At 41.4% G+C, this 144,179-nt stretch overlaps 2 protein-coding genes and 2 long non-coding RNA genes across 4 annotated transcripts in view; 3 read left to right on the top strand and 1 right to left on the bottom strand.

The window, feature by feature from the left end:
• The window catches only part of LOC118499624, an 8,754-nt gene extending 8,559 nt beyond the window's left edge, over positions 1-195 (top strand). The window contains exon 4 of the long non-coding RNA XR_004902128.1: positions 37-195. This is a non-coding gene — a long non-coding RNA (uncharacterized LOC118499624). The remainder of the gene's footprint in view (positions 1-36) is intronic.
• The window catches only part of PRKCB (protein kinase C beta), a 352,458-nt gene extending 347,975 nt beyond the window's left edge, over positions 1-4,483 (top strand). The window contains 1 exon segment of the mRNA XM_036021374.1: positions 3,836-4,483. Coding sequence (XP_035877267.1) covers positions 3,836-3,988 — 153 coding nt within the window. The 3' untranslated portion in view covers positions 3,989-4,483.
• The window catches only part of LOC118499625, a 25,705-nt gene extending 106 nt beyond the window's left edge, over positions 1-25,599 (bottom strand). The window contains exons 1-3 of the long non-coding RNA XR_004902129.1: positions 25,588-25,599; positions 12,809-12,815; positions 1-36 (exon numbers count right to left, since the gene is read on the bottom strand). The exon at positions 1-36 is cut by the window's left edge and continues 106 nt beyond it. This is a non-coding gene — a long non-coding RNA (uncharacterized LOC118499625). The remainder of the gene's footprint in view (positions 37-12,808; positions 12,816-25,587) is intronic.
• Positions 25,600-46,582: 20,983 nt separating this feature from the next.
• On the top strand, positions 46,583-135,458 carry CACNG3 (calcium voltage-gated channel auxiliary subunit gamma 3). Its single transcript, XM_028524923.2, has 4 exons — positions 46,583-47,478; positions 127,046-127,129; positions 130,216-130,356; positions 134,720-135,458. Exons 1-4 carry the CDS (start codon positions 47,268-47,270, stop codon positions 135,229-135,231), a joined length of 948 nt encoding a protein of 315 aa, XP_028380724.1. The 5' UTR covers positions 46,583-47,267; the 3' UTR covers positions 135,232-135,458.
• The last annotated feature ends 8,721 nt before the right edge of the window (positions 135,459-144,179 follow it).

The raw sequence follows: 144,179 nt of genomic DNA, 5'->3' as shown, positions 1-144,179 counted from the left end.
GGACTAAATATTCTTTCTAGCAAGCATCTTTATGAGCTATCTAAACAGATAAAGACAGCAAGTGGTTCCCCATCCTTGTCTGTAGCCTCCTGCTATTCACAGGCCTAAAGAGAATTCTTATCACAAGTTGAGTGATTTCTAGAAGCTCCAAGGTTTCTAAGGGATTATTAAGGGAACTTTAAAAACTTGACAAGTGTCCTTGAAGTAAAACTTCTCATCTTTAAGAAAACCACAATTTGGATTTCTTGTCACTCAATCCTTTCTGCCCTCTTGCTTCTTCCTACTGCAGGCTTTGGGACCACCTAGAATAGCCCTTGTGGTAGCCATCCAGACCTTAGGTAAAGCAAACTTGAATTCCCAGATGACAAGCTTAGGCAGTTAGAGAAGGAGGGGCATTGGGGCAGAACCTCCTCACTTAACTGCTGGAGAAACTGGCACCTGGAGAGAGGAAGTGACTTGCCCAAGGTTAGCAACTGGGATGCAAACCCAGGTTTCCTGACACTTAGTGCAAGACTCTCTCTGCTCTATCACTGGCATCTCTGGGCCATGCCCACCAACAGGCATGTTAGTTGAGGTCCTTCAACTGGCTGTTAGGTTACCAGGCCTTTCCTCAGATATTCTCTCAGGAAGGTAAACACTATGAAGAAATATTGGGTAATTGACAAATGACCTGAGATGACTTTAGAGACCAATGTAGTTAGGTAGGTAGGTAGGTAGAAAGATAGATGATAGATAGGAAGAATATACTGTTTATATGAGGTCTGTCCAGAAGGTATTCAGCCATGTACTATGAAAAATAGAGACATTTACTGAAGAAGATACAAGAGACAAGAAATATTGTACATAGGACAATGATGCCTCAGTCCCCTTCAGAATAGACACCTTGGGGCCTCACACAGTTCTCCCAGTCACCGTCAGCTGCTCCATCATATTTTCCTGAATCTCACCTATGCTCTGAAATCTCTTCCCTTTCAAAGGTGATTTCAGTTTTAGGAAAGGCCAGAAGTTTCAGGGCGCCAAAAAAGGCTGTAGCAGGCTGAGTCACCTGAGTGATTTGTTGTTTTGCCAAAAAACTCTGCACAAGGTGTGATGCATGAGTGGGTGTGTTGTTGTGATGAAGCTGCCAATCACCAGTTGCCTGTAGCTGCAGCCTTCTGATTATCTAAATTGTTTTCACAGAGGAATGTGCAAGCTTAATGCAAAATTTGATATAGATTTATTGCTCTACTTGCTCAGTCATTTTGAATGGGATGACCACATAGTACACATTGTCACTCAACAGCATCTACCACCCCCACTGACTAGTATAGTGAAGTTGTCATTGTTTACGCATGTGCAGTCCAGTCCACTCACAGCTGCCAGGTTACATCAATGTCGCACAAACCGTTCTTGTTATAGTAATAATGGCTGGACTTTTTCTGGACAGACCTCATACACACTGTGCTCTGCATTTTCCAGATTGTTGCCATTATTTTCCAAAAGTTTGATACTTTTCAGAAAGAGAACTGAAGCCAAAGTTGCTGTTGCCCTAACACACCTTACTGAGGTTGGGCAGGGAAGCCTTCGAGTAAGGGGTCATTAGTCAGAATTCCTGCAGTTTCTTTTTCTATCAATGTTTCAAATGCAGAGGAAATGGAGAAATAGAGCTTTCAACATAAATAATTTCTGCAGAATGCTTTGCAAATTTGTGGGCTTTTTAAAAGATTTTATTTATTTATTTTTAGAGAGACGGGAAGGGAAGGAGAAGCAGAGGAAGAGTAATATCAATGTGTGGTTGCCTCTCACACACTCCCTACTAGGGACCTGGCCTGCAACCCAGGCATGTGCCCTGACTTGGAATAGAACCCACAACCCTTTGGTTTGCAGTCTGGCACTCAATCCACTGAGTCACACCAGGCAGGGTAGAATACTTTGCAAATTTGCTCAGGAAGAAAGATTTTAATTTATTTTTGCCATTATGCATGTATTCTACCCTCCATTCATTTACCCAGCCATCACTTATTGAATACCAACTATGTGCCAGACCTATGCTGGGAGCCAGGGGCATATGAGGAGCTGTAAAGATACAGTCCAGGAGGGCAGGTATTAAACAAGTCATTGAGAGTCTGGTGTGATTTAGAGATAGTTAGTCTCTGGGTTAGTCAGGGAAGGCTTCTTGTAAGAAAGAAAAGTCCTGCAAGATGTTCAGGGTTCCACTTTCTCTGTACGTCACAGTGTGAGCTGAAGGAGAAGGCATAGCAGTGTCCCGTTGACACTGATTTCTGGGAAGGAGCGGCAGGACGGTTGCTGGGGTGGGTTTCCTTCCAGAAAACCAAAGGCACTGTCCCCATGCCCAAACAGAACACAGAATCACCAAGGCTTGAGCAGAGACAGATACGGGTATGAAGAGAGGGGCCTGGTTTTACAGTTTAGTTCCAAGTCCTGAGTCTCATCTCTTGGGGGTATCACTCAGATCCCTTTCTGGCCCTCAGGGAAATACTTTCCTTCCAGCACACTGTCCCTGGCTCGACACCATCTGGTGCTTCTAGATGAGACAGCCTGTGATTTTTCCAAAAGAATTAAAACTAGGGGAGAATAAAAAACTTAAGTAAGAAAAGTAAAAATCCCTAAACATAGTTCATGTTAGCCATGGCCAATTGTCTACCGGAATGCAAGACCTCTTTTCATTTCTTAGACTTGTTATCAATCTGCTCCTCTTCTAACAATAGCACCCTGATCACAATGACCTCCTTGGAAAATTAATAGGAGGTCAGTAGAACTAATAACTCTCTTTGGATGAGTGCCATTGTTCTCGTGTGGCTCCAGATACTATCAACTCAGAAAGGAATTGTCCCCACAGAGAGGCCCATTCTTCCCCAATTTCTAGGGTGAAATTCAGGGGTATTTTCTATGAGGATCTACCCACAGAACAAAGTTCACAATGACAAGTCCTATTTAGACCATGTGGCTCTTTGAAACATGAGTCATCATCAGCATGACAAATGGGAAGGGCTTTCCAAACTGGTGCTGGTGGGAAAGGACCCTCTGCTGGAAGTCCAAAGGCGGGGAAGAGCACATGGGGTCCATGTTACCAGAGGAGACCTGGGGGAATGCCAGAATAACTAGGAGAATAGAATTTTTGTTTGTTTGTTTGTTTGTAAGGCTGCCCTTACAGATCTGACTTTAAGCTTTGGGTTTTATTCCTTATAGTTTGTTGATTAGATATGTACTATAGACATCCTTTGGAGAGACCCTTGGGCTGATGAAGACCCACCATCTAGTCTGTGGGTGCATTTCTGAGCACCCCATGAAAGCCTAGATTGCACCAGGGAATGTAGGGGGACAGTGGTCAGCTCCTTTCATTAAGCAGTAATCCTATATCCCCACATGCCACCCTGGTTTGAGGGGAGCTGAGTAGCTTACCCTATTCCCCTTGTTAAAGAAAGAATTGTCCTAGTCACACGGATCACTTTTGGGTGGTTTTTCTCTGGGATACTCTACCCAATGACTAACTCTATGACATTACACATTGTGAGAAGTAGTGTCCAACTCATTTCATCTCAAAGCCAAAGAAAACAAAACACACACCCCTCTTTATGATAGTCCTTAGAGAAGTTCAATGTCCGATTTCTATTCTTAGGAAACTTCCACCAAGTTTTCTCTCCCGAAGCCAACATAGGATATGAAGTGAAAGCTGCGGGGGTGGGTAGCATGTGCAATGCAGCTGCTCTAACTGTCAGCGTGAAGCTACTGCTGACTCTGCCTGTGAGAGTTCGTCAGCTTCCCGATGACTGGTATGTCTCAGTCCTGCTTCCTTCTTCTTACGCTGTATTAATGTTTGCTTTCCATTTGGCAGAGAGACAAGCGAGACACCTCCAACTTCGACAAAGAGTTCACCAGACAGCCTGTGGAACTCACGCCTACTGACAAACTCTTCATCATGAACTTGGACCAAAATGAATTTGCTGGCTTCTCCTATACTAACCCAGAGTTTGTCATTAACGTGTAGGTAAATGCACACTCCTTTGCTGAGCCTGGAGGGTAAGACTTCAGGCCAAGTGTATGTATCGATTCTAGTCTTCCAGGATTCATGGTGCACATGCTGGCATTCCACATGTAAAGAGCTTGTCCTAGAGGACCTTTCTTTGTATGTGTAGCTTGCTAGTTTGTTTTCTACATTTGAAAAATGTTTAGTTTAGAGTAAGCGCTTTATCCAAGTATAGACGAACAATTTCCTGAACTTCCAGAAACTCATTGAATGAACAGACGCTATCAAAACTACTGTCTGATCCCAAAATGCTTCAGTATTTGTAATTTTTAAAGTCAGAAGCTGATGTTCCTAGTAAAAGTTTTTACAGTTATTCTACAATATCTTTGAATGCTAAGCATGACTGGTATTTTTAAACATTGTGAGTAAGCTTTGCAGTTACTGTGACCTGTTGTCTCTCAGAAGAAATTTTTTGCTTAAGAATTGATATGATTAAACTGAGTAAATATATGCAAACTCTTTTGTTAACATGTCTGCTTTTAATAGACTCTGCTACAGAAGTTACAAACTGGAGAGCCATAGGCAGATGCGGTCAGAAGATGAGCTTGGTTTCACATGCACAAAATTTTATTTAATTGAAGTCATTGTCAACATTCTGGGCTCTTAGATTCACTTGAAAAAAATCAGAAGGTGACTTGACAGAATTGAGTCATGGCTATCTCCTTTCAGGGCACGTGTGCTTGCCCTGGCTGGGTGGCACTATTGGTTGGAACATATAATAAAAAGGTTGCAGGTTCAATCCCTGGTCAGGGAACATACCTAGGTTGTGGTTCAATCCCTGATCGATCCCAAGTGGACCCCTGGTTGGGGCTCATACGAGAGGAAACCAATGTTTCTCTTTCACATCGATGTTTCTCTCTCTCTCTCTCTCTCTCTCTCTCTCTCTCTCTCTCTCTCTCTCTCTCCACACACACACACACACACACCAACCCTTTCTCTCTAAAATCAATAAACATATCCTCCAGTGAGAATTTTAAAAAAAGAGCAATGTGTGCTCTCATTTTACCACAGTCTCCACCATGCCTTATTGTACACACTTTTATTCCACTTATTTGGATGCTGTAGCCATCTGAGGTTGAGCAATTTGCGAGTAACAAGCTTCACGACCTTTTCCTGTGCCCATAATCAAAATATCTGCTCAGTCATCCAGTCAGTATGGTTTGTGGGTATTAAACCCTCAAACACAAAGTAGATATCAAAAATTTCATTGCAGCCATGACAAAACTCAGCAAGGAGGCTGATGTCAGTACAGAAACATCACTTTTCTGTGGTCTATTAGGATGTCATTGTTTGTAAAACTACTTACCATTTACTATTTTCTCCTAATTCAGTATCTGCAAAAAGGTGGGGGGGGCATATGTCCTCTTCTTTTTGTCCAAGAAGGCCAGAAGAGAAGGGCAAAAAATAAGGGAGGTCTCTTCTAAATGCTATTGACATGATAAGGATCCGAGATCAGAGTGGCATGTTACTGCATCACTGGGTATCAGCCTGGTATCTTCTTCTCTGAATGAAATCATGCTTATAGTAATCCAACTTATGGCACATGCTTTTGGAGCTGCCAATGCTGGTGGGTAGCAGAAAAGAACAAACCTGACATGCCAAGTATGTTATGACTCCACATAGTTTATTTATCTCCTTGGAAGACGCCCTGTAAATGGGCATTGGTGAGACAATGGATCTATTGATCCTTGTGTATTTTACAGAATTTTAGAAACTCTGCCAATTAAAATTGAATAAAGCAACTTAAAGAAGAAACTGTGTTGTATGCATCACATTTAGAAAAGAAAAATACATGGATTTCTATCGATGTTTGCTGACATGTTCCATTTGAGATAATATTACAGAAGAGGTTGCTGAGCTGCTTCTGATTGCTCCCCATTTCATGCCAGTCCCTCATATTTTCTTCCTCCCTGAGTATAAACCTGTGTTTCATTTCATAAATATTGAGCACCTGCTCTGAGCCAGACATAGCTGTGGGTGCTGGGGAGATAGAGACAACAAGACAGTACCAGGCTTTACATTCACTGGGACAAAAGACTACAGGATTCCCAGCCTCTCATCTTCCTAGGATTACATCCTATAAAAGTTCTGCACTTTACTCTGATTGGCTCAGCCTGGTTGGGGAGGGGCCTTGACTGGCCAGACCTAAGTTGTGTTAGATATCTAGTGCAGTGTTACAAATTGCTCCAACATTTTGAAACATATTTAACACCTCTCAGTGGATGGGCAGGAAACTGGATGTGGTTTAGCTGGTTTAAAGCCTGTTATGAGGGTGCAGTCAAGCTGTTGGCCAGGGTTGCAGTCACAAATGAATGGTCAATGCAGGGGAGGTAGGATTTACATCAAAGTTTACTTCCACAGTCTTTCACAGCCTCAGTTCCTTGATAAATAGGCATCTCCATAGGATGCTTCTGGCCATGGCCACTGGCTCTCCTGGGTGTGAACAGTTCAGGAGAGAGGACCTAATCCAGAGGCCAATAATCTCAGAAGTAACCCAACCTTAGAAGTGATACCCCATCCTGTTGCTGTTTTCTGTTCTTTAGAAGCAAGTTAAGCAATCCAGCTGATACTGAAGGGGAGGGTATTCCACAAGGTGAGGATTCCAGCAGGAGAGAAGAACAGAGCTCTGGTTATTAGTTTAGAGACTGTCTTCCACGTATAGCTTGAGCTGCACCTCTGGACAACTGGATAGAGTGCCGCCTAAACCACATGAATGGAGAATGGGCAACAGAGAGCTCTCCGAATAAAAATTGGAAACTGTTCTTGGAACAAGGGGGACATACGCTTAGGAAGCAAAACACAATGGTGGACTCTGCATATGGGAATTTTGGGCTGCCCCAAAGATTCCTTAGTGATGTAGAGAGACAGACCAATGCTGAGAATCACTTAAACAACTGACTCACTTGGCATTGCACTTGGTCCACAGAGGTCCCCATTGTTTCATTGCCAAGCTCACCACCAAATAGCAAGGGCCTAAATTTGAACTGATGAGTTACAGTCCCCTGACTTCAGGGACCTAAAATTCACCAAGATGAGTTGGTAGAAACATACACATGATACAAGTCTACATCACATTATCTAATACTGAGTGACAAAACACCCCAACACTTAGCATCTTTTAAAAATAATGATTTATTTAAAAATAAAATAAAATAATCATTTATTTAAGTCACCATGGTGATTTTGCTGGTCTGGACATCCCAGCTTCTCTCTGATGGACTTGCTATGTATTCTCTGTCAGCTAGAAGGTCAGCTGGTGACTCAATGGTCTATGATGGCCTTGTTCACATGTGTGGCATTTGACATACTGAGTGGTCTAGGGAAAGTTCAGTTAGGAGGACTTGTTTTTGCCCAAAATACTCTTGTGTGTTCCAGCTAGAACATAGACTTCTCCATATGGTGGTTTTAAGGAGTCCAGAGAGTAGTAATGGGAAGCAAAACCCCAGTGCACAAGCACTTTTCAAGCTTCTGCTTATGCCATGTTTGCTGCTTTCCCATAAGCCAAATTCAGGGGGTGGATAGATTTCACTTTGGGATGGGAAGCACTGTAGATACACATTGTAAAGGCGAAAGGGCACAGGCCACAAAATTGGCCACAAAACAATGTGTGGCCAATTTTGTGTCTACAGCACAGTCCATCAATGGAACTGTTCATGAACTTAGGGGACATCAAAGAAATAAGACAGGTGGTAAAGAAATTGCCAGGAACTTCCTGAGCTTCCCCATGGTCAGGCCACATGAATCACCAGAAGTTAGGCTTCTTCCTTGTCTCTTCAATTGCAACACACAAAGACTCAGTGCCTGAGTTCAGGCTTGTCAGTTGGATAACCAGAGTCAACTTGAAACCTTTTCAAACCAATGAAAACAAGATTCTTGAATCTTCAGGTGTTGTTCCTACCCTGTTTCTTTTTCTAATCTCACATAATTGAGATGCTGGAGAAATCAAGGAGGATTGTAAAGCAAGATAAATGGGAACCAAATCTAAAAGCTTAAAGTCAAATATCTCAGATCCTTTACTGGTTTGGAGGTTAAATTGCTTTGACCCACGTGGGATTCTAGTGCTCGTCACTTCCTAGATAAGTGATGCTAGCTACCAAAGTGAATTCTAATTTCCCAAAACGTTAGAAGTTTGAACACTAGAGTCCTGGCTCAGTGACTGAACCACACTCTCCACTATGGATTTTGTCCCATAAATGCTATTCTCCCTGATGTGTGGCCTGCCCAAATTAGGCCAGATTCAGGGTGAGATTAAAATGATATTTGGACAAGAGATGCAAGAACATTCAATTCTGTTTTCAACCAGTCACCCTTTCTCACAAGATCCAAGAGAGAAATAAATGCATAGAGGACAGTGCCTAGCAAATGAAGAGTTGGTCACTATTTGAATATTTGACTGCATCTCCCTAAGGTGGGTTGGATCGCATGCAGAATTCTTAGATATTGTGTGAGTTGTATTGGTTATTGATTTCTTAACAAATTACCCCCAAAGAAGACACATTTACTAGCTCACAGTTTCTTTAGGTTGGGAATCCAGGTGTAGTTTAGCTGGGTCCTCTGCTCCAGGGTCCCTCATAAACTGCAGTTGATGTGTTGGCTAGGGTTGTGGTCCTATCAGAAGGTGCACCTAGGGAATACGTCACTCCTAAGTTCACTCGTGTGGTTGTTGGCAGGACTCCATCCCTTGTGAACCATGCCACTCAGAGCCTCACTCAGTTCCTCACCAGCAATGGCTGGAGGCTGCCCTCAGTGCCTTGCCATGTGGACCTTTCCAAAATGGTGGCTCACTTCGTCAAAGTGCACATTGCTAGGACAGCAAAACAGTGAGAATACCAGTAAGGTAGAAGTTCCATTCTTTTGTAAACAAAACACAAAAGTGACATTATATCATTTTCACTGTATTCTGTCTACTACAAACAAGTCGTTAGATCTATCCCACACTTAAAGAGAAGCAATTACACAAGAACATAAGTGAGCAAGTCAGAGACTATTGGGAGCCCTGTTGGAAGCTGTCTACCACACAGGTGTAGGGGGCATTCTCCAAGACATGATATGGGATAGGGTATGGGAGAGGAAGGTGGGTCTTACCACTGTGTCCAATGAATGTGGCCAATGTTGACCTACCAGATCAAGTGAAGTGGGGTGGGGAGGAGACACTACTATCACTCCTTCTATGACCCAGAGTTTCTGAGCTAGTGTGGGTGGTCAGACCGATGCCATTTATTCAAATGAAAAGTGACTTTTTTCTTGGATCAAAAGACTCAGGTGCTTCATGAACAGAACAAAAATCATCACTTATTAAGCCCATAAGATTTAAGAGTCCATAGTCTCAAAACAGAGGAGTTTCCCTGAGCTTCTAAAATGTGAGCAGCATCAGATTCCCATCTCTTCTCTAGTGAAATAGAAAAAAAGCCCAAAGGACCTGCAGCAACTTTAGCTGAGGAGCCCCTGAGAGTACTTGGCTCCAAGATCATCCTCACGAAATTCTAGTAGTTGTAAGTGGACAGAGTCCAGGGAGAAGGAGAAAGCTGCAAGCAGAACCCATCCTCTATCATTTCCTAGCTCAAACCTGGACTTGAGGGTGATTTTCTTGTTATTGCATTACAAAGGCAGAAACTATGTCTGGCAGCTCATGACTGCAGAAGGAAATCGTTAGACATGAATATATTTCATTAGTTCATTCAACAGATCTCTCTTTAGAACCAATAATGGTTCCAGGTGGGGAATAAAACCTGGTCACTGTTCTCATGCAGCTGATATTCTAGAGGGAACCATATTAAATATAGTAAATAACATGATTGTATAATAAATGGCAATTGTGCCATGAAGAAAACAAAGCAGGTAGTGGGATAGAAACTGGCAGGCCTAAAGATGGTTCGGTTGTCTGATATCTATCCCAAATGTTCAAGGAAGGCCTCTTTGAGAAGGTGATAGTTTAAATTCAGTGACAAGGAGCCAGAGTAAAGTGTTCCAGATGGGACATCAACAGCCAGAGCATGAGGCCTGGCCTGCAGGTCAGAAGAGAGCCCATGTCACCAGAGAATGTTAAGCACTGGGCAAAGTGGTGAATGAGAGACTAGGGAGTAAGTCAAAACTAAATCTTGAAAGCACTTCTAGACCTTGGTACAAAGTTTGACTCTGTCTTAAATTCAATAAAAATCCATTGGATACTATTAGTTTCCTATTGCTGCTGTAACAAATGACCACAAGCTGTGTGGCTTAAACAAAAAGCACACAAATTTATTCTCTTATAGTTCTGGTGGCCAGAAATCCAAAATCAGTTTCATCAAACTAGAGTCTGCAGAACTAGTTGCTCCTGGAGGCTCTAGGGGAGCCTCCTTGCCTTTTCCAGCTTCTACAGGGGCTACATTCCTTGGCTTATAGCCTGCTCACCACATCATCTTCAAAGCATATCACTCTGACCTCTGCTTATGTAGTAACATCTTTTCTATCTATGACTCTCCTGCCTCCCTTGTGATTATACTGGGTCCACCTAGATAATCCAGGAAAGTCTCCCTAGCTCATTATCCTTAACATATTGCAGAGTCCCACTTTGCCATGAAAGGTAACTCATATCCATGGGTTTCAGTGATTAGGATGTGGACATCTTTGGAGAGCCTTTAGTGTGTCTCTCTATAGAGACTTTAGACATTAAGGGTTGATAGGCTCTGGTTAACCTTAGACAATACAGTTTGTAAGAGGAAGGGAAAGAACACAAAGATTAATGGAGGCCATTGCAACAGTGCAAAAGGAAAATGGGTGCAATTGGCCTCGACCACCTTCATCTTCGTAGAGATGGGAGGAAGGTTGTAGAAAAGGAAGATGACTGGTTTGAAAAACTGTCCCAGCATCAGTTTTTTTAGAGACCTGTGTCTGTGTGCCTTTTCTGAAGGGAAGAGACCTGGACTAAAAGTGAGTAGAGGTAGGACAGGATGAGGGCTTCAGCAGTGGTAAGGAAAACTTGGTGGGGTGAGTGGAAGAATGGCCACCCCAGACATCAAGTCCTAACCCTGGAATTTGTAAAAGTCACCTCATTTGGGGAAAGTATCTTTGCATATGTAATTAAATTAAGGATCTTGAGATAAAGAAATGACCCTGGAGTACCAGGGTGGGGCCTAAATGCTATCACAAGTATCCTTATAAGAGAGACAGAGAGAAGTAACACACACACAGAGGAGAAGGTGGTGTGAAGAGAATGGTAAGCACTGGGGGATGTGGCCACAAGCAAAGGAATACTGACAGCTGCCAGGAACTAGAAGAGGTAAACAATGAACTCTCCACTAGGGCTTCCAAAGGAATCCTGGCCCTGCTGACACCTTGATTTTTGCCATCTGGCCTTGAGAACTGAGGGAATAAACTTCTGTCATTTAAGCCATATAGTTTGTGGTCATTTGTTATAGCATCACCAAGAAACTGACAAACCTGGTGTGGACCAGATCATAGCTTAGAGCCTGACCCAACTATGCATATTGACCAAAGTTTAATTCTGGAAGCAAAACTCTTGTTGAAGGGGTTCCATCAAGCAAGTGTAGTCAGGGATGGAGTCTGTCTCCCAATCATCCCAGAAAACAAGATAAGAAGAAATTAAGGCCACTCTGACAGCTAGGAATTCTGGAGCCTTTAAGCCCTTCATCTAGTGGTGTTGTTCCCCCCAGCTGGAATTAGGAGAAAAGACCCCCTTTGTGAGTGCAGCCTTCCTGTGGGGTCCCTGAGGACAGCTGTTGCTTTGTGTGGTTCAAGCTTGGGGACAGATAGCCTCCGCCTCACAATACACCCACCTAGGGTTGGCTTGAACGCCTGTCTGATGCTGCAGAGTGGTGGAAATCTACAGAGAATGGACAAAACCCAGAGACATCTGTTCATCTGTGTTTTGTGAATTTATTTTCAAATGTTAATCATTTGGTAACAGTTGTCAGGCATTATCTCAAAAGCCACCATTTGGGTACAGACATTCTCTTAAAATTCCATAAGCATCATTTACAGATTAGTGATTCTTCCAGATTTAGAGTAAAAGGCAACTTGTATTTTGAAACAACATCTTAAATATTATCAGAAAACTTTATTTAAAAAGGGAAATATAATGTTTTGTTTTTATGACAGACTTCAAGAAGGAAAGCTGGACCAAATCTTGCTAGAAGGGCTGTGTAGAAAACAGAGGAATTTCAAATCATTAATCACAGGCTCTGAGATGGAGGCTTATTGAAACTTCCTGGACATCTCGAGATTTTTGTGTTTATCAAAAAGAGACACAAATTAAAAAAGTAAAAAAGGTGCACCACACCAGTATAGGGATATGACATCTTGATTTCATTCTCAGCATGTTTGGAAAGTGAATACAGCTATTTAGGGAGGGCTGTGTTTGTGGTTGCACAGGGTAAGCAGAATGTACCAACTTCTGGGGATAGGTTTTACCCTCCATGCCCGGCAACTCAGGGGGCTGAGTTGGGAGGCATGAGGGTAGGAGGAACCTCTCACTCCAAGTTCAATGCCTCCCAACAGGAGCTTATATCCTAAGTAGGACTGTCCTTGAGTATCAGAGATTAGTCTAGTGATGCTGAGGGTGATGGGGAAATAAGGCACCTAATTACTTAAATCATGAGCATAGGTATGTATAACTAAGATCTCTTGGCCAACATGACCAAGAGAACTGAGTACTGACACCCTGGAACATGTTCCCATTTCATTGATACAGTTGCAGGAAACTTTACCTATGTTAAAATAAAGGGGTTACTCAAGAGTATGGCAGATTGGTGAGAACACAGATTCTGGATCCAGAGTTTTCACATCCCAGCTCTCCCTCATACCAGCTGCACAACTTTGGAAAGTTACTTAGCTATGTCTTCCCATCTTTAAGATAGAAGGGGGCAATAATAACACTTCTCCCTTAGGAGTGTTATGGAGATTGAATGAGACAGTATCTGGAATATAGTATGTTTTATATATGTATTGGCTGCTATTTTCATTATTAGCAGAGCCAGGCAGGTAAGGCAAATGCATAAAGCATTCTAGGAGTGAAAAAACAAAGTGTTATAAGTCAAGAGTTCTTGACCCAGAGAGTACCTTGCTAAAATGGAGTAGCCACTGTGACATCCTCTCCAAGAGACAACCTGCAAGAATGCAGCCCAGCAATGCCATATTTTCCATTACCCAAGAAAGGCTGGAAATCTAAACTTTTATATGAAATGTCCTGATTTAAAAATATGGGTCACTAATTCTAATTTTTTTGAAACTCTAGGCATGCAAATAAAATATATCCATTTGATATGTATGTTAGGCAGGCCACAAGCTGAAAACACTAATGTACATGATCAATGTGCACACATTTTCAGCTCTTTCAAGAGAATTCTAAGGGTATTTAGGAAGCTTTCCATTTTTAGAACTTATTAACTGGACATTACTATTTCTAATATATTAAATTAGTACTTACAATTCATTAAGCCCTATTCTAGGGCTTTACAACAATAACTCAATCCTCACAATAACCCTATAAGATAGGCACTATTACGTATGCCTTTTTATAGTGGAGGAAAGTGAAGCTTAGAGGTTAAATAACTTGCCCAAGACAAAACAGCAGGTGTTGGAGCCAGGTTTTAATGTAGACTGCCTTTACAAATTTTTTTATGAGTCATATAAAATTTTTTAAAAACCCACATAAAATGTTGGCATGGTCAGAGCTGTCACCAAAATGCATATTTATAAGGGTGTGCATTGCTGAGTGATGTGGGGATTAGCAGGACCACGAGAAGATCCAAGCACTAAGAACTTAGCAAAGCCTTGTCACATACACAGAGTTGCTTGTATCCATCAGAGGTCAGTCCTTGGCCACTGGTACATATTTGTAATTGGCATGCCTTAAACACATAGATGATAGCAAACCCTTACAGAGCACTTACTGTGTGCCAATCACTATTCTAAACACTCTATAAATATTAACTTACTTAATCTTAATGACATAGATACTATTTTATTGTCTCCATTTTTATGTGGAAACTGAGTCATAGGAAGATGGAGCCATTGGTTCAAGTCTACGTAGGCATGAACTGAGAAAGGATTTTAACCCAGACAGTCCGGTTTCCAAGTCTATGCTCCTAACTACTACACTTCACTTATAAACTAACTGATAATGTCAAATAGCATTGTAAAATGCTCATGAGCAAGAAAGAACATGGCAAAGGGAGAGACTGCACATTCAATTGCAGATAAAACTGAACATTTTGGAGAAAATGTAGTCTGCTTTATAATGACAATAGGTAGTTTTTACTGAGTTAAGAATAGGTTCCCATCAGTTTTAAGTTCATGCTAGTCTCATATAAGCTGTAGGAGCTGGGTATTATTATTAAACCCATTTTACAGATGAGAAAACTGAGTTTCAGAGATGTCAAGTAACTTGAATAAGGTCACACAGCTGGTAAGCAGTCAAGTAAGGGCTTGAATGCAGATCTAATTGGACCTTATAGCCTGCATGTTTAAGACCCATATTAAAATGTTTAGGAGCTTGTTTCTTACACAATGGCTTCTGCTAGGGAGGTGGAATAAGTGGGAACAGGGACTAATTGCTAATTGGCTGTGGAATAACTGTCAGGGAGCTTCAAAGAGAAGTCCACATGCCCTGGCAGTGCCTGAAAGGTCAAGGTTTAGGATGAAGCCTCGCTAGTGCTGTCCCTCTGACACTCCACAGGCCCCACCTCAGGCACCCTGCTCCCTGAAACACGAGGACATGTGCCCTCCTCTTCCCTTTGGATAAGTGTGAAGAGTAGCCTTCTGCTGTGTTCCCTTCTGAAACTCAACACCTGCTTGGGTACTACTAAAGGTGGATGTTGGACCCTCTCAAGTTTACAAGTGGCAAAACCCACCTAAAGCTGGAGTAATTAAGAGAAAAAGAAGAATTATCTAGTTGTTTCAGTAACTAAAAGGGTCTTGGGTTATCTGGCTTCAGGTATAAGTATATCCAGAAATTGGTACAATATCAGAAAGCTGTCCCTCTCTACCTCCATCTAATCTTCTCTATGGCTTCATTGTCTTGGTGGCCTCAGAAGCACAAACCACTATCTCCAGAGCTCAGTAATACCAGTGAAAGGAGAATGTATTTTTTCCAGTAGTTCCAATAAAAGTTATGGAACTAAGGTTTACTGGTTTGGCCTAAATATCTATCTCTAAATTAGCCATGAAAATCAATATCAGATTTACCAAGCCTGGGTTATATGGTCACCCCTGGAGTAGTGTGGAGATAAGAGACAGTCCCCTTGAACAACATTGTGATGGATGAAAGGAAAACAAAGGTGTGATTTTAAAAAGATGAAAAAGGAATGTATTCTGGGACAATAACAACCAATGTTTTCTAAAAGGTCAGACTGTAGAGTCACTTTCTTCTAGATGCTAATATTACAAGGACAGATTCATCTAGACCTTAATCTGTTTCTCTATTCACTCTTAATGAAGGAGCTCAAGACTGCTAAAACCAATGAGAAAGCCAGTAAATTTCTCTGCTAGCATGTACAGTGGACATTTCCCCTTCTGGTGGAACTGCCCCAGCATGAGCCATCAGCTAATATCTCTAGTCATATGATTGGTTCTGAGACAGTCATGTGATTTCATTCTCACCAAAGTCATCATGTCCTGGGCATTAAAAAAACTATTGGAAAATAAAAGCTCTCTCTTTTTCGCTGGGATTGGTGAGAGGGTATGTTGTTGGCTAGGAGGTGCTAGAAGCCATCTTGTCACCACAAGGATAGAGCTGGTCTGAAAATACAGAGGAAACCAGGGGTTGAGAGATAGAGTTTGAGCTCCAGGACCCAGACATACCCTATTGGAGCCATTCAATCACCATCCTTTTGTTTTCTTGGGTTAAAACAATTTAAAGTGGAATTCCTGTCACTTGCAACTAAAAACCACCTAACTGCTACTGCCTGAATTCAAATATCAGCTCTGTCATTTTAATAAACCATGTCATTTTGGGTAAATTGGCTAACCTCTCTGATCCTTAGTTGCTTTCTCTGTGGAGTGGAATTATCTCCTTTGCCAGCTTTCCAGGATAGTAATTGAGGTTTTAGTTGATTAATACTGAGCACAGTTCTAGGAACACCATGTGGTGCATCATACATGTAGGTTTTACTGACATTGGGAGAGCAGGAAAAGCCAAAGTCAGTGGATGAAAACCAACCTAGAATGTCTGTTGGAGCCGTAAGAAAATATTTTATGTAAATGAGCTGGCTGGTCACACATAATAGGGCACCTTGGGGATAACTGAAAAGCAAGTGCCCAATTCAAAAACATTCAAAGTTTAAAATTTAAAATCTCTGTGGGGGGGGGGTGGGGCAAAGAAAACAAGGACAAGGCCTGCTGGTTCACAAACTCTGGCAAACGAAACATAAATGCTTCAGATGATGAGATTACAGCTGTAAGGAAGGAGATGCAGTTGCCCAATTCTGGGTGCTCCCATGAATTAGGGTTCCAGGGCCAGCAAGCTCCCTGATACCTCAGCCTCAACACATTGCCCCTTCCAAAGCAAGAGAATCAAAAGGCCTTTGAATCCAGGCGTTCCATCATTTTTAAGCCACACATGACCACTCTTTATTTTTAACCTTCCCCCTCCCGAGTTTATGCCTTCAAGCAGCTTTTCTGGGGAGAATGTTTGCACCCACACTGACAGATCCTACTCCCTGGTCACTTGCCAGCTGCAATGGAGTTGTTGCCATACCCACCCACCCCAACAGCCTGAAATTCAGCCTTTAGAGGGACTTGCTTCAGAGAAGTATGAACTATGAGGAGAGTGGAACTCAAATTCTGAAGGTGACTCAGGTGAGGGCAAGGTGTCCCCCACACTTGCTCTCTTAGGAAAGGAGCATTTCTCATGTCTTGTTGGAGTGTCTGTAACAGTAAAGGATTTGTGAGGAGCACCTGAAGCTTACAGTAGTCATTACCATATAGTGACTCCTCCCATGTCCCATTCGCCAGGGATTATACTTTCACCACACCCACTTTACAGAGAAGGGACCAAGAAAGGTTAGCAAATTTGCCTAGATTCACAATGCTAATAGGAGACAGAGCATGAATTTGAGCCTGATGTCTATAAACCCAGCACTTTAATTTAATCACCATACTATAATGCCTAGCAAGAGAGAAAAAGCATTAATGAGCTGACATGAATGTTCTGAACCATTGGACAACTGTATCATTTTTGCTAATTATTAAAGAATCATTAATCTTCTCTCAATGTGATTAGTTCGGTGGTCTTAAATATGTCCACAAATGTTTAAACGTCTATCCCATTATAACAAACATGATACAGAGCAAGGAGTCCCCAAAGTCTTCTCAGCCCATGGTTGAAGGATGAAGAAAGGAGATGATACAGTGTTTAATGTATATTGCATAACAAAAGGTGAGATAATAAGCTGTGCTACCACCCTGGGCAAAAGGTGTACGTGTGACTTTCAGAATGTGTCCTGACTCATGACATAGGCAGGGGAGGTGGAGGATCCTGCATCACTTAGTCACTCTTGTCCTGACTAAAGATGGCAGATGAATGAAGGCAAGGATATGAAGCAACTGGCAATAGTAGCCCATTGTAAGAGGGGCCAGATATGAGGTCACATAGAAAGTTCTGGGCCAGCATTTAAAATTAGGGTGGTCTGAAAAAGAAGGGGATTTGGCCAGCCATGAGGTCTGTAGTGAGATAGGAACCATGTGGGCAGTAGCAGGAGACAAACACAAAGTTCAGCTGTGAGGAGAGAGAAGGGGGATATAGCCATGAGGAAGGAGCTGTGAGCCAGGAGAGATTCTGCCATGCTGCCTGTAGTGAGGGAGGAGCTACATTTGCTTCTCTGAGGATTGGACCATGTAGCCTGGTGTAGGAAGGAAACAGTCATGCAATCTGTAATGGAATAGCAGCCCTGCAGGAGAAAAAGGGTGTAAGGGAGAGAGGATGGAACTGTGTGGGGATCCAGCAAAGCTGATGAAAACTGTTCAGGAATCTGCCTAACCAAGCATGGCTTGCCGGGAGGTTCCCGGAATGCTGAGCTGTGACCAGAGACTGTAGACTTCTACTTCTGTAAGGAATATATGGAGAGGCCACTCTCCTGGGACTTGTGCTTTCCCAGACTTCACTGTGATCCAGTGCAATACAGCACAGGTTTTCCTGGACTACTACATGGAAGCTGAGAATGACGTACCCAGACCCCTGAAGGAGAGAGCTGCTGTAAGAGGATGGTGACTTTGAAACCCACGAATGTACTTTCCAGAGGTGATGGAGAACTGTTTTTGCAGCTGGATCAAGAACAGATAAGGATATGAGGAACTATTGGGCTTGGTTTGGGTTTATAGCCTGGTGGGGAGCAATGGAAGTGCTGGGTCTCATGGGAGAACAGGAGTATGAGCAGAAGTGCTCTCAGTGCCCTTAAGGTTTCACCCTTGTAAATAAAAACCTGTTTCCTCCAACACTAATTGTTGTGTCATGCATCAAGGCTCCACATACACAAGCCCTGCTTTGCTCAGTTACACCATCAAGAGGCAGAAATGAATTCACCTCCACTTGAATATGGGCTAGCTTCTAATGAACAGATTGTGGTGGAAGTAAGGCCTTGTGATTCCCATGCTAAGTTAGAAAAATCCAGAGGGCTTTCTCCTGGCCCCATGTCCTGATACTTGGTCACTTGTGGGGCCAGCTGCCATGCTGTGAGCAATCCCAGGCCACATAGAGGTCATATGTAGGTGCCCCCTCTGAATGGCTCTGTGGAGGTCCCAGCCCACAGCCAGTATCAAACACAAATGATGTGTAAGTGAAGAAGCCTTTGAGATGACTCCCACCCCAGCCACTATCCAACTGCAACCAGGATGCACCCTGGACAAAAACCGCATAACAAATTCGAGTCAATCCCCAGGACTATGAGAGATAGTAACAAATGATGCTCTTAGGAATAGTTAGGGTGAATTAGGTCCTGTTAAAAACAAACAAACAACAAATAAACAAACAAACCAGAAAAACAGTCCTGGGTACTGGCAAAAAATAATTAAATTAAAAAATTAAAATCAGCTGCTTGATTTGTCTGATTTGACTCCAAATTGAATAGACTTCAACCCTACAAAATTTTATCTTGGCAACTCGACACCTGCCTCTGTAAGAGTACTTTTAAATTCATGGTAGTGCTTCCTGAGAGCTGTATAGTTACCATGTAGAGATAAGGAGTTTACCTACCTTTGTTTTGCTGAAAATACCCCCATGGTGTTGTCATTTTTTTTCAGGTTTGGAATTGAACTCAAGGAGTTCAATTGTACAGAGGCACACAGCTAACCTGCAGTATGACTGGGTTTTCACTGAGTCACTACTTTTAAAATTTTTAATTTATTGATTTGAGGTAGAGAGAGAGAAACATCAATTTGTTCTTCTACTTATTTATGCAATCATTGGTTGCTTCTTGTATGTACCCTGACCAGGGACTGAACCCAAAACCTTGGCGTATTGGGATGACTCTCTAATCAAACTGAGGTTCCTGACCAGGGCTGATTCCACATCTGTTTATTGAGTTCCTATGGTGTAGCACGTACTATGTGAGGCCCTGGATAAAAAGACAGTTGAGGTTCTTGCACCAGACTCCAGTATGGCCACCAGGTGATAGGAAAACAAGCCCACAGGTAAATAAATAACAGCCTTGCTGATTGTGATCATTGCTGTGAGGAAAATAGTAATGAAGCTGGTAGTAATTAGGGAGCTGACTTCAATCCCCTCCAAGGCAGTAGTCTTTGAGGAATATGATGTGACATATATGACGCGTGACCCTTGGAGAGAGAGCATCAGGCTGTGGAAACACTGAGAGGAAGGTCAGGGTTATTAAAGGAAAAACTTGGCATGTTCAAGAAATAAGGAAAAAAGGAGACCAACCCTGAAGTGAACAAGAAAAAACAAGGTATGAAATGAGGGCAAAGAGGGAGATGAGGTCAGACCACACAGGCCTTACTGGCCAAAGTAGAGAGAGTATGGGTCTATTTAAGAAAATGGAAAATTTGAAAGTTTTTTTAAAATATAGGGTAGTGACGTGATCTGGTCAGCTTTTAAAATGTTGTGATTTCTGGCTGTTCACGGACCCAACCACAAGGAGGCAGTGAACTGGGTGGCTCCACAGTGCTGACTGGGGCATGTGAGCTGAACTATAGAACCCTGGACTGAGTTGAACCTCAGACTGCTGGGATCCAGAATTTGAACCACTTGACCTAGCCTGAGCACATCTATCCAGAGTGACAATCTCTCTACTCTAGCAGCAGGAGGATGACAAGACAATGCACAAAGGATCCCAGGTGACAAGGTTTTGAATTCAGGAAAAGAGAATGGGCAGGGGGCATGGAAAGGAGAGGCTGCCATAATGGTTTCCATTAGTTTAAAAAAAGGAAGAAGGAATGAAATGAAGTAAGCATCGATTTAAGAAATTAGAAAAGGAAATGAAAGTCCAAAGTACAGTTCTATGCTTGCAAACAGGCTAATCTTGATGAAATTTATGCTCTTCTGGAAAATAATTACTAAAATTCTTTTGAAGTATAACATAATCTTAAATAAAGTACCATAATGATCAAAAGTCAACTTCACTGTCACGTTGGTATGGATTCAAATGCAGTCTCTCCACTGCTTACTAGCTATGGGCAACACTCAATTTCTTCACTTTCAAACCACAGATAGTACAGAATATATATGAAGAAATGAAAAAATTTCATTAATGGAGTTTTAAGACAAAATCAGATGGGTAGAATTAAAGAATGACTATTTAATAATGTCATTTCTTCCTAAAAAATATGTGTTTGATACAATTCTAGTGAATATCTCCTTACAATTAATTAATTTATTTACTTTCTTTAATTTGTTTTATTTGCTTTCTTTTGGTGGAAAGGGGAAGAATTGACAGTGACTCTAAAATTCTATGGAAGTGTGAATAGGCAAAATAGCCAAGAACAGCTTGAAAGTGAAGAATAATTATAGGACATGCTGAATACAGATTTTGAAATGGGCAATAAAGTTTCAAAGATTAAAATAGCACAGTACAAAGTATTGAAACATAGATCAATAGAGAAGACAGGTCTGAGACAGTTTTTCATATGGCCTGACTTTATTAGATAATAAAAGTGGCAAAGAAATATTCAATAAGTGACACTGGGACAATTGATTAAACTTTTGGGGGGATAAATAAAGCAAAATTAGATCCTCATCTTACTCTGTACATCAATGTAAATTCCAGATTGATTAAAGATTGTAAAGTAATTTAAAAGTTAATTAAAACTAATAAATAATCTAAACAAAGTTCTGGGAAGAAGGCAACTTGATCACTTGGTCATAGGCATCTAATATGTCTTGTCCTCCTTCCTCCCTTGTTCCACTGTAAAAATATACACAGGGATGGGAAAAAGTAGGTTTACAGTTGCACTGTGACATTCTTTTGAGTTAATAATGCTATAGTAATAACCATACTTGCATGTTTTTTTCATACAAACAACTGTAAACCTATTTTTGCCCATCCCTGTATATGTATGCACATATATATGCACACATACACAATGTATATACACACACATATACGTACATAAATATTTTAAAAACTAGAAGTAAAGTGGTATTTGTATTGGCAACAATAGAGCATTGCCACTTGTGTAATTTGAAGCTTTAAAATGTTCATACTCAATACGATATGGATGAGACAAAATTTAAAAGCAGGTCTTTGGTGGCATTGGGGGCAGGTAGAAAAGAAATAAATCTTTAGTTAATCTTATCAACTAAAGGGAGAGAGACAAGGCACCATTAAGAATAAAAGAAACTAAAATTATCGTTTAAGACTTCCAGCCAAGATGGTGCTCTAGATAAACATGGCCGCCTTCCTTCCACAACCACATCAAATTTACAACTAAATTATAGAACAACCATCATTCAGAACCATCATAAATTGAACTGAATGTAAGTACTACAACCATGCAATTAAAGAAGAAACCACATTGTGACTGGTAGAAGGGGTGGAAAAGCCTGATCCCACACCCACATGTGGCAGCTAAAAATCAGGACAGATATCTCAGGAATGAGGAGTTCTCTCCTCATAATAAGCCTCCCAAACCAAGGTTCCAGTACCAGGAAGATAAATAAGTCTCCATAACTTCTGGCTGTGAAAATCAGCAGGAATTGAGGCTGTGGAAAACAGAAACTGCTGGAATCCCAGGCAGTTCCTCTCACAGGGCCCACACATAGACTTCCTTGGACTGACTCCCTCTGAGCTCCAGCATGGAGCCAGAAGATTGAAATGCATAATAGACATAAAGGGAGAAACTGAAGTGTCTGGCATCAGGGCGAGAGCTGGAGGGCAGCTTCTCCCAGACAGAAGTGCTGGTAGAGGTATTTTAGGAAGATGGTGGAGGAGTGAATGGAAGTCACAATAATCTCCTTCCAGGACAAATCTGGAATTAGAGCTAAATTGTGGATAAATCACCCAGAACAAACAACTGAACAGTAGTGAGAGAGAAGCCTTATAACCTTGGACAGACAGAAGAATCAGCTTCAGCACAACCTATCTGGTAAGGAGTACAGGAGAGACTTGAGAGGACTGGCTGAGCACCCACAGGTGGCAGCACTGGAGGGATAATTAAGCAGTCAGTTGGATCACCCTGAGAAGTGTGGAGTATAAACCCTAAGCTAGGATTCCCAGCCTAGAGCACCAGAGCACCAAAAGTACACAGATAACAACAACAATGAAAAACAGCAGGTTTGCTCTCTGCCAGAGAAATGGTAGGAGATGCAAGGAGCCATTTAAGGGACCAACACACAAATTTTCTTTTGCAGCCACTTACCCTGGGCTCTGGCAAAGGCGAGGTGCAGAGTGGGCTGGAGACACCTGAGGAGAGATTGGGGGTGGAAGCTTTTGGGAGAGAACTGAGAGAGTAGATGCTGGGATCCTGGTGCTGAATCATCCCCCATACAGTAACAGCCAATGTGGTCTCAGGCAGACCACTCCCCTGAGTGGCAGCAGCTTGAGGGGAAACAATAGCACCAACCCCAGGAGCGTCTTGCCTAGACCCTGTGGTACTTAAGTCTGATTGCTGAGTGCAGATTGACTAGATTCACAACCAAAGAAGATAGCCACAGACTATATAAGTCCCTGGCAAAGTGTGGGGGCAGAGTGGACTCCAGATGCTTGAGGAGAGACTGGGGATGGAGGCTTTGGGGAGAGAACTGAAAGAGTAGGACACTGGTATCCTGGTGTTGAGTCATCCCCCAGATGGCAGCAGACATTCTGCTCAAGCAGACAACTCCTCTCTAAGCAGCAACAGCCTGAGGGGAAACAATAGCCATGGCACCAGGAGGGATTCAGCCCTGTGCTGTGGTGCTTAAACCTGACTCTTAAGTGGAGAGTGACTAGATTACCAACTAGAGGAGACAGCCACAGACAGTAGATCCCTGGGTCTCAGGACTGGCTGCCTAAGGCTAGATGAGGTCAAACATTTGATATCACCAGAGGCAGGTCCAGAAAGAAAAAAACAGTAGTAATACTAGATGCTACCCAGATGAAATCCACTGTGGTCTTCTCCATGATTAGTGATATTTTCTTTCCTGCATAGCTCTTTAACATTCATTTCTTGTCCAGGAAGTTTGAACATATTAAGTCACTAGATTTTATACTATAGTTTATTTAAATTCACATGTTTTTGCCCTTGCCTTCTCTTATCCCATTTTACCTTCCTCTTTACTTGCATTATTTTCATTTCAAATTTTGTTTTCTCTTTTGCTACAATTTGTTTCCATTCTGAACTCTTACTATTTCTTCCCATACCATACACTTAAAACCAATTTTCTTCTCAATGATCATCTCACATCCTTTTCCCCTGCTCTTACAATACCTGTGTTCTCTCTCCAACTTCAGCAATCTTTGCTGGGTGGTTGTGGATAGGGTAGATGTTGTTGCATTTTTTTTTCAATTTTATTGCTAGACCTTCACTAATTTTGCATTTCAAATATCAAACTTCACTGGTTTCTTCTCCTAATCTTTTCTTTATCTCAGACTGTTAATTTTGCATTCTTAGCCTGTTTTATCCTTTTTTCTTCTTTTATTTTATCCTCCCCTTTTATTTTTCTTTTTACTTCTTTTTCTTTTCTCTTTTCTTTTTCATCTCAAATTTTAAGTTTTCCCTGTCTCAGCCTGGTTTTTGTTCCTCACCCTTAGTATACCCTCTCTCTTTATTGTAGCAAAATCACTTGCCCTTCCTCTAAACATCTCTTAAGCTTTTCTTTGTTTCTTTTTTTTCCTCTTATTCTCATACTACCTGAATTAATTTTAGCTCATTTGCTGTTGATAGTGCTGTGGTGGACCTTGCTCACCAATTTGGCTCCTATATTTTTATTATTTATTTACCTTTTCCTTCCTTTTTCTTTCTCTCTCTCACTTTATTTTATTTATATTAACTTCTGATTAAAACAAACACTGTATGCTTCCCTTCTCATGCTCCATTCCACATTCTTCATTCCCTTTTTTTATTCATGATGTAAATATTGCTTTCTTCGCATTTCTATGACTCCTAACTCTTATTAGTGCTGCGCTCAAAATCATTTTTCTTTCAGTAGGTCATCTCATATTCTCTCTCATTTCTTATATTAGTCTTAATCTCATTATACCTTTATTAATACTGGTTCATATGCTGGCAATAGTGGGATGTGGGTGGGGTTGAGTTATTCTTGTGGGCTTGTGTTTGTTCCTGGGCTTTGTGGTTTTCTTCTAGCAGCACTTGCATGACAGCACACAAGATGTGGTGGTCAGAGTGACCTTCAGGTCAACCAGCTGGAGGGAAGGACACCCCAAAGAAAAACCCAACAACAACCAAAAAACCAATCACATCCAGAGGACCAACATAAATGCCACAAAGAGCATCCCAAGAGTATCAAGTTCAGGACCAAGGAGACTGCACCACTGAATCTCATAGGTCTCCTACCATAGAAATTCATACAACAAAGTCAGGAAGTCAAAAAAGATCAATTTAATAAGCAGAAGCAAACAAGAACAGTCTCAGAAATAATGGGAAGAAAAAGAAAAAAACACCCAGTCAAAAGGAAAGGAGGGATCCTCAAAAAGAGTGCTCAATGAGTAGAGGCAAGTAAATGATCAGATACTGAGTTCAAAACAATGGTTATGAGGAAGCTCAATGAGCTCAGTGCAAATTACCAAAAACTACAGGGAAACTACAAGGAACTTACTGCAATCTATATCAGCATAAAAAAGGACATAGAAGCAATCAACAAGGGCCAAAACAAATGAAGAATACAATTTCTGAATTGAAGAACACATTAGAAAGAATCAAATGCAGGGTCCATGAAGCAGAGGATCAAATCAGTGAGCTGGAGGACAAGGTAGAAAAATACTACCAGAAAGAGCAAGAAAAGGAAAAAAGATTTAAAAAGAATGAAGATGGGCTAAGGGAACTGTAGGACAATATGAAGGTAATGATATGAGTATAATAGGGATACCAGAAGGAGAAGAAGAGGATCAAAGTATAGAAAACCTGTTCGGAAAGTAATGACTGAAAACTTCTGTAATCTGATGAGACAAAAATCACACAAGCCCAGGAAACACTGAGGGTCCCAATCAAGAGGAACCCAAAGAGGTTCACTCTAAGACACATCAAATTAAAGTGGCAAAATTCAAAGAGAGAATCTTAAAGGCAACAAGTGAGAAACAGGAAAAAACATAAAAGGGATTCCCAATAAGGATAGCAACTGATTTCTTAGAAGAAATATTGCAAGCCAGAAGGGAAAGGCAAGAAATATTCCAAGTAATGAAAAGCAAAGGACTGCAACCAAGACTACTTTACCCACCAAGGCTCTCAATTAAAATGGAAGGTGAAATAAGGAGCTTCCTGGACAAAAGAAAGCTGAAAGAATACAGCACTGAAAGATATGCTAAAAGTACTGCTTTAAGAAGAAGAAGAAAAAGAGTGAGAGAGAGAGGAACACAGGTACAAAGGAAGTAAAATGGCAATGAATAAGTACCTATCAATAAAAACCTTAAATGTAATATATTTTATGCTCCAATCAAAAGACATAGGGTAGCTGAATTGATAAGAAAACCTGACCTGCACATATGGTGCCTACAAGAGACCCACCTCAGAACAAAAGACCTATACAGAGTGAAAATGAAAGGTTGGAAAAAATATCCCAAGCAAATGGACAGGAAAAAACACCAGAGTAGCAATACTTATACCAGACAGAATAGACTTCAAAACAAAGGCCATATAAACAGACACAGAAGGACACTTCACAATACTTAAGGAAAGAATCCATCAAGAAGACATAAATAGTGTAAACATATATGCACCCAAATATATAAGGAAAATCTTGGAAGACTTCAAGAAAGATATAGACAGCAACACAATTATAGTAGGTGATTTTAAGACCCATTGTCAAACACTGATAGATTTTCAAACAAAATATCAACAAAAATATTGCAGCATTGAACAATGTCCTAGATCATGTGGACTTAACTGATATATGTAGAACATTTGTTCCCATAGACACAAAATACACATTCTTTTCAAATGCACATAGAACATTTTCAAAGATAGACCTCAATGATAGGACACAAAACAAGCCTCAACAAATTCAAGAAAATTGAAATCATATCCAGCATTTTCTTGGACCACAAAGGAACGAAACTAGAAACCAAGCTCAAGAAAAAAATTAAAAAATATTCAAACTCATGGGGACTGACTAGCATGCCATTAAACAATGAATGGGTTAATAATGAGATCAAGGAAGAAATCAAAAAGTTTCTCAAAATAAATGAAAATGAGCATACAACAGTCTAAAACCTATGGGACACAGCAAAGGCCATCTTGAGAGGGAACCTCATAGTGATACTGGTGATACATAGTGATAGCTAAAAAGATAGAAATATTTCAAATAAACAAGCTCACCCTGCATCTACAAGAACTGGAGGAACAACAGCAAACAAGCACAGAGTGAGGAGAAAGAAGGAAATAATCAAGATCAGAGCAGAATTATACGACAATATAGATTGAAAGAATGACATATAGATTGACATATAGATTGAAAGAACAATTCAAAAAATCAATAAATCCAGGAGGTGGGTCCTTATAAAGATAAACACAATCAGTAAGCTTTTAACCAGATTTATGAAGAAAAAAGGAAGAGGACCTATATAAATAAAATCAGATATGAAAGAGGAGAAATTATAGCTGATATCACAGAAATATAAAGGATTGCAAGAAATTACTACAAATAACTATATGCCAAGAAATTTGAAAACCTGGGTGAAATGGACAAATTTCTAAAAACATATAATCTTCCAAAACTCAATGAAGAAGAAGCAGAAAGACTGAACGGATCAATAACAGGTGGTGAAATTGAAGCAGTAATCCAAAATCTCCTGACTCAAAAAAGCCCTGGACCCAGTGGTTTCACAGGAGAATTTTACAAAACATTTAAGGAAGAGCTAACCCCTATCCTTCTCAGACTATTAAAAAAAATCCAAGAAGAAGGAAGACTTCCAAACTCTTTTTATGAGGCCAGCACCATCCTAATCCCAAACCCACACAAAGACACAACAAAGAAAGAAAACTACAAGCCAATATCACTGATGAACATAGATGCTAAAATCCCTAACAACATACTAGCAAACTGCATCCAGCAATACATTAAAAAGATCACACTCTGTGCTCAAGTGGGATTAATCCCAGGGATGCAAGGATGGTACAACATTCACAAATCGATAAACATAATACATAGCATAAACAAAAAGAAAGACAAAAATCACATGATCATAGCAATAGATGTGGAAAAAGCATTTGATAAGATACATCACCCATTTATGATAAAAGCACTCCACAAAGTTGTAGTAGATGCAGCATAGTTCAACATAATAAAGGCCATATATGAGAGACATACAGCCAACATCATACTCAATAGGCAAGAACTAAAAGCTTTCTCACTAAGATCAGGAACAAGACAAGGATGTCCACTTTCACCACTTCTATTCAATATAGAATTAGAAGTCCTAGCCACAGTAATCAGACAGGAAAGAGAAATAAAAGGCATCCAAGTTGGAAAGGAGAAAGTAAAACCATCACTGTTTGCAGATGATATGATAGTGTACATAGAAAACCCTATAGGCTCCACCAAAAAGTTAATTGACCTTAATAAGCAAATTTGGCAAAACAGTAGGGTTTAAAGTCCATTTTGGAAATCAAAGGCATTTTTACACACCAACAATGAAAGATCAGAATCAAAAATCAGGAAAAAATTCCATTTGCTATAGCAATAAGAAAAATAAAGTACCTAGGAATAAACCTAATCAAGGAAGTAAAAGACTTGTACTCAGAAAACTACACAACACTGAAGAAAGAAATTAAGGAAGACACAAATAAATGGATGCATATACTGTGCTCATGGATTGGAAAATCAGTATCATCAAAATATGGGTAATATGGACATATTACCCTAAGCAATTTAGAGATCCAACTCAAACCCTATTAAAGTATTAATGACATATTTCACAGATATAGAACCAACATTTCAAAAATTTACATAGAATCTTAAGTGACCCCGGATAGCTACAGCTATCTTGAGAAAGAGGAATAAAGAGGGATCACCACACCTAACATCAAACTTAAGGTCATAGTAATCAAAACAGTCTGGTACTGGCATAAGAACAGACACATAGATCAATGGAACAGAATTTAGAGCCCAGAAATAAACCCATAACTCTATAGTCCATTAATATCCAACAAAGGGGGCAGAAGCATAAAATGGAGTAAAAAATAGCCACTTCAACAAATGGTATTGGGAGACCCAGACAGTTACATGCAAAAAAAAATGAAATTGGACCACCAACTTACACCATACACAAAAATAAACTCAAGATGGATAAAAGACTTAAATATAAGTCATTATACCATAAAAGTTTTAGAGAAGAATGTAGGCAGGAAGATTTCAGATATTCCACACAGCAATATGTTCCTTAGAGCAAGGAACATGAAGAAAGAATAAACAAATGGGACTTCATCAAGATAAAAAGCTTCTGCACAGCTAAAGAAAACAGCAAAATGAAAAGAGAACCAATTGTATGGGAAAATATATTTGCAAATGACACCTCAGACAAGGGTTTGATCTCCAAAATATATAAAGAACTCACATGACTCCACTCCAGGAAGACAAAAAGTCCAATAGAGACTTCCTGCCAGAATGGAGGTGTAGGTAGATACGCTGTGCCTCCTTGCACAACTAAAGAAGGACAATAACAATTTAAAAAACAAAACAACAGAACTGACAGAAAATGAACTGTATGGAGTCTGGCAACCAAGGAGGTTAAAGAAGACATATTCATCCAGACTGATAGGAGGGGCAGAAGATAGGCAGCCAGGCGGAAGAAGACTCTTGGCAAGGCAGAAGCTGGCTGTCAAGGCAGCAGCTGGATGACAGGCACCCAGTACCCGGCAAGTCAGTGGGATGGTGGAGTGGGTGGTCCAAGTTAGTGTGCAGATTAACCAGGAGGAACAACGGGGAGTGAAACAGACCTGCACAACCCAGGGCTCCGGCACTGGGAAATAAAGCCTCAAACCACTGATTGAAAACACCTGTGGGGGTTGAGGTGGCAGTGGGAGAAAACTCCCAGCCTCACAGCAGAGTTTGTTGGAGAAACCCACAGGGTGTGAGAATGTACACAAGCCCACCCACATGGGAATCAGCACCAGAAGGGCCCACTTCTCTTGTGGGTAATGGAGGAAGTGACAGAAATCTGGCAAAGAGAGGAGAAAGCACCATTGCCTCCTTTCAGACCCCTTTCTCCCATACAGTGCCACAACGGAGCAATGTGGGTTACCCCACCCTGGTGACACCTAAGCCTTCACCCCTTACTACATAACAGGAGTACCGAGACCAAAAAAAAAAAAAAAATGGCCCAAATGAAAGAACAGATCAAAGTTCCAGAAAAAACAACTAAGTGATGAAGACATAGCCAACCTATTAGATGCACAGTTCAAAACATTCGTAATCAGGATGCTCGTAGAATTGGTTAAATTTCGTTGCAAATTAGAGGAAAAAATGAAGGCTATGCTAAGCAAAATACAGGAAAATGTATAGGGAACCAATAGTGATGGGAAGGAAACTGGGACTCAAATCAATGGTGTGGACCAGAAGAAAGAAAGAAACATTCAACCAGGAAAGAATGAAGAACAAGAATTCAAAAAAAAAAAAATGAGGAAAGGCTTAGAAACCTCCAGGACATCTTTACATCCGAATTATAGGGGTACAGAAAGAAAAGAGAAAGAGCAACAAATTGGAAAACTTTTTTGAAAAGATAAGGAAGAACTTCCCCAATCTGGCAAAAAAAAAAAAAAAAATAGACTTCCAGGAAGTCCAGGGAAGCTCAGAGAGTCCCAAAGAAGTTGGACCCAAGGAGGAACACACCAAGGCACATCATAATTACAATACCCAAGATTAAAAATAAGGAGAGAATTTTAGAAGCAGCAAGAGAAAAGGAGACAGTTACCTACAAGAACTTCCCATAAGACTTCCAGCTGATTTCTCAAAGAAACCTTACAGGCAAGAAGGGGCTGGAAGTATTCCAAGTCATGAAAGGCAAGGACCCACATCCAAGATTTCTCTATCAGCAAAGCTTTCATTTAGAATGGAAGGGCAGATAAAGTGCTTTCCAGATAAGGTCTTGTTAAAGGAGTTCCTCATCACAAGCCCTTATTATATGAAATGTTAAAGGGACTTATCTAAGAAAAAGAAGATAAAAAACAGGTACAGTTAAATAACAGTGAAATCACAATAATTAAACAACCACACCTAAATAAAACAAACTAAGTGAACAACTAGAACAGGAACAGAACCACAGAAATGGAGATCACATGGAGGGTTATCAACAGGGGAGTCAGAGGGGAAAAGGGGCAGAAAAGGTGCAGAGACATAAGTAGCATAAATGGTAGGTAGAAATAGACGGGGGGGAGGTTAAGAATAGTATAGGAAATATAGAAGCCAAAGAACTTATATGTATGACCCATGGACATGAACTAAAGGGGGAGTAAGGTGGGTGGGAGGGGGTAGGCAGGGTAGAGGGGAATAAACGGGGGATAATGGAACTGTAATAGCATAATCAATAAAATATATTTTTAAAAATCCAATTAAAAAATGGGCCAAGGACCCCAACAGACAATTCTGCAAGGAGGACACACAGAGGGCCCAGAGACATATGAAAGGATGCTCAGCATCACTAGCATCAAAAACATACAAATTAAAAAACCGCAGTGAGATGTGACTTCACTCAAGTCAGATGGCCTTCACAACCAAATCCAACAAAAAAAAGAGTGCTGGTGAGGTTATGGAGAAAAGGGAACTGCAGTACAATTGTTAGTGGGAATGCAGACTGGTGCAGCCACTGTGGAAAAACAGTATGAAATATCCTCAAAAAACTAAAAAATGGAACTGCCTTTTGTCCAGCAATCCCACTCCTGGGATTATACCCTAAGAATCCCAGAACACCAATCCAAAAGAACCTATGAACCCCAATGTTCATAGTAGCACAATTTATTGTAGCCATAGTGCTGGAATAAACCTAGGTGCCCATCAGTAATGAGCAGATCAAAAAATTTGTTACATTTACACAATGGAATACTATGCAGCAAAAAGAAAGAAGGAGCTCCCACTTTTCATGACAGCATGGATGGAGCTGTATAGCATTATGCTAAGTGAAGTAAGCCAGGTGGTGAAAAGACAAATACCATGTAAATCTCACCTATAAGTGGAACCTAATCAACAAAACAAGAAAGCAAGCAAATATAACCAGACATATGGAAATAAAGACAATCTGATGTAACCAGAAGGGAGGGTGGATGAAGAAAACTGGGGAAAGAAGGGATGGTTCATCAAGGAACATGTATGAAGGACCCATGGACAAGCCAAAGGGATGAAGGATTGAGGGTTGGTGGTGGCGGTGAGTCAGGGAAGGGAGAGTGGTGGAGGGAAATGGAGACAACTATACTTGAACAACAATAAAAAAATAGTTACTTAATTAGAAAAAAGTAAGAAAAGAAAATCCCCCCCAAAAGTGCTGGCAGAGTCCATTGTTCCTTTCTGAGCCTCCTCCCACCATAGAGACAGTGGATAGGTGCCATATCTGAGACTCCATCAACTTGACCCACACTATTTTCCCCCCCTGATGATTCCCTGAGACATTGCTGTTGGGAACTGCCCTTCCTGGTTTCAGAAGCTGTAATCCCCTGTGGCTAAGGCTGAGTAAAGGACCTTGGGACCATAAGCCACTTAGGAGACAAAGCTTATCTTCCTTGTAAGGTCACCACCTCACCCACTTTCTCTTCACCCTTCTTGGCCCTGGGCAGATGACTGGTTAGCCAATGACTGGTAAGATTCCACAAAAGAGGGACGACCCAAGACAAGTATGATCATGGGGGGACCCCCAAGGAAAGACTTGAGGGGCTATAGAAAAAGGGGGTGATGGACTCTCAACCCTCGGCTCTGACATAGCTTGAGCCCTCATTCTGTCTGCAAGAAGTCTCCTAATCTCTTGGATGTCTTACTTCCCCTGCCTGACTTAAGCCTGAAACAATGCCTTAAGCCTGAAACAATGCTGGAGGTGGGTGCTGCCCTGTGCTGGAAAGGGTGGGTTTCCCTAGGGCAATCAGGCCTGAGAAAGAATGCATAAAATCCTATGAAACCTACTTTGCTAATACCCTCAATTTAAATGGTAAGGGTCCAAGCAGGAACTGAGTTTGTTCCCCAAAGTTTTATGGCCCTTTAACTATCTGACCCTGACTCAGAATAAGCCTTCAGAGTTCTTTGAACGTTATCTATTGTTTAGTCATTTCTGCCTGACAATGATTGATGAGCTTTATGTATACACCCTGTATTCCTGTGCAAATTGAACCCAATAAAAGATTGTCAAGGCAAGGTTGAAGTGCTCTCCTCTTGAGAGAGTGGTGGAGGCACTCCGAGGTGCTCTCCCCTTGAGGGAGAAGCCGCATTGTCCTTTCCTCCACAGGACTCAGTAGCCTGTGTGAATTTGTCTTGTCTTGTCCATAACGCTGCAGACCCCAGGAGCTGGGATTCACGTCACACTGCTCTATCCAATTTTCAGGCCCATCCGTGCTGTTCCCAGTGGTTTTTCCATGTAAATAGCTTTTCTTGGCCCATGCTTCAGATTTTCTTAAATTTTCTCAAACAAGCAGGCACCTGGCTTCCAGCAAGCCTCCATACATCTCATTAAGTTGTCCCAAGCCCAGCACTAGTAGCACCCAACCTTGCTGCCACAGCTTGGCCTCTCCTAAGAACCTGTAAGCCCAGTGCACATAGCAGCCATCTGCAGATCACTTTGTATATTATGCTGTGTGACCCCAGACAGAACACAGTTGGTGGCTGACCTTGGACATGCCAACAGCAATCAAGGCTCAACTACAACGGGAGGATATACACAGCCCACATAGTGGGTGCACCTTGAGTATCCAGCTTGGGTAATAAGGGGAGGCTGTGCAACTGGACCTTGCAGGACGCCTACTATATTAGGTTACTCTATCAAGCCTGATAGATGTAGCACCTCTACCTAATACATAGAAACAAACATAGGGAGGCTGCCAAAATGAGGAAACAAAAAGAATCATGGCTCAAATGAAAGAACAGAAGAAAGTTCCAGAAAAAGTACTAAGCAAAATGGAAGCAAGCAATCTACTAGACGCAGAGTTCACAACACTGGTTATAAGGATGCTCAAGAAACTTGGTGACGACCTCAACAGCATAAAAAAGATCCAGTAAGAAATAAAAGGTACACTAATTGAAGTAAAAAACAATTTACAGGGAATCAACAAAGAATGGGTGAAGCCAAGAATAAAACCAGCAATTTGGAACAGTGATAAGGAAGCAAAAAATACCCAATCAGACTAGCAGGAAGAAAAAAAAGAATCCCTGCCCCCACCCAAAAAAAAAAACACACCAAAAAAAAAAAACACCCAAGGATAGTGTAAGTAGACTCTGGGACAACTTCAAGCATACTAACATTCATATCATGGGGGTTCCAGAAGAAGGTAAAGAGCAAGAAATTGAAAATTTATTTGAAAAAAAAAATAATGACAGAAAATTTCCCTAACTTGGTGAAGGAAATAGACATACAAGACCAGGAAGTGCAGAAAGTGTCAAACCAGGGGAACCAAAAGAGCCCCAACCCAAGATACATCATAATTAAAATGACAAAATTTAAATTAAATACAAAGAAAGAATCTTAAAAGCCGCAAGAGAAAAGCAGTTAGCTACCTACTGGGAGCTCCCATAAGACTGTCAGCTGATTTTTCAAAGGAAACATTGCAGTCTAGAAGGGATTGGCAAGAAATATTCAAAGTCATCATAAGCAAGGACCTACAACCAAGTTTACTCTACCCAAAAAAGCTGTCATTTAGAAACAAAGAACAGATAAACAGCTTCTCAGGCAAGAAAACTAAAGGAGTTCATGGCCAACAAATCAGTATTATATGAAATGTTAAAGGGCCTTCTTTAAGAAGAGGGAGAAGAAAATAAAAATATGAACAATAAAATGGCAATAAATATGTATCTATCAACATTTGAATCTAACAGAACAGAATAAACAAAGAAACATAACAGAAACAGAATCACAGATACAAAGAAAATTCTGATGATTACCAAATGAGAGGGCAGTTGTGGGGAAGAGTGAAAACAGTGAAGGAACTAAGAAATACTAATCAGTAGTTGCAGAATAGTCATGGGGATGTAAAGTACAATATATGGAGTAGAATATCAAAAGAACATATATGCATGACCCATGGATATAGACAATGATGTAGAGATTGTCTCAGGGAGTGGGGAGGCTTGGGGAAGGGGGAAAATTGGGACAACTGTCATAGCATAAATAATAAAATATAATTTTAAAAAGAATTCTAGTTAAGGAAAATACATTTAAAATACAGAAAATATTGTGCATGACTTCATACTGATAAATGAAAATGTTAATGTAATGGGCTATATTATAGGAAAACATATATGGGCAAAAAGTTGATTTCGAAAGAATAATGAAAAGATCTGAGTAAGATACAAAATCATGGGAAAAACTAAAAAATTAGTCAAAGAATGGCTGTGGGCCCAGCTGGTTTCATGGATGAGATCACAGGTTTGGACAAACTAATGGGGATTGGTAGGATCTATACTTTCATGTCTCTGTTTTGGTCTGAACTAGGGTCCCCCTGGCACCATTCAGAAGACTTAGAAGTGAGGCAGGCAGGCTGGAGACTATGGTAAAATGAATCAGGCACACATCATTGAAGGGGGCAAATGCTACTCTCCACCAACAAGTTGCTGGCAGGTAGGGGGGCCAACACTCAAGTGACTGCTGTGCAAATTTTAAAACCAAGTGGGCACAGCAAAACACTAGCAGACTGGAAAGAACACATGAGCAACCATTTTGCATGTTCTCCTGGAGATGCTAAAAATATACAGGATTTAAAGTAATACACCTTCATGCTATTGCTTGGAATTACTTTGAAAACTATTTCTCGGAAGAGACACTTGTCCTAGACAGTCTTCCCAGATGGGATATCTTGCTGAAAAACTTGCAGCACTGAGTCAAGTCATTGATGAAGATAACATAAGATTTCATTTTCTACTTCAATTGGAGCACCTGAGAGGTTATGGTAAAGGAAAACTGAACTATTTTTGAAAATTACTTACAAATATTTATCAAGCACCAACTATGTGTTGTGTGCTATTTTAAGTATGGGGATAGAGCAGTGAATACAATAGAAAAATTACTGCTTTAATGGAACTTTATGCTCTAGAGATTGTAAAAATAAACAATGAGCAGAACCCAGGATCCTCTGGTCAACTTCAACATTAAACACTTTAATTCTGTAATTAAGACTCGCTTGTAGCTATTAACGCCCAAACCCCAAACAATATAATATCTGGGACTTGTTTTAGAATAATCCAGTAGGGATGGACAATTATGGAACATAGAGATGAAACGAGATAGGTCATGTGTCAATAACTGTGGTAGCCAGCAATGGGTGGTATGGGGCATTCATTCACTAAAATTTCCTCCCCACTTTGATGTTTCAAATTTCTTCATAATAAAAAGTTTAAGTACACTTCAATTGAAATCGAAATTCAACCTCATATTCAATTCAGTCTTTCCCTCCCTCCAGCCCCAGCCTGAACACCAGCGGAGGGCCTCCAAGTGGGACATGAGAAAGCTGGGATGACCTCTGCTGGCTCCTCTGGGGCTGATGGAGGAGGTTGGGGGTGATGGGAGAGGGTAAGTGGTGAAAATCTTCTTGCTTAGATGGTACCATTGGTGGTTCTCTTGGGCTACAATGCCCTCTCTCTCTGCATTGCTGGAATTCAAATGCCATTCCCTTGTGAGCATGGTCCCATGAAGAGAGTTGGAGCTTAGTTATTTCCTCAGTATCCACATGGTCCTCGGAGTCAGGGTTGCCTTCCCGATGCCCTTTCTCCTTGCTTTGTGATGGAGAGCAGAGCCAGCCAACTTCTTCCCTTCATTGTTCTCCAGGAGAAACTGGGCACTGTTCTCTACATCCAGGTATCCATCTGTGTGCCAAACCCCAGATGGCACTTGTCAGTTTCCCTCAAGTGCTCTGTGCTGGTGCTCTGCTCTGGCCTCTGCCCTGTTCCAGGTGCCACCTCAGTGATCCCCTCTCTTGCAGGTCCCTAGTACCTCCAGTGAGTTCATTGGACCTCTTCTCACTTGGCTTGGTGGAGAAGAGCCACCCCCTCCTTCACCATGGGGATGGGACAAAAAGAGCCAAAGCACTTTTCCACCCCAAGCTCAAGACTTGGTGTGTCCCACACCTCACTGAGTTCCAGTCTTCATTCCATATAACCCAGATGGACCTCACCGAGGTGGGGGGGCACTGCAGGACTTGTCTAGCTATCTCTTCGTGGCCCCCAGGGAGTCACCTGGCAGCATTTTGGCTCTGGCTGTGGAAATATTTCATGCTTATTGTAATCATTCTTGGAACTGCAGCCAACATTTTAAGACAACAGGAAAAGTCCTAAACTACATCCTGTTTTGCTGATTTTAGGAAGGTTTCCAAAGTGGTTTTAAGCCTCTTAGTTGTTTATTGAGGTGTTTATCTCATCTCTCAATAAAGGCGCCCTTTGAATTTCTAACTGCCTGTTGGGTCATTCTGTTTTCCTAGTGGACAAGTCTCATAAAAATGATTAACCACATTATAGTCAGCCATTTGTTATTCTAAAGGTGGAAGATTAAAACAAATCTCACTGAGATAGCCAGCATCTTTGCTATTATTGTTTTGTTTATAGCTGAAGTTTACATTTATTGAGCTCTGTATATGTGCCAGGCACTGTGTTAAGCATTTATGTGTATTATCGTATGTATTCTTCATTAGTCAATAAGAAGACCCCATTGACCAAAGATGTAGGTCGTGTTATGATATCCTTATTTTATTTATGAGAAAAGAGTGACAGAGAAGTGTTAAGTAATTCTCTCAAGGTTACACAGTAAGTGATGCAATTAGAACTGGTTTCCAGGTTTCACTGACTCTAAACCCATCCTCTCTACCAATACTTTCTGCCATGCACCAAGTGCAGTGTTTGGTGCTTCCATAGATATAAGCTTTTGTCCCCAAACCTGTTCTAGATTCAAGAAGATTGAAGACTCTTTCTCCTGGTCCTCCTGGGGAAGTCTGTCCATTGTTTGGGGGTCTCTACCCTGATCCTGATCTCCTTAGTCAGGTATTGGAGAAAGGCCAGTGCCCCCCACCCACATCCTTCCACCTAGAAGTTGAGAAGGAGAGCAGGTGCTCTGGCAAAGCTCGGGCCAAAAAACTTTGATGTCCTTGACACCTTCTTGGTCTCTGTTACAATTTCTATTCCATGGAGTATAACCGAGGCTCTGAAGTACCACTAAAAATAAAGAAAAAAAGAACACAAACATGATCACATCTCTCCCAGATGAAACTTCTCAATGTTCCTGCTACCCTTAGGAAAAGGTCACATTCCCTAACAACCCTGGTCCAAGAGTCCAGTATGTCTCACCCAGTTAACACGACAGCCTCCTAATCTGCCTCTTGGTCTTCACTCTTGCCCCTGTAGAATCCATTATTCACCTAGTGGCTAGAGTGAAATTTCCAAAGTATAGATCAAATCACATTATTCCCTGCTTAAAATTGTGCAATGGCTTTACAATGTTAAAGAACAAAATAAACAAACTTTGTTTTCCCTGGCCCAGGAAGTCCACATAACCTGACCCCAGCTCACCTCACAACCTCACTGACTGATTGTTCCTCTTGTTCATAAGATTCCCACCTTATTAGCTTTTCTGTCCTTCAGAAAGACATGTTCATTCTCATGGCAGGGCTTCTGTGCCTCATGGCCCTTCTGCTGAGAACACTTCCTTGGGTCCTTTAGGGCTAAGTCCTCCACCACGGACTTTTTTCAACTCAAAGTCATCTCCTCAGAATGACCTTTGTCACATTCTACCTACTACACCATCAGCTTTTGTGCCACAACACTGCTCATCATATCCTATTACCTTACCTGATTTTAATTTCTTCACAATGTTTATCACTACCAGCATTTTTCATTTGGTTGCATGTTCACTGCCTGTCTCGCTCATCTGGAATGTAAGTTCCTGAGAGGCAGAGATATGTGTTACTCTTCACCGTGTCTTCAGTATATACAGCAGAGTCCAGTAAACACATCAGTCTGATAAGTATTTGTGGAATGATCTAACGGCTAAAGGCCCTGCATGCTCTGACAGCTACATATTTGTAGTGCACTGTGAACAACTGTTATTTTTACTTCCTACCATCGATTCATCTTTCTGGTAAGAGCACCCTTGAATGCTGGTAAAAAATTAGCCCTTTACCCACTTTCTGTTCACACAGATTAATGTGAGACTGATCTTCCTCCTTGTGTGTCTGGGGACAGAAATATAGCCCACACCTGAAAAATCAGTGAATCTAACTTCCTGGCCACCACAATTGATTCAGGTGGGTATGAACCAAGTGGGTCAATGAGAAACCAGCCCCAAGACATTTACTGTGCCTATTGATGGACAATTGTCTTCTTTCTCCTAGAGTTGGTAGGATGCAAGCCAGGAGTTCCCAGTGCTTGCGAGCCAGGCTGAGCATGCATCCAGGGCAGAGGGAGACAGGCCTGAGATGAGGGGCAAATCCTCGACCCAGTCACTCAGGAAAGTCACATGCACTGGATTGCTTTTGTTTATTTTAGACACTTTGACTTGGGTTTCTGGCAACTGTGACTAGAAGCTTCATGACCAAGAGTTATGAAGCTCTAATTTCACCTCTCTTCATCTATGTAAATTGGTGATTATGTTCAGTTGCTAAACTTGAAAAGTGGTGAAGTAAATTAAGGGGTCCTTTTGTCATGTAATCATTTTGGAGATAAGCCATCCTGACCTGAGATGGTGGCTCTATAATATTGTTAGGGACTCAGGTTTCTTTAATTTCATTTTATTTTCAGCCACCTAAACATGTACTCATCACCTTATGGTAACAAGTTGATTAATGGACCTCCAGCGCTGGGTTCCAGTTCAGACAAATAGAGAGAGGACAAAAGTCTGATCACCAGCCCCCTTGAAGGAGATTTTACAGACCACAAAATAATATTTTCTCCCCTATTTTCACTATAACACTATATGGGACATAAATTTTGCCATTTTAGTGATTTTAAGTGTATGATTTGGTGGTATTAATTACATTCAGAATGTTATGCAACAAATACCTCTATCTATTTTTAAAACTTTTCATCACACGGAATAATTCCTTAACTATTAAGCAATAACTCTCTATTCCTACCTCCTTTTAGCCCCTGGAAACCTTTAATCTACCTTCTGTCTCTATGAATTTGCTCATTCTAGGTATCTATGAATGGAATCATACAATATTTCTCCTTTTGTACGTAGCTTCAGTTAACACAGTTACTGTACTTCAGTTAACATAGTGTCTTCATCTATGTTGTAGCATGTGCCCAAATTTCACTTTTTAAATTGTGGCTGAATAATATTCCTCTGTATTTATATAACATGTATGTTTATCCATTCTTCACCTGCTGAGTTGTTTCCACCTTTTGGTTATTATTGTTCACAAAACAACTTTTAATTATACTTTATTGGTCAGGATTTTATCACAGGCACCCTTATCTTCAAGGAACACTGAAAAATGTGATTTTCTTTCAAGTAGACAAAGTGGACTCCCAACCACTTTATTAGCTATAAAGAAATGAAGGTGATTAGGTAAGCAGCTAGAAGTCTTGGTAGTAGTCCAGCCTTTTGCCAGCAAATGTCTTCCCATACATAGAACACATTTGCCTTTTCCCAAAGGAGACAACCACCTTCAATGTGCAGGCCTCTTCAACAGACCTGGGCGTGTCTTCTTTTGTTCTAAAGAAAAAGACAACTTACCTGCTGCCAGCACACCCATCATTCAATAGCACAGATGAAACCAGATAACCAGAGGCCCTTTAAAAAACACAGACTGAGGCACACACAGCATTCATGGGTTCACATAAACTGTCAAATCAATCTGAGCAGGAATAATGAAATTTCTCTTTCCTGAGAATGGAAGTAGTTTCCTGCTAGCAAGGACGAACTCCCTTACCTATTGCTAACCATCACTCTTTCATCTGGCCTCTGGAAGGCTCTCCTTTGTCCAACTCTCTCCCTGGACTCATCTGAGGTAGATATAGAAAACATAGACACAGATATAGAAAGCTTCCTGTTGGGCTCAAGTTTCTATTAGGGGTTTAATAGTCACAGGTAGCTACATATTAAGGTTGGGAATTATTTGGCAATATAGTTCTTCGGAAGCTAATAGGTTCCCAATATTTTCTAGAAGGGTATTCATGGCCAAACATCTTATCTGCACATAATATTCAAGCATGAAGAGTCTGCCAGACTAAGCTTCTTTCATTTTCTTGAACTCATCATGAACCAGGGCTTTTAATATGCTGGTCCAACTAGCTGGGACACAGTTCCCTACTCTTCACTGGCTATTCATCTTTAAATATTCAGTTTAAAATGGAACTTCCTCTGTGAAGCCTTCTTTCATGACCCTCAATGATGGTGGTTGTCCTTGACCTGTACTTCTTGAGCAGAGCGCTTACCAGCCCTCCCTGTTGTCTTAGGTAGAGTTCCCTCAAAGCAGGGATTGAGGCAGGGATTCAGATGCACGTAATGCATATCTTCAGGAAAAACTCATAAGGGAGTATGGGAAACAACACAAGGAGGAGTAGTGTGATTTCTCAGAGGAGCAGCATTAGTATCACCTGGGAATTAGCTAGAAACAAAAATGTTAAGAACCATTCTAGAGACTCTGTGGATGGAACCTGTGATCTGTTGTTTAAGCAGATTTTTAAGTGATCCAAATATGCACTAATGTATAAGAACCACAGGAAATGGGGATAAAGTCAAGCAACAATGTGCTCCCAGGTAAAGTCTAGCCTTGGCCTGATCCATGGAGGACTCTAGAGCATAAATTATGGCACAGAGTTGTCCCTGCCTCTGGTGAGAGGGCAGCACCCCTGTATCAGCCACTCATTGACTGCAGACTGGTGAGGCAGTTTCTCTCAGTCAAGAACAATTCTCCCAGGAAGGAGACAATTGAGGGCAGGCAAAGTGAGTGGGAAGGTCAGGGTTAGGGCTGCAATGTACCAACACAGTAACGGAGACCTGGGCATCTGTGGCGTACCAGCATCATCCACCACAATTGTTCTTATTTGCTAATTATCTCTGTCCTCTACCAATAGACTGAGTTCTGGGTGATTAAGAACAAGGTCTTTCTTGCTTATTGATTTGCCAGTGCCTATCACAGTATGTGAAATAACAATTATTTATGCAATTAATTGGCTAAACATATGCTAATTGAGTGCCTTCTATATCCTGGGCACTGTTCCAGGGTCTTGTGGTCTTGTAATTTAGATGTGAATAACACAAACCACCTGTCCTCATGAAACTTTTTTGCTCTTGTTGGAAAGATGAGAATAAACACACAAATATGTGTGTAAACCTATGTACATATTTGCACATGTACCTAGGATAATGTCAGATATTGATAACTTCCATAAGTGAGAGGACAGAGACATGGAGGGTTTTATTCTAGATAGGGCAGTTAAAGAAGGATTCTCTAAGAAAATGACATTTGAGCTGAGGTGTGAATGAAGTGAGGGATTGAATTGTGACAACCATGGCAGCAACTTTTATGTAAATTCACAATTGTTTCAAAATAAGTGTGCTTTTTTTGAAAAGGGTATCTCAGAAAAGGGCATTCCAGGCACAAGGATAGATGGATAAATCTCAAGAATCACCTGGCATTTCTTCACTGATAAAGAAGGAGGTGGCTGGGAGAGATGGACAGGAGCATGCTGCCTACTGTTTTCACTTATTTTTAAATAACTTTAAACATTTATCAGAGTGTACATGCACAAGCTTTAAAAAAATCAAGTAGGATCAAATAGACTATAAGGAAAAGCAGCCACCCCAGTCCCACTCCAGTCCCTCTTCCCAAAGGTAACCACAGTTACCCATTTCTATCTTCATTTAGCTCACTTTACCCCAAATATAGTTGGAGTAATTTTTAGTTCATCTATTGGTTATCCTAAACTTTCAAGAACATACTTCAATCTTTCACTCTTTCATCAACTATACACGGTATATATTGGCTGTTCTCTTTGTAATATCAGGATGTTGCATCCTTCCCATTCCTCCCCTCTTCCCACTGTCCAGCTTCTGTCTGTTCTAGGCAGCAGGAACAAAACTTGCAGATACTTGGGTGATTTCCACCATCTCCTTAATTTACACCCATGTGGATGCCTTAGAAGAGTTTTTCTCTTTTAACCCATGCCCCTTGGAAGAAGGGCACAGACAAAGGCAAGGCTGGTTTGGTACCACCAACACCCAGCCCAGTTCCTCTTCCAGCAGAGGTTTCCAAAGACTTCTGTGCTCCTAAATCCTTCCACATTGTCTTCTCATGTACGATCCTGTTGTACTGTTAAGCCCATGGGCACCATCCAAGTGGAGGTCTCATGGAAACTTCTCCTAATTTGAGAATGTCTTTCCTTCCCCCACTCACAGGGCTGGTTCTGATAGCTGTTCCTGATAGCTCTGGGAACGCAGCTGGTTGGGCCAGGAAGTGGCACATGACATGAGCTAGGTCAGTCAGTTTTTCTGTCCTGCAAATTTTTAATTGGGACTAAAGCTGCCCAGTTTAGTCTGTGTGGGTTTCCAAATAGAGATATCATAAAATCTCAAAACCAAGCTTACATCTTGAGTACTGAAGAGTAGAGAAAGCAAAACAATTTTTGTCAACTAAAAACAGGCAGAGATGAAAAAGGGAGTGACTGTCAAGATTCCCATTGGCTTTGACTTCCTGGCTTCAGCTCCTTGCTAAGGCCTGATTGTGGCTTTGCCCCAATGATTCTTAAAACACTGCCACATCCTTACAATGCCCCCCACCTCACCCCACACCAGTTACTTAAAAAAGCTCCAATGAGTTTCTGCTATTTACAGCCAAAATGAACTAACAAAATACCCCTGCTATAGACTGGGCTCCTTGGGAGGTAGGAAACTTGTCTTTGTATTCTACAAAGTATTAAGCAGAATGCCCTGTACATAGTAGGCACAGAAGAAACATTTACTGAACTGAATCAGCTGTCAGTACTCCTCCCTAAACCACTTTCAGGGGGCACTGACCCCTCTTGAGATGAGGGTAACTCTGAGAGGACAAGTGGGAAAAAAAGACAGAGGTCCTGTGCCAGCTGCTCTCCTAGCTAAGAGTCCAATGGAAGGGGGTGGGGGAAGAAGCCTTAATAAGAAAATCAAATGTCAGCTGCGAGCTGTCTAAACACCTCCAAGTCTCCTGCCACCTAAGTAGGATCAAAGAAGGTCATCAGCAAACACAGAGAAAGAGCCTGACTCCATCACTATAAGGAGAGATAGTGCTTTGAATCTCCTGGGTGGCTGATTGTTCTGGTGAAAAAGCCCTCTAGTGGTGAAATAGCAATTATATCTAGGCTTACAAGCAGACTGTAAGCACCCTTGTACACACACCTACACATCAACTGAATGAAAGGATGAGGTCATCCCCTAGTAAGTGGGGAGGCATCATCGGGAACTAACTGACGGCATCTCTGCCTCCTCACTCCCACTCCAGTCAGGTGTTCTGACTTGCTGCAAATGCAGGTTCAGGACTTCCCACACTCTGTGATCAAAGGCTCAGTACAAAACTTCATTCTTTTTACATGTCCCTTTCTCTCCAGAAGAATTGTTCACATCCCCACCCATGATTGTCATCTTCATATGCCTGAGCTCCTGACCCTTCCCCCCAACCCAACACTGTTCTACCTGGATACCTGATTCCTTCTGCTGAACTTTCTGGGCACACTTTGTCTGAGTTTGACAGAGCTGAGGAGGTGGAGACAGAGATGCTCTTGTTTTACCGTGGTTCTGGTGAGTGGAGTGATTGGTTCACACTCTCCTTAAGCTCAAAGTCCACTGACCTTTCATCTACATGGTCCTGCTTTGAGAAAAGATCTTTCTCATCCCTGTTGAAGTGAGGAAACAAACAGACAGCTCCTGGAATGGCTGCTTTTGGTCATTATTAATTATTTCATGTTGTTTGTTTCACCTCCATGTTACATGTGGCCTTTTTAAGTTGAGAGGCAAGTTTTCTTTCTGGGAAAAGAAACCTCTAGAGAAGGCCCTGTGCATCCCCCCATCTCCTGTCATTCATTTTGGTTGTGTGGCAAATTTTCAGTACTATTTTCTCTTCACAAATCATGTTTGTAAACCACAATACATGCATATGCACAAACCCACCATATACCTATACCCAGGCATGTATACCCACACTTGCAAACAGCTATGCACTTACAGCAAACACATTCACATGGCCCATAACATTGCATGCAGGCACAGACTCATATTTACATGCCTGCTTTACTCTACAACAAACTCAGAACTCATAATTAAATTAAACACAGCACAGGTAAGCATTCAAAAACAAATGTGCTTGATTATATATCTGGACCTATGCATGCACATGCATGTATATCTAACATCAAGAACCAAGTCTTCAAGTGACCTTAGCAAAAAAGAAAAAGTAGCAAAGTCACCAATAAGTTGTGTGCTGCATTTAGAACTCTTCAATACATTGCTGTTACACAGTCGTCTGTATGGAATCTCTCAGACAGCCAGAGATAGCACCAGGAGAAAATATGTGTCTATGATTACCTCCCATTATATTTTTGTCCAGACAAGTAACATTCAAACATGGCAGTTGCTTATGGATACAACTCAAGAATGGCAGAAATAACCCAAGCACCTTAATTCCAAACACTGGCCTCTGGGTATCCATCCTATCGGGCCACAGGGGAAAAAATTAAGGCATTCTGTGGACTGTTTTAAGTTAACTCAGTTAGTGCTCAAGTACATGCTAGAATACATAGTAATAAAAAGATGGTTAAGTGCTTTTTTGCAACACTGGCTATTACTTAGGGAGAGTCTCACTTACTTTTGGGTGTGTGGTGGCATCTGCACTTTGGACTAACAAGAACATAAGACTTAACTTTACCTGTCTCCTGTTCTGAATTAGAAAGGATGTTAACAAATGAATATCCCAGGGATCTTTGGAAAGAATCTGACATTTTCAGTGACTTTCCCCTCTTGAATCCATCACACACACACCCAATGTAGGAATGTTAAAATATAGGATGTATATTCATAGACCAATATTTCACACCCCTTTCCCCAAGTCCATGATATGTGTACAACAGAGTCTGTATAGAATTAGCTCCTGTCTTTTAGAAGTACATGATTGTATGTAATAACCAGTTCCAGGTCTGATCTGAGCACCTTGTCTCTGGTGTAAACCAGAGAAAAGAGAGTAGACATACTGCTTTGTTTTGTGGGGAACAAGAGTGAAACAAACTATACACAGATGTGCCTGTGACAACACTTTTTGCCCTCCCAAGTGAGCCATAGAACCGACGTCCAGAGTGGCAGCCCCTTTAAGAAGACTCGATCTTTCCCAATGGGCCCCAGCAGCGCCCGCAGGAAAAGGCAAACTTGCCTGGCTCATGGGTGATGGGAACTGGGATGGGGATTGTGGGGGGCGGGGGGAGGAGGGGGACGCCACGTTGGGTGAAAGCTGTGAGAGCACCACAGTGCGCTGCGGTCTTCTCTCCCCTTCCTCTTTCCTTAACCCTTGCGGGAGCGGAGGAACAGGGTTGTGGTGCAGTGCAAGGAGCCGGGACTCGGACTGTCCTGAGCTCCCCAAACTTTGAGCGGAGCGTAGGCTTAACTGGACAGCCCATGGCTACAGGGCGTTGGGGAGGAGGACCCTTGTGCAGCCGAGGTCTTTAGCCCAGTCACTAGAAAGGCTAGGGTGGAGCAATGGTACTGAGAGACTGGTAGCTGCAGGTTCAGCTCCACGGACCTGAATGGAAGGCCCGGCGTTTGGAAGGCGGAGGCGGGGCAACGGAAAGGGAGCTGTCCGTTCAGCACCACGGACCCCTTTTCCCTCCACTGAAACTGTCAGCCCCAGCCCCAAGACTATCTTTTCTCCAGTTTGAGCGGGGGTGTCGGGAGCAGGAGGAAAGCTTTCTTCGGAGGCTGGGAAGCAGTGAACACTCTTCTCAGCGACCCGCCTCCCAGCAGTGCTATTTTTTGCCATCCGCCCTCACCCCCAGCACACGCGTTCGCGCACCCACAAGCACACACGCACACACACACACACACACACACACACGCATACACGCACGCGCGCGCGAGCGCGCGCGCGCACACACACATACACACAGAGACCTCTCTAGATTTCTTTGCTTTGAGTCTCCCGGGGCTGTGAGGAGCCAGGCGCATCTCAAACCGAGCTGATAGCTCCAGGTTCCGGAGCCATGCGCTGCACAGACTCTCATCTTTACCAAGCTCCTGAGGAATGAAAGGAACCCAGGGACCCTCAGAAGACAGCAGTGATGTGGACCAACCCCCTGGAGCCTGCACCCTTCCGAGGGCCATAGGAAGACCAGGGAACTGGAGAGAGCTCCAGACAGGAAATTCCAGCTTTCCCAAAGTCCCTGTGGATGCTGACAAAAGGAGATAGGAATTTTTGGAAGAGCCTGTCCTAGGTTATCCAGCTGCAGAGTGATTTTTTTTCTCTGGCATTGAACTTCCCCTTCAACCCCCAGCCATTCAGAATACCATGAAGAATTATGAGGATGTGTGACAGAGGTATCCAGATGCTGATCACCACTGTGGGAGCCTTCGCAGCTTTTAGTTTAATGACCATTGCAGTGGGCACGGACTACTGGTTATATTCCAGAGGTGTGTGCAGGACTAAATCTACAAGTGATAATGAAACCAGCAGGAAGAATGAAGAAGTAATGACCCACTCGGGGCTCTGGAGGACATGCTGCCTGGAAGGTATTTACAAATTCCTCTCAGTGGCCCCTAATAATCCAGTTTCTGATATTCTGATACTCCACTGGGGGGTTGGGGGAGGTTGAGGCAGTGAATGGAAGGAAAAACAATGGTTCAAATTATTGCTGAGAAGGTGCAGACATCCAGACTGTTCCCAGCAAGACCAATGCTGTGTTGTGTAGGATGAAGGGGTTGGATCTTATTGATTGTTTTTAGTATAAGCTTCATGATATGAGGTTTTATAGCACTCTAGGTAGCTTCTGCAATTGAGAAACGTCCTCAAATACAAAAATCCTTAAACATATTGTGAACTGCTTTGATCTCTGGCTTGACATGGGGTCTTTGTTTCTGTTTAAATTATATTTCAGTGGGAGAGGGGAGGTAGGAAGAGGGAGAGGGGAAAAGACACACACACACACACACACACACACACACACACACAGCGCAACTCCTTGACCTAGTCTGATACACTCTAAGCTATTCCTTATTTATCAACATAGTCTTATCAATTTCTTCTGAGTTTGGTCTAACTAGATATTTTCATGAACTTCCATTGCCAACCAGTTCCACACTAACATATGTGAACTCCTGCACACACACACATACACACATACACACATTTTAAGCATATTTCCTTTTTAATACACATTTTATTATTTTGGGATAAAAACAAAACTGAAGTCTTGGTATTTGGTATCCACATGTCTTCTTTCCTAAATCATCCCAACACCCCAAAAATACATTTCCATGATATTTGCATAAGACTGATTCTCCAAGAATGGTAGCTTATTGTTTCTAATTTTAAAAATTGAAAATTAGTTCTCAATTATAATGAAGAGGACAGATCAATGTTAGAATGTCAAGCTCTTGGGTTTAAACTTGCCTTCACTACACCAGGAGTCACTCTAAGCATCACTAGACAATGGCTGGATGTCAGTGATAGAAAACAGAAAGAGAAGAAAATCAAAGCTTTTGGAGCCTATGTGCCTGAGGGAAGGCCCTGGTTTAAAGGGTTAGAAGGGAGTTTACATGGGCTTCTAAAGAATCTCTGAAGGTTGTCACAATCATGGGTAAGAAAAGCTGGGTTTTCTATATGCTCTCTTCCCTTGTTCATCATTGGTTCTCCATGCCTGCATTCTCACTGGCTGGCACTCATCAGGGCTTCTTGAGAACTTGCATTTATGTCAATCATTTAGGAAATCATGCTATGACATCACTTGCTAGTGTAATATTGCTTCATTCCCTGGCCTTCTTCCCATGTTCCGACACTCTGAACAACTGCTCTCTGACTGCAAGACTTACTACAATTGAGTCTGCTTCCAATGCAGATTTGTAGCTGGTGGAAAGTCCAGGTGGGAAAAGACTATTTTAAATGCAAAAAGAATCACTGTACATGAAGTCAGAATACCTGGGTAATGCTGCAAACTATCTGCACAGCCTTGGCTAAAACGTTTGTCCTATTCAGTTTATTAATCTGGAAAATGATTGATTTGGAATAGGTGGTCTTAAATTAGCCCTATCCAAACCTCTTATTTTATCCAGTGTACTGATAGAAATTAAAGAATAATTGTTTAGGAAATAAAAAGCTAATATTTGTGATCATTTGGTGTTGGGTATGGTGAAGTCATTTACCTTAGGAAATTCTATAATTTGCTTTCTTATATTGACTATAAGGAATTGAATGATCTTTTGTAAAGCTGTAATTTTGTGGATGTTTTGATGCCTGCACGGTTCTAGGGGTGGCATAAGAAATGATCGGAGACCCCTACCAATATCTACACATGTAGACCATGTTTCAGTTATTTCTGATTCTTTTGCCTCTTGTAACTAAACCTCAGAATGCACAATTCAACACCAGTTCTAGCTTCCCCCTTTAGGACCTATGATTCCTGAACCTTTAGCATTTCCTGACTGAAGTTTTCTCTTTTCTCCAACATCCTGTCTTATGCCCACAATCTGCACAAGGAATTTGAGCCCCACCCAGGCATTCTGTGGAAAGTGAGAATTTGAATTAAATAGGAATTGGTTGAATCTAAAGATATGTTCTTGGTTCAGATGAATTCTTTTGAGAAAATTTGTTGCAGTCTCCATGCAATTTGATCCAGCGTGCATTTTTGTTTACATTTTTGAAGTACTAGATACAGTAAGAGGCATAAACTTTAATGACTCACAATAAAATTTTAGCTATATGTACACCCATATAACCAATGCCTAGATGGGCCCAGCTGAAACTGAAGCCAAGATTTTTCTTGGAGGGTGAGGAGAGATGGAAGAGGGTATAGGAAGGATAAATGGTGATAGAAAGAGAGTTGACTTGGAGTAGTGAACACACAATACAGTGTACAGATGATGTGCTGTGGAATTGGGCACCTGAAACCTGTGTAATTTTGTTAACCAGTGCCACCCTGATAAATTCAATAAAGAAAAAGAATAAACAAACAAACAAATGCTACAACTGCTATTAAAAAAGATTTTTCTTCATGTAGTGACTACACCAAGTGTTCAAGGAATTTACAGGAGCCTCTGCTTTCTGCATGGGCAGACACATGCAGTAGATGAGCCTATGCTCTGATGGGATGAAAGAGCACAACCATTTCCTGTTTGGTATCTCCCAGAGCCTCAACATCTTCATTTTTTCTGACCCTTTAAGTGTCAAAGGATAATTACAGGGTAGAAGTAGGGGTTTTGTAGCTCATTTTTTAAGATATCAAATTAGAAGAGTCAGTTCATCCACACTTTTTTAAGAACCATGAGAGAATGTAGCCATTTTGCCCAGAAGAAGAGAATGCTCAGCAGGAACATGACAACTGTCTGCAAATCTGAAGAGCTGTCAGGAAAAAGAGATTTGAAATGCTTCGTGTGGCTTCAAGGGGGTAGAAGTGGGAGCTAGAAGTAAACAGGTTTTGCCTCAGTATAAAAATGTATTCAGTGTAGAATAGGAAGCTTTAAGAGGTGATGAGTTCCCCACCACTGGAGATATTCAAGTATTAGAAAGGTATTCAAGTACATCAAATGCTTTCAAACTTGGCTAGTTATCAGAATCACATAAGGAGCTTAAAAAGTAGATTATCAGATCCCACAACTAGATTCTCTATTTCCATAGGTCTGCAGTGGATCACTGGAGTCTAAATTTTCTAAAAGTCCTACAAGCTATTATGATGTTAAAGCCAATGTGTACTGAATATTTACAATGGGCTTAGGGATGACTACATGTGTTAGGAAAGATCACATTACTGAAGCAAGAGAAGGAATGTTTCCAGTTTTCATTTCTATAACTCACCATAATGTCATTTATATTAGCATTTACTAGGAGCTAGGACTGTTCTAAGAATTTTGAAAAATTAATTTTCTCCTTCAAAGGAGCTCAGTGATACAGGTGTTACTGCCTTCACTTTATAGATGGGGAAACTGAGGCTGGAGAAGTTATATAACTTTGCCAAGGTCACATACTTCAAGTCAGCAGTCACTTACTTCACCTAAGCCATGTTGCTTCTCAGAGCACTTGCTAGAGAACATTAACTAATGCACTGGTGGATATAGATTGCTACTATAATGTACAGACATTAGCTTGTGAAAACGCCCAGACACATGGCTCTTTCCATTCGGATGCCCCACATCCCAGAACACTCAGCATGCCTGTGCAGTGTCTGCGGGGGCACAGGAGCCACCAGACAGGTTCAGACTCAGAGGCAGCAAGGACATGCTTGGAATATAAAAACAATCGACCTATGTAGAGATACCCACACTGAGAAACCAGAACAAATGCCTGACTCATTATCTGGAAAGTATGCAAAGCATTCATGGAGTAGTGCCCCAACCTGCTGTAGGTTTTCAATGGCAACGTGTGAATTTGAATGAAAACATGCTTGACATATGATGCTTTCATTGGGAAAACCTCTTTCTTGAAGTCCTAGATACAATCAAAATGATGGATTTAGACAGTGGAAAGACCACTGCACTGGCCTAAGAGCGAGGAACCCTGGCAGCTAATCACATTTCTGTCACTAATATTTACATGAATTGTGCATGTTATTTTCCTCATTTGGATCTCCATTTATCCAAATCTAAAATGAGAGCCTCAGCCCTGACTGGTGTGGCTCAGTTTGATGGGCATTGTCCTGTAAAACAAAAGGTCGCCAGTTCCATTTCAGTCAGGGCACATGACTGGGTTGCAGGTTTCGTCCCCAGGTGGGGCACTTACGAGAGGCAACCAATTGATGTTTCTCTTCCACATCGATGTTTCTTTCCTCTCTTTCTCCCTCCCTTACCCTATCTCTAAAATAAATGAACAAACAAATACATCTTTAAAATGAGAGCTTCAGGTAATATTAGGGAGTGCCAATCCAAATTTTCATGTGGACTAGGCAGGTAATATAAAGTGTGAAAAAAGCATTTCACAGTATTCTTCACTCAATTCTATGGGGATCAGGAAGGGGTAAGAGTGCATTTAGGAAGATGTAACTGAAACTTTGTCTCAATGTGAGGGCAATAGAGAGTGGTGGGGGCTGTGGCAAATTAGAGAGCTCAAGCCCATTCTAAGGGACAATTACTACTTAGCTTAAGTTGATTTTTACCTTGGGGAAATATGTACCAATTTGGCCCAATATTTCAAATTTTAAAATGCCAGATATAAAATGTCTTGATCTTTAAAATACAGGCAACTAATTCAACTTTTTAGAAAGATATTGTCAGCCCTGGCTAGTGTGGCTCAGTGGATTGAGTGCCAGCCTACAAACCAAAGGGTCACAGGTTCAATTCCTGGTCAGGGCACATGCCTGGATTGTGGGCCGGGCCCCCAATCAGGGGCATGAGAGAGACAACCACATGTTAATGTTTTTCTCCCTCTCTTTCTCCCTCCTTTCCTCTCTCTCTCTACAAATAAATTAATACAATCTTTTTAAAAATAAAAATGTTCTTAAAAAATAAAAATATGTTGTCAGCTAAAGCAAACTTGCTTTGTAGCTGAATTTGACCTATGGGCTGCCAGTTTTGAGCCCTAGAAGTTACCTAAAAGTCCTTTTTAATTCAAATTTATTATATTTTCAAATCTGAATCCTGAATTGCTCTTCATTAGTCAATAATCACTTTTTAAATTCATTTTTTAAATGCCTACTAAGAAAAGGAAGCCCATTTAGGACTTTAGGGCATGGAAATTAAAATTATGGAAAAGAGTTTCAATAAACTGCTATTTCTGCTACAGATGGGCCTGGATGACATCAAACATGTGGCTGAAATTTTTTTAAAAAAAATTAGCCCATCATTAGAAGTTCTCCCATATTTCCAAATCTCCAGATGGTTGACTTTTCAGCCAGATGGGGTTCCAGCTTTATTTATGTGTTCAGAAGCCTTCGGGGAAGCAGGAAAGATGTGGTTGAGGATGGGTTGAGACAAGGATGTAACAGTGGTTAAGTATTTCCTGTGTACCAAGCCCAGTTCCAGGTGCCTTCACACACATGAACTCATACTTTTCCTATCTCCCAGTAGAATAGAAACTTGATAAAGACAGAGATTCTTGCCTGTTGGTGGCACTGCAATATCCCTAGAGCTTACAAACAGTATCAAGTAGTCATTTCTGTGCCTCCTATTCTAGATCTAATGTTGTGCCTTCCTTTAGACATGAGTGTGAAATATATCAGAACTGTCTTACTCTTTTTCTTACTCCTGAATGTCTCCCTATTCCTTTTCCTGAACTGTTCCTCCTTGTCCCTAAAGCCCAAGAAAGACATGGGCTGGAGTGTTCAGGCAGGGTGACGAAGAGTGACCATAACTGTGTTTGGGAGGTGGGTCAGGACTGAGGTAGTGGAAGTATTAATAAGGATGTGAGCCTGACTAACATTCAGCCAGAACTTGTCTGTATAGCCACACAAGTTATTAAAATGTTAAAATATTTCCTTACCTGTTGGTAAACAGCTCCTGGCCCAAGTCCCCAGCACCTACCCCCCACCAAACCCCCACCATCAATACAGCCACCCTAGCCCTTCCTAGAATCTCCCAGACATCTGTTAGATCTGTCAGATAAAGGGTTAAGACATGGCCCAGCAAGACCATCATGATCCTACTCCAGCCCTAAGAAAGCATCTATTCTGATTGGCAGGTCTTGGGTCCTACTAGTGTTTAAGTATTTTGAATCCTACTCCTAGATGTGTCATTATAGGTGGAAAGGCTATACTCTTCTTCTTTCTACCTCAAATCCAGCCCCTCTACCTTCTGACTCTAAGATTCTACCCATCTGAGGAAGTAGATGCCTTGAAAATACTTCTGCTTGGTTCATATTTGAAATTTTATCTTCTGGATTATAATAAAGGCAAGTGATTTGCATTCCATAGTTGAGTGGCCAGTGTGGGTTACCAGCATCAGGAAAAAATAAAACAAGGAATTGGGCAAAAAGAAGACTCTGTTCTTTTAATGATCTCATAGAGCGGTGTCTAATTAGCTTACCTAAGGGGCCCTCTGATTCTGTTGGGGAATGTAACTTTGTCTGACTTAGCTTTCATTATGAATTCAAGCCCAGCTGCATAGTTATATGTTTACTTGTAGAAAGCTTCAGAAGATGTATGTAAAGTTTTTGTTCGGTAGAGATGCAAGTGATTTCTGTTCATTAGAGGAGATCAACACAAATATTGTGGATTTATTGCCTACCCTGTGGGACATTAATCAGTTTTATATGTAACTTAACAATCTTATTTCAAAATACTTTCACTGAAAAAAAATATAACACCCTCTTTTGAACCAGCTTTGTCATTCAGCTGGTTCCCTCACTGGTGAATAACTTGACATGAATTCCCTGTGTATTTTAAAAGAACGAAACTGTGTTACTAACAATTTGAAAATTATACTCTTACATGTAGAAGTACCACCAATGAACCACTGTTTCTGAGGTTAAAGAGAAGCCTATATAAAACTCCAGTGCTGTTGTTCTTTTTCCCCATTCCCACAACCCTGCCAGAGCCCACTTTTTCAGTGTAGGAGTAAATGGGCCTTTAATAATTTATGAGAGACAAAAGAGAATATCAGACAACAGGGGTTTTGAGGTCAGGTAGACATGCATTTTTATCCTGGAAGTTGGTTAACCTCTGAGCAAAAGTTTCTTCACCTGTTAAGATAAGAAAACAAAAGTAGCAATTTCTTTCCACTGTTTCTGCCTCAGTTCTTCTTGTGGTTCCTTCATTCCTTCATACCTCTAATAATATGTTGACCAGTAGTCCTTGATTCATCCATTTTAGACAATATTTATTTGCTAAGAAAAACGATACTAACTTCCTTATACCACTATCTTTCCTCCCAATACTTTTAGTTCCTCAATGGTTTCAAGAAGCATTGTTCATCAAAATTGAGGGTGCCTGGAAAAAAGAGACTGGCATATCATTCCTGGGTTGGATACTTGTTAGTTAGCCCAACTGCTCATCTGCTCTTGCATCTACTTCAGCAAGAAAGTTGAGTTAAACTCCAGGGCCGAGAGAGAGACTGGCAACGAGGAAGCCTGTTAGGAATGGGGAGATCCTGTGAGTTTAGTAGATCCAATAGTGGATACCTGTGATTGAGCCATTTTGTCAGCATCCCACCCAACAGAGCAGCCTGTTAAGCAAGAAGTCATAGCCAGTGTTGCATGACATTTAAGAAGATGTTACCCTGCCCAGCAGGGTGTGGCTTAGGAGTCGAGCAGGGGTCAAGCAGTCATCCCATGCTTCACTTCCCAAACCATGCATCTTGGTTCAGAACTGAGTCTGTCTAAAGGGAGGAGGGCCTTTTAAAAATATTCACAAAGTACCTCAAGCTCAGCAGCATGGGGCCATGAGTTGTCAGTGCTGAAAGCTAATGCAGGGTGGAAGCCTTTTCAGGCTGGACCAGACTCAGATAGCCCACATCAGAGAAGGAAGTTGCAGTGGAAAGCCACCCAGGGCCCTCTGAAAACCAATACATGTATTTCTACAAGACAGTCAACAGAAAGCACCCTGACATGCAGAGAGGCCTTCATTACTGCTTCTCCAGTGCTAGCTAGCACAGCACTGGAGAAGCAGTAATGAAGAACAATAGAGGTTTGCACCTTCACCCAACCAAGTGGTATTTGGGCCTTTTTTTTTCTTTCTGCTCCCTGCCACAACATACTGAAGGTGCTAGGATCAGGGATATAACTTTACAATCAGATATACAATTGGAAATTTCAACAACCAAAAGTTACTGAAAAGTTATGAGATCTGCCCAAAATATCATTAAGGAAATGAAGGATTGGATATAACACAGTTGAAAAATAAAACAGTTACACAGTTATACTCCACTGATTTGAGACTCATAAAATAAACATGGTAAACATCATCATGCTTTGTCTCTAAAATTCTAAAAGTTTAAGACTCAACATTGTATAGAATGTGAAACATATATCTCAGGAGTTGGCAAACTACAACCCATGGGCCAAAATCATCTCATTGCCTATTTTTGTATAACTCATAAATTGATAATATTTTGTACATTTCTAAATGTTTGAAAAATAAATAATATCCAATAATATTTCACAACACATAAAAATAAGAAATTCATATTTAAACATCTATAATTTTTAATGTTGCCAATAAAAATTTGTGGAAAATTTTTTTCTCTCTTGTTATATATACACCTACATAGTATCCTCAATTTTGCTGCCTAGCCTGCAAAACCTAAAATATTTACTGTGTTGCCCTTTACAGAAAAAGCAAAGGTTGCTGACCCCTGCTATATCTCACTGAATGAATGTATAGAAATCTATGATAACATTTTATTTCTGGAAGTAAGTATCCTTTGTTTTTCCAGGAGTATTGAATTGCTTTTCTTTTTCTTTCACTATGTGCCTTTATCATAGACTGTTCATCTGATCAGACATTCTGTTGGGTCATCCCTTATTTCCTGGACAATTCTCACTTAGTCCTTTGCTCATGTACATATGCCTTGGCTTCTTTCTGAGACATGGAGAGGCTGACAGAAAGTCAATGAGATCCTCTTTTCTCTAATGCTCTCCAGGAAAAGGCAGCCCCTGACCACGTGCACAGTAAACATTTTTGGGGCTGGCAAGAGAAGAAAGCTTTGTGAATCAATGTTCTGATGGCAATAAAAAGAAGTGACACTAGTGGTAGTTCCAATCAGACAGAGATTTTGGGTGGGTGGGGGTGAAGTGTTTGAGGACCACAAAAGGCAGTTGGTATTGGGACTTTTTATAGAGGTACCCCCCCTCCATGTAGCTCCATGGATAAGATTTGGTATGCTCATGAAGCTTCAAGTAAAATGTGTGAATATGCACTTCTATGGAGAGTCTCATACTCCAAAAATTTTAAGAATAACTAATATATTGCTTGGGATGGAGGTGAAACCTAAAATGATACTTAGAATTATCTAAACATAGGTGGTAAATGAAGACACAAAAGTACAGAAGAAGTGCCAGAGAAAACCCAGTGAACATAAGGAGGGAAAATGACAGAACCCGAAGAAGTATTGACACTTATGGGACAAGGAGCAGGGGAGCTGGTTAAAACTGAGAAAAAGCAGAAATTAGGTAGGAGAAGGAGAATTCAAGATTTAGCTAGCATTTTGAAGATCTCTCAAGGCTTGCTCCCAAGTGATGCCGATAAATAGTAAAGTCTAGACTAGGAGCTCCCCTGTCTAAGAGAGCTCTCAGCAAGTCAAGAAACTCACCTCGGGGCTGCTTTCTGAGTTTGCACGAGGAACTCACTTCCAGGGTAGGTGTGCCCTTCCTCCTGGGATCAGTAAGCAGGTAAGATTCCAATATGGATCTTCAGGTCTACTTCCAAAGAAGCTGAAGAAGAGGATGGACTATGAGAATCCCAGAAAGAGGTGACCAGGAATTAGTAAAGATAATTAATATCTAACACTTAATGAGCACTTTGTGCCAAGCTATGATTACTGGGACAGATGAAGCATTCATTTCTGGGCTAAACCCTGAATATTTATTTATGTACTTAACAGGTATATACCATATGTCAGGTACTGTTCTAAGTAAGCACTTGACAAATAGTATTTAATCCTTGTGACTTCTCAGGAGTAAGATACTTTTATTGCCTCATTTTACAGAGAGAACCAGAAGAGCACATGGTTAGGAAGAAACAGACCTGGGACTCCAACTCTACTCCATGCAATTGGATAAACAGATGCAAATGTATCTCCTAATAGCCCTATTTGCCACTTGTAGGCCTATTTCACATGAGGCAACTGAAGCTGAGAAGTAAAGTAGCTCACACGTTACTTGCTGGGTGGTGGCAGGGCTGGCGCTTCAACTAGAAGCTTCACTGTAACCACCACACTCACTCCCTTAATTCAAGGGCCCAAACCTGGTGGGGTAGGTCTTCTCCAAACTGCCCACTACTATGTAAAAGACACTTTTGTGTCAGTCGTTGGCTCTGAATCTCTCAATGACTACAAATACTACCAAAAAAAAAACCCCAAACATTTGCCAATTTTTATTCCAAATCTAGAAAGCAAGGTCAAGGAAAAGAAATGGTACAACTAGCATGATTTAGATGTTGCAACACTAGGCTGCAAAAACAAACAAAAAACCAAAAACTTCAAATAATACCACCTCTTCAAATAGATCAAATATATATATATATTTTTAAATAGGCCATACCAATCATTAGAATTGAGAATAGTTTCTTTCCCAAAGAGTCTGACTGGGGCAGGTGAACAAACCATCAGCAGATTCTGACAACTTCTACACTGAAGATTTGGAGTTTGGAAACTCAGGGCTGCTGTTAAGTTTGCAGCTGTCTCACTTCCTGAGGACTAAACTTGGCCACATCATTTATTTGATTTCTTTGAGTTTTAGACTCTGTGTCAGGCAAGAGTCAAGATTTCTGACTGGATAACTCTGTGACTTAGGGATCTGCAGCCCACCCAATTCTCATGCAGTGCACTTAGAGGGCCAAAGGCATTTCTGAAGACCACCAAATACCCACCAGATCTGCAATAGACCAATGTATATTGGTCCTCAGTGACCTTGTGCCCGCATAGTCTAAAATTGGGCAACCAAGATGAGCTTGGGGCAGGCAAGACCTAACATCATCTGTCCACCTTTTAATCTGAGTGTTGTAGAGAAGCATTATCAAGTACCTTATTATTGTCAAAATATTCTTTATCTACCATATTTCCCTGAAATGCCAGCCTAGAACCAGAGCCTGGCTTATATTAGATGCTCAATGGATATACATTTAATTCGTTGCTTGAGGTAATTCAGTCACCTTGAGCTTCTCCTAGAAAACCATACTAATCTCTAGCAATCACTCTTCTGCTCTTATGTGCTTACAAATCACCTTTTAAATAATATCCTATAGTCCCTGCAACAAGTGTTAGTAATGCAGACTCCTATAGTTTGAGGCAGTCTGACTAGACAACATTATTTCTCCATCCCTTATTTTTTATATTTTCCTTGAATATTATCTAGAGTAGTTCCATAGTCTCATTAAACAATTCCCTCAATACTCTGGGGCAAACTTGGGGAAGAAAAAAGAAAGCACATGTTCTGTGAACATATTGTGCACACATCCAGCAGACATGGTTTCTATTCTTTGGGCATAAGATTCTATATATATTTAGTTACCTGCATGCTTAAGAAAAGGAATTTTTACCATTTTGTATTCTGCAACATATGCTGTTCAGCATCACATATAGCTGCCTTGAAATGCAATAACACCTACCTGTAAAATTAAAGTGATTAAAAACCTCATGGGTGTCTTCCACCTTCTCATCTATTATAAAATTCTACTGTCACCTGTGGAAATTGTTTTTGGCATAGAGCAGTTAATATAGATGCATGTTTATAGCAAATCATTTTCACCCTTCACTGATTCCAGGACAGCAGAACCAGTTAATTGTTTATCAGCTTAAAATGTCTTAAAATATATACTATCAAGTAAGTCCTGGTTTTTCAAAATATTACTTCTCAGAAAATTTGAATCTGGCTCACAATCAAAGGACTTTTTAAGTGTATAGAGAAAAATAAAAAGACCAAATCAAGAGGCAACAGTGTGAATCTGAGTCCAAGCTCTGCAGCACAGCATAGCAATTGTTCCTTTCTGCTCTTTCAATCTGGTGGGTGATGGCTTAGCTTCCAAGCAGTGAGGAGATGGCAGAGGTTGGGTTCCAAGCAATATTAAGGTCTGAACCCAGGAAAATTCAGTTTGGGCCTTTCCCCAAAACAATTACCTAGTTAGACTCCCTGGGGCCTAGCTGCAGTGGCTTCCCATTGGCTGAGAAAATGGAGAGTCTTGGCCCTGAACCCTGGACTTCCTCCAAACTGTTCTACAGCAGGAGGATGGGCTGGGTGGGAAGAAGGATGAAATCCTAAATAGTGTGGTCAAGGTAGGGTTCCTGAGAAGGTGACATTTAATCTAAAATACGAAGGAGATGGGGAGCCAAGCCAGGTGGCTCTTAGGAGGAAAGTACTCCAGGCAGAAGGAACAGTGAATGCAAAGGCCCAGAGGTGTGGATGTTCCTAGGCTGTTCAGGAGCAAGGAAACCAGTGTGGTTGAAGAGGAGGAATGAGGAGGAGAAGCATAGAAGATCAGCCAGGGGTACTGGAGGCCAGGTAGTTCAGGATCTTAAAGGAAGTTGTAAGGACTTTGACTTTGAGTGCAGGAATAACATGTTCTTGAGTTTGCCATATCTGAGTCTTCTCCTTAACTGCATAATTTGCTGCTTGACAAAAAGAACAATTTGTCTTGTGATCTCCCTTGCTCCCTGCAGCAAGACTGTCAGCTCTAGTGTTTAAATCTTTTGCCTCATCTCTGCCTTGCTCTTCTCTAAGACTGGACACAGTGGAATAGCATCTCTTCATCATTGTTGTTCTTCTCCTGAAGATAAGGTCATATCATTTTCAGTATTATATTTCTCACTGTGAGGTACTGGGGTAAAAAAAATGACAAGAAAATGGAGGTTTCAAATGATTACTGAATCTTAGAGTCATTTTCCTATCAGGCAGACCTTCCCTAACTCGCAGAATCCCCACCCTTCTCCACTCCAGCTGGTATCTTCTCCCATTCAGGTCCCCCTTCCTAGCTTGGAGATCCTTAGGAGGTGTGACATGAGTGGTTTGCATTTGGAGGTACTTCCAGCCTGTGTCACCTGCCCTGTAAGTCCTTATTGAGCACCTACTATGTGCTAGACACTGCATTAGGTGCTGAGGATTCAGCAGAAAATAAAGTAGATAAGTTCCTGTCTTTGGTAAGTTCAAAAATGTGTAGGAAAGTGGGTGAGAAATGCACCCAGATGAACAGTGCAGGATGCTCATGGAGCTTGGAGTAGGGGTCTTGGATTAGTCATGGGAAGGGCCTTGTCACAGAAATGTTGTCTTAGGGCTTGTGCCTTGCCTACCATACGTGCTCAACACCCACCTGCCAAATGCAGTAAAAGCTTGTGTAGGGTTCACAGAGAACTGACTTCTAACTGCTAGGGGCTGGAGTGGAAATGAATTCAGCCTCCTGGTTTCTAATCCCTTAGGAAAGGGGGAAGAGAACAGGATGATTATCTCTAGAAATCCATGGAGACAAATTGAATGACTATACATATCTCTTGTTTAACAAAAAATCCTGGATATTTAACTTTTGTCCTATTCTTTGAGTAGTATATTTTTCTACTGTGTTTCTTAACTAAAATACTTTTAATATAAAAGTAATACAAAAACATATTTTCAATATAAATTTTTAAAACAGAAATAGACAAGACAAAGTTTCTCCTCTACCTTTACTACAATCTCAGTCCCTCACCCCTAAATGATTGCTACTTGCAGTTTAGTAAATATCTAATGAATATAATTTTCCTATTTTTCTGCTCAGTAAGTCGAAGAGATTAGAAATGTTATATTTTTCTCTTCACATTCAAACTCTTCATACTTTACTCAAAAGCTTTTAAACATTATCTTACAATTTATTAAGACATTTAGTTATGCACTGATGCAGACACCAGCCTGCAGTGTCTGTGGCATTATGGATGAGATAACAAGATAAATTCACCCAGAATTCTGAGTTCTGTGGAGGAAAAGGGGTGGCACGGCAACTCTCTCAAGGGGAGAGCACCCTGACCCTTGCCTTGACAAGCTTTTATTGGGTTCACTTTGCACAGGAATAAAGCTCATCAGTCATTGTCAAGCAGAAATGATTAAACAATAGATAACATTCAAAGAACTCTGAGGGCCTATTTTGAGTCAGGGTCAGATACTTAAAGCACCATAAAATTTTGGGGAACAAACTCACCTCTTGCTTGGTCCCTTATTATTTAAATGGAGGGTATTAGCAAACAGGTTTCATAGGATTTTATGCATTCTTTCTTAGGCCTGATTGCCCTAGGGAAACCCACCCTTTCCAGCACAGGGCAGCACCCACCTCCAGCATTGTTTCAGGCTTAAGGCATTGTTTCAGGCTTAAGTCAGGCAGGGGAAGTAAGACATCCAAGAGATTAGGAGACTTATTGCAGATAGAATGATGACTCAGGCTATGTCAAAGCTGAAGGGCAAGGGTCCATCATCCCCTTTTTCTATAGTGCCCAAGTCTTTCCCTGGGGTCCCCCATGATCATGCCTATCTTAGGTCGTCCCTCCCTTGAGGAATCTTACCCATCATTAGCTAACTGATCAAGCATGGGGTCCAGGCAGGGTGAAGTAAAAGAAGTAGAGGCAATGCCCCTGCCAGGGAGATAAGCTTTGTCTCCTTAGTGGCTTATGGTCCCAAGGTCTCTCACTCAGCCTTAGCCATGAGAGGGTCACAGCTTCTGAAACCAGGCAGGGCAGTTCCCAACAATGCACACAACTTAAAACATCAAATCACTTAGAAGTGTTTTTAATGACAAGCATTTACCTCAGGAGTGCTTGTGCCTCCTCACCCTGAGTCCTGCTCTTCATAGCAAGCTTTTCCTTTTTTTTCACCATTTCTGACTTGGTTTTTCTCATGGTTCCATCCAAAACTTGACATAATAGGTTCACCCCCTATTTCTTAATTTATAATCTATTGACTTTCTGCCATAATAGGTGAGGATTTAGCTAACTGAAGCTAAAAGTTGATGAGGTGGTGAAAACCTTGCAGGAGTGTCATACCTGTGGCCCACGGGCCATATGCAGCCCAGGACATCTAGGAATGTGGCCCAACGCAAAATCATAAATTCACGTAAAACCCTTTTTTGCTCATCAGTTTTCATTAGTGCTTGTGTATTTAATGTGTGACCCAGACAAGACAACTCTTCTTCTTCCAGTGTTGCCTAGAGATGCCCAAAATTTGGACAGCCCTGCTTAGGAAATCTGTGTGAGTCACATTTGGAAACACTAGCACTTACTAAACAACAATAGTGAGTGTATACTGAGTGCTTACATGCATTAGCCCACTTAGTCTTTTCAAGAGGCCAGTGGGGTGGATATTATACCCATTTTACTGATGAGCAAATGGAACTCAGAGAAGCAACTGTCCCAAATTTTCAAAGCTAGTGAGGGGTAGAGGTAGGATTCAAGCCCAGGCCTTTTAAATAAAAAAGCTGATGTCCTTAATGCTAATATCATAGCCCAGCATTCTCAAAGTGTGTTGTTAACCTCTGGGGGTGGGTAAGAGGAGCCCCCACCCAAGACCATGTCATGGGGGTCTGCAACATCAAGAGTATTTCATAGCAGCAATAAGATGTATTTGCCCTGTTTTACTGCTTTGACATTTTGCACTAATAAGACAAAAACAACTCTGAGTGACTGCTGGAGGCTGAGCATGGACCAAGGTAATAGCACCAAAGTATTTATCACCACCACTTACTCCTGTTCAAGAAAATGTTAGTTTTATTTGGAAAAGTCCTTGATGAAGCAGTAAAAAAACACAAATTTTATTATTATATTTTAATAAATCTCAAACATTGTATATAACAAAGTGGTAAGTACGTGTAAAGTGCTTGGGCTTTATGTCAAAGTGCAATGTTGGTCTCCAGGAAAGGCACTTGTGTGACTGAGCTGTGCATTGAACTAGCTGCTTTTCTCCCATGGAACACCATATTTACTTAAACAAACAATTGACAGGCAAATTATGGTTCTTCAGGGTTGGGGATCTGGCAGACATTTTCTCAAAAAATGAACTAAGTGAGCCTGTCTCTTCAAGAAAAGCAACTGGTAGTATTTGTTGCCAAAGATACAATTCAAAGTTTCAAATGAAAATTACAAATTTTCCTTTATCTGCTCCTGTGAGAAAGTGTGATTTTTAAAAAATATTGGGTAATGAAATGTGCTAAATTTGAAAGACCTGTATAACTCAGTGAACCAATATTTCCCATGACTATTGCATGATACTACAAAATTATCCATGGGTAAAGAGTCATTTTAGGCAAATGAGAACAATTGATTTAATGCACTAGAGCATGAAAAGTTAGTTACAATGGTTTCAGATTCCACATGGCAACTAGTCTTTAAGACACTACTGCTTGTTGAGTTTTGGTGTACTATCAAAAAAGACTAGCACAGTTATTTTCAGAGGCTATTCAAACACTTTTCTCTGCTACCCACATATATTTCTGAGCTATAATTTCCTCTGATACTTCAACCAAAGCATTTGTCAGCAGATCAAATGCAGAAGCAGACGTGAGAATCTATCCACCTTCTGTGAAGCCAGATACTAAAGAGCTTTGCAAAAATGTAAAAAGAAATGCTCTTCTCTCACTTTTTTGGTTTTAGTAGTTATTTTAATATAAATATGTTATTTATCTGTCCTGGCTGGTGTAGCTCAGTGGATTGAGCACGGGCTGGGAACCAAAGTGTCCCAGGTTCGATTCCCAGCCAGGGTACATTCCTGGGTTGCAGGCCATAACCCCCAGCAACCGCACATTGATGTTTCTCTCTATCTCTCTGCCTCTATCTCTATCTCCCTCCCTTCCCTCTCTAAAAATAAATAAATAAAATCTTTAAAAAAATATGTTATTTATGTTAATATGCCATCAGTCCTATCATTATTTTCAAGTAAATTTAATATGAACATTTTAAAAACTTTTCAGTTTTATTTTCTGATATAGGAAATATTGATAGACATAACCAACATGAATAACACCTCAATAGTTTGCATACATGTAAAGGCATTCTGAGACCCAAAACTTTGAGAATTGGTGCTTCAGCTCTATTCTAATTCTGTCCACAAACCTTACATTTGAGAAGAGGAAACTGAAGGACACATTTTTATACTTTTGTCAGATTTACTTCTAATTCTGCCCTTTTTTCTCCATTAAGAGATGAATGGTGGGTCCTGGTCACTCAGTTTTTGAGTTCTGTTTAGTTGCAGCTGAGCTAAGTCATTGTTCCCTGATCACTGGGATGCAAAAGGTAAAGGGAGATTTTAGTGGGCACTGAAAGATGTGCCTTTGATTAGAATGCAACCCTGCTGCTGTAAAGTTTGACTGAGCCTGGAGGACCAAATCACGGTGTCTTGTGTCTTTGTTCACAAACACCAACAAAGCTTTACCATGACTCCATAAAAAGGTGTCTGTGGCAAGATTCCTTACATGTGAGACAAAGCAGAGTGTATGAAAACTGAGCTATAATTTTGGTGGGTGGAGGTTTAAATTTATAAATTGTCTGTCTTCTACATGTATCATAACAGACTGTATGTGCTGATGGAGAGTTTGGGGAATGGAAGAGACTATTGGAGAGTCACAGAATAAAGGCTTCTCCTGGCCAGTCCCAGTGCCAGGCACTGGAAAGCAGAGAAATGGGAAATAGATGGGAGGTTTGGGGATGCTATCCAGAATTTCCGTTCCTGTCTGTTTATTGTTTTGTTAGTTCCACATCCATTTCTCTTCTTTTGGTGACAGTACAGTAGTTCTCTGTTATCTGGGATTTCACTTTACATGTCTTCATTTACCTGTCATCAACCACAGATTGAAAATATTAAATGAAATATTCCAGAAATAAACAATTCTTATGTTTTCAAGTGTGCCTTTCTGAGTAGAGTGATGAAATGAGATCTCAAGAATCTTGCTCCATTCTAGGTGGAACTCACTCCAGCCTGGCTCTCTGGATGAGCATGTGACCCAGGAATGATCTTGAAGATTACTGTAACTCACCAAAGTTCCACACTAAGGTGGATGTTTTTGCACACACCCCCACCCCGCCCCGCCAGGGTACATTAGGCAATGTTTGGTGACATTTTTGGTTGTCATGATTTGGGTCAGGGTATGGGGGAGTGTACTGATATCTAGTAGGTGAGACTAGGGAGGTCATTAAACATTCTGCCATGCACAGAATAAGTCCTAGGACAAAGATTTATCCAGCCCCAAATGTCAATAGGGCCAGAATTGAGAGCCCTGATCAAAAGATAATGGGAAACCACCAAAGGTTTAAAACAGAGGAGTGATGTGATCTGAACTGACATTTTATTTTTTATTATTTTTATTGAATTTATTGGGGTGACATTGATTTATAAAATTATATAGGCTTCAGGTGTACAGCTCTAGAATATATCATCTATATATTGAATTGTGTTTACCACCTCAAGTCAAGTCTCCTTCCATCACCATTTATCCCCCTTTACCCTCTGCTACCTCCCGCCATGCCCTCCTTTCCTTCTGGTAATCACCACACTGTTGCCTGTGTTTATGACTTTTTTTTTTTTGCTTAATCCCTTCACCTTTTTCACCCAGCCCCCCAAACTCCCACCTCTGGCAGCTGCCAGTCTGTATTCTGTCTCTATGAGTCTGTTTCTACTTTGTTTGTTAGTTTATTTTGTTCATTAGATTCCACCTATAAGTGAAATCATATGGCACTTTTCTTTCTCTGACTGGCTTACTTCACTTAGCATGATACTCTCCAGATTCATCCATGCTTTGGCAAATATTATTAATTTCTTCTTTTTTCCTACTGTGTAGTAGTATTCCACTGTATAAATGTACCAAAGCTTTTTTATTCACTCATCTACTGATGGGTACTAAGGCTGCTTCCCAATCTTGGCTATGTAAATAATGCTGCAATGAACAAAGGAGTGCATGTGACACAGGACCCCAAAAAAAGCCGAAATTAGGTTCTGGATGGTGGGCCCCTTGTAGTATAGGCTTCCCCTGCTAAGTAAGTGTTCTAGGAACCCATCTCTGTCAGTGTACCGCCTGGCATTGTTGTGAGAGGCTGCATCCAACTTCAGTGAATTTTTTTTGAAGACTCGGTGCGTTTGCCCATTTCACAATGGGTGATTTATGAGTGTACCTGCTCACACTGCACTAAGTGTTCAGCAGTTTTTGATCAAAAACAACATGATCCCTATGTCCCACTATTCCTATTAATCCAGATGAAAAAAGTCCTCAAAGGGAAACATTTTGCTGATGTGCAAGAGGTGAAACAAAAAATGATAGAAGCACTAAACAGCATCAAAATTGACAAGTTCAAAAACTGTTTTGAGCAGTGGAAAAAAGTCTCGATAGGTGCATTGCATCAAATGGAGAGCACTTTGAAGGTGACTGAATTTTAAACATGTAAGAATAAATTCACAATTTTTATAATTAAATTCCTGAGTTTTGGTGGGTCTTCCCTAATATGCTCTTTTGAATTAGTGTTTCTGGTTTCTTCAGAATCACTGGGTCATAATGCAGTTCAATTTTTATTTTTTTGAGGACTCTCCATACTGTTTTCCATTGTAGCTGCATCAATCTGTATACCAACAGTATAAAAATGTTCTTTTTACTCCACATCCTCATCAGTACTTGTTTGTTGATGATAGCCATTCTGCCAGGTGTGAGGTGATCCTTCATTGGGGTTTTAATTTGCATTTCTCTGATAATTAGTGACATCAAGTATCTTTTCATATGTCTATTGGCCATCTGCATGTCCTGTTTGGAGAAGCGTCCATTCAGGTCCTTTGCCCATTTTTAAAAAAACCTCACCCAAGGATATGTTTATTGATATTAGAGAGAGGCAGAGAGGGAAGGATGGAGGGGAGAGAGATGACGGAGATAGAGATAGAGATGGAGATGGAGATGGAGAGAGAGAGAGAGAGAGGAGAGAGAGAGAGGAGAGAGAGAGAGAGAGAGAGAGAGAGAGAGAGAGAGAAATATAGACTGGTTGCCTCCCATATGTGTCCTGACTAGGGACTGGACCCACAACCTAGGTGTGTGCCTGATCAGCGATTGAACCCATCTACAATGTTTTGGTGTATAAGATGATGCTCCAACCAAGTGAGCCACTAGACAAGGGCCTTTGCTCATTTTTTAAATAAACTGAACTCTGTTTCTTTGTGTGTTGAGTTGTGTAAGTTTTCAGTAAACTTTGGATATTAACCCCTTATCAGATGGCAAATACGTTCTCCCATTTAGTGGGTTGTCTTTTCACTTTGTTGATGGTTTCCTTGCTGTGCAAAACCTTTTCATTTGATATAGCCCCATTTGTTTATTTTTTCTTTTGTTGCCTTGGCCCAAAGAGATAAAATATTTCTGAAAAATATTGCTACAAAAAATGTCCAAGGTTTTACTGCCTATGTTTTCTTCTAGGAGATTTATGATTTCAAGACTAACATTTAAGTCTTTAATATATTTCGAGTTTATTTTTTGTATATGTACAATGTAAGAAGGTGGTCTAGTTTTACTTTTTTGCATATAACTGTCCATTGTCTAAATGCCATTTATTGAATAGACTATCTTTACCCCATTGTATGTTCTTGCCACCTTTGTTAAATATTAATTGGCCATATTTGAATATGCTTATTCTGGGCTCTCTATTCTGTTCCATAGATCTATATGTCTGTTTTTATGCCAGTGCCATTCTATTATGATTACTATGGTGCAGTATAGTTTGATATCAGGTAGCACAATTACTCCAACTTTGTTCTTCTTTTTCAAGATTGTTGTGGCTATTCGGTGTTTTTTGTGGTTCCACATAAATGTGCGATAGTTGTTTTATCCATTCATCTATTGATGGACACACGAGTTGCTTCCATATCTTGGCAATTGTAAGTAATGCTGCAATGAACACAGGGTGCTTATGTTCTTTTGAATTAGTGTTTTGGATTCCTTCAGATGTATTCCTAGAAGTGGGATCACTGGTTCAAAAAGCAGATCTATTTTTATTTATTTATTTATTGTATTTTTATTCATATAGATGCCTTATTTATTTTTATTTTTTGTTGTTGTTCAAGTACAGTTGTCTTCATTTCCCCCCACCACTCCCTCCACCCCAGTGATCCCCACCTCCCACCCTTGACCCCACCCATCCTTGGTTTTGTCCATGTGTTCCTTGTAGATGTTCCTGAAATCCCTTCTCCCTTTTCCCCCCACTATCCCCTCCCACCTCCCCTGACCACACTGCTTTCACAGTGGCTACCCCAGTCTGCATTCCCCCCAACAGTGCAAAAAGGTTCCACTTTCTCCACATCCTCTCCAGCATTTGTTGTTTGTTGATGTATTGATGATAGCCATTCTGATAGGTGTGAGATAGTATCACATTGCGGTTTTAATTTGCATTTCTGTGATGATTAGTGATGTTGAGCATCTTTTTATATGTCTATTGGTCATTTGTATGCCCTTTTTGGAAAAGTGTCTATTGAGGTCCTTTGCCCATTTATTAATTGGGTTGTTTGTTTTTTTGGTGTTGAGTTTTGTTAAGTTGTTTATAAATTTTAGATATTAACCCTTTATCAGATGTATTGGCAAATATGTTCTCTAATTCTGTGAGTTGTCTTTTTATTTTGTTGATGATTCCCTTTGTTGTGCAAAAACTTTTTAGTTTGATATAGTCTCATTTATTTATTTTTTCTTTTGTTTCCCTTGCCTGGGGAGATATAACTGATAAAAATTCTACAGGCACTGTCTGATATTTTGCTGCCTGTGTCTTCTTTTAGGATTTTTATGGTATGGGGTCTAACATTTAATTCTTTGATCCATTTTGAACTTATTTGTTGTGTATGGTGTAAGAAGGTGGTCTAGTTCCATTTTTCTGCATGGATCTGTCCAATTTTCCCAACACCATTTATTGAATAAACTATCCTTAGCCCATTTATGTGCTTGCTTCTTCTGTCAAATATTAATTGACTATAAAAGTGGGTTTATTTCTGGGCTCTATTTCTGTCCATTAATCTATGTGTATCTTTTTATGCTAGTACAATGCTGTTTTGAGTACTATGCCCTTGTACTATAGTTTGATATTAGGTAGCATGATTCCTCCAACTTCGCTCTTGTTTCTCAGGATTGTTGTTGCTATGTGGGGCCTTTTGTGGTTCCATATACAATTTTGAAATATTTGTTCTAGTTCTGGGAAATATGTCATTGGAATATTGATAGGAATTGCATTGAATCTATAGATCGCTTTGGATGGTATGGACATTTTAATGATGTTAATTCTTCCTATTCATAAACACAGTATGTGTTTCCACTTATTTGTACCTTCTATTTCTTTTCAGTGTCTTATAATTTTTCCAAGTACAGGTCCTTGCATCCTTGATTAGGTTTATTCCTAGATATTTATTCTTTTTGAAGCAATTGTGAATGGGATTTTTGTTTAATTTCCCTTTCTGTTAGTTCATCATTGGCATATAAAATTCAACTGATTTCTAGATATTAATTTTGTATCCTGCTACTTTGGTGAATTCATTTATCAGTTTCTTGGTAAATGAATTTCTTGGTGGAATCTTTCTGGTTCTTTATGTACAGTATCATGCCATCTGAAAATAAAGACAGTTTTACTTCTTCCTTTCCAATTTGGATGCCTTTAATGTCTTTCTTCTTGTCTGATTGCTGTTGCCTCAACTTCTAGTACTATGTTGAATAAGAGAGGTGAAAATGGACATCCCGTCTTTGTTCCTGATCTTAAGGGGAAGGCTTTATAGTTCTTGCACATTGAGTATGATGCTGGCAGTGGGTCTGTCATATATGGCTTTTATTATATTTAGATGTGTTTCTTCTATTCCCAATTTGCTGAGAGTTTTGATTATAAAAAGGTGCTAGGTTATAACAAAAGCTTTCCCTGCATCAATTGATATGATCATGTGGTTTTGTTCCTTTATTTTGATTATGTGATCTATTACATTTACTGATTTGTGAATATTGTACCAATCTTGTACTTCTGGAATAAATCCCACTTGATTGTGGTGTATGATCTTTTTGATTTGCATTGCTGTATTTGGTTTGCCAATATTTCATTGAGGATTTTAGCATATATGTTCATTAAGGATATTGGGCTATAATTTTCTTTCTTTGTAATGTCTTTATCTGGTTTTGGAATTAAGATAATGCTGGTCTCACAGAATGAGTTTGGGGGCCTTATTTCCCTTTGAATTTTATAAAATAGGTTGAGAAAGAGAGTTGTTAAGTCTTCTCTGAATGTTTGGTAAAATTCACCTGTGAAGCCATCTGGTCCAGGGGGTTTGTTTGTTGGGAGTTTTTTGATAACTGCTTCAATTTCATTAGTTATAATCTATCTATTCAGATTCTCTGATTCATCCTGATTTATTTTTTGAAGGCTGTATTTTTCTTAGAATTTATCCATTTCACCCAGGTTGTCCTGTTTGTTGGCATGTAACTGTTCATAATATTTTCTTACAAATCCTTTTTTAGTTCTTTGGTGTAAGTTCTTTCTCCTCTTTCATTTATGATTTTATTAATTTGGGTCATTTCTCTTTTTTTCTTGGTGAATCTCATTAAAGTTTTGTCAACCTTGTTTATCTTTTCAAAGAAATAGCTTGTGGATTCATTGATCTTTTGTATCTTTTTTTTAAGATTTTATTTTTATTTTTTTTGAAAGGGAAGGGAGGGGGAGAGAGAGAGAAACATCAATGTGTGGTTGCTGGGGGTCATGGCCTACAACCCAGGCATGTGCCCTGACTGGGAATCGAACCTGTGACACTTTGGTTCACAGCCCATGCTCAATCCACTGAGCTACGCCAGCCAGGGTTTTTTGTATCATTTTTAAGACTCTATTTCATTTATTTTTGCTCTAATCTTAGTTATTTCCTTTCTTCTACTCACTTTGGACTTTGTTTGTTGTTCTTTTTCAAATTCCTTTAAGTGTGAAGTTAGATAGCTTATTTGAACTTTCCCTCGGTTTTTTTTTTGTTTGTTTGTTTGTTTGTTTCTTTTTTTGAGACAGGCCTTATTGTTATGGATTTCCCTCTTAGGACTGCTTTCCCAGGGTCCAACAGATTTTAGATTGCTGTGTCCTCATTTTCATTTGTTTCAAGGTATCTTTTGATTTCTTCCTTGATCTCTTGGTTGACTCATTTGTTGTTTAATAATATGTTACTTAGCTTCCATGTCTTTGTGTGTTTTTCAGTGTTTTTGTGATTCCTTTATAGTTTCATAGTATTGTTGTCAGAGAAGATGCTTAATATAATTTCAATCTTCTTAAATTTATTGAGAATTGTTTTATGTCCTAACATGTGGTCTATCCTAAAAAATATTTCATGTGCACTTGAAAAGTATATATATTCTGTTGCCTTGGAGTGAAATTCTCTAAAGATATCAATTAAATCCATTTGATCTAGTGTGTTGTTTGAGGCTCCTATCTCTGTGTTGATTTTCTGCCTGGTAGATCTATCCATTGAAGTCAGTGGGGTGTTAAAATCCCCAACTACGACTGTATTTCTGTTGATCTCTCCCTTTATGTCCATCATGATTTCCTTTACATATTTAGGTGGTTCTATGTTGGTTGAGTAAATATTTACTGGGGTTATATCCTGTTGTTAGATTGTTGCCTTTATCATTATTTAGTGTCCTTCTTTGTCTCCTACTATAGCTTTAGTTTTAAAATCTATTTTGTTTGATATAAGTACTGCTACCCCACCTTTTCTTTTCCATTTGCATGAAATATCTTTTTCCAACCCTTTACTTTTACTTTGTGTGTATCTTTTGACTTGAGATGGGTCTCCTGGAGGCAGCATATATATGGGTTTTGTTTTCTTATCCACTCAGCTACCCTCTGTCTTTGATTGGAGCATTGAAGCCATTTACATTTAAGGTGATTATTGATAAATATGTTTGTAGTGCCATTTTATTATTAGACTGATTTCCTCTGTTTTTTTTTCTTTCCCTTTTTCTTCTCCTCCTCCTCTTCCTTCTTCAGGCAAGCCCTTTATCCTTTGTTGCAGTACTGGTTTCATGTAAACAGACTTCTTTAGCTTTTTCTTGTCTGGGGAGCTCCTTATTTCTCCTTCAATTTTAAGTGATAGCCTTGCTGCGTAAAGTAGCCTAAGTGATAGGTCCTTGTTTTTCATCACCTTGAATACTTTGCTCTACTGCCTTTTGGCCTGAAATATTTCTGTTGAGTAATCTGATGCCAGTCTCATTGGTGCTCCCTTGTAGGTAACTACCTGCTTTGCTCTTGCAGCTTTTAGGATTCTCTCCTTGTCTTTAAGACTTGTCATTTTAATTATGATGTGTCTCAGTGTTAGCCTCTTTGAGTCCAACTTGTTTAGGACTCTCTGAGCTGCCTGGACTTGTGTCACTTTTTCATTCACCAGATTAGGGAAGTTTTCAGTCGTTATTCCTTCAAATAGATTCTTGATTCCTTGCTTGCTCTCTTCTTTTTCTGGTATTTCCATGATGCAGATATGGGTTAGTTTCATGTTGTCCAAAATGTTTCTTAAGCTCTCCTCATTTTTTAAAATTTGTTTTTCCTTTTGCTGTTCTACTTGGGTGTTTTTTTCTACCTTGTCTTCCAAAACACTGATTCTATCTTCCGCTTAATCTAACCTACTGTTTATTACCTCCAATGTGTTATTTATTTCAGATATTGCATTCTGTATTTCTGGCTGGTCCTTTCTTATGGTTTCTATGTTGTTTTTTATGCTGTTGAGTATCCTTATAATCATTACTCTAAACCTTCTATCTGATAAATTGCTTGTCTGCATTTCTTCTAGATCTTCTGGAGAATTCACTTGTTCTTTCATTTGGGGTCTGGTTTTTTTTTTTTTTGTCTTCTAATTTTGGCTGCTTCTTTGGGTTTTCTGTGTTAGCTTTTAAACTAATCAGTCATCAAACTGATTGGCTGTTAATCTGACCAAGCTGTAATCAGCAACCAGGTTTAAGCACCACAGGGTGGGGCAGAGTAATTCCTGTGGGTGGGGGTATAGCTTCCCCTTAGGCTGATGCCATTCAGAGAGTAGTGCTGTTCTTGAGAGAGATGACTCCTATCATATGGGGAATGACTCATCACAGAGATCCTGGTGACTGTTCCTTCAGTTCTCTCCCCAGAGCCATCAACCCCAGGCTCTCTTCAAGTGTCTGTAGCCCACTCTGCCCTCCCTTGGCTGGGGCCCAGGGTAAGTGATTGCAAATGAAATTTTGTGCATTGGCCCTTTAAGAGGCTCTGCATCTCCAGCCATCTCTCCCTGGTAGAAACCTTGTTGCTTTTCACAGCTAGATATTACCTGAGTTCCTTTTTCAGCTCTGATGCTAGGGATCCCAGCTTGGGGTTTAGACACCACACATCTCAGGGGGAACCCCTGGCTACTGAAATATCCCTCCATCACTTCAGCTGCTGCTCATGGGAACCCAACCAGCCCTCTCGCATTTCCTCTGCACTCCCTACCAGTCACATTGTGGTGAAGTGTTTTCTTCCATCTGCCTGTGGTTATAAGGTTTCTCTCCAATTAGTGTTCAGGTAGTTATTCTGGATGATCTCTCTACACTTCAGTTGTAATTCCAGATTGGTTCAGGGAGGACATTAGTGGAGCTTCCACTTACTCCTCCACCATCTTGGATCCTCCTGTTACTTCTCTTTTAGTTCTGGTTTTATTTATTTGGATCCTATCTCCTTTTTTTTTTCTTGATGGGTCTGATTAAAGATTTGTCAATTGTGGGGACTTCCAGCAAGATGGAGGCATAGGTGGATACACCGTACCTCCACGCACAACCAAGATTAGAACAACAACAACAATTTAGAGGCAGAATAACACCCAGAACTGACAGAGAATTTATCTGAATGGAAGTCGGACAGCCAAGAAGTTGAAGTAGACCCATTCATCCAGACCAGTAGGAGGGGCGGAAACAAGTGCTGGTCTCATCGCGCGGAGTGCAGGGAGAGCTGGGTGCCTAAGGCAACTGGGAGTGTATAAGCCATCCGGGGTGCACAGCGGGTGGACCCTGAGTACGCAAGCAGTAACTGGCAGATCCAGTGAGGCTGCATTGTGGACCAGGGTGGAGTGTGCAGCCCAGGATCCCAGGGAAGAGACTGAGATCCCAGGAGAGTGGGGCTGCCACCATTCTTCCCTCCTGCCCCTGCCCCCATATACAACGTCACAATCTAGTGGCTGGGGTGCCCAGCCCTGGTGAACACCTAAGGCTATGCCCCTCACTGTAACAAGAGTGACCAGACCAAAAAAAAAAAAAAAGAGAGTGATGGCTCAAATAGAAGAACAAATCAGTGCCCCAGATCTCATCCTTTTGAGTGACGAAGAAATAGCTAACCTATCAGATGCACAGTTCAAAACACTGGTGATTCGGAAGCTCACAGAATTGGTTGATTTTGGGTGCAAATTACATGAAAAGATGCAGGTTACCATAAAAGACATGAAGGAAGATGCACGGAGAACCAACAGTGATGGGAAGGAAACTGGGACTCAAAACAATACAGTGGACCAGAAGGAAGAAAATAAAACCAAACAGGAAATAATGAAGAAATAAGAATTCAAAAAAACGAGGAGAAGCTTAGGAACCTCCAGGACATCTTTAAATGTTCCAACATCTGAATTATAAGGGTACCAGAAGGGAAGAGGTAGAGCAACAGATTGAGCATGTATTTGGACAGATAATAAAGGAGAGCTTCCCCATCCTGGCAAAGGAAATAGACTTCCAGGAAATCCAGGAAGCTCAGAGAGCCCCAAAGAAGTTGGACCCAAGAAGAAACACACCAAGGCATATCATGATTACATTAGCCAAGGTAAAAATGAAGGAGAGAATCCTAGAAGCAGCAAGAGATAAGGGGATAGTAACCTACAAGGAGTTCCCATCAGACTATCAGCTGATTTCTCAAAAGAGACCTTGCAGGCAAGAAGGGGCTGGAAAGAAGTATTCCAAGTCATGAAAGACAAGGACTCATATCCCAGATTACTCTATCCAGCAAAGCTTTTATTTAGAATGGAAGGGCAGATAAAGTGCTTCTCAGATAAGGTCATGTTAAAGGAGTTCATCATCACCAAGCCCTTACTTTATGACATGTTAAAGGGACTTATCTAAGAAAAGAAGATAAAGAAAAAACATGTATAGTAAAAGGACAGCAAACTCATAATTATTAATGATCACACCTAAAGCAAAACCAAAAGAAACTAAGCAAACAACTAGAACAGGAACAGAACCACAGAAATGGAGATCCCATGGAGGGTTAGCAACAGGGGGGTGGGAGGAGGAGAGACGGGGAAAAGGTACAGAAAATAAGTAGCATAGATTGTAGGTTGAAAATAGATAGGGGGAGGGTAAGAATAGTATGGGAAATATAGAGGCTAAAGAACTTATGACACATGGACATGAACTAAAGAGGGGGATATGGGTGGGGAGAGGGTGTACAGGGTGGAAGGGAGTGAAGGGGGAAAATGGGACAACTGTAATAGCATAATCAATAAAATATATTAAAATAATAATAATAAAGATTTGTCAATTGTTTTTATCTTTTCAAAGAATGAGCTCTTGGTTTCATCGATCTTTTGTATTTTTAAGACTATTTCATTTATTTCTGCTCTGATGTTTATTATAGCCTTTTTTCTACTTACTTTGGGCTTTGTTCATTGTTGCTTTTTTTTTTTAATTCAAGTTCCTTTAAGTGTAAAGTTAGATTGTTTATTTGAGTTTTTCTTGTTTCCTGGGGTAGGCCTGTAATGCTATGAATTTCCTTTCTAGGATCATTTTTCCTATGTCCCATAGATTTGGGTTGTTTTGTTCTTTTTCATTGGTGTTAAGGTACATTTTGATTTCTTCCTTGATCTCATTATTAACCCACTTATTGTTTAACAATGTTATTTAGCCTCCATGTGTTTATGTGTTTTCACTTTTCTTCTTGTGATTGATTTCTAGTTTATACTATTATGGTCAGAAAAGATGCTTGATATGATTTCAATCTTCTTAAATTTATTGAGACTTGTTTTATGTCCTAACATGTAATCTGTCCTAGAAATATTCCAAGTGCACTTGAAAAGAATGTATATACTACTTCTTTGGGGTGAAATGCTCTGCAGATATTGATTAAATCCATTTGATCTAGTGTGTCATTTAAGGCTGCTATTTCCTTGTTAATTTTTTGTCTAGAAGATCTATCCATTTATTTCAATGGAGTGTTAAAATCCCCTACAATGACTGTATTAATGTCAACCTCTCCCTTAATGGACATCAAGATTTGCTTTACATATTTAGGTGGTCCTGTGTTAGGTGCATAAATGTTTACAAGGGTTACATCCTCTTGTTGGGTTGTTCCCTTTATCATTATGTAGTGTCCTTCTTTGTCTCTTTCTATAGCCTTGGTTTTAAAGTCTATATTGTGAGATGTGAATATTGCTATTGAAGTTTTTTTTTTCCATTTGCATGAAATATATTTTTTCATCCCTTTACTTTTAGTCTGTGTGTATCTTTTATACTCAGGTGGGTCTCTTGAAGACCACTTATATATTGGTCTTCTTATTCATTCAGTTACCCTCTGTTTTGATTGGAGCATTTAAGCCATTTATATTTAAAATGGTTATTTATAGGTGTGTATTTATTGCCATTTTATCCTTTTGACTATGTTTTTCTGTTTTTTTTTTTTCTTCTTAAAGAAGGGTCTTTAACATTGCCTGTAATACTGGTTTGTTGTTAACAAACTCCTTTAGCATTTTCTTATCTGGGAAGCTCTTTATTTCTCCTTCTGTTTTAAATACTAGCCTTTTAGTATTTCATTTCAATGCTTTCTGGCCTGAAATGGTTCTGTTAAGAAATCAGCTGCCAGTCTTTGGAGAGCTTCCTTGTAGTTAATTAAGTGTCTTTCTCTTGATGCTCTTAAGATTCTCTCTTTATCTTTAAACTATTTTAATTATGTGTCTTGGTGTGGGCCTCTTTGGGTTCATCTTATTTGGGACTGTGCTTCCTGGACATGTGTGTCTTTTTGTTCTACCAGGTTAAGGAAGTTTTCAGTCATTAGTTCTTGAAATATGTTCTCAATCCCTTGCTCTCTCTTTTTTCTTTCTGGTACTCTTATCATGTGGATGTTGTTTCACTTCATGTTGTCCCAAATGTCCCTTAAACTATCCTCATTTAAGTTTTTTTTCTTTGTGCTGCTTAATTGGGTGTTTTCTGCTACCTTGTCTTCTGAATTGCTTATTTGACCCTCTGCTTATTCAACCTACTGTTTATTTCTTCTAGTGTATTTTTCATTTGTGACTGGTTCTTTTTTATGGTTTCTGTCCTTTTTCATGCTTTTGTAGTTCTCACTAAGTTACTTAAACATCTTTATAACCATTTTTTTTTAACTATATGTCTGATAAATTGCTTGCCTCCATTTCATTTAGTTCTTTTTCTGGAGATTTCTTCTGTTCTTTCATTTGAGGCATGTTTCTTTGTCACCCATTTTGGTTACCTCTTTGTGTCTGTTTCTGTGTATTAGGTAGACCTGCTATGACTCCCAGTCTTGGTAGGGTGGTCTTATGTAGTACGTGTCCTGTGGAACCCAGTGATGCAGTCTCCTTGATCACCTGAGCTGGGTGCTCCAAGAATATTCCTTGCGTATTATGTTGGCTCTCTTGTTATTTTTGAGCCTTGCATGTTATTGGCCCGTTTGTGCATAGGAGTGACACTCAGGCTTGTTGGCTGTGAGGATCAACCTTGGTCACAATGTATGAGCTCTTGTGCAGATGCTGACCACATGAAGCTGAATTTGCTTTAGCAGGGTCTGGGGCCTGCCAAGATCTCCCTTTGGATATACCACTTGTAATGCTAATTAAATTCTATTCTGATGTCTGAAGCTGGCCACTGGGTGTGTTTATTCTGGGCTTCTTAGGAGAGACTCTGATGCAGACCAATGTCAGATGCTGCCTGTGACTGGCCATGGGTAACCTGTTTGGAGCTACAAAATGATTCACAGTTTGTGGCTGCCTTTGTTGGGCTTAGGTGTGTGCAGGAAGGACCAAGCCACATAATAAGGCTTGCTTTTTACCAATGCTGGGCCTGGGGGCAGGTCAGCAAAAGTCCAAGGTCACCCCCAAATTGGTCTCTGCCTGCCTCCACCTGCCAGCTGCCTGTTTGGCTCAGTCACTGAAAGAGCCTCAAGTCACATGAGGTAGGTTCTCAGTGAGTCACCAGATAAGGGAAAGTGGTATTCACCAGGTTGACATAAGTTCAAACTCAGTGCTCAGTTTGAGGCCACTCAGCAAATGTCCCAGGGTATACCACATCTAGCAAGTACCCACATACAATGGGTACTTGCACACCTTTGTGGTGGGACAGGGCCTCAGGGAGTTGTCAGGGTGAGGCCAACAGAGTTCATCAGGCCCAAATACAAAGATTTGGCCATATGAAGGGAGGGCTCTGCACCAGTTGGGTATACAATGGGAAAATTGCCCCTCTCCTAGAGCTATACTATTCAGTCTGTCCCAGATTTTGTCCAGAGCCTGATCTCAGCAGAGTAGGGCCACCGGGATTCAGGAGGAGGGGGCTAGTAGATCTCCTGTGAAGGGGAGGTACTGGTCAGGCATGGGGGAAGGTGGAGGGAGTGGCCCCATCCCAGAGACACACAACTCAGTCTGTCATAGATTTTGCCCAGACCATGGCAGGGTGGAGCCACTAAGAATTAGGAATGTGGGGTTGGCAGGAGCCTGTAGAATGGGGCTAGCAAACCTCCCATGAAAGGGAGGCACCAGTCACGTTTGCAGGAAAGTGGGACAAATGTCCTCCCTCCCCAAATGAGTTGATATTTTTAAAAAACCTAGTTAGGTGCCAGGTGAAAACAGATTTTAGACATGTAAGAATCAGGGAGGTAAACCAAGGGGCTATTACAATAACCCCAGTAAGAGACTAGGAATTCGGAGTGAGGTCTGATCTGGAAATATATATTTGGAGATCACAGATGGTAAAGGCAGAGCCTTGGGTATGAATAAGAGCCTCCAATAGGTTGTTAAAAATAAGAGAATATAACCAAGAACATAGACTTTAGGAGAATCCATGCACAACCAGTTAAATAATGATAATAATATCTAACATTGTTTGAGAGCTGATGTGTCAGCTATGATAATAAGTCATTTATCTGATCACATTTGACCTGTTTAGCATTGCTTGTCATTCTTTTCTACAGATAAAAAAACAGAGAGGTTAAGTCATTGGCTCAAGGTCACACACCTAGCTGTTACCTGAGACAGAATTTTCATTCAATTGATATGACTCCGTGGCCTTTTCCCTTAACCACCAAGCTACTTCTCTGGACCGAGAAGAATCTTACACACAAAAAAGTTACTTTTAAAAGAGCTGAAAGATGAAAGAAAGCTAGAGAGGTGAAGGGATGAGTGGTGTTCCATAAAGAGGGAATAGCATGTACAGAGGTTTGGAAGCTATAGAGAGCATGACTTAATACAGAAACCAAAATGATAATAGGAAATCCAATCACAGCTTGGGAAATGTGTGAATCTGCAGGTGGGGTGAATGCAGAAAATGGCAGGTGCCATGTCATACAGACCCATAGAAAGAGTGTTAAGTTAGACTTAATGCTGGGAACAACAGGGATCCTTTTGAAAATTTAAAATGTGAGTTTAAAATCTGAAATGATAAGATTTTCATTTCTGAGGTTCATTCTATCTGGAGTGTGGATGGTGGAATGGGGGATGCAAGAGCACTCTATTTGAATGCCAATTAAAAGGCCTCAATGAAAAAATGCAGGAGCAATGATAGATTTCCCCATTAAGGAGGTGGCTGTGGTGATGGTCAACTTAGCCACCACTTTAGGAGATGTTTACAAGTTAAAATAAGCTCTGGCCAGTGTGGCTCAGTTGGTTGGAGAATCATCCTGTAAACTGAAAGGTCACAGGTTCAATACCTGGTAAGGGCACATGCCTAGGTTGTGGGTTCAGTCCCTGGTTGGAGTGAATATGAGAGACAGCCAATCAATGTTTCTCATATCAATGTTTGTCCCTCCCCTTCCTTCTCTCTAAAGTCAATAAGCATGTCTTTGGGTGAGGATGAAAAAAAAAGTTCAAATCAACAGAATTTTCTGTTCATTGTATGTTAATGGTGAGGTCAGGTGACTCTCAAATTTCTGGCTTTAACCTTGGGATGAACAGTGGTGCTTTCTATTTATGGAAAGTTTGTAGTAGGGGTACATGTTAACTTGCAGCTTCCATGGGGGCATTAAGAAGACCACTGGATACACTGATCCAGAACTCCTAAGGGATGTTTTGCTAATTATTCACATATACATATCTATACTTTGTGATCAGGAAACAATCAAACATGTATATTCTTATCTCTGCTAATTCTATTAGAGACAACCAGTGATGGTCATTAGCTGAAGTTCCATATGACTGATTAACTGATGTGGAAAGTCTCAATGCAACATCAGAAGGTCATGGCCAATCTAATTGGCACAGACAGAGTTTACTGGGTCATAGAAAGCAAGTTGTTCATAACCATTGTTTCAGCCCCTTCTTCCATTTTTTTTTCTTTCACTTCTGGCTTATCTGGTTTGGGGTGAAAATTAAAGAATTTTTTCATAAATGGTGACCTTTTGAAATTTGCAATGATGGTTTTGACTAATTTTCATTTCAGCCCTGGGGCTGTGACTTTCTTGAAGGTCATGAGCTTGAAGCTCTTGACTTCCTTTTAGCCCTGTGCTCTCAACCAGAATTTGTGAAAGGGCAGTGTTGTTTTCATCCTTAAAATGCCCATCATCCAGATGAAAGATCACCATTTATAATTGTGCAATTACACACTGAGGATGAAAAATGTACTAAGTGCAGAGTTTCTTTTAATAGCAAGACCCAAACTGTTGTGCAGACTTTAGGAGCCTTTTGTCTGATGTCATAATAATATAATAATATTGTTGTGTCATCTAGAATTCATTCAGTTGCAAGTGACAAATAATCCAAATTTAATTGACTTAAGGGAGAAATAGAGAGGGGTGAGCGGAGAGAAACTCTATTGGCACATACCTGGGCAGTAAAGATGTGGCTTGATATAGGAATCAAATTCACAAGTACACTATTTCCTATACCATTCTTTTCTCTGCTTCCTCTCTCTTGACTCCACATCAAAGTAATCATTAATTGTTGGCTTATAAACTGGCCCCTATATATGGAGAACAAACAGAAACTGAAGAAAGAGACAGACTATCCCAGACTAGTAGGTGGCAGGTTTTTTAAACAAGGGAGTTTATATACAAGGCTTGTCATGGTTAGTTGCAAGCCAAATAGATCTCTCTACCTGCCTACTAGAACTTTAAAAGTTTATACAGAGGCCTTAACTGAGTTCAGTAAAGTATTCAGTCCAGATGGTCTCAACATTGCCTTACTCTCTCAAGGCTGTGTCCTTGAAAATGATCCTACTGTAGGACCAATGGGCAGAACACACATTCGGGGGGAGGGGGTAAGGACTCTCCAATTGCCAGGTCCGCCTCAAGGGTTAACTCTGACTCTCATTGTTGGAGGAGATCATTGAGAAGATGTGACCGACAGCTGACCCTCAGTGGGCTCCTTCAACAATGAGAGAACTAGGGATACAAGATGGTAACACCAGTTCTCAGGACATATTCTTTGTTTGAATCCAGCCTAAGATTATGAGGTTCTTTCCCAGCAAGCAAAGTCTCACTGTAGTTCATTGGCTCTGAATAGATCACATGTCCATTATTGAACCCATCACTACAGACTAGGGGCCCCAAAGGGCTGATTGATTTAGGCCTGAGTTCTGTGCTCCAATCTTAGAGTGGGAGAGGCATAGATCCCCAGGGTTAATTATGATGATAAACAACAAGCATTGCCTACCAGCTACTGTATTTATATGTCAGGCACTATTCAAAGCAGTATGTGTGTGTTTTTCTTTTTTTTTTAATATTTTATTTATTTATTTTTAGGGAGGGAAGGAGAGAGAGAGAGAGAGGGAGAGAGAGAGAGGGAGAGAGAGAGAAACATCAATGTGCGGTTGCTGGGGGTTATGGCCTGCAACCCAGGAATGTACCCTGGCTGGGAATCGAACCTAGGACACTTTGGTTCCCAGCCCGTGCTCAATTCACTGAGCTATGACAGCCAGGGCATGTGTGTTTTTCTTCATTTGCTCCTTGCAACAACATTTGAGGCGTCATCTCCCTTTTAATAGTAAGGGAAACCAGAATGAAGTGTGGTTAAGTAGCTTGCCCAAGGACCTACAATTGGTAAATGACAAAACCAAGGTACAGAGAGAGAAAGTAACCTTTCCAAAGACCCACAGATGGTAAATGATGGAGCCACAGTACAAATTCAGATAGTCTCTTGCCACAGCCTGGGCTCTAAGCCCTAAATTGGGGTATGGTTACCAGATATCTACTGTTACTCAGCACTTTATTATTATAGAGGGCTTTCATGTGTGACTTCATTTTTCCTCACAACTTTATGAGTGAGACAGGGCCTGGGAGCAATTTCCCCATAATCTGTTGAGGGAGTTGAGGTTCAGATCTATTGAGTGACTTATTCTTGGTCAAACATCAAGTAAAGAGTAGAACGGAGACTAGGATCCCATGCCTGTCTTTTCTGTGATGTAGCTTAGAGTCTACTAAATGATAAGGAAGTCACACAGGCCTGGAGACTCATACTGGACTCACAGAAGACTAATCCTGAGTGCTCTGCCTGTCTGTTGCCTCCATGCTATTTCCCTCCTGTATTTGCTGTGGGTGGATGGACACATCCCAAGAACTTGCACACTACATTGTGTTAAAAGTTTACAGTGCAAAGTAAGCTATTTGTGAACTATGAAATTATTCATCTACATTGTTTATCTTTTATTAAATTGATGTATGCATATAATAGATCTGTATATGTTTTCTGGACTTCATATTCTTTTCATCTATAATTCTACATCCGAGGTTCTTTTATAATGCTGCTTGAATTAAGACAGTTTTGTAAGACTCTTAATACATCTTCTTAGTTTTTACATTTTGATTTTTCCCAGTGAATTTTCTGACCATTCTGTCAAGTTGCCAGAAAAACAAGAATAGTAATAAAATTTAATAGCATTATTTGAGCACAATTGACATCTTTAGAACATGGAATCCTCCTTATTTAAAACATAATATATCTCTAATTTATTGACACTTTCTTCTGTGACTTTTACAGAAGTTGCACCATTTTCTTCATTCAAGCCTGTGTATAACTTTTATATTTTCAATCACTAATATTAGCGGGTAGTTTTTCAGGACATTTTCTAAGTGGTTAGTATTACTGTATTGTGAGAAAGTTCTCAAGCTGTAAATATCTGCAGCCTGCTCGAACTTTCTTATTGTTGCCAGTTGTACTGTAATTAACTTTATTTGGTTTATAGATAAACAATCATGTCACCTGCAAATAATAGATAGCACTTACATTTTTTCTACTCTCTTTTGTTTGAAACTTCGAGAATAGTGTTGAATGATGGACTTGTTTAAAGACCACCTTGTCTTGCTCCTAACCACAATTGTAATGCTGGCAGACCATGTTTTCTCAGAGTATGGATACAGATACAGGAATAAAGCCCAGGATTTATGCAAAACCAGTCATCTGTGTTTTAGCAAAAGTCCTGGGGTGACTTCTGCTTCCCCTAAAGTGAACTGCTGCTCCAGAGTTTCACCAAAAAGCATGGTGTTTACTATGGGTTTCAAAAGGGGTTTATTTTTATACTATGATTTCTATCAATGTCTAGTTAACCAACAATTTTGATTGAATATGGAAATTTAGTATTTTGGATATCTATTGAGATTGCAAACTTTTTCTCCTTTGGTTTCTTAATAGGATAAGTTATGTTAATGCCTTTCACATTAGCAAACTATCATTCATCCTTATAATAAATCCTTTTGGGGTCATATTTATTTTCGTAATAGAATGCTGAAAGAGAAATGCTATATGTAATTTAGGATTTTCTCTATGTTTTTGAATGCCAGTTGTCTGTAGTTTGCCTTTTGTATGTTATTTTGTCCAGTTTTGATATCAGAGTTGAGGTAGCTTGATAAAATGGTTTTCTATGCTCTGCAATAGATTACACAACACAGACACTTTCACAAAAAAACCCGGTAGGCCTGGGACCTTACTGAAAATGGTTCTTTGACAACTTCTCTCATGTTATATTTGTTTACATTAGGCCTTTTTCTGGAGTCATTTTTGTTTCCTAGTAAGTCAATCACTTCATAGAAATGTATAAATGTTTTAGGACAGAGTTAAACACTGTGATTATTTATAGTTTTTTTTTAGCCTATCTTTTTTTCTCTATTTTCTCATTTGTCTCCAACTGCATTTATTGTTTTTTTCTTTGAAATTATGCCCTTCAGACTGCTTTAAGGAAAGGAAAAGAGAGAGTGAGAGAGGATCACACGTACATAAAAGGCAATGAATAAGTACCTATCAATAATAACCTTAAACGTAAATGGATTAAACGCTCCAATCAAAAGACATAGAATAGCTGATTGGATAAGAAAACATGACCCACACATATGCTGTCTACAAGAGACCCACCTCAGGATAAAAGATCTGCACAGGTTGAAAGTGAAGGGCTGGAAACAAATTTTCCAAGCAAATGGACAGGAAAAAAAAAGCCGGGGTAGCAATACTCATATCTGACAAAATAGACTTCCAAAGAAGGTCCATAAAGAGAGACCCAGAAGGTCATTTCATAATACTCAAGGGAAGAATTCACCAAGAAGACATAAATATTGTAAATATATATGCACCCAACATAGGAGCACCCAAATACATAAAGAAAATCTTAGAGGACTTCAAGAAAGATATGGACAGCAACACAATTATGGTGGGGGATTTTAACACCCCTCTATCAAAAATGAACAGATCTTCCAAACAAAATATCAACAAAGATATTGTGGCATTGAACAATACCCTAGACGAACTGGGCTTTACTGATATTTACAGAACCCTCCATCCCAAAGAAGCTAAATACACATTTTTTTCAAATGTACATGGAACATTTTCAAAGATTGACCACATGATAGGACACAAAACAAGCCTCAACAAGTTCAAAAAAATTGAAATCATACCAAGCAATTTCTCAGATCACAAGGGACTGAAACTAGAAACCAACCCCAAGGAAAAAAACCCAAAACACTCAAATTCATGGAGATTAAACAGCATGCTAGTAAACAATGAATGGGTCAAGAATGATATTAGGGAAGAAATCAAACGGTTTTTGGAAACAAATGAAAACGAACTCACAACAACCCAAAACTTATGGGACACAGCCAAGGCAGTCCTGAGAGGGAAGTTCATAGCAATACAGGCCCACCTAAGAAAGTTAGAAACATTTCAAACAAACAACCTAACCCTACGTCTACAAGAACTCGAGGAACAACAACAAAGACAGCCCAGAGCAAGCAGAAGGAAGGAAATAACCAAGATCAGAGCAGAATTAAATGACATAGAGACTAAAAGCACAATTCTAAAGATCAATGAATCCAAGAGTTGGTTCTTTGAAAAGATAAACAAAATCGACAAGCCTTTAAGCAGACTCATCAAGAAAAAAAGAGAGAAAAGCCAAATAAACACAATCAGAAATGAAAGAGGAGAGATTACAACAGATACCACAGAAATACAAAGGATTGTAACAAATTACTACAAAGAGCTGTATGCCAAGAAATTTGAAAACCTAGATGAAATGGGCAAATTTCTAGAAAAATATAATCTTCCAAAACTCAATAAAATGGAAGCAGAAAGCCTGAACAAACCAATAACAGCGAAAGAAATTGAAGCAGTAATCAAAAAACTCCCAACACACAAAAGCCCTGGACCAGATGGTTTCACAGGAGAATTCTACAAAGCATTTAAGGAAGAACTAACACCTATCCTTCACAGACTATTTCAAAAAATCCAAAAAGATGGAAGACTCCCAAACTCTTTTTATTAGGCCAACATCACCTTAATTCCAAAACCAGATAAAGACACAACAAAGAAAGAAAACTACAGGCCAATATCCCTGATGAACATTGACGCTAAAATCCTTAACAAGATACTGGCAAACCACATCCAACAGTACATTAAGAAGATCATACACCATGACCAAGTGGGATTCATTCCAGGTATGCAAGGATGGTACAATATTCGCAAATCAGTAAATGTAATACATCACATAAACAAAAGCAAAGACAAAAACCACATGATCATATCAATAGATGCAGAAAAAGCATTTGATAAGGTACAGCACCCATTTATGATAAAAACACTCAGTAAAGTGGGAATAGAGGGAGCATTCCTCAACATAATAAAGGCCATATATGAGAGACCTACAGCCAACATTATACTCAATGGGCAAAAATTAAAATCTTTTCCACTAAGAACAGGAACAAGGCAAGGATGTCCACTTTCACCACTTCTATTCAATATAGTACTGGAAGTTCTAGCCACAGCAATCAGACAAGAAAAAGAAATAAAAGGAATCCAAATTGGAAAGGAGGAAACAAAACTGTCACTGTTTGCAGATGACATGATAGTGTACATAGAAAATCCTATAGACTCCACCAAAAAAATGCTTGACCTAATAAATGAATTTGGTAAAACAGTGGGATACAAAGTCAATATCCAGAAATCAAAGGCATTTCTGTACACCAACAATGAAACAGCAGAAGCAGAGATCAAGGGAAAAATCCCATTTGAAATAGCAAAAAGAAAAATAAAATATCTAGGAATAAACCTAACCTAAAGAGGTAAAAGACCTGTATTCAGAAAATTACATAACACTCAGGAAAGAAATCAAGGAAGACACAAACAAATGAAAACATATACCGTGTTCATGGATTGGAAGAATTAATATCATTAAAATGTCCATACTACCCAAAGCAATTTACACATTCAATGCAATTCCTATTAAAGTACCAATGGCATATTCACAGACATAGAACAAACACTTCAACAATTTATATGGAACCATAAACGACCCCGAACAGCTGCTGCAATTTTGAGAAAGAAGAGTCAAGTAGGAGGGATCACAATACCTGACACTAAACTATACTACAAGGCCACTGTAATCAAAACAGCCTGGTACTGGCATAAAAACAGGCACATAGACCAATGGAACAGAACAGAGAGCCCAGAAATAAACCCAAGCCTCTACGGTCAATTAATATTTCACAAAGGAAGCAGCAACATAAAATGGAATAAAAATAGCCTCTTCAACAAATGGTGTTGGGAGAACAGGACAGCTACGTGCAAAAAAATGAAACTCGAGCACCAACTTACACCTTATACAAAAATAGATTCAAGGTGGATAAAAGACTTAAATATAAGCGTGACACCATTAAAGTCCTAGAAGAGAACGTAGTAGGAAAATCTCATATATTTCACGCAGAAACTTTTTACTGACTTGTCTCCTAGAGCAAGGGACATAAAGGAAGAATAAACAAATGGGACCTCATCAAAATTAAAAGCTTTTGCACAGCTAAGGAAAACAGTATCAAAATAAAGAGAACCAACTGTATGGGAAAACATATTTGCCAATGATACCTCAGACAAGGGTTTAATCTCCAAAATATATAAAGAACTTACACGACTCCACTCTAAGAAGACAAGTAACCCAATTAAAAATGGGCAAAGGACTTGAACAGACACTTCTCCAAGGAGGACATACAGAAAATCCAAAGACACATGAAATGATATTCAATGTCGCTAGCCATCAGAGAGATGCAGATTAAAACCACAATGAGACACCACTTCACACCAGTCAGAATGGCCATCATAAACAAAGCAACAAACAACAAGTGTTGGAGAGGATGTGGAGAAAGGGTGTCCCTAGTGCACTGTTGGTGGGACTGCAGACTGGTGCAATCACTATGGAAAGCAGTTTGGAACTTCCTCAGAAAACTAAAAATGGATCTGCCTTTTGACCTAGCAATTCCATTGCTGGGACTCTATCCTAAGAACACTAAAACACCAATACAAAAGAACCTTTGCACCCCGATGTTCATAGCAGCACAATTTAGAATAGCTAGGTGCTGGAAGCAACCTAGATGCCCATCAGTAAATGAATGGATCAAAAATTATGGTACATTTACACAATGGAATTCTATGCAGCAGAAAGAAAGAAGGAGCTCCTGCCTTTCGCAACAGCATGGATGGAGCTGGAAAGCATTATGCTAAGTGAAACAAGCCAGGCAGTGAAAGACAAATACCACATGATATCACCTTTAACAGGAATCTAAACAACAAAACAAACAAACAAAAAAAACTAGCAAAATATAACCAAAGACACTGAAATAGGGAATAGTCTGACAGTGTCCAGAGGGGAGAGAAGAGGGAATTTCAGGGGGGAATGGGTAGGGATTACAGGAACAAATTTGGAGGACACATGGACAAAAACTAGGGGTGGGGGGTAATGGGGGGAAGAGGGGAGGGTTGGGTGGGTGGGCTGGAATGGGAGTAGGGGGGAGAAAACTGTGCTTGAACAATGATTAAAATTAAAAAAATTAAAAATAAATAAATAAATAAATAAATAAAAAGAAAAAAGAAAATTATACCCTTCAGTTATCTTTCAGTCTTCAGTTTTTAAGTTTGGCATTTTCAGCTTTCTGTTTTTAATGTGTTTCTGTTTTCCTAATTATATGTTATTGATTATACTATTACAGTCATTCCAATTTTTCCCTCTTTGCTCCCTCCACCCAGTACCCCTCACTCCCTCAGGCAATCCCCCTACCATTGTTCATGTCCATGGGTCATGAACTCCATTTCCTAAGCTGTACTTTACATCCCCATAGCTATTCTGTAACTAACTATTTGTATGTCTTAATCCCCTCACCTCTTCACCCATTCCTCCACATGCCCTTCCCATCTGGCAACCATCAAAACCCTCTCCATATCCATGCTTCCAAAATCACTGTATCTGTTCTTTTTTGTTTGCTTAGTTTATTTTTTAGATTCAATTGTTGATAAATACATACTTATTGCCATTTTATTGTTCACAATTTTGATCTTCTTTTTCTAAATAAGTCCCTTTAATATTTCATATACCAATGATTTGGTGATGATGAACTCCTTTAGTTTTTTCTTGTTTGGGAAGCTCTTTATCTGCCCCATGATTCTAAATGATATCTTTTCTGGGTAGAGCATTCTGGCTGTAAGTCCCTGCTTTTCATGATTTTGAATATTTCTTGACAATCCCTTCTGGCCTGCAAAGTTTGTTTTGAGAATCATCTAAAAGTCTTATAGGGATGCCCCTGTAGTTAACTAACTGCTTTCTCTTGCTGCTTTTAAGATTCTCTATTTATCTTTAACTTTTGACATTTTCATTATGTGTCTTGGAGTGGGCCTCTTTGCATCCATCTTGTTTGGGACTCTCTGTGCTTCCTGGATTAATGTATTTCTTAAGAAGCTGGGAAAAGCTGTTTGAAAGCCGCTTACCTAATGCCATTTTGAGCAACAAGTTTTTGTTCCTGGGGTTTTTTAACCCAGATTTAACCTTTCCTCTTGTTCAGGTTGGCATGTTTTCATGTGGAGAGGTCCTTTTTGGTGATCCCAACTGCCTTCCAGCAGCCACTAGGGCTCCCAGCTAAGTTTCATCTATCAATGTGACTGACTAGCTTGGCACTTCAATCCTCACCAAGTTGTTGATAAAAATCACTGGAAAGGAAAAGTCCAAGAATGTAGCTCTGTGGTAAATAATTAGCTAAGCACAATTACTGTCAGCAGACTCATCTGAATGTACGCTCACTTCAAGTTCAATGAGTTCCTTGGAAAGCCAGATCCCATATACTGGCTGAGTCAGCATTGTTCACTCATGTATTTATTCCACACTCACTCAGTACTTTCTCTTGGTGCAGAAGACCCTGTGCTGGCCTTAGATACACAACAGTAAAAGCTGTGGCCCTGCCCTCAGGGGCTTGAAGTAGGAAGAAAATTCTTTCTTAGTGATGTGATCTCCTGTATCATAGGGTTACCTCACACCATCATTTTTTCTAACATTTTTAAATAAAGATTAAGTTTTCTCTTCAAAAATTATAAGAGTAATGTGAGTTTGCTATAACCAGTGAAATCATCCAAAAATAGAAAAAGAAGTAATTATATACCCTACTCAAGTCCTATCCTGCCCCACCCTACCCTATCTTACAAAAGTAACTGGTGTTAACAGTTAGGTGTGTTTCCTGCACAGCCCTCTCCACTCTCAGAACACATGCATACATACACATGGACTGGGCAGGGGTGTGTTCAATTTTAAAAATTCAGTCACCCTGGCAACAGTAGTCTGCCTGGCTTTCCTCCCTGAATATCACAGACGTCTTTCCCAGCTGATAGACACAGATATGACTCTATCATTTTAATAGCTACATAATATTCCACAGAATGGAATCACTTCTGTGTAGTCAACCATTTCCCCATCAGTGGGTGTCATTCCTGTTTCTAGTTCTGTCTTGTTTTGGTTTTGACCATTCCTATATGTGTCCCTAAGTATTGGTGCTTTTACACTTACAGGCTAGATTACCAAAAGTGAGACTGTGGGATGAATAGGGTTATGGGGTTATCTCAATAGATGTTGACAGAGTGTTATCCTGAAAGTTCATAGCAAGGGGGGAGATGGTTATCTGGCAAATGTCTTAATTATTAAAATAAAAGTCCTCACACACCACAAACACACAAATTCAAAGACTTTTGCCATAAAAGGACACTTCCTAGAATGAGTTGTAAGCACAAATATGACCCCTAACTTTTAGTCGCACCCTCTATTGCCACCTCCAAGCTGGCCCCCAGAGGGCACTGCTCTGAAACAATACAAACAAAAGCCATTTATTGAGCACTTCCCATGTAATAAGCTAGTACCTGTCTTCCTTTTAGTCTGACTGCCATGTAAGAGATAGATACTATTCACTACCAGAAATGGAAACTGAGGCCTAGGAAGTTTAAGTCACTTGCTCAAGATTCTATATGTAGGCAGTGGTGTTGCTGGGGTTTGATTCCAGCTTTGCCTGGCTCCAAGACCTGTGCTCTTAACTACTGTGTGGGATTTATTCCAAGGATGAGATGGTTGAGACTATGCTATCAGAACCCCAAGGTGACGTGAACTCTGATATTCACCCTGAATGGTTCAAACCCTGCCTCTTGCAGTGAAGGAGGGGATGCTCCTCTGTAAGGTGCTTGAGGTGAACCTGACCTCTAGGTAGAACCACCCCTATGTATTCAGAGGGAACTGAGTAACCTTGTGGGCTCTCCAGGACACTAGGTTGATGTGTTTCCGCACAACTCAGAAGGCAGCTTTCTCCTTTCTCTCTCTCTTGCTCTCACTCTTGGCTCTCTATTCTCTACTGCTCACTTTCTCTTTCCTTCTTCAGACATAGAAATGAAGCCAATAAGAGAAAGCTGAATCCTTGATTTGCCTTCTCCTCATTTTCTTGATGGGCAGCAGACAGTCATGGTTAAAAGTATAGACTCTAGAGTCAGAATGAACTGGGTTGGAAGTCATTTTCTGATTCCTGAGCAAATTTCCTGAGACTCTCTAAGCTTCTGGTCTCCCAGGCAGCATCTCCATCCTGCTTAGTGTCTTCTCTTACCTATGCGAGAGTCACCTCCTTGGGGACAGGCCAGTGCCCATGCCTCTTGGCTTGCAGGTCCTATGGGAAAATGTTGATTCTCAATAACAACATTCAATAATGTTTTCCAGTAAGTTAAGGGGGTAATTGAAGGAGAAAGAAAATGAATTCACATTTGCTAAGGGCCCATGTGTTGGACACTATTCTAGAAATTAATAAACATGAACTGAACTCTGTGAAGTAGGCATCATTATTCCCATTGTACAGAGAAGAAAAATGAAATTTAGCAAAGTCAGGATCACTTGGCTAGAGCTAGAAATGATGGTGATGGTGATGACAACAATGATGATGAGGAGGAGGATGATAGCTATTGTTTATTGAGTAAACACAATGCTAAGAGTTCTGTTTGCATTATCTCATTTAATTCTCACAACAACACAATAGGTAAGTCTTATTATTATCCCCTTGTACAGATGAGAAAACCAAGATCCCCAAAAGTTAAGTGACTTGTCAAGGGCATTTGATTAGCAAGTTTTAGGGTCAGAATTTGAATCCAGATCTTTGATTCTTCAGAGGCATCTTTCCCCCCTTGCTTTGGGAGTGAAGGCCTTAGTAGCAGTTGTTCAAATTTAAATATTCAGCTTCTTGGACCACTCCCAAATTGTGTCCAGAAGGCCAGGCCTTTAGAAGAAGAAACCCAATTCCATCTGCCTGTCTTCATGCTTTTGTCCTCTGGACCGTGGGTGACACTTTTATGGCAAGATTCTATATCCTCTCTCTTGGCCACATGTACCATTTGCACTTGGCACAGCCTGCCATCTCCATGGAACATCTGTGGCTCACTACTACTGTGAGTGGTTCTATTTTCCACACATCTCCAGCTCGTTAGAAAGCAAGGCTCCTATTTGTTGGTAGATGTTTGCAATCTGAAATTGAAATACTGCAAAATGATGATTGAGCTGATTCACACTAGGGGAGCGCCTGTGACACATACACACACACACACACATAACAGACACTTAATTAGTAAGAATTGAGCTGGCACCTGATCTAGTGGGTGCAGTAACTTTGTCCACTGAGGGACCATTTGGCTCCCGGTGACAGTTGTGGAGCCAGGAGCATTCCATGCAGTGATGGTGGTCTTCCCTGGCCAGGCTTCAGTCCAGATGTCCTCTGGGCCACCCATCCAGCTAAAGTGCCAGTGTCCTAAGGAAACACTCTGTCCTAAGGAAACACTCTGTCCTAAGGAAACACCCTGTCATTCAAGGTAGAAAGAAAGCTGAAATAAACAGCATGCTCCCCAGCAGACCCTTGGCTCTGCAGAGATGACAGAGCTTTCCCTCTCCCCTCTATGGATGTGCCTTGGAACTTCCTCCATGTTCCTCTCCAATTTCCCATTTCTGGTCTTTGGCCAAATGCAATCTTTAAAAATATACATTTGGCAACAATCTGTAAAAAAAATCCCTTCAGAATGCTATGGAATGGTGGGGGAAAGACATTTTTTTTTTAACTCTAAAAAAAGCACCTTAGCATTTATAGGCTTTTATAATTCTGAAGCAGCTGAAATGCTAAAACTTTCAAGTTGGCAGGATCGAAACTGAAATCTGCAAAGTAGGTTCAATTTGACAAGAGTGGGAGCCTTGCATTTCAGAGGGTTTTGATGAGCCTATGAGCCTGAGCTATCAGCACAGTGTGGCCACCCACATCCCCATTGTGTCTGGGTCCTTGTCTCCATTCTACCACCTGCAGAACTCACTGTCAGCTTGGTCCACGAAGTCTGTCCCATTGCTCTTCATAGCATAGTACTGAAGGTATTAGGCTGTGGAGCCAGACCACCTGGGTTTGCAGTCCTAATTCTACTACCTGTAACTGTAGGACCTTACTCAAGTTCCTTGATTTCTCTCTGCCTCAGTTCCCTCATCTTTAAAATGGGGATCCTATTTAAGGGGATTGCTGTGGGGCTGAGTTAAGTCTTGAAAGTGCCTTAGGACAGTACCAAGAACATAGGAAATAGTAACATTGGCCATTATTTGTTAGCAGAGGAAGATTTAGGGCAATAGCTAAAAACAGTGGGAAGCCCAGTCCTGGGGGATTGGAGAGGCTTAGAATATAGCAAGTCAGGGGTGAAGTTAGAACAAATGTCATCACGGATATAATGAAGACCTACTTGTGTGTCAGAAGCCCTACTGCAATTCAAAATTAATATTTAATATGTTGATGCAACCCACCTTTGTTCCAGAAAGGGTTTAATGTGGTTTGTAGGTACTCAAAATAAGACAAAATAGGTCTAATTTTTAATAGGACTAAGAAAGAAAAGATGGGACAGAATAGAGCCAAGAATGAGTCTAAACATGCATTTTATGATAAACTACCTGAGTGTTAAAGGGGGTTCGTAAGACTGCCTATAAACCAAGCTTCCTCGATGCCCTTTGACTAGGGAAACCTGGCTGATTGTGCAACTGATGCTTATATGCAGGGAAATCCTGTGGCTGAGCAGACCTGCAGTCAGCTGACCTTGGCTCACCAACAGGTTCCCTGGCTTATCACTGCACAACTGACGATCTCTCCGAGTTTCATTTTCTTTATCTGTAATAGGGATAATAGTTGTAGCCATGGGGTTGTTTTGGGGTTATATAAAATAATATATATATATAAAGTGTTTATCATAGTATCAGCCACTTAGTGTGTTCAATAAATAGCTCAAATAAACAAATTTTAGAATTTATGATATATACTGCTGTCCTTGGTACCAAGATCAGATAGGAATGTCTCTCTTCCTAAAAGGATGATGTTTCACATAAAATATGGTACCCTCAACATGGGCTGATGGCAAATCTCAAGAGCCATGGCACACTGTACTTAGGAGAAGAGACAAAGGACCTTATAAGAATGGGGACTTGGCTGAAAGGCCATTTCAGTCTCCCCCATAGAAAAAATTATGTAGGTAAATGTCAGGTGTGTAGGGCTGAGTTATTATTTGGCTTAATGGTTAAGAACACAGCATAGGGAGTCAGCCTTTTCTGAGTTCAAGGCCTGTTTCCACCATTTACTGGATGTGTGACCCAGGATAACCTACTTAACCTCTCTGTGCCTCAGTTTCCTTGTCTGTTAAACAAAAGAGGAGAGACAATAATAGTGCCAACCTCACATGGTTGTGATAAGGATTAAGTGAATTGGTGTATGTAAGATGCACCAAACACAGGCCTCCAGCAAAGCCAACCTAAGTGTTAGCTATTATTACCTGGAGTAAATGGAGGGGGAGAGACAGGTAGCATGGGGCTGGAGGGAAGGGTTAAGAGGGATGTTCTTTTGAAGGGATTCAGGTTGGAGATTTAGATGAGCCAGTGGGGAGAGAAAGACTCAGGTAAATGAGGGGCAATTATTGTGGAAGTAAAGGACATGGGGATGGAGGCAGGGGGCAACAGACTAGACAGATTCCTAGACATGGGTGGAGCGGATAACACAGGTGCAGAGGTAGAAGGCATGAAGGATGAGCAAGATGGCAGCTAAGTAGGTTTAGCACTGGAAGGGAAGGATTTGAATAAGCATGGACTGTCCTCCCATCTGTTCTTTGTGGGGAGTCATGAATGGGTAAACAGAGTCAGCAGGAATCCCCACCTTGAATGCAGTCTGTGCCTGATTCTCCTGGGTTCAGGACACCAGCTGAATGCATTTAGGGGGCCAGAGAGGGGCCTTCGTTCTCTTTGTTAAATGAAACTATGTGTTTAGGGACCTGTGAGTTTGGGGACAGGAAGCTAGCACCAGTTCCTTTTTGATGAAAGCAAGGCCTGGTCTTGGGTCATAGCTTGTACACAATCAGCAGTGGGGAGGCATCCTGGCTGATTTCCTGGTAGCTCCCTGGAGCTCGGTTCTTCCTGCCCTCCTCCTCTCTCCAAGCCTCTCTCTCCTCTTCCCTTCTACCTCTCTATCCCCCTTCTCTGGTTCCCTCTGTATCTCTCTCCCACAAATCTGTATTTGGTTTGTCTCCCAAAAAGAAAAAAGTGAGTAGGAGGACAAATTGTTTAAAAGCAATGCAGCTATTTTAACAAAATGCTCTTTACTTTGAGTCAGTCTTAAAAAATTTGGGTACAATCTAAGCCAGAATGAACCAAATAAAAACCCTGAAAAATAAAATGGATTAGGGTAAAGAGCCTAAACTCCCCAGATAGAATGAGGAACTGGGAAGGACAGAGGGTATGCGAAGACTGTGGTTTGGAAAGGAAACCAAGCCAAGGTTTGGTTTGGTTAGATCTGAAAGCCAGCAGCAAGAAAGTGAAACATTTATCCAGCCATTTGAAAGTCAAGTCTATTCTGTGCTGAACATCTGGCTCTTGGAAAGGTTTGGATGATTGCTGTGTAGACCTGGCCTTTCATACCCTGGCCATTCTAAATCTGGGTTCCCTCCCAAGTCAGGAAGTCCTTGTCCCTTGGATTTCAAGGTTTTGGGTCTGTCAAGAAATTATTGAGGTCTTCTCTGTTGGAAACCCAGAATCTTAGTTCTAGTCTCAGCTCAGCCCCTTACTTACCCTGTGACCTGGAATAAACCACACTTTTTGGGAGTCCCCTGTTTCCTTCTTTAAACATGAAAGAATTAGACTTGATGACCTCCAGGCTCCTCCAGCTCTAAACTTCAGTCTCTGGTTCCCTTTACCCTTGTCATACCACCTGACAACCAGTTAAGGGCATAGACTTTGGAGCCGCACTGCCACCATTTGAATCTTGCCTCTATACAGATAGCTGTGAATTCTCAACAAGTTGCTTTGACCTTTCAGGGTCCTCAGTTTTCTCATCTGTAGAGTGGATAATAATAAAGTTCTTCACCCCCCACCACCATTTTACCTACCCACTCAAGAAAGTATATCAGAATGCAACTGAGTGAGAATAGAATGTGTGGAATCTAATGAACAAACTGAACTAACAAGCAAAATAGAGACAGACTCATAGATAGAGAGCAGGATGACAGCTAGTATATGAGGGAGGGAGGTTAGGGGGTGGAGGGATTGAGCAAAAAGGAAAAAGGACTCATGGACATGGACAACAGTGTGGTAATTGTAGAGGGGAAAGGTATAAAGTAGTTAAATGGTAGTGGAAAAAATACAATACAAATTTTTTTTAAAAAAAGAAAAAAGATAATAGAACCTGCCCTAATTTTATAATGAAAATAAAAAGTACATCCCATGAACATTTCAGAACTTACACTATTATTGGTAATAAGATTATTGTGATAACCCTTGACTCTAAACAGATGTTTCTGAGTTCCTGTTGAAAGGGATCTCTAGAAAGGGGAGTTCTTGCTCATTCCTAGACCCTGCGTCTAGCTCTGGGGCTCATACAGGAACCATTATGGGTGGGAAAAAAAACAACAAACCCCCCCTTGATCCAAGATATCTCTAATCTTCTTGGCTCTTATCTAATCCATCTGATTGCCAGCCTCTTCCTCAGCTGCAGAAATGTGTTTTCATAGAAAATTGCTCTTGGCTTATCTCACTTCTGAGAAAATTTACTGCTTCCGAAAAGATGTATTTTTCCCACAAACCTAGTGCTGTGCACCAGATCATAGGTACAGGAGCAGGAAGGCAAATCTTGGTAGTAAAATTGCTTCCTTTAACTCATTTGCATACTCTTAGCTTGGAGAGGATGTTAGAAGAAGATACTAGAATGTCCCCCTCCTGGTGGGTGCACCCATAACCCCTGGGCTTAGTAATGAGAAACCCCCTGAATTGCCAGCATGAGGGGACACAACACCACCCCTGCAGGCAGCAGAGCCACCTGTGCTAAAGCTGTGGGTTTCCAGCACTGTTCATTAAAGCTGCCTACAGGCTGGGAGAAGTCTGTCTGCTCTGATGGGCACAAAGTCCAGGTTCCAGGGCACTGGAGGAGATAATTGCCTTCATAGCCAGAGGATGCTTGGCAAGGAGGTCAAATGACTTTATGTACTCCAAAAATGTCTAGGTGGATGGTGACAAAACCATATTGTCTTTAACTTCTGGCAAAACAAACAAATGAAAGACGCTGTAGAAGCACTGTGCTAGGGTAAAAGGAACAACAAGGGATATGAGAGCTGGAATCTTGTCAGGTATGTGTCCTCTGTGAGTTTATCTGTAAAGTTGGGGGGGAATGATTCTTGCCCTGCATACTTCATAGGGCTATGATGAGCATTAAATGAGATACCAGGTGTAAAAGGATTTTAAGAAATATATAGCACTTCTTCATTTATGCATGCATGCACTCATTTATTCAACTTATAGATACTGTGTTCCCTAGATGCCAGGCACTGGGCACAGAGTCATACAAGGTGGTTAACTGCCCTCAGGTGCATGTGGGGGAAGACAGGTGTGTCAATGCAGCCTGCACCCAGGAATGCTTCCTCAGGAGTGCCCTTCAGAGGCCAAGTCTTAGACCTCCACCTGACAGTTCAGCTGGAAGTCCAGTTTCTTTCCCTGAGTCTCTTCCTAAGTCTCCAGGTTGCTTCTTGGGATCTGAATGTTCAGTTCAGCCTTCTCCAGTCTTACAGCCTGAACTGGAGTCCAGTTGTGCTCCCTGGAGACTATGGTGTGTCACAACTGCCCTCTGAGATGTTATCTTCATAGTATACCTCCAACTTAGCCAAACCACCTGACCTGCCTCCTGTGTTGGGAAAGTCCCTCATAGATCTTCAACCTGCTCCTCCAGGTACTGTTGGCAGCTAAAGCTCAGTCTCCAGAGATCATGCAATTTCTATCCAAGCAGCTGAAGTCCTTTAAAGTGTGAGTAATAAAAACAGCTGACATTCATTGCATGATTTAGCAATTTATGGATTGGGTGGTGTTCTGAGCCCATTTCAGGCAATAACTCATTAAATCCTGACAACTCTAAGAGGTAAGTGTTAAAATTGTCCCCACTTTACAGGGGAGAAAATAGAAGCTTACAGAGGTTAAGTAACCCTCCTGGTCAGAGCGATAATGGACAGAGTCAGGATTGGAACCAGAGCCATGGCCTCACATTACTGAGCTCTATTGGAAGAGTTGTTGAGGAGGAGGGTTTTGCATAAGGTTCAATAAACCATGATAAAATGCACAGATATCTAATTCAGGTTTAAGTCTGTCCTCAGGGTGACAAGGTATGGAGTGCTCCCCGTGTCCATCAATCCATGGCTGTCTTTCCCTCTCAATGACCTCACTACCAGTTCTGTCTCCTCCCACCCTGAGTGACTTCCAGCTAGGAGTCCGCATTACCCTCCCACACTGTCAGCCCCAAAAGTGCCTCAGTTTGGCTTTGTCAGATATTCTTCTCATGATTACATCAGAGGTTATGGAATTTGAGGAGAAGACCACAAAAGTACCATTCTCATCACATCATCTCAAGGGACACATGCTAGCCATATGCCATCACTGTCAATGCTGACCTTGATCACCTGGCTGAGGTCGTGTTTATCATTCTTCTCCACTGTAGAGTCACTCCCCCTAACCCTCCCAAACTGTGCTAGCTGGAAAGAAGTTATTCAGCACAGCCCACACCTAAGGAGCAGGGAGTTATGCTTCCCTCCTTGAGGAGGCAGTATATACATAAATTGTTTGGAATTCTTGTGTATAGAAATTTGTCTGTTCTTCTCCATTTACTTATTTATTCATTTATTTATATCAGTATGGTCTCATAGATATTTATTTTATACTTTGGATTATAATCCATTATTCCATTACTTATTTTGTTGCTCAAGTTGTTCCAGCTTTGGCCATTAGGAACTCTTTCAGTTGGCTCCTGTTTCCTTTTGACACATCCCCATTGGTTTTTATCTTGAACACTTCCTTATTTTCTGGCCTAAATATACTCTGGGCTCATCTTCTACATTTATCACCCCACCCTAGAAGAAATCATTTTGCCAAGTATTCCTGGTTTCTTTTACTGGAGAATGTGATTAGAAACCAAAGTCTGGGTGCTGGTTATGCTCATTGCTACCAAGGTGCTGTTGCTTCTTGGCCTTCTCAGCAGAAAAAGCTTGGAGATGGATATATGTCTACTAACCCATGTGTATTAGACATGTCTATAATTCTTTCTATAGTATTTATTTGTATTTATATTAAGCTAAACACTAGTTCATACTTATGTCTCTAATTCTAATCCACTTTGACATGGTTTGTTCTAGCCTTCTCTGTCCTTAAAGAGAGCTATATTTTAGAGACTTTTGATTTATATTGCTATAGTGCTTTCCACGAACTTTTTGTGTGGGGGGAGAGGGTAGAACAGGAAAAGGAGAAGTATGCCCTGAACCTATTTGCTGCCTATCAGGCTTCAGTGAAGCTGGTTGCTCACACACAGGGTAGAATGGCACATCATAGGACACCATTTCTCGGCTTTCCAAGGGACTCACAATTCTTTCTGCTTGAAAAGATAAAAATCTGAAAGTACTGTGTGTGCAATTCACCCACTCAGAGAACCAGGGACCATTTACATCAAAGAAGAGCTCCAGGTGGAAAGCTGTGGTTGTTTCTACATTTTTTTTTCACTTTGTAGAATTCTCTTTTGAGCAATGACTAAGAGCTTTTGATCTGAATGGCTTCCAAAGTCCTTTTAAGTCCCAGATAAAGAGTTTCTTGTTATTATTTTTCCAGCTTGTGGATCTAGGACTTCATGGGGCAAACAATGGGCTCTTGAATCTGTAGGACAAAGGTCACAAACTCAGGTGCCTACAGAGCCAGGTGAGTTATGCACAAGGGAAGGGATGGCGGCAAGGTGATGGCAAACTGGAAATCACATGGTTTGTTACAGAAAGATGAGTCCATTGCTGGCAGGTCTTCTGATTTATTTTGGAAGAAGTCAGAGATGTAGATTTTGGGGTGACCCCTGCAGTTTTTAAATCTTGGATATGATTGTCGATCTTTCCAGACTGCTATAAGAACCTACCAAAATATGTCCTCTGGCAGAATATGACCTTTAGAATCCCAGTTTGGGACCTCAGCATTTGTACTGTCTTGTTGATAGAAAAAGCATAACAATTCAATAATGTAAGGATCCATGACTATCTTTTTATATTAAAGGGGTCCCATATACTAAAAATTTTGTGGAATTTTGTGGGTTTTTTTGTCTCACAAAAAACATTCGCTTTTCATTCTTCCCTGAGCTGATGAGTTTCCAGAGAAGCTGTAATTGGGATTCTCTGGTGAAGGGATTGGCACTAGGATGTAGCAGACCATCTGATGCAGAACAACCCTAGTCAGTCAACCTCTCTGCGCAGTGTTGGGAGAAGTGTGGTGTTCCCAGCCCAGCACAATCACAGAGAACATGTGGGCCTGGAAGAACTTCTGCCCAGCTTGTGAAGGTGTAACCCCATCCTCTGAGGTCTTCACTGTGCCCTTTGTTTTTCTGGCTCGTGGCTCTTTACTTTAGGGCTGTGGGGATTGGTTCAAAGGCTTCACCCTAGGCAGGGACAGGGGCTGGGGAATTATTACCCACCCAGCAGGATTTGGCCTACAAATGGAAAACATACTTCATTCAGTTTGATATGTAGCCTGTGTGCCTTCCCTCAAGAGAGCAGGATCAGTTGACAACAAATGAGTTGAGAAATTAATGACCATTTTCAGATAGATTAAAACAACCATATATTCTTCTGGTCTTCTTTACTTCCCTATATCTATTCCTCCTTTCTGCTCTCTGAGGTCCCTGTGGTTGGGGCACAGATCTGGGTTAAAAAGTTATTACTGAGGAGAGTTATTCCTTGTGAGAGTATCTGAGTATCTAGTGAGATGACATAGACAGGGATTCAAGACTAAGTTTCTGATCTTTCTCTGGCTATCCCAATGTTGGGTCCCTAGGACCTCAGACAACAAAGAAAGCAAGAGAAGTCACTCAGCCTCCCCTTTTTATTCTTTATCACGTATCTTCTGTTCCCTCCAGTTCATTTTCCGTACTGTAGCCTGAGTAATCATTTGAAGACACCCATAAGGTCATGCTATCTTGCTTAATGACCTCCAACTGTGTCCATCTTTCAAAATAAAGGTCCTTATCACAGCATCTACTGAACCCAACCTACTCATCAAAATCTGCATTTCAATAAGATGATCTGCCATGAAATGCATATAAAACTTTAAGAAACACTAGGCATCTGGGCTCCACATCAGTGGTTCTCACCCTGGCTGCACACCAAATTACCTGTGGAGTTTAAACACAGGCAGCCCTGGGCCTCCATCCTGCCACGGGTGGTTCCAGGTACTGTTATTTCTTTTAAAAGCTCCCAGGTGGATGTAAGATGAAAGTAGGGCTTAAAAACCCACTTTACCTGTTCTGTCCCTTGCTTCCTCTTCTGCATCACTTCTGCCTTTTTCCTCTATTCCAACCACACCAAACTTCTTTTCATTCTATGGCATTCTTCACCTCTTAACCCTTGTATTCCCACTGCCTAGAAAGCTCTTATCATTTGGGACTCCCCTTAAATGGCATCTTCTCAGGGCACCTTTCTGACTTCCCTGCACCCCTACCTGGGTCCCATTGCCCTGTCTAGTTTTCTTTTAGTGTTGATCACTGTCTACACTTACCTTGTTTCTGCATTTGTTTGCCTATGGAATGGCTATTTTCTTTCATTATATTTTAAGTTTCAGGAAGACAGGGGCCTTGTGGCTTTTACTTACCACCAGAGATGGGTTCATAGCAAACTAAGCATGTGCTTTGGACAAGAAGAGGTGGGGGTAATGGAGAGAGAGTAAGGCCTTTTAAAAATGAAATGTGATACTTCAGAAACTGACCAAAGCTGTTGTCAGCCCTGCTGACATAGAAAAAATGGAATTTGTTGTATTTCCTAATGCACATTTTAAGGATAGATTTTTTAAAAATTACATAGGAGAAAGTGTACCATCATCTTTTTAATACTTGGAGCTTTTAAATTTTTTTAACTTTTAAAAAATTAAACTGGCATGCTTACAGAGAAATGCATCCTAAGCATACATTTCAGTGAAATTTCACAAACTGAACACACTGTTGAAGCAGCACTCAAATCATGAAATGGCTACTGGTCAGCCTGTCTCATGATCCTCTGGTCACATCCAGCCATGACTTCTAACAGCATAGACTGGGTTTTGAAATGTTTTAAGCCAACATTGTCACCTCTGTGGCCTTGCAACTAGAGCAGTGCCTGACAAACACAGGATGATTCATCAGTGTTTATTCAATGAACTCACTGGTTAATTGATTAATTCCTTTCCTCCCATCATCTCCATGCACACCCTTTCTGGAAAATCCTGACAGTATGGCTCTCAGAGGACAAACTGTCTAATTTGAAGAATAAAAAAAGTGACAGGCTCAGAATTGGCCTCAGTTGGCTATCAGATATCAGGCAATCAATGGAGCATTTACCAGGTCCCGTGGGTAGGAGCCTTTTGATGGCACCAAGGGGAATTTGTCTGGTGCCTGCCTCTGATGTCATTCATCCTGCTGTGTCACCACTTTGCAACAATGGTGGGACTTATTATGACACTGGGCTTTTCTTAGTTTCACTCTGGTCACTGCCTTGGGCTTCTTTGCATTTGATTTGGGCTTAGATTTAGCCCCATGGAAGCTCAGATTCCTATTCTTCCTCCTGGCCTTTGCATTTCTTTCCTTCTGGTTGATGAAGCAGCTGTGATGAGCAAAGTAAAAAGAGCTGAATGGCAGTTGCAGAAGCAGAAAGGTATCAATCACAGTTTTCTGTGCAGCAGGAGTGGGGAACAAAGTGAGGAATGCCAGTGGTGCTGGCATTGACCCCAAAAGGCATGGACCATCTGATAGTCTGTGGGCTCCCTCACCACTGGGCTATTAACTCTTTCTTACACCTCCCTCATCCCTCACATTTGCCTAAATTGCCTAATTACAGGAAGGCCAGTAAAGGTGAAATGACTACATGTGCTGGGTTAGATGGTGAGTGACCCCCAGTGCACTATCTATACTTGGTATAGATGGGGACAGTTGAATTCTGACAGTTCCTTCAGAATTCAACTTTCCCCATATATGAGGAGCTTTTCTGGATACTTTCCTCTCCAACTCTAACTCCTGCCCAGCCCTCCCCCAAAAAACACCCCCCCTATATTGCACAGTTTGCACTAGGTGTGATACTCAGTACTATCACTGGCATAACCCTAATAATGACCTCCATAACACTGCCAAGCCTGTGGTAGAACTTGCCCTTCATTCAGCCCTCTCCCAGCCCTATGAAGCCCCTCCTGAGGAAAGTGAGGCTCCCAGATGTTGATGTACCCAAGATCTCTCAGCAAGTAAGTGGCAGAACCAAGATTGGCAGCCCAGTCTGTTTAACGTGGGCAGCAGATACTGATGTATACCAGCAAAACCTCCTCTTCAACCCTCCTCCTCCCAGCTGATGCAGCCTATTCACAGCTGAGCTCCCTATTGGGAACTGCTCTCAGAACAGGGAAGCTTCCCTAGCCAACATCACATGCCCTTCCCAGAGGCATCTGCATCCATTGGCTGGTCAAGTTGAGGTTCATTCAGAACATCTCTGGAGTGCCATCTCAGCTCCAAAGTCCCTTGGAACAGGCTGAGTTCACATAACAACCACACCACAGTTCTATTGTCCCTTTATTTAGTCCTGCTTCCCTCACTCTTGCCATCACATGGGGATTGTTTTCAAGAACCCACCCCATCAAACCTCTGGCATGCAAATCTCTGGGAGTCTGTGTCCTGGGAAACATGAACTAAGACAACACCCAAGTCACACTCCAAACTCCTGGGTTCTGCTGTGAACTGTACACTCAGTCTTCTCCATCACAGTCCCCAGCAAACAGAGAAGAAGCAGAGACCCCCAGCCCCTCCATCTCTCCATGTACCTCTTAGAAGAACAAGAGGTTGACACATATAACAAAACACTTGTAGGGAACATGTGGCCAGGAAAGACATCCTGCCTGCTATGGGAAGGGCAAGAGCTCTCATTTCCCTAAAACTTCATTGCATTCTCTGCATTTCAGACTCATAGCTCTACTTCTTTGGGTCTGTGGCACCTCCCAACACAGATGGTAGGTTGGGGAGACCATGATCTCTCCAGCAGCCCTGGGTCTGAGATAGAAGGACTTCCCTTTGTTGGTTGAGTGGTACAAGACCTGTGTTCACTCATCTACATCTGAGAGCAATGGGCTTGCTACTGCATCTGCCTCCTCCTTCCCCTCTGAACTCTACATATGGGGGACCACACTTATTTGCATCTGAAACTCCTGGGCAGAAGACATGGCCTTTCATCTTGTGGACACTCAGGAAACATTGCTTGAATGAGCAAATGAGCCAGGGACTCAAGAGGAAAGCTAGTAAATTTGAAATGACTGCACGTGCAGGGTTAGATGGTGAATGACCCCCAGTGCACTTGGCATAGCATTGATGATAGTAGTCCATGCCCTTGGGGGAAGGTGAAGACCCACTCGTCATTGCTTCATGCCTGGGTGTGATTATTCCTAAAGCTATCTGCTTGTCTGGTGCCTGCAGCAGCCAAGGCAGGGCCAGCATATCCACACTCCTCTCTGCACTTGAGGATCTACACAGGTGATACAGCTGTGCTGACTGTGGCTTCGTTGACACCCATCATCTCTGCAAGCTGTCCTTTTACCTGGGCTGTCTGTAGTCCTGCATAAGCGCTTAATTGATTAATATCATCAGTGGTAAAAGTTGACAGCTTTTAAGCATTTATTAAATGCCACTGGCTTAACTACGTTTCCTGAATTCACTCACAACAGCTCTATGAGTTGTTATTCTTGGAAACTAAGGAACAGAGATGTCAAACAACCTGCTTGAAGTCACACAGCTAATAAAGCAGTGAAGTCATGTCCTGAGTGTAAGTGCTTAACCACCACTCTATAGCTCTCCAATGTGCACAAAGATAAGACATTTGAACAAAGCAAAAACTACTAAAGCATAGGTAGGGTAAAAAAAGAAGGCAGTGAAAAAATGATATTTAGTGCTAGGTACTTTCCCACACTTGATGTCTTTTTCTACAAACATTAGTACTATGAGATAGGGAAGGCTCAGAGAGGTTAACTACCTGCCCAAAGTCATCACGGCAAGTGGCAGCGCCAGAATTCAAACTTTGGTCTCTATAGAAGGCTTTGGGCCATGAAATGTTTTCAGCATGAGAACCACCAGGTAAGCTTCTAGCTTGGGCTATGACCACCTGGTGGGCCAGCATATTACTTGTTTGTCTTGGATTTGCATACGTTTCCTAATACAATGCCTGTTGAGTGAGCTGGTGAATTACTATTCACATCGTTTCACAAAGGGGTGCCTGGTTCCTGGTTGGGCTTAGTAAAAGCAGTGTAAGGACACACTGTGTAACATGCTTTCTCCACAAAGCAGTGATAATGATCTTAGAAAGCAAAGTAGGTAATGTCCCACCATGGGATGGCAGGCAGGGCTTCTCTGAAGAGGTAACATTTGAGCTGAGACCTGAACCGGAAGATAATGCCCCTCATAAAAGAATATGGAGGACATATATTCCAGGCAGAGGACTGGGGCAGTGAAGAGCCCAGTATGTTAATCCAGGCACAGGACTCTTCTAAGCATGGGACCCTATAAAACTGTGCCAGTCTTATGCCATAAAGCTGGCCCTGTCATAGATGTGTGGATCCTCTGCACCCTCAGGGCAGCCAAGCAGAGGTGGCTGACCCCAGACCTGTTGCCTGAATGGCCTTGACCTTTGCATCAGTGCACCTTGGCGTTTAGAAGATAGAAAGCCCCACCCTCATGGATGAATCTAATGGGCTTTTTCTCAGTTGAAGCCGAAGCCCAGTTTTCCTCCCCAGGATTTATTAGCTATCACAGTATTCTGCATGTGTGGGCTGCCACAGCCCTCACAGTATAGATATATATGTCCCTGTATTCCCACTACTCCCCAGCAGCCATGTGGCAGCTTCATTCTGAAACTGAGAAAGTTCATCAGGAACTCACTGCTGCTGCCGCCTCTTCTTCCTCATCCTCCTCCACACTCTCCCACCCTCCCTTATTTGCATACCATTCAGGAGCACCTCCACCATTAGGAAATCCAGGTAGGTGATAGGGAGCAGAAAATGGAGCACTGGGGACTTAGCCTCAGTTGCCTGGAAAGAGGTCGAGGATTTGATTCCCAGGCAGGGCACATGCCTAGGTTGCATGTTTGGTCCCCAGTCAGGGTTCATACCAGAAGCAACCAATGGATGTTTCTCTCTCACATCAATGTTTCTCTTCCTCTCTCTCTCCCTCCCTTCTCCTGTAAATATGTCTTCAGATGAGGATTAAAAAAAAAAAAAAAAAGCAGCTCCAAGCTTTGAGCACTATGGTGATGGAGCAGCCAAGGCTGAGAGCCCCTCAGCCCCACAAGGAGGCTGCAAATTCACCCAGGTGCCTAGAACAGGAGTGACCTCACGCCCCTTTAGGTCCAAAGGCAATGGTTCCAGCAGGGAACTTACCTCTCTGGTTCACACTAACAGTTTCCTGAGTAAGCATCCCAACCACTCCTCAACCCCTAAAGAATTATTTTTGGAATGCTATTAATTCAACAAGTACTCACTGAGTGTTTCCCCAGGACCAGGACACATTGACATGCTGCTGACTTGTTTTGTGTCTTTGGCCAAAGTTTACCCACCTCCATCTCACATTCTGGGAAAAAGGTCATCTGCAAAGACAAGGAAGGGAAGCTTGGACTTCTCAGTGTACTTCCTCAGCTGTCAGAACACACCTGTCCCTTCACTTCTTCCTATTCTGATAGCTACCCTCACTATCCACATCATTTATTTAGTAACATTATTGAGCATGTACTATGTACCAGACAGCAAACTGTGCTCCACAGACACTGTCTCCTCAAATCCTACGACATACCTGGGGTGTTATACTATTATTTTTTCCATTTCACAGAGGAGGAAACTGAGGTTCAGAGAGAGTAAGTAACTGGTCCAAGGCCACACAGCCTGGGAGCCAGGCTGGATAAAAACTGAGGTCTTCTCCACTTGGAGGATCTCAGGAGCCCTTTGGTCCTTATCCATCCTACAGGGCATCTAGAGTTGGCACAACCTTCCTTCCCAATCCCTGTCAAGAGCCTTCCCCATTGGTCTGGGCTATGCCAGCCCCTAAAACCTGCCCCATGCCTTCCCCCATCTGTGTCCTGGCCAAGGCCCAGGCTTGGCCCCTCCCAGCCCCAAGCCCAAACACCCAGCACTCTGGGAGCCCCTCTGAACGCTAAGCACTCCCTGTCTGTTCTGAATGGATTGACTGTTGTGAGTCTGTGCTCTCTCCCCAGTGAGACAAAGCTCCCATGTAAAGTCCTGGCCTGCTTCCCTGTGTCTCCCACACAGCCAGCATGGCTCAGGCAGCCATGGTGCTTGCTCCCTGGGCAACAACTGATTGATACATCTATGGCTTCATTCTGCTCTGGACACCTTCCCAGGGTTTCTCCCAGCAACCCAGCTGAGTTACCCTTAGACTTTGCTGCACCCTTAGCATCCCCCCAACCTGATCCAGGCTGTGCTTTGTTGTATCCTAGAAGTGAGCTCTAGTTCTGCCCACTTGTGTGGCATCCTCCATGGTCCTGATGTGGTGGTGCCATGGAGAGTGAGAACAAACAGACCTGGGTTCAAATTTCAGCTCAGCTACTTAACTGGGTCACCCTTAAATCAGTTCTTCCACTTCCCTGATCTGTAGTGTCCTCACCAATGAGATATGGATAAAAATGCACATGTGACATATGTGGATAACATAACGGGAAATGCCTCATATAGTACTGTGAAAAAGACATCTTGACAAGTAGTGCCAGCATCCCAGACTGGAACTAGGGATTAAATGAGTGAATAAATGAATGGATGTGAATGAAGAGGTCCCACAAGTGACCTACCAGGCTGCATAATTTTGCCCACATTGCCTATGTCCTGGGGACATGCTAAGTGCTTTATTTATATCATTTCATTAATTGGCCATTCCAGCTTTCTGGTTGAGGAAACTGAAGTTTACAGATGCTGAGAAATTTGAACAAGTTTGCAGAGGCAAGAAGAGGCAGAGGCAGGTTTGAACTTGGAGTTGACTGATTCTTGGGCCTGAGCTCTGAACCTGAGTGTGATCCCCCCCAGGCTGGCTCTCCCTGAGGCTCTTAGACTACATGAATCAGATGATGGGAGGTGGAGTTTGCTCCTTAGCCTGCTCCAGCCACCACAGGCAGAACATGGAGGAGCCACAGTCCACAAGGAACAGGTATGACTAGGCTCAGGCAGGGCTACCTTGGAACCCAGAGCCACAGCACAGAACATAATGGGTCTCCTTGTTTCTACTCAGGCTGTGAGGTGGCTACAGGAGACTGAGGCCTGGAGAGACTGCAGTCTGATTTTGGCATCTACAGTGTTTGCAGGTTTGGAAGCTCAGGGAGACTGCACACCCCCACCACCCTGGGTGGGGATGTCTGTGTTTGTAGATGGCACCAATGGCTGGAAAAAGGTGGGAAGCTTCCCTCAGGGAGCATTATAAGTGGGGTGGGTGCCCTAAGCTAGCAGCATCAGTGTCTCCTGGGAGCTGGTTAGAAGGCAGATCCTTGGGCCCCACCCCAGACCTACTAAATCAGAATCTCTGCACAATTTGTATTTTAAGTAGCCCCACCCCAAGAGATTCTGCATCCCCTGAAGTTTGAGAAGCACTGCCTAGATGGAGGGCTCATGGGACTCAGGAATTCCAACCTCTGGGCCCCTGTGCTTTTCGGTCACCCCACCAGGACGTCTCCCCCTTGTCCTTAGGGTTCAGTGTCTGGCGTCAGCTTAGACACCTCTTATAGAGGCTTCACTCAGCTCCCCCATGACTGACTGGCCATCATGGTACTTTGTTGATTTCCTTCATAGCATCCTCCCCTCCCCACACAGCATTAAGCTTGCTCCTTCTCTCTCCCACCCCAATGGTGAGATTTTGTTCATCTTCTGGTTCTCTGCATCCCTGGAGCCAGGCAGGTGATTAGCACGCAGCAGGTACTCCACAGACCCTTTTGTGAATAAATGCGAGAAGAATGTCCGGAATCTCAGATATAGTCACCCCCATGAGAACTCCATTCCCTGCTGATGACTCCTACCCTCCTACTAGGATTGAAATTCTCATATCAGCACTACTCCTCAGTTAGGTGAGAAGCAGGAAACTCTGTCTCCAGATGCCTCAGAGAAACACAGCCCAGACAGCACCTGTGACAGCTCTACGGTCTCACTAGCACCTCACCCTGGGTCACCCTTGGTACACACTAGAAACTGCCAAGACAAGCTATGAACTCCATGGCTAGTTTCTTTTAGCTTTGTAACCTGTCCCTCTCCATCAGACATACTCTTGATTGCCTTGTTTTCTCCTTTAGTGGCTGTTTTTATTGAAAACACAAACCCATGCCAGGCAGTGATCAGTTAAATATTTTCTTATATATTACCTATGTTTTTAAATATGAAAAATATAGGGAAATAGAGCCAAAATGGTAAAACTGATTCAAAATCTACTTTAAAAACAAAGAATAAAAGGCAAAAGTTATCCCCTATTCTGTCACTCAAAGTCCATCCTCTCTCCAACATACAGAGACAATCACTGTTGAAAGTAACTTTCTCAATCTTTTCCTATACTTATTGAGACATATTTATGTCCAGATCTATATCCATGACTATTCTATATCTAAATCAACACCTACCTATTTAGTCTGAGATCTGCAAAATAGCCTATGTACAGTTGTGCAGGTGGCATACTGCTTTACTCCTGGGCCTGTCATTCACATAAAGTCCCAAATTATCAGAGGCAAGGGAGAAACCATGACACAGAGGCTAGAAGAAGGCAACCAAGCTCTTTACCTTGCAGAACTGAGTCCCAGTGTGGTAGTTAGTCCAAACGTCAGAACTATTCCTGAATGTCAGGTGCAGTTAATGGTTGCCATGGCAGCCACCCATGCTTAATGAACATAAGAGTAAAAGATGCTGGATAAATGTCAGGGCCTAGGATGAATTTGCTCAGGAGCAAATCTGTTAGCACCCAGCAGAGCTGACTGGCCAAGGTTGAAGTAAGAAGCCCAAGGTAGCTGGAACGGGTCCAGAGGACTCTCTCCCCTTTCTCAGGTAAGCAGTCAGAATGGCACAAAAGGTCAAAAAGTGCGGCCTTCTGTAGAAACAGTTTAAACATATGTTCCAGTTTTGTAGGTTTGATTCTGCAACATGTTTACAGGGGGCAGAAATCTGAGTCCAGATCACTCATAAATTGAGATGCTACATAAAAAACCTCCTTTGGGTTAATTTTTAATAAAGTAAGTGCCAAATTAGAGTATAAAAATAACTTTTGGAAAGACAATGTCAAGAAAATGAGAAGATAAGCCAACTGGGAGAAAAATATTTGCAGAAGATATATCTAATAAAGGACTGTTATCCAAAATAAACAAAGAACTCTTTAAAATTCAACAATAAGAAAACAACCTGATTAATAAATGGGCCAAAGAAGATATCGATATGGCAAGAAAGCACATAAAGATGCTCCACATCACACATCATCAAGAAAATGCAAACTAAAACATCAAGATACCACTACATACCTGTTAGAATGGCCAAAATCCATAACACCGACACCAAATGCTGACAAAGATTTGAAGCAACAGGAACTTTTGTTCACCGCTGGTGAGAATGCAAAATGGGGCAGGAAGACAGTTTGACAATTTCAAAATTACAAAATTAAACACACTCTTACCATATAATCCAGCAATCATACACCCTGGAAATTAGCCAAATACTCCTAGGTATTTATGTTCACACAACAACCTGCACACAGATGTTTATAGCAGCTTTACTCGTAATTACAAAAACCTGGAGGCAACCAAGATGTCCTTCAGTGGGTGATGGATAAATAAACTGTGGTCCATCCAGACAATGGAATATTATTTAGTGATAAAGTAAACGAGCTATCAAGCTGTGAAAAGACATAGACGGACATGAAATGCATCTGACTAAGTAAAAAGAAGGAATTCTGAAAAGGCTACATACTGTATAATTCCAATTATATGATACTCTGGGAAAAAAGGCAACTATAGAGACAATAAAAACATTAATTTTGACAGGTATTAGAAAAGACAGAGGAGTGGCGAGCAGAGCACAGAGAATGTTTAGGGCCATGAAACTAGTCTGTATGATACTTAAATGGTGGATACATGTCATTATACATTTATCTAAATCCATAGAATGTATAACATCAAGAGTGAACCCTAATGTCAACTGTTAATTTTCCATTATAATGATGTGTCAATGTAAGTTTGCCTATTGTCACAAATGTACCATCAGGTGGGGGATGTTTATAATGGGGAAGGTTGTGCCTGTGTGGGGCCAGGGGTGTATGGGAAATCTCTACACCTTCTTCTCAGTTTACAGTGAACCTAAAACTGCTTTAAAAAAGAAAATCTAGAGACTTTTGGCCAAGATGGAGGTGTAGTTAGACACACTGTGCTTCCTCACACAACCAAAATAAGGACGACAACAATTTAAAAACAAAAAACAACAAGTACTGATAGAAAATTGAACTGTATGGAAGTCTGACAACCAAGGAGTTAAAGTAGACACATTCATCCAGACTGGTAGGAGGGGCGGAGTTGGGGAGCTGTGACAGAGAGGGCTGAGGCAGGGCAGGTGGCAGACTCAGGTGCACAAGGCGGCAGCCGGCAGACCCTGGGCACGCAAAGCAACAGTTCACGGACCCAGTGAGGCGGTGGATTCTAGAGGGAGGCAGCACATCCAGTCCCACATTCACTTGCAGATAAACCAGGGGAAACTGGGAGCTAGACAGACCACGCAACCCAGGGCCCCAGCATGGGGAAATAAAGCCTCAAAACACCAATTGAAAACACCTGTGGGGGCTGAGGTGCCAGGAGAAACTCCCAGCCTCACAGGAGAGTTGGTTGGAGAGACTCACAGGGTCCTAGAAGGTACACAAACCCACCCACATGGGAATCAGCACCAGAAGGGCCCAATTTGCTTGTGGGAAGTAGGGGAAGTGACTGAAATCTGGCAGAGAGCAGAGCAAACACCATTGTTCCCTCTCAGACCCCTCCCCCACATACAGCATCACAACCCAGCAACTGGGTTGCTTCACCCAGGTGAACACCTAAGTCTCTGCCCCCCACTACATAACATGCATGCCAAGACAAAGAAAATGGCCCCAATGAAAGAACAGATCAAAGCTCCAGAAAAAAATACAACTAAGTGGCCAAGAGATAGCCAGCCTAGCACAGTTCAAAACACTGGTAATCAGGATGCTCACAGAATTGGTTGAATTTGGTTGCAAATTAGATGAACAAATGAAGGCTACACTAAGTGAAATGAAGGAAATGTACAGGGAACCAACAGTGATGGGAAGGAAACTGGGACTCAAATCAATGGTGTGGACCAGAAGGAAGAAAGAAACATCCAACCAGAAAAGAATGAAGAAACAAGAATTCAAAAAAATGAGGAGAAGCTTAGGAACCTCCAGGACATCTTTAAATGTTCCAACATCTGAATTATAGGGGTAGCAGAAGGAGAAGAGGAAGAACAACAAGTTTAAAAGTTATTTGAACAAATAATAAAGGGGAACTTCCCCATTCTGTCTAAGGAAATAGACTTCCAGGAAGTCCAGGAAGCTCAGAGAGTCCCAAAGAAGTTGGACCTAAGGAGGAACACGCCAAAGCACATCATCAGTACATTAGCCAGGATTAAAGATAAGGAGAGAATCTTAAAAGCAGCAAGACAAAAGGAGAGAGTTACCTACAAAGGAGTTCCCATAAGACTGCCAGCTGATTTCTCAAAAGAAACCTTACAGGCAAGAAGGGGCTGGAAAGAAGTATTCCAAGTCATGAAAGGCAAGGACCTACATCCAAGATTGCTCTATCCAGCAAAGCTTTCATTTAGAATGGAAGGGCAGATAAAGTGCTGCTCAGATAAGGTCAAGTTAAAGGAGTTCATCATCACCAAGCCCTTATTATATGAAATGTTAAAGGGACTTATCTAAGAAAAAAAAGATAAAAAACATCTCCAGTTAAATGACAGTGAACTCACAATAATTAACAACCACACCTAAAACAAAACCAAACTAAGTGAACAACTAGAACTGGAACAGAACCACAGAAATGAAGATCACATGGAGGGTTATCAACAGAGGAGTGGGAGGAGGGAGGGAGAAAGATACAGAGAATAAATAGCAAAAATGGTAGGTAGAAAATAGACAGGGGGAGGGTAAGAACAGTGTGGGAAATGTAGAAGCCAAGAACTTATAAGTATGACACATGGACATGAACTAAAGGTGGGAAACGTTGGTGGGAGAGGGTGTGCAGAGTGGAGGGAGTTAAGAGGGGAAAATGGGACAACTGTAATAGCATAATTAATAAAATATAATTTAAAAATCTATTAAGAAAGAATAATATTTGCCTTGGCTGATATGACTCTGTAGACTGGCCAGCTTGTGAACCAAAGGGTCGCTGGTTTGATTCCCAGTCAGAGTACATGCCTGGTTTGCAGGGCAGGTCCCCAGTTGATGGTGCAGGAGAGGTAACCACACATTGATGTTTCCCTCCCTCTCTTTCTCCCCGGCTTCCCCTCTCTCTAAAAGTGAATAAATAAAAGCTTTAGAAAAAAGATCCAGGAAGAAATGAAGATTACACTAAGTGAAATAAAGAAAAATCCTCTAAAAAGTTTTTTAAAGAAAGAATAATCTTTTGAACCCCACGCATCCACACATGATACTGTAATTGTGCGATTTACATGCTACTTACAGGAATTAGAGCACAAATGGAGGGTTTGGCGATAAGGAACAGGATCAGAGTTGCCCAGTGAATATCAGTGTGTTCCTGTGAACACCCACAGCAGAGATGCATTTTGGAGTGACACCAAAGTCTGCTGGCACCTGTGAAATCAAAGGCCAAGTACAAGGACTATGTAATACTCTTTTGTTGAGGAAACTCAAACATATGGTCTCAACCTCAGATTTCATAAGAGAGAATCACTCTCTACAAACCTTCCAAACCCCCAAACCTAGCTGGCCTGTGTTTCAGCCAAGGTCTCAAATACCCACAGAGGCCAAGTCCTTTGTGTATGTGATTGGCCAAGTGTCCACCTGGCTACAGAACATGGCATTAGAATCCTACAGGTGCCTGCTATAAAAAGTACAGGTTTTCAGACTCCATCTGAGTCAGTGCATCATATAACGGCCCCAGGATTGTGCTTTTTTTCCTAACAAGAGCCCACCTAAAAGCAGCAGAGACGAAGAGGTCACAGCCCTCTCCCCTGAATCCCTGGCATAGCCACAGCCATCAATGTGGTCTGGAAAATGGATGAGTTCTTCACTGTTACTGCCTCCCAAAGCAGGATTCAGAAGGATTTTAGAAGCACTAAAATGATTATGGTGACCTCTCCCCCTCAGAGATAGTTCAACATTAAAATAATAACAGTAAGCCATTAAATAAAGAAAGTCAACACACTTCTAATTTTTTCCATGATATTTAAATGATCTTTTGTAAAAGTCAAATACCAAATGATTTCCAATTCTCATTCTCTCTCCTCCCCTGCACTCCTGCTTAGCTGGTACTCCAAAACACAAAGCAGCCTGACTGGCTAATCCTACCCCAGGGGCTGTATTGGGTGACAGGTGGCAAGGAGATCTAGAAGAGACAACTAGGCTAGAACTGCGGTCTTAGCCAGGATGGGCAGGGTTCTGTGCTGGGCCATGGGCTCCATGCTCCAAGACTGGCTGAGACCTAGCTTTGGGGCTAGGTCAGTGTTCCAGTTGGACCTGAATTAACTAAATAATTAGGACCAGAGAAGTCATTTTACCCCAAACCCACCCAGTGGGCTGATCAAGCAAGTCTCCCAACATCAGGCTTTTTGTAAATAAAGCAGACCTGTTAACCTGGGTACAGAATGGGACAGTAAACACCTACAGTCCCTTCTTTCTATTAGATTTCCTGTACTTGGTCCCAAGGCAGGACACTTTCTCTACTGAGCATCTCTCTCTGAGTGGATGGGGCAGGACACTGGCTGGACTGCTGTTCTGTCCTCATCACCAATCATATCTTCAGAGGGTCATGATGGCTTTCCGTGATGCCTCCAAAAATACACTTCCATTCCTGCTCTCCTGCAAGCCCCTGGCATCCAAGAGACATTTTAAAACTAAAAGTCAGATTACGCTTGTCACATGTTTAATGCCCTCCAAATATGTAAACCTTCCCAACCTCTGACCTGACCTGTAAGGCGCTCCATCATCTGGCTTGTTCATGGATCTAGTCTCATTTCACTTCTCCTCACTCACTCTGCCTGTGGTTGTCTTGATTCCAGAAACACACTAAGGGCTACCCTTCCCTAGGCCTTTGCACTTGCTGTGCCCTTTTCCTAGAAAGTTCATCTCTCAAATCTTCCCATGGGTGGCTTCATCTTGCCATTCAAGCTCCCTTCTCCGAGAGGTTTTCCCTATCCACCCAAACTCATGATTGTCCCTCCTGTCCTCCCTGAGTCACTCTCTCTCCTTAGTAGAATAAGGTTTAATTTCAGACATTTATATGGAACTACAAATGACCCCAAATAGCTGCAGCAATTGGAAAAAGAAAGAAGAACAAAGTAGGAGGGGTCACAATACCTGATATCAAACTATATTACTATAATCAAAACAGCCTGGTGCCAGCATAAGAACAAACACATAGACCAATGGAACAACAGAGAGGCCAGAAATAAACTCAAGTCTCTATCATCAATTAATATTTGACAAAGGGGGAGGAAGCATAAAATGGAGTAAAATTAGCCTCTTCAAGAAATGGTGTTGGGAGATCTGGACAGCTACATGCAAAAAAAAAAAAAAAAAAAGAAAGAAAGAAAGTTGATCACCAGCTTACACCATACAATGAAAATAAATTCAAGGTGGATAAAGGACTTAAATATAAGTCGTGACACTGCAAAAGTCCTAGAGGAGAACATAGGCAGGAAAGTCTCAGACATTGCAAACAACAACATCTTCACTGATATGTCCCCTAAAGCAAGGGACATAAAGGAAAGAATAAATAAATGGGATCTCATCAAATTAAAAAGCTTCTACATGACTAGAGAAAACAACATTAAAACAAAAAGAGAACCAGCTATATGGGAAAACATATTTGCCAATGATACCTAAGACAAGGGTTTGATCTCCAAAATACATAAAGAACTCACATGACTCCACTCCAGAAAGACAAAAAACTCAATTAAAAAATGGGCAAAAGGCTTGAACAGACACTTCTCCAAGGAGGACATACAAAGGGCCCAGTGACATATGAAAAGGTGCTCAGAATCACTAGCTATCAGAGAGATGCAAATTAAAACCACAATGAGATACCACTTCACACCAGTCAGAATGGCCATCTTAAACAAATCAATAAACAAGTGTTGGAGAGGATGTGGAGAAAAGGGAACCCTAGTGCACTATTAGTGGGAATGCAGACTGGTGCAGCCACTGTGGAAAACAGTATGGAATTTTCTTAGAAAATTAAAAATGGATCTGCCTTTTGATCCAGCAAGTCCACTGCTGGGATCATATCCTAATAGCCCTGAAGCACCAGTCCAAAAGAACCTATGCACCCCAATATCCATAGCAGCACAATTTACAATAGCCAAGTGCTGGAAGCAACCTAAGTGCCCATGAATAAATGAGTGGATAAAAAAATTATTGTACAATTACACAATGGAATACTACACAGCAGAGAGAAAGAAGGAGCTCCTACCCTTTGTGACAGTATAGATGGAACTGGAGAGCATTATTCTAAGAGAAATAAGCCAGGCGGTGAGAGACAAATACCATATGATCTCACCTTTAACTAGAACATAATCAACAAAAGAAAAAAGCAAACAAAATATAACCCGAGACATTGAAATTAAGAACAATCTAACAATAGCCAGGGGGGAGGGGACAATGGGGGAAGGGCTTTCAGGAACACCCATTTCCCCCCCATTTTCCTATAAAGGACACATGGACAAAACCAAGGGGGAGGGTGGAAGCAAGGGAGGGAGGTGGGTCTGGCTGGAGTCAGGGGGAGTGGTTAGAGGAAAATGCAGATAACTCTAACTGAACAACAATAAAACAATTTTTAAAAAAAGAAATAAAAACTAATATAACCCCCCAAAATAAATAAATAAAGTAAAATATGCAAATAAAAAATATGTTTTATTATTTTTGTGGCACTTACCGCTATCTGAAATTACCTTTTTCATTTTACATAAACATTTGTTTAATGAATAAATAATAATGAATATATTTATAATTATATTTCAGTATATTTATAGTAAATGTTGATTGTATTTAAGTATATTTATAATAAATATAGTTATACTTAAATGTATTTATAATGAATAATTAGATTTAAATATATTTGTAATAAATAATAATTAATATATTTATAATCGTATGTGATATATTTAATAATATAACAAATAAAATGATAATGAATAAATTTACTCATTCGCTGTAGGTCTCTCCCTACTAGAATATTTGGAACTTAGGCTGTTTAGTTCACTAACAAACTCCGTGTGCCCAAAATGCTGCTTAATGTGAAGTAGTTACTTCAGTAGACATCTGTCAAACAAAAGAATTAATCAGCATTGTGCACTGACAGCAGTTCAGTAACATCAGAAGAGGGGGGTTATTTCTCCCTAACTCACTCACTCCTATAGTTCTCTTATTAGAAGCTGTAGCCATAACTGCTACACCTAAGTCCTTCATTTTGCTCAGAAACCAAGTTTAGTTCAGGGTCCTCACTATGGTGAGTTCATTATCCAAACCCTTGCACATGTGAGGCTGAATGGACAAGTAAGCAAACTAAATCTTAATATGAACATGTGCATTAATGGCCTGACCACTTAAGAAACCAGTCTCTACTCAGATGCACCCCCACCCCACACCCTGCCCCACTTACTGTTCTGCAGTTCACAGTCTGTGTCTGAAACTATTCTGATTGACAATTCTTGTCATCATATGACAGTACAATGCAAACAGGAGGCAAGCAATTGAAAAGGGAGACTGCACATCTAGCAAAACACACAGGACATCATGAAATGAACGTGAGGTTCATTAGGGGTCTCCTGGAGTGATGTGACATGCCAAACATGGACAGTGAGAGCCTGGCAGAGGGACACCAGGTAACAGTGGAAGAAGAGATAGTCAATAAGAATGATATGACAGGCATATATGATGCCTTGAATACCAAAGGATTAAGAGAAGCCCTTGAGAAACCTGGTGACATGCTCAAATATGTTTTGCAAAAGTGACCCACTTTATGATCCTGCTGTGAAAGTCAAGCTTTACAATTCATCTCAGAAAGTGAAGGATTTCATATTGGACCATCATGCAATTTTATTAAAAAAAATTATTAGCCCTTCCACCAAAAAGCAACATGGCTTCCTTCTTTGTTCACCCTGGTGCATGGTTAGAAAAGATAAGACAAAATAAACATGTTTTCATAAACAATCATTTTATTTTCAAGAGAAACTTGGAAGCACATCTTTGAAGTTCATTATTTACTGTGAAATAATGGCCCCTAATTTTAAGTGAATTCACCTGAGGGCTGTGTTTTTCAATATTAGCTGGACAGTTCAGCCTTCCTGGGGAGCTCTGAAAAACCCAGACGGCCTGACTGAGTAAGAATCTCTGGGGGTAGAACTGCCCATCAGTATTTTCCGACTCACCTCCCCATGTGCAGCTTTAATTGGAAATATGTTTTAAGGTATCTTTATCCAAAGATAATAAAAATCTGTTCTAACACCAGGAAACTGAACATTTGTATAGTCAGGCAGTTATTTTTGCTTTCTTAACCCAAGTACCCAGGGGCATGGGCAAACTTGATCTTTTTTCCTCTTTCCTGGTTTCTCAAGGCAAATTCATCACAATGGGAACCTAACAAAGGCCTATATTGCTGGGCCCAGAGCCCTAGTCTCTGATAAGCTTTGGTTTGGGGCTCTGAGCTGGACTTTCAAGCCTAAAATTTGAGTGGGACTTGTCTCTGAAATGGGCATCAAGCTCTGGGCCCTGTGTTGGCTGTAGTTCTGGGCTGAACCAGGTTCTGGCACTGTTGCTGGGCTGGATAGGCTGGTTAGAGGGAGTCTACCTCACTCTGAGCACATGGTAACTATCCAGAGACTGCTCAGAAGTAGTGTCCCTTTGTTGGGTTGGCTGGTGCCACAGCCACCAAATCCTTCTTCAGGACCATCCATGTGAGCTGCTCACAGGAGGGTCCCTCTTGGAAGACCATTGAGAGGCTCTGCTAATGTTCTTTCCTCCCACTGGAGAAAGGATGTCCAGGACACAGCTGTGCCACACCCCCATTCAAGGTCTTCCTTCAGGACTGCAAACTTGTGAAAGTGGAGCTTTGGATGACATTTGCACTTCTCCAGACCTCTCTGCCCTGAGTCCAGTATTTCCTGAGTTAAAGATGAAAACTCTAAATGCAAAGATGTCTTTACATGACCCAGAAAAGCTCTGTCTGGCCCTCACCCAAACTTGGCATAGCAGGTGGGCTAAGCCTACTCCTGCTGGAGTGTGATGCCTCCTCAGGCTCCTTGCCTGCATTATCCTACGTGTGTACACCCACACACAAGCACCCACACACATAGATCTGCACCTATGTATATATGTGTCTACGTGAGGGTGAAGAAAGGACTGGTGTCCTCCTACCCCTATGCCCAAAAAGAAATGCAAATAGCATTAATAGTTGTTTCTTGTTAACCCTTTTCTTGCTACCCACTGATGTGTTAGTACTATTCAGAGGATTTTTATAAGCACTCAGGCCCTGGGGTTAGAAAGACCTTGGTTTATGACTCAGTTTCCCTATCTATAAGTGTATTTATTAAATTAACATACACTTACACAATACTTACCACATGCTAAGTAAGCATTACTCTAAAGCACCCGACAAATATTACTTCTTCTTATCATCATAAAAACCTCATGAGCTAGATACTGTTGTTACTCTCAGTTTACAAATGTGGAAATGAGACACACATGAGTTAAATAACATGCAGCTAATATGTGGCACAGTCAGCATTCAAACCTGGGTAGTCTGGCCCCAGAACCCATGCTCCTCATGCCACCCTATGCTCAATGGTGGTGCCTGCTTCACTGGGTTGTAAGGAAGACCCAGGAAGCCCTGAACAAACAACTGACCAAATAATTATTTCTTCAAAAACTTCCAACATTCTGCAGATTATCGATATTTTAGAAATAAGAAGATCAAGGCTCAGGGAAATAATTAACTCAGTCAAAATCACCCAAGTAAATTAGTAAGTAGTGAAACAGAGATTCGAACTCAAGCCTGAGGGCCCCAAAGTTTATGCTGTGACCACTGCATGACATGACCCCTCTAGAGGTCAAATACATATCTGCTGAAGAGACTCTGACTTGTAAAAATTCACAGCCGAGCAGCCTTATCCCTCTTCATGACTGTTGCTGGCTGTGTTCTAGGACGAGGCTAGGGCCCACACTACTGGGATAAAAAGGAAAATACTTAGATTGGGGGCTGAACCATGGAACTTGAAAGCACTACTTTTTCCTGGACATTTGTGACAAGAGCTCTAAGAGTTAAAAACATGAATGTCCTGTTCTCCAGACTCTTTCCCCACCCTTGCCACCTCTGTTGTTTGGAAGCTACTCAGGACCATGTCAGTCCTTTCGGTCACCCCAACCCCAAGGAAGAGATGACATTGAACTTGGTCTTTGTGGAACCCAACCTCCTACCAGATATTCCAGAGACCCCAGTGCTGAAGGGACCACTAGGAGGGCCGCTGTTGGGCCTGGTGAAACCACCACCATAGGCCCACTTTTGCCCTGTGGACCTTCCTTTTGTTCTTCAAATTAGCCAAGCCACTCCCACCTTGGAGAGCCTCTGTACTGGCAGCCCCTCGGCCTGGAAAGTCCTTTCCCTGGGTCTGCATATCCCTTTATTCAGATCTGAGCTCAAGCGTCCTTCTAGGCCTACCTACCCAAAATGGCCCACCACTTGCCCTCACCCAATGAGTAGTGGACACCACAACACCCTACGGTGTTTCCTTCAAAGCACAGTTGTCCTGTTCATTTACTCAGTAGTCTATAGACACTCTACCCAATAAGAATGTAAGTTCTGAGGACCAGAATCTTCTGTCTTGGCCACTAGTAAATTCTTAGGACTTAAAATAGCTCTAGTACACCGTGGGTGCCCATTAAATTTGGAAGAAAGGAGGGAAAGAAGGAAGGAAGGAGAGAGGACAAAGATTGAATCAAACAATGGTCACAACCCAGTTCTCAGACCTGCCCTCCCAGGTTCACATCACCTCATCACCTGTCACCATTGGATCTGTTCCTCTGACCAACCACCTTTGAGTTTCTGAACACCTTAACTGCTCCAGTTCCCAAAAGAGTTTTTCTCTCTCTCTCTTCATCACACATGTTGCCTGAAGCAACATGCCCTACCTCTTACTTTTAATTAACTTTTAATTGACCTGTGGATCTCAGCTTAGACATGATTTTACTCAACTTTCAGTTAACAAAAATTGCTCTACTAAGTTATTAAGTGAAAGAATTCTTGGTGATGAGGAAAATGCTTTTAGTTTTAATCTTATGACTTTCTATGTATACTGTTTGAATTTTCTATACACATATATGCTTTTAATTTTAAATGGATTATCGTAATATAGAATAATGGACTGCTTCTATTTTTTATAATATTCCTCTGCATTGGAAAAAATATCCTAAAAAATATCCTAAAAATAATTTCATCCTGTTTTTTCTATTGCTTATAACTATTCATTCTGTTTTATTTCTCCTTGCCCTAGACCTTACAGAATCATAGTATAATAGAAGCGGTAGTGGGCATTCATATCTCATTCTTGATTCTAATGGAAATATTTCTAAGATTAACCTTTAAGAAGGAGATGCCCTTCCTCATATGAAAAAAGTATTCTTCCATTGTCTGAGCCACAGATGAACCATCAGCACAATCATCTCTACCCAGGATGAGGTTGTTGTCATAACAAAACCAATCTTTGCATTTGTACTTCAGCACTTCAGGAAATCCTTCTGGCTTTATCTTCCATGCCAAATATCTTCCCCAGGGACCTGCGGTCAGTGGGTTCTCACAGCCTCACTCTTGGCCTTGACCTACCCTGGGTTCCCATCACCTCTCACCTATAACTATTGTATCTCTCTCCCAGAGCAGCCACCACTGCACCTCTTCCTGATTTCACATTCCTGGCTTCTGCTTCTCTCTGCCCCAGTGCCTTAGCTGAAATTGTGAGGACAGTGCTTATCTCTGCATCCAACTCCATCTTTGTAGTGCATGTGTTGTCAACACCTCTCTTGGTTTCATCCTCTGCAGTTCATGAGCAAGTGCACCCCCATCCTATTTTCTTAAATCTACTGATATAGGGAAATACTCATGAGAATATGTAATTGAAAAGAACAGCATGATCCCAATTTTATAAAACCATTTGTATGTGAAAGCACAGGGGGAGAAAAAGCCTGAAAGAAAATACATGGGAATGCTAATTGGAGATTATTTCTGGGAGCCAGCAACATGCTACTTATATAAATGGCCAAGCTCACTTTTTGATGAGTGTATGACTTGAGGTGCCAGCAGGTTCATCCTCAGTGTGGAGTCATCCTCAGGGAAATTCCTGCTTCTCTTTCTTTTTATAATGCTATTTAAATTCTCATGGCAGCACTAGTGTATCTCTTCTAGTCCTAAAATACCTACCAAAGTCAATGGTAGTAATAGTTATAATTTATTGAGCTCTTACCATGTGCCAGGAACTGTAGTAAGAGCATTGCATTATTGCCTAGTTAAGAGTTATGAGTCAAGTGCTGAGAACAGGAACTGGCACCGAAACTTCTATCACTGCCTCAGTTAATTCTCACGAGAATTCTCTGAAGTTACTACTATTGTCTTCACTCTGTAGGAGGAGAATCTGAGTTTAGGGAGGTAATTTACCATAGGTACCTCAAGTGCTGAAGACCCAGGTGGAAACTCTAGCTAATTGGAACTCTCATGCCCCATTGAAGAGGGCTGTGGATGTCTATCTGCAAGGGATTGCTGCCACATGGACACATAGAACAGAGATCCTTGTTTTTAAAGAGAAGCTGTAAATCAGGCTTTCATGTGCCAAGTCTTAAATTTTAAATTGCAGAAACACATGTAATTTTCTAAAAAATGCAACAAGCCCTGATTGTTGTGGCTCAGTTGGCTGGAGTGTCACCTGTAAACTGAAAGGTTGTGGGTTTGATTTTTGGTCAGGGCGAGTATGAGAGGAAGTCTATTGATGTTTCTCTCCCTCCCTCTCTGCCACTCTTTAAAATCAATAAGCATGTCCTATACACTAAAATACTGCATATAAAACAAAACAATAAAACACAAGCCACTTTGCAATTTTTGACACCTGCCACTATCTGCTTTAGAAGTGTCACCTGGATTATGTCCTCTGCTCTCAGGGAGACTCAGACTCTTCTTTGCTCTCTTTTGCTCTCACAGACTTTGTGCTACCTCACAGCACAGAAGTCTTTAGACTAGGGGTCAGTAAAATTTTTCATAGTCAGATAGCAACTATTTTCAACTCTGCCATCTCTGCCACAAATAAATACTCAGCATTTCCATTATAGAGTGGAAGCTATAAACAAATGGGAATGGTCGTATTTCCATACAATTTTATTTATCAAAACTAAAATTTGAATTTCATGTATATGTTTTATGTCATGAAAAAATCTTCTTTTGATTTTTTTCAACCATCTAAATATGCAGAAACCACTTTTAGCTCATAGGCTGTGGAAAACAAAACAAAACAGGTGGTGGGCTGCTAAAGATCATCAAAAATCTGAGATGTTTCTCTGGAAACTAAGTCTTAGACAGATCTAAGTCATCGCTCGTTTCAAGCTGCCTTAGGCCACCTTGGGTAAGGCCCATGTCACACGCAGATGCATTTGGGTAGGTCCTTATTACCACATGGTTCTGACTGGTCTGTTTCAGTAGAGTTTGCATTTCATCTTAAGCTGAACCTTCTCTTCCCATGAAATCTTTGTTGGAGGATGTAAGACAGCTAACAATGGGTGGTCCCACAATTACTGCCCGTGCCCTGCTCAGTGGATCCTGACATATACCATGGGGAAAGCATGGTCGATGAAAAAGCCACTGGTCTAGTTCGATAACAGCAGAAGGTGTACAAAATTATCATAAAGCCACCTAGCAAAGGACTTTATTTCCGACTCTAAAACGTGTTGAAGAGAGAAGATGGTTGGGAACTTTGGAGTCAGGCAGACTTGCCCTTAGAGGGAGATGCTTAGAGCTGTGTCCTGGGGGAAATCACTTACTTCACTAAGCCTCAGTTTCCTTCTGAAATGGCAGAACCATTAAGGATCATAATACTAGGTGCCTCGTATGACTGTTTTGAGAGCTAAAGAAGATAAAACAGGTCAAGTGCACAGAATGATATGTGGTATATGGTGTGTGCTCAGTGTGAGTGACTTATTCTAACTTATATCCAGCCAGTTGGAAGGGAAGGGGGAGCTTAAAAACAAACAGGGACATGTGGATAAACCTCAAACATCTAAACAAAAAAAGAAACAACAACAAAAGGCCTTTTTCAATATCAGGAAAGAAGCTATAAATTTCTCTTTCTTCCAAGAAATTCCTTGAGTCTTTCAGTCTCCTCTCCAGGACACCCCTTCTTGTTTCTGAGTCCATCATTTACCTGGTGAGCAAAGAAGCAGAACCAAGAGGATGGTTTCATATTGCATCATACTTATTGTAAAATGCCTCTGGCTTGAAGTCTCCTTATAGTTGGGGTTAAATATACACTATTATTATTATAAGATAATAATACAAATAATAATCATGGCTACCATTCATAGTGTAATGGGGAAAACCACAGGCTCTGAAGGCTGGATTCAAATACCAATTGCCCACTTTCAACTGTGACACCTGGAGTCTCTCTGTACCCCTACCACCTGGGTAGCCTCATTGTCAAATGTCAATATGAATAGCCCCTGCCTCCTGGGGTGGTGGACACGTGTGAATGGAAGAAGAAATGTAAGGTTTCTGCTCTTCTCCTGGCCCATTGGAAGCACTTTAAGTGTTGGCCATTATTCTGACACACCTAGATCTTTGCGAAAACAATTAACTCATCGTCATATATCACCCTATTTCATTCTCACAGTAAAAGCCCAGCCCATGTGATTCTAAACCTTGTCCACTGTCCATGACACCACTTCTCCCACTACCTCTGCTGGTAGGAACCAGAACAATAATGCATAATTCCATGCTGTTTGCGGTAAGAAGTTCTGAAATTGTTTGTCGTGCATAAGAAATGGAAGAACCATTAAGCTGCCCCCAGAGATTGGTTAATTGGATAGTTAACAAACACCCACAATGATTATCAAACACCCACAACAAGTTAAGTCAAGCTGATGCTTAAGAAAGAAAAGGAAGTGAAATGCTGACAGTCAGTTTTACCAAGATGCAGCTGTGCAGTTCTGTGCCTCCCAAAGTGGTGAGCCACACAGCAGAGCTCAGCAAACTCTGGTCTGGGCCAGGGCAGGGGGCTGGGAAGGACCTGTGCCAGGTATGAGCATTACCAGAGATAGCAGACTACTCCTGAGATGCCTGGAATCTCCACTCAGGAGCCAGCAGATCTCAACTGGAATCCTAATGCTTTTCTTTCCTCGTGTGAGCACAGGCAAAATTCCTATGCACAATTTCATTGTCTGTAAAACGGGAAGGTGAATTGTATATGGAAATTCTACTTCCTTTTCCCATTTTCCCTCACAACTTGGGAAAAAAGGGAAAAGAGAAGACAGTCCTCATAATGAATGCTTAGGCTTCATAGTTCTTTGCACTTCTAAATGGATCCCAAGATCATGCCAAATCTAGGAAACAGAAAATTTTAGACTTTTTTCCCCCTCTACTAGCCTTCTTTCTGTGCCCTAAGAAAGATGCTGACGGGCCAACATACGCACATCCTGCAAATACCAGGAACAGGTCTTCACAATGCTGGGCAAGGACCCAGCTGGGCCCAGGGGTTCTGTCTTTTCCCCCAGCTCAGGACCATGTTTGTTTCCACAGGGGCTTTCCGAGGGGTGTGCAAGAAAATAGATCACTTTCCGGAGGATGCTGACTATGAACAGGACACAGCAGAGTATCTCCTTCGTAAGTTCCCCACTTCTTGGATCTCCCTGGGGGGAGGGAAGGGTGCCCTGTGGTCACCCAGCTGCCCTGGAGTTTGAGGCTGCTCATAGCCATTCCTAGGAATGAATACATGCATAGGACCCTTCAGGGGACCTTTGCTACTAGACAGAGATTTTCAAGTGGTTCTGATATCTAAGTCTCTAATTTCAATGAATAGAAATAGAAGGGGAAAAAATGTAGGCAAGTCAAAACTGAAGATTCTTTGTAGTCTGCATGGGAGGAAATTTAAAGAATTTTCTTTAACTGGAATCCAAGGTTTCACCTTCCCCAGAGGGCTGATTTGAGGTGCTAATAGGAAAAGTGCTAATGGATGAGGTGCTAATGTGTGAGCTGCTAATGGGTGAGGTCTTAAGGGGCAAGGCCTGGGGGAATAAGTGCAAGCAAAATTCACCTCTTTGACTTCCCTTCCATTTCAATCCTACTAGGACAGGGCTAGTGTCTTTGTAGGATTGTCCCAAGGTCATATCCCAGAAATTACACAGGACTGTCAAATACTGCACATGGGTTGGCCAAAGAGTGTGATGGCTTAGAGCAAGGACTCTGGAGGCTGGTCAACATGGACTTTTACTTGGTTTGATTCCCTACTAGCTGGGTTGGACTTTATCTCCAAGCTGCACTTTAAAGCCAAGCTGCTTTATCTCTCCATCTCTTAGCTTTCTCTATCTAGTCAGAAATGAGATTATAGTGTCATCCATCTGACAGAGTCATGAAAATTAAATAAACTAATGTACATTACACTTAGCTCCAGGATCAACATGTCATCATGGAGCTATATGTGTTAGCTCTTTTTGTTACATGAGATGAGTGATGGAGAAGTCCAGCTGCAGACATGGGCCTCACATTGACCAAGGCACAGGGAGAACTTGGGATTTAATGTTATTTATTTGTAACTTCTTTAATGAGCATGTGTATACAGTTCACTTGAAAGGAGAATTCTAAGACATTGATGAATTTTATTAGGGAGTGTTTTTGTTTCTTTTTAAACTGCTATTAAAATAAAAACTCCAAGAAGTTGGCCCATTCAGATTATGCATGTAACTCATCACTCAAGAAGTGTTTTTACAATTAAAATAATTTTTAGCTCTATTCATGGCTGCTAGTCTGCAGATGGGCTATGGGCCTGTGTATGAGCCTTTAATCACTTAACAATGTTAAGTGGTATGGGGTCAATTTGAAAATTATGTTGTAATTTTTACAACATGAACATACCATTTATCTTCTTTCAGTCCTTACCCATTTATGAAGACTTACCCAAATGCTTACTAGGATGTCTTTATACCAGCAGCCCAAACAGATTTGCTGTGAGGAATAAAGGCCATATTTAGAGACATGGCTTAACCAAAGTTTGGGGATGACAGAGATTACTTGGGCCCCTCAAAAGAGGACTTTAAAGTCATACCCAGTGGGGTTTCACCAGAGTGCTCATAGTTCTTCTTTGTTTTTCTTTCCTAATTGATGAAACATTGTGATGTTTGCCCTGCTGAAGACTAAACAGAACTGTGACTTCTATTTCACAATTTGCAAAACTCGTTTTAAGTCCTTCAGAGCAGTCCGTTGTTTTTCTGACAAAATATGTTTCTTCCTCTGGAAAGATGGGGAACCTTACCATGGTTTACTTATGCTCCACCATTAGCCACAGAACCAGACTGAGGTTAAGGAGGGACCTTAACCAGCATACAAATTTCCTGCTGAGAATATGGGAACCATTGACCCAACTACATAGGGCCAGGGCATGTTCCTGCAGTGGTCCCTGGTCCCCAGTGTTTGTGATGCCAGTTCCTGGTGTGACTACGCTATAGTGGGATGGGATTCTGCACAATAATTTTTCTGCTGTTTCCTCCTTCCTGCATGCTGTTTAGTAAGAGACAGCTTAAATTTACAGCAGAAAGTTTATTTGCCCACAGGTCCTGGGGACCAGAGATGCCCCATAATAGAACACTGGACTTGGCCAACCCCTGCTCAGACACTGATGGTGGAACTACACTGGAATAAGCTTCCCTTCCCTGCCCCAAAGACCCCAACAACTGCAGGTAGTTTAGAAAGAAGAGAGAAGGAAGGAAGACAGTAAAATCTATTTGTTCTGAAGCCACCACATGTCCACTGGGCTAAAGCAAATCCTGAATAGGAACCAACCAACTTAGGAAGAAATGGCAGTGGCAGCCATCTGGTTGGAGGCAGACAAGTGTATCCAGGGTTCTCAGGCTTTGCTATACCACATTTGGGTATAGCAAATACCCAATGGGGTTGGCCACAATGGGGCTGGCCACCAACGAATCACCAAATGGTTCCTGTACCACATGGAACAGCCACGCTTATACATCTCATAACCACACATTTCAAATATACACACCAACCCAATGCTGTGCAAATGTAGGTGTGTGCTGGGGAAAAGCCTGCATTTTGGTAACTATAGATTAATTTCATGGGAATCCCAGGACCTGGGTTGGCTATATATTTATAGGGCCCAGTGCAAAATGAAAATCCTGGGCTCCTGGTATAATATGTAGGCAAAAACAAAATTTTCCTTTCTTTTGCAATCTCTCTCTTTTAGCCCAGCAGAATGTCTTACATTTGCTATTTAATATCACATACCTTTCTGCATGGGGACACTCAAAGGTGCCTGGGGCTTGCACCCAACCCTGATTCTCTTTATGTCCGTGTCCAACCCCCACCAGGAGTACAGAGTAGCAGTGGTCATTCTTTGGACAGAGAAGTGGCAGCTGAGGACCCATCCCAAGGAGAAGGGGAGTTGGTGATGTGGTGGGTGGTGGGATCCCGCGTGAGTCAAGGCTCCAAGCCCCCGGTGTATGCTGTGATGGTCCATCAGACTTCCTTACAAAACACAGATTCAAAACTAAAATGATTAATAAATTCAGAATATTGACTGCAAAGGTGCCCAAGCACAGGGCCTGGTGACTGCACAACCCTCATGCTCATGTTAGACACAGGCTCTGTCCCCGGCTCTCACACTGTCCCTATAGGCATCCCATGCCCGGGCCTGGGGCTGGCTAGGGACCAGGCAGAGCCCTCTCTCCTTCTCTTTGCAGGGGCTGTGAGGGCCTCCAGCATCTTCCCTATCCTCAGCGTCACGTTGCTCTTCTTCGGCGGGCTCTGTGTGGCAGCCAGCGAGTTCCACCGCAGCAGACACAATGTCATCCTTAGCGCAGGCATCTTTTTCGTCTCTGCAGGTGAGCACTTGGCCCCAACCCTGAGATCTGCACAGACACTGAACCTTTGCTGCCATGGCCATGGGGACAAGGAAAAGCAAGAAAATGCTCAACTTGTTATGTTAAGAATGAGGGCCCATAAGCTTTAATCAGAACCAGAGATGCTGACACTCTAGCTAAGGGTGGCATGAAGGAAGGACAGAAGACAGGTGGCAAGGTCAACCCAGAGAAGGCAAGACTGACTAATAAGAGAGTGTATGTCTATGCTTGCACACAGTGGGCAGGGGGCATGTGTGGTGTGTATAGTTTGTGACCTGAAAGACTGAGTCAGTGTGCTTGAAAGGGGTCCAACGTTTTGTTCACTGGGGTCTCTTCATACACTATCTTTGGCCTTTTCAGGTATGTGTTTGTCTGTTTACTATTGTTCACAGCTCTTCAAGTGCTTGAATCTTTATAACTTAGCTCTAGGAACAAGGGAAACCCCAGAAATGCCAGGGCAGATGTTGTAGTCAATGGCAGCCCTGACCAGAAGGCAGCCCAGAGTGGCTAGGAGGATGAGAGACAACCTTAGGGAAGGGGTCCTACTCTGCTTTCTCTCTCTGCCCTTCATCTCCATCCTCCTCCATGCTCCTCATCTACCTCTCTTTCCTCTGGGTTTCCTTCCATCTCCTCACCATCTTCTCCCACCCCACCCTTCAATCAATGCCATCTGAATGAAATGCTTTGGGAAAGCAAAGAACAAAGTAGAGGGCTGGTAGAAGGGGGCTTCCCTCTTTGGTGATGACCTTCAAGCTTTGCCCGATAATGGCAGAATATTTATTGAAATGGGAATATTGGATAATTGCATAAAGTGGTGGGTAAGAGATGCCTACCCTCCTGGATTTGAATTCTGGCTCTACCTGTGGGGCGCTGGGTATGTTACCAACTCCCTGTAACTTGGTTTCCTCCACTGTAAAATGATAATAATACTGTTTACTTCATAGTGTTGTTGGAAATGGGCTGAACATAAAAAGAACAATATTACTTTCTAGTATTGGAAAAGCAGCAATGACATAATCTTAGTCCCTATAAACCCTTCTCTCATTCCTTCCCCACTGTTTCACCTCCTGTGAAGTGAGGAAATTAGACTGAGTCCTGCTCTAAATCTCTAGGTACTGGCTGCAGCAATAGAACTTAAAGAAGGCTGCCATCTTGCCTCAGAGATGTGGTCACACAAAGGTGGCTGTTGCCCTGGCCACACTCTGTGCAGACAGAGGGTCAAACTGACAAAGTCAGAGACTTGTGTTACCAACAAGACCTCCTGAGCCCCAACTGACCAAGAGGATGATGTATTGTGTGGACATGAGGGCATGAGGGTTTCCTTGACAGGAGAAGATCATTATTTTGTCCCCTGAGGGGATTGTTAGGGAAGATTGTGTCACCAGCAACTTTCTTCTCACAGGAGGCACTGTGAGAGATGTCAAGCTGATTAGACACCAGGAAACTGGGAAATCTGAGGGCAGTAGCGAAAGCCCTGAGAAGCAGCCAGAAGTGTGGGATCAAGTCCTGGACCTCCCTCCCCCACTGACCTCTCCAAGGAACCTAAAGAACCTTGGTTTCTCCAGCTGTAGAAGGAAAGTTTGGAAGGATTCAGCAATATCTAAGGTTCTTTTTTGCTTAGCTGTTCTAAAGATCTATGGTCTCAGGCAAAAGCAATCAACGACTCTTTATTAAGCATCTACTATGTACCAGGCACTGTGCAAAATGCTGAAGAGCATGGGCTCTGAACCAGGCTCCCCTGTGCAAACATTGACTCTACTACTTCCCAGCTTTGTGACTTCAGGCAAGTCCTCTAACCTTTCTGTGCCTCAGTTTCTTCATCTGAAAAGCAGTGATAATAATGGTTCTACCTCTAAAAACTTTTAAGAGGATTAGATGTCTTGGTATAAAGTGCCTAGAACTGCCTAGCATACTGTAACTTCTCAATACACAGTAGCTTCTATTCTGTACATTGTTCCATTTAATTTTGATGCCATCTCAATTCATGCACTTATTCCACAAATATGCAGCACTCTTGCTGTGGGTCAGGCTCTGAGCTGGGAGATGCCTCCTTGGCACCAAACAAAATGACCCTACTACAGCCTGGGAGCAAGGAGCAAGTGGCTGCCCACATACCATCAGCTCTTCCTATATTGTGTTGCTGAAAATTGAATCTACCCATGGCTAAGGGACCATTCTCAGTTCAAATCCCACTTCCACCATTTCCTAGCTGTGTTGACTTGGGAAGTTACTTATGTTCTCTGTCTCTCAGTTTCCTCGTCTGTAAAAGAGTGGTAATTTTTTTTAAAGTGGGCTTGTTGTAATGCTTGAGATAGTGCATGCAAAGACTTTGCACAGTGCATAACAAATAGTAAGTGCCCTGTAAATAAATGACAACTCACTCGGCTTCCTGCCTTCTTTAACCTGATCTGACATCTGAGCCTCTCTTTGAACTTTTTTATTTCTCAACAAGACTTCCATTTGGAGTTCCCCAAACTTAACCCAAATTTTCCTGCTGGCAGAGGGAGTCAAGAGACATTGCAAGAAGCCACCTTCAGAGAGCTGAAATGTCTTTAAAGTCTGTCTCCCATCAACACTTAAAAATTCATGTGAATTCTGCTCTCTCCTTCTCACTATATTTATGTTCATTTTAATATAAAAGAATGTGCCTGTCCTACTAATCTTCAAGTGAAACTGACACTGCAGGAAGAGAAGCTGCTTTTCATCCTGTGGTTTGCTGCAGCCTGACATAGGGCTGTCTGTGTCACCCCAGATTAAGAACAGCTCAGTGACTAGAACTCGATGTCTACCTGATGAATGCCTGTGCAGAGTAATGCCAGGAGGACCCTGGCTAGAGGGAGACCTTGGCCCTGACCTCAAGGGATAAATCCTAGATGGAGTGTGGCTAAAGATCATGTTTAAAATATAAATTCCCCTTAATGCATGTTTTCCACCCAGTCAGAATTGTAGAAGTAGAGCACAGTCCAGTGGCTCCTGCTCTGCCAAGCTTTAACCTTTTGGTTGCTGGACCATGGGGAGATCTTGGGGATCTCTAGGAAGAGTGTGGGGTGCTCATGGAATGGAGGAAAGACTCAGGAGGCCACTGAAAATTATTATTTACCAATTGGTACTAGGAACTGTAATGAGGGACAGCCTCCATTCAGCAGAACCCTGCAGGTGGTCTGAATTTGAAGGCAAAAAGATGCCAGCTGATGAACCAACCTCTCTGAGTCATTGTTGGTATCAAGGCCTGGATGTGGCCCTTGGAACAAAGGGACAAAAAAAAAAGACATTCCACCTCAGAGCAATAATGTGAGAAAGGTGGTAAGACATGAGCAGAGCCCCCAAACCCCAGATTCTGTTGTTTCTTACTACTCCCTAGAGAATAAATTCCTCTCTGGTTGCCTCAGCAGCTATTCTTGTGCTATCCTGTTGGCACTTGGGAACACTAAGTTGGCAGACCTTGTCTGCTAGGAACATCACATTTGTGTTCTCTACATCCTGATGCTCTAACAACAGCTAATCTAAAGCAGTATCTTATCCTGTGCAGATAAGGAGACTTAGGAGCTACTGCACTTTCCCCACAGGCTGATTAGTTCTCCAGACTGCAGTTTGGGCCCCACACACATCTATTGGACAGCTGCAGCTGGATTTCCAATAAGCACTTCCAACTCAGTGTTTCCAAATCTCTTCCCTTCTCTAAATCTATTCTCTCTGCTATTACTTATTTTAGCTCAAGAAGCCCCAATGTCCTCATGACCCAAGCTAGCACCTTAGTAAGTCATTCTTCCTCTTACACTCCATAGTCAAAAGCCTTTCATTTCCTGGCTCACCTCTCTTCAATGTTCAGGATCCGGCTCAAATATCACCTTGTCTTCACAGGGAAGAGGCTTAGTCATCTCTCTCCCTTGGTCCTTAAATCATTTTGTCTATGTCTCTGATAGCACCCTTCTTGTCTGTTGCTCTAATTGCATTTACATGTCAGTCTCTCCTAGTAATGGTGAGGAACTCAGGGCAGGGACCTGTATCTCATTCACTACACCATCCTCATGACTTCCTGCTAAAGATTATGTTTTGATAGAGTGAATTGTTTCTAAGGGAAAAGACATGTGTTCCAAGTTCTACTGCACTTGCTGTGGGAGTCAGGTATCTTCTTTAGCTGAAGGCTCACCATCTGGGACTGAATTCTTCATTTTCCAAGAGACAGGCCATGCAGAAGAGCTCAGCAGGATTGGATTTCTTAGCCACAAATCCATTCTTCTCTCTCCCTGTTACCTCCACATTCTCTATAAATATTTCAAGACTGCAAGTGACAATTACCTCTGAGGTTTATTTAAAAATGATTTTTTCTTTTACCTTTTCTTAGGGTTAAGCAACATCATCGGCATCATAGTTTATATATCGGCCAATGCTGGGGACCCTGGGCAGCGTGACTCTAAAAAGAGCTACTCATATGGCTGGTCCTTCTACTTCGGAGCCTTCTCTTTCATCATCGCAGAAATTGTGGGGGTTGTTGCTGTGCATATCTACATAGAGAAACATCAACAGTTACGTGCCAAATCCCACTCAGAGCTCCTGAAGAAATCAACTTTTGCCCGCCTGCCGCCCTACAGGTACAGATTTCGGAGGCGGTCAAGTTCTCGTTCCACAGAGCCCAGGTCCCGAGACCTGTCCCCCATAAGCAAAGGCTTCCACACCATCCCTTCCACCGACATCTCAATGTTCACCCTCTCCCGGGACCCCTCAAAGATCACCATGGGGACCCTACTCAACTCTGACCGGGATCACACTTTTCTACAATTCCACAACTCCACACCCAAAGAGTTCAAGGAGTCGCTGCATAATGATCTGGCCAACAGGCGCACCACACCTGTTTGAACTGCCCTCTGCCATCTGCCCTCCTCCCAGCACAGCCCTGGGAGATGCACAGAGGTGTCTCTGAGGTTGCATGACATGGTCCTCGTGATGGTATTATTTTTTACAAAGAATGAAACCAAATGGACTCAGCCCTCTCCCACATTCTGTCCCTCACCCTTCAGGTCCTAGCTAAGTCCTCAGTTCCTCCCCCCTCTTCAAGCCAATCCTGTGACACCATTCTCTGTGTATCTGTGCCAGATGTTTTCCCTTCTTCCTTCTTTACTGGAAGGACCTCCATATTCTTCCCTCCATGGAAGAGGATTTCGCTCAAAGTCACAGGTGGTGGTTTGGGGGGAGGATCCCCAAATACCCAGGTATCTGCACAGTTGTCTCTATTGTCCACTCACAAATCCTCAGGACACCAACTGCCCAGGTGGCCCTGAGGGAGGCATTCACCTTTCCGTGTTAGAAAAACAGGACCAGAAATCAAAGCTGTCAGAGCCCTGAAGCAGCTAATGTATTAAGCACTCGTGTAATTAAAAGTTTTGCCTTGTAACCAACTGAGCCAAAGTGTTTTGTTGCTTCTGGTTATTTCCTGCACAAACTCACTGCCCTGTGGTTGAACTGGAAGCTGAGCTTTATTCATCCATACTCTGGCCAATAGATAGGATACCCCTTCACCTCTTGAGGACAGAAAGGTGCTCCCACCAGTGTCAGAGTTGGGGTGTCCCTCACCTGAACCCCTGGGATAGTTGGAGGCCAGAACGTGTTCAAAAACCTGGTTCTTGCACCTATTAGCTCTAGGATCTTGGCTACATCCATCTAACCTTCAAGGCTCAGTCTTCCCATCTTAAAAATAGAACATGGTATAGTGCTGTCCTCCATAGACTTGTGAGGTGTAAAGAAAACAACACATGTAGAACAATTACCACATTGTAAATTATATCTATGTGTAAATATACAAGAGGTACCCCCAAAATCTGGAATTTATTTATAAAAAATTATGTATTTGTTCTTACACGTTTAAACTTCAGTCACCTTCAAAGTGCTCTCCATTTGATACAATGCATCTATTGAGACATTTTTTCACTGCTCAAAACAGTTTTTGAACTCATCAATTTTGATGCCTTTTTGTGCTTCTACCATTTTGTTTCACCTCTTCCACATTGGCAAAACCTTTCCCTTCGAGGACTTTTTTTCATCTACAGTGTGGGTGGGCACAAGGGTTATGCCGTTTTTGGTAAAAACCTGAACACTCAGTGGTGTGAGTAGGTGCACTCGTAAATCACCCATCATGAAATGGGCAAATGTGTTGAAAAAGCCTTCAAAAAAATTCAAAGAAGCCAAAGCCAGACTCTCACAACAATGCCAGCTGCTACACTGATACAAATGGGTTCCTAGAACACTCACTTAGTGTGGAAAGCTTGTACTAAAAGGAACCCGCCCTCCAGAAGATAATTCTGGGATTTTTGGACCTCCCCCAAATTTATGTATACTCATATATATTCCTCCACATACTCATATGGGGTGGATTCTAGATAGAATGAACATAGCATTAGTTTTCTCAGGCTGCTATAACTGAGTCCCATAGACTGTGTGGCTTTAACAACAGATAATTCTTTTTCACAGTTCTGGAGGCTGGAAGTCCAAGATTAGGGTGCAGGCCAGCTGGGCTCTTGATAAGATGAGAGCCCTCCTCCTGGCTTATAGATGGCCACCTTCTCTCTTTGCCCACAGATGGCAAAGAGAAAGTGAATATGTTCTCTCTCTGTCTCTCTTTCTCCCTCTTCTTACAAAGCCAGTAATCCCATCAAAAGGGCCATATCCTCATAACTCATCTGACCCTAATTACCTCCCCCAAAAAACATCTCCAAATGTCATCACATGGGGAGTTAGGGCTAAATGTATAAATTTGGGAGAAACAAATCAGTCCATAGCAAGCAGTATTGTAGGAATATAAAAGCCAATGGAGCTGTTCTATATTGAGGGGGAGGGGTGTGTTTTGCACAGGCTCAGAGGTTGTTGGGGGCAAAAGTGGAAGGACTTTTGAATATTTTGAATATTTGATATCAGCACAAGAGATTGATGTTACCTCTACCAGCACTGACTTTCTAGAGCTGTGGGACACACCCCCAAGCACTTCGAGCTTCAAAGAGGTTTCCCATTTTAAGCTCTCCTGACCCTAAGGAGAAGAGCTATGGTCACAAGAGCTCACATTTACCTAACATTGCTGTGTACCCAGCTGTGTTCTAGCACTGCACACATATTGCATCATTTCATCCTCCCAGTAATGTCCTCACTTACCAAGGAGGAACCTGAAGCAAGAGAGGTGACATGACTTGCCTGGGAAACTAGTCACTTGTCCACACTCACATGGTGAACTTGATTATTGAGCACAAACCAATAACAATTTATTTTAACACTTGTGTCATTGCATTCAAACTCCACTCACATAAATCAGATTATCTCATTGGATTCTGAAAACATTCCAATGCATTGGAATTATCATCTGCATTTTGGCAGGTGAGGAAATAGAGGTTTGAGGAGAGTAAGTGTCTTAGGAGCTAATGATCAGGGCCAGCATTTAAAGCCAAGCCTCTGCTTTCTAACTGGACTGATTTCCTCCGAATCTGTTATTGGAGGATAACCCTTGTGAAGTTTCATATCTGCATACCACATCAATGATCCTCTACCTAATGCTTCTCTATAAATTGACTCAGTTTCTACTTCAATAAATATATCTTGAAACTGAAGTTTATACCACTACTATCAAAAGGTTACTGGAATGACTTGCCATATGTAAATGGTAACTGGGAAAAGAAACACAATAAAAACAACACAATCACTTCATATTCTAGCTGCTGCCTATTCTGAGCTAAGGACTAGTTGCCTGCTCTTTATGGAAAGGATATAACCCAAATGTTAGAAAGATGTCAAAGGTGTTCTCACACCAGAGAAGATCCTTCTCTTAATCAGAGAGACCTGGAAAGGGGATCACTTTCTGTCTACGGGGTTGGATGCTCTCTCATACCTAGCCATGGGTCATATCCTACAATCGCATTCTGAGCATTGGGAAAAGTGGTTCTTGGCACTGTGAAGAGGGAAGGATCTTAGAGATGGATGGAGTAGCTGATGAATACCGTGAGGTAGGAAAGGCAGTGACTTGCAGCCCTGGGAACTAGGAGTTTGTCAAAACCAAGGCATCTCGGAAGTTGATCAGAGATGGAGAGAAAGGTCTCAGGGGCTAAACTAGCTGAATGCCTGCTCTGGAGACCAAGGTACAAAGCCCATCACAAAGGCCATAGAGCTGGAGGAGAGATGTAGACTCCGAACCCTGAAAGGACCTCAAGCACAGCCTCTAGCTCCCATCTTTGCAAGACTTTGGCACATGGGCCTCAGAGTGCCTTTGCTTGAAGAGCACTCTGGACCCAGCTGGTAGTATCAGATAAATATTAGTACTATTGTTCCTGGTTCACATCCAGGATCCTGGCAATTTTGGTCCTCCAAGGTCCCCATGTGTGTGCCAAGCAATGTGTTGTGAACCCCTCTTCTTTTGTCATTTAATCCTAGCCTTAGAGGCAGGAGCTACTGTTGACCCCATTGGCTAGATGTGATGCTACTCCCTCCCCTAGCCCAGTAATTTCTGGACCAGCAGCATTCTACTACCAACCTCAAGACCAGAACCCTTGTGGTTCCCTTTCATGCTTCTCTGCTCTGCTGCATCCAGAGCTGACCTTTTGCCAAGTCATGTCTCTACCTTTCTGGAGGGGAAAGGCAGCTTGACATAGCATTCATACTCACAAACTCTGCAGCTGTGTCTGTTCAGAGTTTAATCCTAGCTCTGCATTTATCAGCCATGAGAACTTCAACAAGATAATTTCCTCATATCTCAACTTTTCCATCTGTAAAATGGACACAAAACAGTACTTAACATAATACATTTATACTGTTCTCGCATTTATATTTTTCTTGCATGGGCCTTTTTCTACCTTGTCAGTCTTACTTTCCACATCATGTCAACACACAACTTTGCTCCAATTAGGCCAGTATCCACAGTGTGCCCTGGCTATACCATATTATTCCCAACTCCTTGACTTTGTTTATGAATGTTATTTCTGCCTGAAATGTTTTCCCTTGTTCTTTCTAAATCCTGTCCATTCTTTAAGGCCAAGATCAAGCCTGTCCCTCCCATAAAGTCTTAAGTGACTCCTAGGCTACATAATCTCTTGCTTGTGGGAATCATTCATTCATTCATTCATTCATTCACTCATCCATTCAACTAGCACTTATTATCCAGTGCCTACTATGTGCCAGAAGTAGCAATAATCTCAATAGATATGACCATTTCCCTCATGGATCTCTCAGTCCAGTGGGGGAATCAAGCACTAAATAAGTGAATACACAAATCATCATCATTTGAAATTGTGATCTGGGTCCTCAGGGAAAAATATAGTTCACAAAGTACAAAGGAATATAAACAGGGGTCTCTGATTTTGATGGAGGGTCAGAGAAGAGGAGATGGCAGACATAAGGAAGCAGACATAAAGGAAGAGTTAATGTTACCCAAGTAAAAAGAGGAGAATGGGGAGGGGGGATACAACGTGTGCAAAGGCCCTGAGACCCTATAGTCCCTAGTAGGTGGACATGACCATGGATTGGACACAGCCTTGTACCCAGCCACAGTTGATTGGATCACATATTGTACCTGATATAAGGCCAGACAATTCATTTATAGGATGGCCAGAGGCCTAGGATTTGTGACTGGACATAAAAAGGTAAACTGAGTAAATCAGGTAATCTCCACTGAATATTATAACTAAGATACAGAAAGCAGTTACTAGTTGGCTAGGGGAAGCAGAACAGAAAAGATATAAGGACACTGGGGCTAGGGCAGCAACAATAGGCCAAATTCAAGCTGAAGCTATTTTTTATAAAATTGTTTGGTGAAGAGAGGACACCCTTGTAAAGGTTTCCTATTGTACTTAAACAAAATCCAAAATTTTGACATGGTCTTCAAGATCTTGCATTATCAAGACCATGCTAACCTATCCAAACCTTTTCCGTGCCACCTTGCATCATGCTGCCTACACTCTAGTCTTGTGTCCTCCCCTCTCAATTCCTTGATCCAGCCAAACACATTTCTGCCTCAGGGCCTTTGCACCCACTGTTCCTGCTGCTTGAAATCTCTTCCATCTCTGTATGGCTGGCCCCTTCTCATCTTTTAGATCTGAGCTAACATGTCACCTCTACAGAAAGGTCTTCCTTCACCAATGCTCAAAAGTAGATCTCCTATTATTCTTTAATATAATTCATAATTATTCCCTTAATAGCTCAAAGTCTGTAATATTTTATTTTTATGTCTTATTTTACTTACTAAAATATACATTCTATTGCTTCTCAGCCTTTTTTCTAAGATCAAGTGCAGTAAACCATACATTCTGTGGAAACGGCGTACCTGATTGTCTTGTTCTCCACTATTGTCTTCTGTGCCAAGTACAGAGCTACTCATCTGGTGCTCAAATATTGGAAGGAAGGAAGAAGGAAGGAAGGGAGGGAGGGAGGAGGGGAGGAAGGTGGTGTCTGAGAGCTAGTAAATCATAGCCTAAAATCAAAGCCACCAAGAAGGCAATGGAAAAGGCAAGCCACCAGGCTGAAAGCAAGCAACTCCTGGATGTTAGCTTAAAGTTGTGGAATGCTGATTGTCTCTTTGTAAATAAAACCAAAACCAAACAAAAGCCAATTTTGAGATGGCGGTCTGAACTTCATGGGTCCTTCTCTGATGCTTTAAGTGAGAATCTTTTGGCCTCAAGTAACACCCAAATCTAACTTAACTAGCTTGTATTCATCAGGCTGTCATAACAAACAAACCCCCAAATCTCAGGGGCTTAACCCAATAAAAACATTTATTTCCCACTCACACAAAGACCAATGGCTAAGCAGCACTTCCAGATCACTCTGCCCCAGGAAGTAACTCAGGAAACCAAGCTATTTCTGTCTTATAGTTCTGCCATCATGTGGCTTCAGGGCCTTTTCATCATTTCATCTACCTGGATTGGAGGAAAAAGAGGGGGCTGGTGATGAGAAGGTAAAGGATCATGCACCAAAACTTAATCACCTTGACCCACAAATAACCCACTTCAAGTCACATTTCAGTAATGAGAATAAGTCACATGGTACCACCTAGATTCCAGGAGGAGAAATACCAAAAATGCCATCCCTGGCTGGACAGTTGATTCCAAGTAATAATTCTATGTAAACTAAGACATGCACAAATCTTTGGTAAGTGACTAGCCATCTCTGTCACACTGCTTAAGAAAAATGTATCCTCCATAAAAAAAATATCAAGATAGAGGGTCTTAAAGATTAATTAATTCAGTAGCTCAGAGATACATTTAAAGACCCAAAGTCTTTTAATCTTTCTGCTTTTCCACCTTTAGGCCAGTATCTGTCACATCCAGAAACAACAAGCAGTAAATGAGTTCCCTCTTTCCTGTGTGTCTTCAGAGAGAAGAAACCTTTCTTAGAAGCACTCCACTAGACTCTCTCCATATTCTCTCTGGTCAGGATTGGGTAATGTGTGCACCCATCCTATAGTCACCAATAAGGGGAATTAAATGACCATAAGGGACCAAGACCATTGGTTCTCAGCCCTAGCTACATGTTGGCATCATTTCGAAGAAACTTTAAAAATGCTAATGTCCAGGCTCCAATGCAGAGATTCTCACTTACAAAGTGAGCCTGAGCTTCAAAAGTCAACAACTGATAGTTCAAGGACTAAAGTCTATTCACATTCTTGTTTAACTTGATCCATAAGATATTTATAAAAATCGAGAACTTACAAAAAAGCAAATGGGGCAAAATGTTAGCAACCAGTGAATCTGAGTAAAGTGTATAGGAGCTCTTTATACTGTTCTTGCAATTTTTTCTATAGGCTTGATTGCATGTCAAAATAAAAAGCTCCCCCCCCAACTTCAAGAAAAAGAAAAGAAAAATGGGAACTTACACATAAGAGCCAGGATCTTTGGCTTCTCTGGGAAATCATAAAATCTTGGCAGACTAGGTTTATATTTCTGCAGAAAATAAAAAGCTGGCTTGAGTAACAGGACCCAGACCTGTGATCAAGGGCATCATCCAAGAAGGGCCTGGTATTGTTAGCTAGAGCTCAGGTGAGTCTCAAAATCAAGCTTGCAAATCACTCACTGAAGTTCTTTCAATTTTTATTCATTTGCTTCTCTCCTGATCCATCCTCTTCCAACCTCTAAGTATAGCTCAGATTATTTTTTGCCATACACAGCACCTTGCATTTGCCCACACTAAATCTCATCCTTGGCAACTGCCCTGCCCACTCGCACAGCCTGGTGAGCTCTTCCTGCAGCTTGTCACCAGAGGCTTGGCATTTCACTCCCTGGCACAGCTAAGTGTCATCAGTGACAGTGGAACTCTCACCACATGCTCCTCCAAATTAGTTAGGCAAATGTCAAATACAAGACCGGTCCCAGCACTGATGCCCCACTGTTTTTAATTAATTAATTAACTAACTCATAACAACTCAATCAAGTCTCCCTGTGCAAACAAAGGAAGCCAACTATGGCTAACCACAGCAGCAGAGGAATTTCATGGAAGTCAGGACTTCTCAACAGTGGCACTTCTGACATTTGGGGATGGATAACTCTTTTGGGGTGGGAGTTCTGTGCATGTTTAGCATCATCTCTGGCCTCTGCCCACCAGATGCCAGTAGCACAACTCCCCCTCCTTTGCCACCTTGTTGAGACAACCAGAAATGTCTCCAGACATTGTCAAATGTCTTGGAGGGGGAGGAGTCACTCCCCATTGAGAACTAGTATAAGGATAGGGAAGCTGAAGAACTGAGACTTAGAAAAGATGGCAACCAAAGTCTTTCTAAGGTTCTAAACAGCAAGGACTAGTAGATGGCTCACCATTTAGCAGTTGTGTGACTTTGGACAAGTTACTTAACCTCTTTGTATGGCACTGTCCTCATCTACAAAATTGGATAATCAAGATAAATTGGGTTATACAGTGGAACAAACAACTTCCAAGCTTAAAAGTCATGCTATGTGTCCAATGTGGTCAGCTGGGGCTCTGCTCACATTGCTCAACCCAGGAGACCTAAGCCGGTAGAGGTGCCACTGTCTGGACACTGCTGGTCAAAATGACAAGGAAAAAAAGAAAGAAAGGTGATAAACTGACTCTTAAACATTTCTATCTGAAAGTGACCTACGTCATCCCTGCTCATCTGCATGGCTCAGTTTGGGCATCATCTTGTATACCAAAAGGTTGTGGATTCAATTCCCAGTCAGGGCACATACCTAGGTTGTGGGTTTGATCCCAATCGGGGCACATATAGGAGGCAATCAATCAATGTTTCTCTTTCACATCAGTGTTTCTCTCTCTCTCTGCTCCTCATACTTTCTCTCTCTCTTCCTCTCTCTCTGGAATCAATAAAATCATATTATGGAGTGAGAATTAAAAAATAATAATCATGTGGCTATAGTGGACTTGAAGAGGACAGCAAAGTGAAACCTGCTACATGTCTAGAGAAAGAAGAAGAGAAAATACTTGTTGAAAAAGAGCACTGAAGTTAGATACAAGTAATAATAATACTGACTTTATAAACTGGTTGGAAATGGTAAATGATTAATTAATATATACAAACTTCTTAGAACAGTGTGTGGCATCTATTAATTGTTCAATAAACACTAGCTTATTATTAATTCAGCAAGTATTTATTAAGCACTCAGATAGCTAGTTTTATGTGAATAACCCAGTTATTCCATTAATCCATTGAGCCACACCAGCCAGGGCTTAGTTATTCCATTAAACACTGATCTAAGTATTGTTGTGAAGGAGTTTGATGGATGTGATTAACATCTACAACCAAGTAACTTTAAGTAAAGGACATTATTTTCAATAACCTGTGTCGGCCTGATATAATGAGTTGAAGTGCTTAA

This window comes from Phyllostomus discolor, chromosome 3 (genome assembly GCF_004126475.2).
Source record: "Phyllostomus discolor isolate MPI-MPIP mPhyDis1 chromosome 3, mPhyDis1.pri.v3, whole genome shotgun sequence".
NCBI classification, from domain to species: Eukaryota; Metazoa; Chordata; class Mammalia; order Chiroptera; family Phyllostomidae; genus Phyllostomus; species Phyllostomus discolor.
This window is presented reverse-complemented; position numbering and strand designations above follow the sequence as displayed.

Coding starts and splice junctions, on each gene's coding strand:
- CACNG3 (XM_028524923.2), top strand. CDS start 47,268: ATGAGGATGTGTGACAGAGGTATCCAGATGCTGATCACCACTGTGGGA. Junction 127,130..130,215: donor CACAGCAGAGTATCTCCTTC/GTAAGTTCCCCA, acceptor TTCTCTTTGCAG/GGGCTGTGAGGGCCTCCAGC. Junction 130,357..134,719: donor CATCTTTTTCGTCTCTGCAG/GTGAGCACTTGG, acceptor ACCTTTTCTTAG/GGTTAAGCAACATCATCGGC.